General features: G+C 36.3%; 1 protein-coding gene across 1 annotated transcript; it reads right to left on the bottom strand.

Annotated features, from left to right (window-relative positions):
- Window positions 1-48667: 48667 nt before the first annotated feature.
- Window positions 48668-97329, bottom strand: LOC145684759 (uncharacterized). Its single transcript, XM_081757132.1, has 3 exons — window positions 97233-97329; window positions 57360-58358; window positions 48668-49311 (listed from the first exon to the last, which is right to left on the bottom strand). Exons 1-3 carry the CDS (start codon window positions 97245-97247, stop codon window positions 49021-49023), a joined length of 1305 nt encoding a protein of 434 aa, XP_081613258.1. The 5' UTR covers window positions 97248-97329; the 3' UTR covers window positions 48668-49020.
- Between the last annotated feature and the right edge of the window lie 32123 nt (window positions 97330-129452).

Genomic DNA, 129452 nt, shown 5'->3' with positions numbered 1-129452 from the left:
GGGAAAGATTAGGTACCTGGCCAAAATCTACATTGGTCTGAAATTAAGGAAATTTATATCCAATAACGGAACTATGTTTCGGTATGACGTCAGAATGGTAAACCTTGTAACTATTCAAGTTATATATCCGAAAATGGGATTTACACTTAATCAAAATATAAATAAATATATTATACAGTGGGAATATGGTTACTAACGAAACCTTTGGGTTCATTATATTTAATTCGAAGTAGAGAGAGTAAATAAATTGTGTAACTAAACCGAAATTGAATTAAAAAAAAATTACTAGGTACAGGGTGCGTAAAAAAAATTGCCATTACTTTCAACTGTAATGGTATATTACAAGGGCCTGGGATTTTATGCCCTATAAAACTTAATATATGTATGTAAATATGTCACAAAAACTTGAAAAAAAGTCACGAAAATTAAAAAAAAATCAAAAATGTCATCGCCCCAAAACAGAAAAATTTCGAATATGAGCATTTAATTTACAAACTCATTTTTTGGGAACATTTTGTGGTTTTATTTCTTGGTGTTTTTAAAAGTATTTTATTTGAACTTAGTTGACAGCTACAAAAGCAACATTTTCCAGTTGTGTTTCTAAACAGATTTTTAAAGGAAAGTTCTATCCTATTTTTTAACGTTTTATTTTACTTAGCTTACGGTTAGAAAAGGAACATTTTTCAATAAAACAATTATTGAAGGTTTTTAGTGTTAATTTGAAGAGCTTGTAACAAATCTCTAGAACTTGTGATTTCAGTTTCTTTTGGTTGAACACACACAGACACATACACAAACACAAAAATGGAGAGAATGTATATATTTCAATGTCATACTATGCTATACACTTGAAAATGAGAAATGACGATCGGACAAATCAATAGGCAAAAGTAATTTTAAGCATTGCATTGTGACACGAAGACCTTCTTCAGGTTCTCTTCTGTGAAGCTTCGTCTATTATCTATAAACAGCGACTTGTAGCGTGAGAATGTACGTTCCACATAGCACGAAGTCCAAAGAGCAAACCTCAAACTTACTGTATCTGCAGGTGTTAAATCTTCTTCAACAATTTTTAAAGTTAATTCTCCGCCACCACTCAGAACAGCGGCGATGTTGGTGAAAGTGAACTTGTCCAGGATTATTGTTCAGGATGTCAGTGAACTTGTCTTTCATCACATCTGCTGTTGTCCCTTTGCTATTGACAACTTTGTTCTAACATCTTCTTCGGTTTAAAGACAGTCTTGCACACTGAGACCATTTGTCTCCAATCGTTCAATGGATGACAGCAGAATCCCAAAATTTGCAGAAATGTACACAATATCATCTTTTAATTTAATATCATCAAGCAATTCCTGAACAACACTAATACATGCTGCATCTTCAGTTTGAAATTCAGCAACTATTTCGGCAAGAATAGGCAGATTGGAGCAGTAATATTGGATTGCTTAATTCTGCAACGTATGCTCTCAACTTCAATGAAAGAGATTGCTTCACAGGGGGCATTCTCTACACTTGCTCCGCTGCACGCCTTAACTATTTTTTCAGCACAAAATGCTAAATTGTTTGTTTTTGTTAAAAAGGAAAAAATTTAAAGAAAAATAACAGTTGTGATTGTCGTGAGCATGTTCAACAATGACCAGAGAGCTTTTTGTTTCAAACTATTTTCTACATTATAACGCAAGATGATATTATGTATCCCGTACTAAATTTTAACCTGGCAGAAAACCAAATGCGTTTCGCATAGTCTGATGCAAGTTTAATAGACCATAGCGAGAACGCGGATTTTATTACTTTGGCAGAAGACATATAAGAAAAAGTTAAATAATTATCGATTTTGTGCAAGTATATTGCAAAATGTATATAGAAATATGTCTTATCATTAGAAAAGTGAAAAAATATGTTTCCAAATTGGAAAATTTTGAAAATGTGTCAAGTCCTATCAACTTTGCTTATATCAGCTGGTTTTCGCCTGATACGTGAAGATCTCACCTCATTATCCGATTTCCATGCAAAATAAATGCATGTTATAACATAAACTCCTGGGCCTTAACTATCAATAATCTAATCTATTACATACTAGCTGAAATGCCCGTTCTTCGCACGGAGGAAATATGTTTATAGGAGATGGTTGACTTGCTATGAATTGATTTGTGACTAATAAGTTTCGTAGTTTTATGTATGAAGTGCACGAATATGCAAGAATGGAAAATTTGGTAATCGGAAATTCATTTACAAAGATTAAGCAACAATAATGCTATTAAGTTCGAATGAAGAAAATTGTAGTGAAGGGGAAGTCTGGTTTGTATTTAATGTTATTTTCATTTTATTTCATACTTAACTAAGTTGTTTTTATTAAATACTTGGTTATAAACTACATTTGTTATCTTATTGTTTGGTGAGTAGATATATAAATTCTTTGGGTTTCCGACTCTAGAGCAAACTACATATAACTGACCGTGAGAAAAGCATGATTCTTTTAAGTTAATACCACAATATGTTAACGTTTGTCCTTGTGCCCAGGGGCGTCATTTCAGACTTCGCTTGGGGGAGGGGCAAGACCACCACCGACATAAGACTTTCACGTTTTGTACTAGAATATTAGTAGGCAATCTATTAAAGTATATGTATTCCTCAAACTCTTGGGGGGAACAATTGCCCCCTGCCCCCCCTAAATGACGCCCCTGCTTGTGCCTGATTTATAGTAATCCTGAATGCTAATCTTACTGGAAATTGCAGTCTTGAATTGAAACGACAATTCGGTAGATATGAGCGGAATCCTTGGAATAAATACTGTTTTTCCTTTATCCTTTCCTGACATTATTTTTGTTTCAATTATATTGTTTGATAACTGTTTCACGGTCATTCTTGTTCCATTACATAATGTGATGGTGAATAGAAATTTCTCAACAAAATTATTGGAGATCATATTTTTAATCTTAAACAATGTAAAGGCATTTCTGGCACTTGCATTGAATTCATAAAATCGGTGGGAAAGTTAACGCTTTCATTTTCATCAACCATAGAATCAATTGATTTATATATTCGTTCCTCGCCAGGAATCTTGTTATGAATTTTTAAATTAATCTCGTCGACGACGTCATTTCTTACTGCTAGAATGGCTCTTTCAAATAACCAATTTGAATTTGTGTGAAATTTTGAACTACATTAGGGTAAACTCTATCTATTAATTCATCTGGACTGTGGACAACATTACGTAAATCACGTGTACGTTCTATCTGGCCAGTTATACAATCAATTGGATGCTTGCCTTCACCAATTTCTAAGAGTTTTTCGACAACGTGTCTCGTTTCTTCATCATTGAAAAGTTGAACTCTCATATTTGTTGTTAATTGTACTTTGTTGACTCGAGGCCAGTGAAATGATTGTTTCAAACATGCATTTATTTCATCTGCTGGAGTTGATTTTGGAATCACTGGAAGCGTTTGCCGGAAATCTACAGAAAGTATAACTAATGCACCTCCCATTAATTTTGAATTACCCCAGAGATCTTTAAGTGTTCTATGTAATGCTTCGAATTTTTTATATGCCATTGTATATTCATCCCAAATGAGTACTTTAGCCTGTTTTAAAAGTTCCCCTCGTCCAGATGCTCTTGATACATTACAAATGGGAAAATCTTGTTCTGCAACAGTTAATGACAGTTTCTAAGCTGAATGCGAACTTCGTCCTGTGTTTAGGTTAGTGGTGGGCACAAAAAACGGTTTTCGCCAAAAATCGATTTCGGTTTTCTTAAAAACCGGTTCCGTTTTCAACCGGATCCGGTTTCGGTTTTCTCCAAAATTTGTTCTATTTCTGACCAGAATAGTATTTCGTTGTTCTCCGGAAACCGATTAAGGTTCCACAGAAATAGTTTTATGTTTTCCAAGAGTTTTCACCGAAACCAGTTTCGGTGAAAACCGAACCGATTTTGAAGAAAACCGAAACCGGTTTTGAAGAAATCCGAAAGCAGTTTCGGTGGAAAACCGAACCGGTTTTGAAGAAAACCGAAACCAGTTTCGGTGAAAAATCAAACCGGTTTTGGAGAAAACCGAAATCGTTTTCGGTGAAAAACCGAACTGGTTTTGGAGAAAACCGAAATGTCGGTTTTTCGGGTTTTGATTTTTCTAGAAACCGGTTTCTGATCTTTATAAAAACCAGTTTTGACCATCCATAGTTTAGACATGGGAGGCAGCCTTTAGTGGAAGTAGTAGTAGCAGTACAAATAGTAATAGTAGTAGTTGGCCGTAATAGTGGTAGCAGTAGTAATAGTAGAACTAATAGTAGTGCTAATAGTAGTACAAACAGAAGTAGTGGTTGTTGGTAGTAGTAATAAGTAGTGCTAGTAGTAGTACAAATAGTAGTAGTAGCTCGGATTCGGTTAGGTTAGGTTAAGGTAGGTTCTATTGTCTGGCTCCCATCATCTAGACATAACCCGATCATTTTCCTTTCAAAACATTAAATAGGTTGAGAAGAACCTGAGCATAATGATAATGATACCTGTAAACTTTAATAAAAATGAAAACTGTATTCTTAATGTGTACCTTTTTAGTGGTGGACATTCTAGAACCTTTTCGAACCTATAGGAAAATAATATAACATGCTGATATATTCTACAGCAATTTCGAACATTCTGAGATATTCTGAAACATCCTAGATCGTTCTAGAAGGCTAGAGCATCCTGAAAATTTAGAACATTCTCGAACTTTTGGGAAACTTCTATAACTGTCTATAACATTTTCCAAGATTGTTGATAATTCTAGAACATTCTGGAATATTCGATCAATAATGATTTGTGTAGAAAGAAAAGCAAAATTGAAATTGAAAATAAAGGAATGCATTGTCGTTAAAATTTAACCCATTTTTTTTATAGCACAGTAACACCGTTGCTAGGGCGTTTTCTCCTTCTAGGACCCCAACTGGTCCAAACCGAAACCTTCTTCATGGATGGAGATACAGGGCTACAATACCATATAACTACCATGGGGCTCCGGGTCTTGGTTTCGGAGCCTTTGTGTCACGCACGGATAAACCACACTGACTTTTATTATATTCTACATATTGATTATAAAGTCATTACAGTTCACCGAAGAGAAAAACTACAAGGCGCGAGGGATAGCATGAGCTATAACCTTGAAATCCGCCACCAACACACTTGAAAGGATCAGGCAATCGTAATAGTGTTGCTAACTGCCACAGCGGTGAACTAGAATTTGTCGATTTGAAGCATTTCTGGGAAGGGATGACAAAGACACTTTGAATCATCTGCAGCCTGCATTTCTCATCTTCATTTAGAAAAATCTGAACAATAAAGTAGCACATTTATTTAATAAGATGTAAAAGTGCACTCAACCCGTTAAAGGTTTCCTTACTCGTTTATTTTTTTGATACATGATGATCGTAAAGTAAGCTAAATAACTAAAAATTATATCACATAACACCACCTATATTTGCAATCCATTCATTCTGGGGACCACGACTCATGTCCTAGCCTTAGGGAAATCGTGGCTACAGACCTGTCAACTCCTTCCCCTCTCATACAGGGAAGTTTGTCATTTTCTCTGGTAAAACAGAGTGGTCCTATTGGTACCCTCCCTCCCGGGGTGGTTATTTATGACACAGATGGGGGCGTCTTAAGAGACACATGCAGAAGCCGAACTGTACACAGTGTTCTTGTGTTCAGTGAAGAGTGGTTCTTTGTACATAGTTCTGTGTTGTTTTAGTCTGTGTTGTGTGCTGGTTTGTTCCTTTTTTAAAAATCATAATGGAGGGTAAGAAGAACGGAAAATTTGGAGGATCGAAAGTAATTCACAGCCAAAGCAGAGAGATTTTGGTTAATGTATATGATTTTATGAAGAGAGAGGCTGACAGTGGAAATCCAATTAATGTAAAACAAGTGCAAAAGCGAGTATCTGAAGCTACCGGTGTTTCAGTAAGTACACTAAAATGTGTTTTGAGTGAGCAAAAAAAAAAAAAAAAAATCACTGGAACGAGCTTTTCTACTCCGAATAAGAAGCGAGCACAACAAAAAACAAAAATTTCAGTGTATGATTTTGACAAATGCGTTATTCGTCGAACAATTAATGAATTTCATATTGTTCACGGTCAACGACCTTCTGTAAAATCACTGTTGCGAGTATTCCGAAAAAAGATTAATTTTAATGGAAGGACTTGGTCATTACGGAAAATAATCCGTTCCTTAGGATTTAGATGGATTAAGGCTGAAACAATAGACGACTACTTATTGAAAAAGATGAATTTCGGTCAAAGAGGTTGGCTTATTTGCGAGCTATAGATCATTACAGAACGCAGAACCGTCCCATAATTTACATGGATGAGACGTACTTGCAATCACACACAAAACAGCACGCGTGGATAAGAAGAATACAGGTTTTTAACTTTCATAAAAAATACTGATAATAATTAATAATAATTAATGATGTTCACTTTCCTTCGGACCATGGACTGTGTAAATGTGTCACTGACTGGTGATTGCGAACCTACTGGGCCCGGTGCAGGCATGCTACCAACAATCACCGATCCATTCACCAAACGTGGTCACCGGAAAATGGAACTCAAATTTGTCCAAAGAAGATAATTCCCGAGCCTCTTCAATCACAACTCACAGCTCGGCATCCAAGCCTGCAGTCCGTCATTCGCAACCCCTCGTGAAAAAGGTTGCAAACCACAAACTACCGACACAGGATGTCAACCTCTAAGTTATGCTGACAATGAGGACTACGGAAAACCTGATGTTCGTGTTTGAATACCCTACTAGAAAGAAAAAAAATCCCAACATTCAAAACAGAATTTCTTTTAGCGCAACGGAAAGAAAAAAATAATCGAAACTGAGAATTTTGAAAAAAAAAAAAGAAGACTGAAGATTTTAAAAAATCACAGTCTCTTATGTCGGTCACACCAAGAACCTTTTCACTCGAAACTTGTAAAATCTCATCTTCCACTGGAAGATTAAAATACGTTTAATACTGCTCATGCATTTAGTACCTTGACTACATATCTAAATTATAAATGTTATTCGTGAATACTTCCTTTTTTAAATTCCCAATTCTACTCAAAAGAAAACGTTCAGATTACAATTTCTACATTTTATTAAAGAAAACCTTTTGTTTTGTTTACACACATGCTTCAGCTCCATCTCGAGCAATATGAAGATTTAAAAAAATCATTTCTCTCAATGTTTCTGCAATATTAGATTTTTTAGTTAAACAGGAAAACTCTGACAACATAGACAAAATGTTTCATTTCATACTGAATTTCTTACTGAATAATTTTCCATGAATAGTACTACTGATAAAACTAATGAGATATGTTAACATCTGAGAGGATCATAATACTTGGTATCTCAACTTCAAGTTGACATCAATGCACTTTATACGTTCAATTTATACTAAGGTTTCATACAGTAGTGAATGGGTTAGAACTTCTCATATTAAATGTTTCTTATTTTGTTGCATTGTGCCTCTGAAAACAAATAGTGACTCCCGCGACAGGATTTATACACGTTTGGTCACCTGCCCTCTGTGCACGGAAACATTGTCACTTTCTGTGTCTTTTCTCCCTAACATTTTACTTTTCAAAACATACAGGAACACAGAATCAAAATATTGGCACATACAGTAACCTTAACCTACGCCTATCCTAACCTACACTATTCTAACCTAAATTGTATCGAGTAATTGCGACAATTAAGTAATTTTGTTTGTGATTCTTTTACCGACTAATTCGAGTAATATCCGGGCTCACATGACAAATGAATGTGATTGCAGTCTCTGGGGAAACTTAACTTTAGTTTTAGCACTGCATGTTAATATCGGACATGATCACTAAGCACCTACAAACCAACACTTCACCCAACTGAAATTTCTAGTTGATAAAACCAAACCAATGTTTTTGTTGAATCCACACAGTTTCACTAAATCCTCATAATTCTAGTTAGATAAAACAATCGCTTAGTTCAATTTAGTCTACCACTAATCACACAATTTCGGCTAACTTAAATTTTCTTTGGTGATGATTTCCAAATTTTTCACAATTTATGGACGAGGAACTGAAATGCCTGTCCTATTTTCAATACAGCTTCTGTAGAAAGACAGAATGACAAGGAGAAGAGCTCTAATTGGCTCTCTGATGACGCAACAAAAGGATAGCATCTTAAATCTCGACACACCAAAAGAAACCGAACCAATGATGATATCTGGAATGAGCCTCAAACGAAGCTGAGATTTCTCTACTCCAATTAAAAACAATTACGATCTAAACAAAGGGATGTGCTAAAAGACATCATGGCTGAATTTTTCAATGATAATTTTTGAAGAAATTTCAGAATTAAAATTTTGAGTTTCCTTGTGAAGGTTCCCTACGTTAAAATTTCCTTGAAAATAATACAAGACCTTCTGAGAACTTACAGAATATACACTTTTGAACCCACATAACATGATAATAAGGACAAAATATATAATATTACTAAAATATCAGGTTATATGTAACTTTTAACAGACATTACTTAACTACGATATTATTTTGACCAAATTTTACAATTAAAACTAAACCTTAAATATAATAATTGATATAAAACAATTCTCGATTGTATTTTCGAAGCTAAGGATAAACTGAAGTATATATACAGGGAGTTTCAAAATTTTTACGGACTATGATACATTATACTTGAGTATAATGTAACATCTTCCGGGAGCTTCACATAAAAAATCTCTAAACTAAGTTCTAGTTTAGTTTTTTTGACAAAAATATACTAAATGGAACATGAAGTTAAATAAGCAAAACAAGGTATCTAAAACTAACCTTAATCCTACACATGACTATACGAACACCCTAAAGACTAGTATTTCCTTAATCTAAATTTAACTTTTTTTTATCTGTTTAGCAACTCTTGTTTCTTTTCTTCCGAACATCTATAAAGTTTCAGATTATCAAAGTTTTGTATTCCAATATCTTCTCCCTTTAAAGTTTGCAGTTTGACAGAATTTCTATACAAAGATACCACTAAATATGGTCCTATAAATGTATGCATAAATTTTGCGAAGACCCTCTTAGGTATTGATGATGTATAATGAGTTTTTACCATAACTAACGATCCTTCCACAATCGTGTCTTGTTTCTTTTCTCTCCTGATGGAACTGTTGGAATAGAAATTATAAATTTCTTATCTTCCGATACTTTCGTAGTTTCTTTTGGCCAAATGAAATTATCTCTAAAATGTTTTGACGCTGAAAACGACAGAAAACGTTCTGCTGGTGTACATCCGAGTGATTCGCACCAAGAATGATTACATAGATCTTGGGCAAATTTCAAAAAGTTACACCATTTGGATTGGTTATCACTGCAATAGGGGCGGAGGATACGATGGAGGTCACGATGTCTTCTTTCAATAATACAATGGGAGGCAGGGTGATATGGCGATGTAAGTATATGTTTGATACGATGTTTTTGACAAAATTCTCGCCAGACTCCCGATAGGAACTGTGGACCTTGGTCGCTCTCCAAATATTTAAGGTATGGTAGGTTATAATAATATATTTTCTCCAGGACTGTCACAATCTCCTTCGCGTGTGCCGTCCGTAATGGGAAGAAACACACAAAGCGACTATGTACGTCCAAGATGGACAAATATATACTTATAACCTTGGCTCTTAGGGAGAGGTCCGACCAGATCGAGACATTGCTTTTCATAACAAGAAGACGCCTCAATATGGCAGGGCTCCTTCCTAATCACCCTATATGAATATTTGGTACGCGCACAAAGAAGACATTCCTGAATATATTTTGTAAATGCTTCACGCATACCCCTCCAGTGAAACATGGTCTTAGTGAAAGACAAACATCGTTTCACACCGAAATGATCTCTTTTGTGAATTGTCGAGACAGTGTTTTTTTACCAAACTGGCAGGAATAACCAGGAGCCAAAGTGAATTTTGCGAATTTCTAACATAAACCAAATGATTATCCACACATACCCTACTATTGTTTTGACAACCCTTCCAAATGGTATACAACTTTTTGCAATACGGATCTCTCCTGTGTTCCCGTCTCAGTTCCGTCATATCCAGGAAGTCTGTGTCTTCCGCAGTTAAAAAATTAATGAAATGACCTTCCTCTGACTGAGGAATCTCTGGAGGATAACGACTCAATAAGTCTGCGATTTCATTGTCGGAACCTCGGATGTGTACAAATTGAAGATCTAATCTCTGTAATTTTAGTAGTAGTCGAGTAGTTCTGGCATCTAAATTACGAAGACTGAGAGCATATGTAACTGCCGCATTGTCGCAATGGACCGTAGTCCGTCGACCCAAAATAAAGTAGAAGAATTTCTCGCAAAGAAAAAGAACAGCTGCCAATTCTAGTTGGAAAACTGATAAAGAAGCTTCATGAGGTTTTATTCGCCGAGTCGCATACGCAACGACTTCCGGATCATCCTGTCCCGGGGATATTGCACAGCGTAACCAGCCAATGACTATACAGAAGCATAACTGAATAAATGAAAATCGAGGTTGAAATCCGGTTGCGCAAGTGCGGGAGGACTGCTTAAGAGTTCCCTTAAATGACCGAATTTTTGAAGTAACTCCGGAGAGTATTCAATCTTTCTATCCTTTTTGAGAAGATCATAGAATGGAGCCGTCAAACCAGCAAAATCAAGAAAATATCGCTTTCGCCATCCCACGAGACCAAGAAATCTTCGTAACGTTTTCTTAGTTCGCGGAAGACGAAAATGACGGATAACCTCATTGCTCTTCGGATTAATTTTTACTGAAGATCCCGAGATGATGTGTCCTAGAAAAGGAATTTCAAACTGAAGAAAATTACATTTTTGGAAATTTAAAGAAAGGTTTGCCGAACGAAGAGTTCAAGGATCTTTTCGAGATGTTTGAAATGCTCGTTAATTGATGAAGAGAAACATAGAACGTCATCGAGATACACAATGAGGAAATTTTTGAAAAGTTCTAAACCGAAAAAAAGTGTGCATTACTGATTGGAAAACTGCTGGTGATGATTTTAAACCCATGGTTAAACGTGCCATTTGATATTGACGTCCTTTGTAAATGAAACTGACATATTTATAGGAGTCTGGATGAATTGGAACACTGTGATTAGACTGCGTACAGTCCAACGAGGAAAAGATGGTGGCACCACTGGCTCGTGTGATCAGATCAGAGATCGGCTCGACCTGAATCTTTGGTGCAATCACCCGCTCGTTGATCCCACGCAAATCCATCACCAGTCTCAGATCTCCAGACGCTTTCCGCACCACATGTACAGGGCATCGGTAAGGTGACGGACCCTCTATGATAATTCCAAGTTTCAACCATTTTTCCAGCACTTGCTCAAACTCCTTTTGAAGATGAACCGCCACAGGATACAACTTCCTACCACTGGAATGTCGTCAGAAAGCTGTATTCTATACTACTCAACTTTCACGACTCTTGGATTCTCGGTGAAGAGACTACGATATTTAAATAGCATAGAAAATAATTGATCGCGATCCTCCACACTGAGATCTGTCCTTTTTGATACATAATCCTGAATTTCCTTTTTGGTAACTGAAGGAAAATACATAGAATCATCAATTGTATCGGATGATGATTTTGCGACAGCTACTAAACAACAATGCTGTTGCTCTAACTTAATCGAAATTCTCTGAGACAACTTTGGTTCTAAAGTAATTTCTCTAGATTTGCAATCCAAAAGAACATTGTATCTGATAAAAATGGAAAGGCTAAAATACAATCAGTTTTTAATTTCTGGACAGCATATACTGGAAATTCAAACACATGATTCTGAATAGTGAAATTTAATATCTGGAAACCTTTCACTTGGAAAGTTTCATCTCCTGCAAAACCTTTAAGAGAGATATTGGTCTTAGGGCGAAGTTTAGCCGAAGGATAACTTTCTTTGATTCTCTTCCAAGCGTTTCCTGACAACAAATTTATATCGGCTCAGAATCCAAGACACAAACCAACGTTAATCCTCCAACCGCACAAGTTAACTTAGGTGAAGGATATGACAGAAGAACACCTTTTTTTGGACTAGAATCACACTCCCCTTCGTCTATGACGAAACGAACCGAGAACACAGGTGTACCCGATGTGTTACTTCGACCATCTGAATTTACAGAAACTGTTAATTTTGAATTTTGAGGTTCGGGGTAAGAATCTAAAGAGTTTCCTTCCAAACTACAATTTTGATTTTTCGATAACTTACACTTTTCTGGGGAGTTGAGGAATCCATCTCGCAGTCTACATTCTCCCTTAATGAGAGCAATTCCTTAAGCATTTCCCAAATGGTTCCCATTTGTTTCCGACGGCTTGGCCATCAGTGGGACGAACGTCGGATAATTCGCCGGTAATCCAGTAGTCACAACCATGTTTACCGCTGGGGAAGGAGTGGTAGTGGGGGTTGCCAATCCTCCTCCAGGAGGCAAATTAGGCGGAAACACTGGGTAAGCTGGCGTTCCCGCTTGACTGATGAAATTCGGTGCACACGACTGGGATGTACCCCGATAATAACCCGAGTTCATCACTTCCGGTTGAGATGAATCGTTTGGATTGTATGAAGCATACCGGTTTCTTCGGTCTTCTCTTTCCCATTGGTTTCCACTCCTACGACCTTGCCAAGATCTTCTGGATTGAAAATTTCGTCTTCGACCTCGATTCCGGGAATACCAATCTCCGTCCTTCTTGTTATTGGTGCCTTCACCATTCTGTTTACTATCTTCATCCGTCTGCGAGGTAGTATCTCTCGTGTTCTGTTTCAAATCCTTCTCTCTCTTCTTCTGAAGTTTAGCCTGACGGCTGTGAAAGCATTTCATCTTTCTCTCTGTCACGGGTTCCACTGGCTCTGGGTGTCCCTCTATTCAGCAATTTTGACTATGAGATATTGGACACTTTTGGGTTCCACAGCTCACAATAATTTCGCATCGCCTGCGGGTAAACAGTCTAATACAATCTTGATCAATTCGACTTCATCCGGATCTTGAGCAATTGCATAGTATTCCGCAATGACCTTCCATGCGAATTCGGTTAGCTCACTGTACTTCGTGCGATCAAATCTCATCCCTTGAATGAATTTCTTCTGTAGTCTTTCCATCCTCATGGAAAAATAATGTTCCTTGAACAAGTGAACAAAATCCGAATAATTTCTAATGTTTTTGTCAACCGTTTTATACCAAGTGTTTGCTCCTGCTGTTAAAATGCAAGGTAACAACATAAATTTTTCGTGCTCAGACGCCGAAATTAACTTGAAAGTTTCTTCTAAATTTTCTAAGAAAGATCTCGCCAAACCGTATTCTCCAAAAAATGAAGGTAAGTAACTTAATTCAGATAATCTTAAATTTAGAGCACGTCTACTCGTGTGTTTTTCGTAATTGATGGCATTCAGGGGAGAGTTACAATCATTAACGGGGCTCTTGGCTCTTTGAAAATTTTGTCCAAGATCTGCATAAGTTATATAATTTTGACCTGAAGGATTTTCACATTGCCTTGATACCGCCGTCTGATTGCACATTCCCTCCTGAATTCCAGTATTCGAAGAAGTGAGTTCCACCTGTCAAGTTGGCAACAAAGAATGATTCAATCTACACCGACTGAATACAGAAGTTGACACCTGAGGCAAAGCAGACAGAGAATTCAACCCTTGAATTTGGGACTGACATCCAAAAGTTTCTGCATAATTGCCCTTTCGAGAATTCTTTTCCCCAGATTGTGGAATAAATCCTACTGGAATCACATTCACACCATGATTATTAGTCGATTGAGAATCAGAGACCGTCATAGTGGGAACAATACGAGTCTCCCCGACAGAAGAGGCTGGCACCTCCACTGGAGTGTCGACATCTGATTCACCAAGATCGACTAGCTCATTGGGAATTATGTCATGTGGCTTTTGATATCCACGCCTACTACTTTTCCCCGTTTGACTTTGCACTAGTGGTTTTCGGTTGATTAAAACTTTCGACACTTTAATGGGAACATTATCCGAAAACATCGGGAGATTTCACGTCACAAAAAAAACCTCACGGAACTCTCTTACCACACAAAGCATCGATAATTCGATGAATTTCACAACAAAAAATACTCGCTCAGAAGTCAAAACAATTTTTCACTATGAACAGCAATATGAACAACCATTGCTAATCGAATTACGAATGAATTTTGCCGTTTGAAACCATTATACAAGAACGAACTAATTATATACTAAATTACTGTATTGCTCTACCATGGTAAAAAAGTAATAAGTTTATTACTTACGTAAATTTAAGGCTTCTTTCTTGAAAATGATCATTTCCTGGTCTTGTAAAAATATATATAAACACCAAATGTTCGAAATGTTTAAGATACAGTAGAAGCTGTTTATACATGAAAAAAGTCACAAACTATATCACTATCACTCGCAGTTCCCAAAACACCACATATACACAATAGTTTTGGCTTCAGAAACAATCAAATGTTTTTTCTGCGAATTTCTGTCTTTAATACGAATTCATTTGCTTTATCACACACATTTAATTTGACAAGTCTTTCCTGGTGAATCTAAAGAACAGTTACATGATTATGTCTACTCTGAGTCATAGTGCTTCTAAAATAGGTCTTTAATCGACGCAGAGCTTGTGGCGGTGACAGCTTCCGAGCCGCCACTGAAATGCATTTCCATCAGTGTTCCCTGTCGAGATATCCAGAGGTCTAGAGGATTTTGAAGAACAACTGGAATTGGATAATAGATTAATAAAAAGAAAGATGATTAAAAGGCGTGTTGAAAAAGTATAATTAAAAGGACTTTATTAAAAAGAAAGAAATTCAGGAAGGAAAAGAAAAGAATAAAAATGTATGGTTGATTACTTTTTCATTGGAAACCTGTGTTCAACAAAAATGTTTTGTTCTTTTTTTCTACTTTTGTGTGTTAAAGAGCTTTGAGTGTAAAGTCAAGGTCTTCTCCTCTGGGCACGCAGCCGCGAGCCGCGTGACGTGTGACGTAACGCCTGTTGTTTTCGTTTCTGCCGGCTCGCTGTTGCTGCCTTGAGTTGAAGCATTGGATTGAAGCTGTTAAGATCTAATTCAGCAAGAAAAGAGTAGAGAAAATGGAGTACTGAAGTTCCTTATTGTCTACAGTCCGTGTATTCGTTTCTTTTTTTTATAATCTACGAAACTTGAGGTTTCCGAGGATATGGGAGTTTGATGGAAATTGATTTTGCCATGGAAGTATTTCTCTGAGAATTTGTCTTTTGATTGAAATCTGGATCGATTCCTTTGAGCTAAGGTTTGATGAGTGGGGAAGGTGTTTAGCCCAGCTGTTACTTTCTTTGGTAAGTACCTGTTTTGTAATTCTCTTGGGTTTGTTGGTTTCGTTTTTATTTGCCTTCCATTTCTACTTGTTAATTAATTTTGTCCATAGGATCGACTTAGGCAGCCGAGAATTTTTGGTTAAATTGATGGTCATTCTATCATTAGATTTTTGACTGGTTAAATTTCATTTTGCTATTTAAATACATTTCATATTTTCGTAAGTTATTGAATCCACCTCGAGTAGGATCAGTAGCCTTTGGAAACGAATTCGACTAACGATTTAATTTGCCATTTGTTTTTGGGAACTTTGATCATTGCGTGATTTACGGGAATTTGACCGAAGAATTTTGTTTCGTACTGATATAGGAAGATCAGCACTCCATTTGCAGGTATACAATTAAATTAAATATTGACTAAAATCCTATTTTGTGAAATAATTTTGTGTATAATAGTGCTAATGAAACTGTAATTAGTCAATTGAATATTAATTATCAGACTGTAATTATCAGAACTTGCTAGTCATTTTATTATTCAAGTTTGTTCAAAAAAAATGTTGCTGTTAATGTCATTAAAATTATTGTTATTGAGTGATTTTTTTCTAAATTTGTTAAATAAATTGTTTACTCATTGTAATTATTAATCTTTCTGAATTTTCAAATATCTTTAATAATAATCGTCGTCTGGAATATATATATTAGTGTTTAGAATAAGATTATTTACTGACTTCAAGTGTATAACATTCAAGGAATCTTAGCGAATTGCGCCCTGCAACACCGAATTTTCACGACGGGATTTTTTGCCTTATTGGAAGTTAAATTTCCGCTTGTTGATTAACGGCTGTAAGGTGCGCTACAAGATCCAATGCTTCAACTCCATTAACCTACTACATTCGTTGTTTTCAAGCTGGTAGTATTTGAAAAGTAGGTTTGTGTTAAGAATTTGGATTCTAGACGAGGTCAGTAAATTATAGTTAATTAAAAATTGTTCAATGTATTGAAATTATTACGGTGCTTTCTGAAAAAAAAGGTTTTCGGGAGTCACTTGCTGGCGGTTGATTGCGAGCAGGGAGGAGCTCTTAATTGCTATAAGCAGGTCTATTGTAATTGCTATTAGTTTCAAACAGTGGTTTTTGTGAGAATTATAGTGTCTTGTTGTTGGTTTTTGTTTGGAATTTTTGTAGTTAGTGTAGTTAGAAATTCTTATTTACATAGTTTATGTATTTTTGTATAATATTAATAGTATTAATCATGTCTTCCAATAATGATGTTTATATTGAAATGCCTGAAGAAAGTTTAAGCGAAAACTTAGTTACGTTAGATCAAACCGGAATGGTTGACATTAATAGAAGTGTGATGAATATGAGTTTAACGCCGCCGAATCGTGATTCATTGCTTTTTGTTAATCGAAACAGCTTTAGCTCAGAAAGTAATAGAGATTTCGGAAATGGGTCTGGATTAGGAATTAATTATTACTCAAATAGTAGTAGTTTGAGTTTAGAGAATCCTCCAGTAAATAATATTAGCAGGATGGCTCAACCTCCTACCCCAATTAATAGTTTGATGGAATTAGGTTTGAAGCCGAGATGCCTTCAATGAGAGGGATATTAAGGGCTAATATAATTGAGCCGAGAGAGTCTGTAGGATTAAATCCTCAGGCGGGAATCGAACATAGAAACAATTATCCTGTAAGAAACACTTCGGGAGTAGAATGTTTGGAAAATAATATGCCATCTAGGCCAGTTGATTTTCACTTGACTAATGTTAGTAGTACTCAGGGTGCGAGTCCATCAAAGGTTACAAACTATCAGAGAATAGGAAACTATTATAAACGAGTAGCTGCAATAAAGAATTCTACTCCAGTCGGAAATTATCGTTTGGGATTAATTGGAAATGTGTGTGAAAACCCTCGAGGTGAAGGTAGTCTAATGAGGAAAGAGCAATCGAGCTCCAATGAGTATTTTCCTGGAATTTTTCCGAAGCATTTGTGTGATCAATATCTTTTTACAAAAACAACTGAGCTGTTAGATTCTAAATTAAAAAACTTTAAAAATATAGACGGCAAGAACAGTTTAATAGTTTTTGAAATTTTGTTGGCACTTGAAGAATTTAATGAAAACTCGAATTATTCAATGAGTCTGGTGTATTGTTCCTTATTGAGTAAATGTAAGGGAGAATTTCTGATTGAAGTTCAGCGGGCTATTCAACTTAACGTTCCTTGGAAGTTGTTTAGAGCTAGGATTTTTGATAAATTTATTTCAAAAACGGTTAAACATTCTTTGATTGCTGATAGATTATATAGAAAACAGAGATTAAATGAGGCGGTTGAACACTTTGTTAATGATATTTACTTTACTTCATTAGTGTTGGATTGTAATCGTGAAGAGTTACAGCTTATTAATATTATTCTTGACGGGATGAATCCAGCTGTCAGATTTAAAATGCTAAACTTTCATATTCCTGGAAGTATTATAGAACTTAGAGAGCGAGCTGAAGAATATTCTAAAATATTTCGAAATCAACTTGAATATAATAGGAAAATAGGAATAAAAACCAATACGTTTAATGCTAATTTACCTTCAGCTGCTTCATTGAAAATTGTAGGGAGGAATAATCATGAAAAGAAAGTTGAAAATAATGTAAAGAGTAATTATACTTCTGAAGGGAAAGAATCTGATTCACTGATAAAATCCAATACTCGGTATGTTAGTTTAAATCGATCGGGAGTAGTTCCGGCACAGATGGATAATGTGGTGGCAACTTTCGTTAAGGCTTTAATTAATAATAAACTTGTTAATGTCTGCATTGATAGTGGATCTTCATATAATCTTATTACTAGAAGATTAATTGAACGTTGTGGGTTTGCGCACTATCATGTTGAAACCAAACCATTAAATATTCGTGCACCTCTTGGATTGACTTACATAAGTGAAAGTGAAATAACTGTTACCATTAATTTATCAGGATGGTTTGAGCGTGTAAGATTTTTAGTGGTTTCGGAGTTACCATGTGACTGCTTATTTGGTACACCATTTTTTAAAAATACTTCGTCTTTAGTGGATTTTGCTAAAAAGAGATTACTATTACGCAATGGTAGGAAATCGGTTCTATTGCAATTTGGTGATTTTCCTTTGAAAGAAAGTGAAAGATCTTCGTCGACCTCTACGGGATTTAAATCAGGACATAGTGCCGGCCACCGAAAGGAGATTGAAGGAAGTGATGTAAATGATTTTAGGAAAAATACATTATTATTTTTTCGAGACATTTCTGGTATGAAAGGGTTTACATCAGGAAGTCGTGCAGGCCATTTGGACGATTTCGATGATTTATCTGAAGATTTTAGGCGTGATTTAAGACCAGTTAACATGAAATGCGAGATTGGTGTTCAGTGCGAGATCGAATTAGCGGAAATTGAACGACATCTTTTGGAGATTACTGTACCATCTCAAGATCAGTTAAGGGGACTTAAACAATTCATCGAATGTAAAGACAATGAAGATGTACCAAAGAATTATGAGGGTACTAAAGAACTGTGTCATTTAGCTAATCCGAGTTTTTCTTCGGCTGATCCAATAACATTTTGGGAACAAGGTGGTGCGAGTGCAATGTCATCTAATGGAAATGAGGAAGAACGACTAGTGGTTAATCCTATAGTTAATATGGGATATTTGGTTGATGATAGACAGGATATTAAGTCAAATTCAAAGGTTGAGAAAAAAGTTGTCTCTTTTCATGAGGATCCTATTGCAGAAAGAGATTGTGTTCAATCATCAGGCAAGAAAAAGATGAGGAAGAAGAGGAAAAAGAAGTCAAAGCAGACACTAAAGGAAGATGGTTCACAAATGATGGAATGTATTGCGGCGGCCCAAAAGGATGTAGTTGATAGTGACTCTACTACTTCAGATATTGATTTGGAACAATCAAAGAACTTTCTGGATTTGATTAAGAAAAATGAAAAACAGTTTTCGGTTCCGGATAATATTGAAGTTTCGAAAGTTAGTTCCGGGAATAATAATAATAGTAGTTTAGGGAATTCGAATTACTTGGATTGTTGTGATGATCCAGAAATTTTGGAGTTTGTCAGTGAATTGCGTTCAAGCTTTTCAGATGTTATAAATGATAAAATTGGTTGTATTAAAGACTTTGAAGCTAAATTATATCTTAAGGAAGACAAACCTTTTAAAAAATCTCCTTTTCCGGTTGCTAAAAATAAGGAAAAAATTTTCTATGATTGTATTAAAGATCTTGTATCCCAAGGTATTCTAGTAGAGGTAGATCACTCAAATTATGGTAGCAGCTGTTTCCTAGTAAAAAAATAAGAATGGTACACATCGTATTGTTGGGAATTTTTGTAATGCTAACAAGCTTATAAGTGACGATGTGTTTCCTTCGCCTTATTTGGAGGAATGCTTGGCTAGTTTAGCGGGAAAGCGTTGGTTTTCATCGATTGACTGGACCAAGGCATATTTCCAAATCCCCCTTCATAAAAGCTCTCGAGAGATAACTACGATTGTTACTCCTCGTGGAAGTTATCAGTTTACTCGAGTACCAGTTGGTATAAAGACCGTTAGTTGCATTTTGGCTCGAGCAATGGAGAAAATATTGGGTGATTTAAAAGATCAAGGCGTAAGGATTTATTTTGATGATCTGCTGGTAACGACAGATACCTTAGAAGAACATAAGAGGGTACTTAAATTAGTGCTAGAAAGATTAAGGAAACATGGAGTTACTATTTCTCCAGATAAAAGTTTTTCTTTAGGAAAAAGATTAAATATCTGGGTTTCATAGCAGATGGGGAGACAATTGAGCTCGATCCATCTAGAGTTACGGCAATTAAGAATATCCCTCCTCCTCGTAATAGACGTGGGGTTCAAAAAATTTGTGGACTTTTTTCATATTACGCGAGGTTTGTTAGTGGGTTGCAAGAAATAATGGCACCTATTAGTGAATTGAAATCACCTAAAAAACCTTTTGTTTGGACACATGAACACCAGAAAATATTGAATAAATTGAAGGAGTTATTGATTGAAAATGTCGTGTTGAAGACTCCCGATCTATCGAAGAAGTTTTTTGTCCATATTTATGGGTCAGGGAAAGCGATCGAAGGCCTAGTGTCACAATTGGGTCAGCATAATAACTTGGCCCCAATCGCGTTCTATAGTAAAAAATTAACGGAAGCGGACCGTCATAGAAGTATCTATGAAATAGAATTTATTAGTTTGGTAAAAACTATTTATAGATTCCGCCACTATCTTGTCAATGACTTCGTGGTGTTCACGGATAATAAGGCTCTTTCCTGGATACTCGGAAACTCGAAGAGATTACTTAAATATGGACCTTTGGTTGAAACTCTTTGCCAATTTAATTTCACGGTTAAGCATATTAGGTCCCACGAGAACATAGTTGCCGATTTCTTGACACGTTGTTATGATCCCTATGAGTTTGTGCAAGTAGACGGCCCAGTTTGTCTTGCTATTATGAGAAAAAATTTAAAAATTGCAAATAGTTGGAATCTTCCTTTCGTGAAAGAACCAATTGAGGTTCTGCAGAGAGAAGACGAAGAATTAAGAAATATTATGGAAAGGATTGAATATGGGGAGAACGTTAGAAATTATATTATGAATAAAGGAATTTTGATGAAGAAAAGTAAAGCCTTAATTTTTCCATATAAAATAGTAATACCTCAACATTTGCAGAAATTGATTATTGAATATTTTCATGACCAACATTTGACCGGGGGACACTCAGGGATTTTCCGGACGCTAAAAAAGGTGATGCGTCGGTATACATGGGGAACTATGGTAGAAGATGTGAAAGAATACGTAAAAACGTGTCCTAAATGTCAGCTAGTAAAAGATAATAATCAAAAGAAAATGGGACCTTTAATTTCTAAATTTGCAAAGAGAGTTTTTGAGAATATAATGATTGATATAATTGGTCCTCTCCCTGCCTCCAATGGATATAAGTTTATCCTAATTGGAGTGGATAATGCTTCACGGTACGTCTTTCTTGAGAAATTAAGGAAATTAAGTTCTCAAACAATTTGTAATCACCTTCTTGAAGTTTTCAGTAGACTTGGCCTCCCTGAGTCACTTTCTACTGATAACGCTTCTGTCTTTGTATCAAACCATTTTAAATCTTTCCTTTTTGGCTTGGGTATCGAGCATATTAGAATAAGCCCATACCACGCTGAGGCAAATATTTCGCAGAGATTCGTGAAAACCTTAAAAAATTCTCTTCGTGCTTATTGTTATGATAAGCAAGTCAGCTGGTCGCGGTTTATTCCTGAGCTACAATTCACTCTTAACCTGTGTGAGCATTCTGGGTTAAAGTCTATACCATACGAGCTATTTTATGGACGTCCAATTAACACCCCACTTGAATCTCGATGGAAGATTAATAATCCAGAAATTATGAATTTTAATAATACCGAAATTTGGAATCGAGCTCTTGTCAATATGGAAAGGTCTTGAATGAATAGAAGGAAATTATTTTCAAAGATAAGAGGTCCAGTTGTTGTTAAGGTTGATGATCAGATTTTGATCAAATCTCACATTAAATCCTCTTTGTCTGAGAAGATAACGAGATCATTGAGTGTGAAGTGGGAAGGTCCATTTATTATTAGAAAATTTTTAACTCCTAACACTGTGTTGGTCTCTGATTTGGAGAATTCGAGAGACTCCTTCAGAAGAGTTCATGTCTCTGAACTTAAGAAATATTTTCTAGAAGAAATGAAAATGCAGGTAACAACTGACTTCCGGAAAGCTATTGAATTGTAGTAGAATTGTGAAGTGATATAAATTAAGTATTATGCTTGAATTATAACGGATTTTAAAGTGTATTTGTAGTTTTATTAATTGTAAATTTTGGAAAAATTTTTAAATCTGTTTGAAAAGTTTGAATCTTAATAATTTGTGAAAGATAATATTAAATGTAAAATTCTGGAAGAATTTTTAAATTGTTTTGCGCAAAACAATAAAGATAAATTTAAATGAAAATTCAAATTAATAGAATAAATAAAATTGAAAGAATTCTAAAGTTTTAAAGTGTAAAAATTTTTTAAAATTATGTCCAAATTCATTTGTAAAAATTATAACTGGAAAAAAATGAAATTGAAAAATATTTATGTGAATGAAAAATTATGATAAATTATCACTAATGCGTCTTTATGTTGTAATTTTTTTTATGAGTTTTCCAGCTTCCCAGTCCAGATTGTGACAGAAAAATTCTGCAGGAATTTTTCTATCGAGGGTGGGAGATCTGTGGCGGTGACAGCTTCCGAGCCGCCACTGAAATGCATTTCCATCAGTGTTCTCTGTCGAGATATCCAGAGGACTAGAGGATTTTGAAAAACAACTGGAATTGGATAATAGATTAATAAAAAGAAAGATGATTAAAAGGCGTGTTGAAAAAGTATAATTAAAAGGACTTTATTAAAAAGAAAGAAATTCAGGAAGGAAAAGAAAAGAATAAAAATGTATGGTTGATTACTTTTTCATTGGAAACCTGTGTTCAACAAAAATGTTTTGTTGTTTTTTTCTACTTTTGTGTGTTAAAGAGCTTTGAGTGTAAAGTCAAGGTCTTCTCCTCTGGGCACGCAGCCGCGAGCCGCGTGACGTGTGACGTAACGCCTGTTGTTTTCGTTTCTGCCGGCTCGCTGTTGCTGCCTTGAGTTGAAGCATTGGATTGAAGCTGTTAAGATCTAATTCAGCAAGAAAAGAGTAGAGAAAATGGAGTACTGAAGTTCCTTATTGTCTACAGTCCGTGTATTCGTTTCTTTTTTTTATAATCTACGAAACTTGAGGTTTCCGAAGATATGGGAGTTTGATGGAAATTGATTTTGCCATGGAAGTATTTCTCTGAGAATTTGTCTTTTGATTGAAATCTGGATCGATTCCTTTGAGCTAAGGTTTGATGAGTGGGGAAGGTGTTTAGCCCAGCTGTTACTTTCTTTGGTAAGTACCTGTTTTGTAATTCTCTTGGGTTTGTTGGTTTCGTTTTTATTTGCCTTCCATTTCTACTTGTCCATAGGACATTTGCCTTCCATTAATTTTGTCCATAGGATCGACTTAGGCAGCCGAGAATTTTTGGTTAAATTGATGGTCATTCTATCATTAGATTTTTGACTGGTTAAATTTCATTTTGCTATTTAAATACATTTCATATTTTCGTAAGTTATTGAATCCACCTCGAGTAGGATCAGTAGCCTTTGGAAACGAATTCGACTAACGATTTAATTTGCCATTTGTTTTTGGGAACTTTGATCATTGCGTGATATACGGGAATTTGACCGAAGAATTTTGTTTCGTACTGATATAGGAAGATCAGCACTCCATTTGCAGGTATTCAATTAAATTAAATATTGACTAAAATCCTATTTTGTGAAATAATTTTGTGTATAATAGTGCTAATGAAACTGTAATTAGTCAATTGAATATTAATTATCAGACTGTAATTATCAGAACTTGCTAGTCATTTTATTATTCAAGTTTGTTCAAAAAATTGTTGCTGTTAAAGTCATTAAAATTATTGTTATTGAGTGATTTTTTTTCTAAATTTGTTAAATAAATTGTTTACTCATTGTAATTATTAATCTTTCTGAATTTTCAAATATCTTTAATAATAATCGTCGTCTGGAATATATATATTAGTGTTTAGAATAAGATTATTTACTGACTTCAAGTGTATAACATTCAAGGAATCTTAGCGAATTGCGCCCTGCAACACCGAATTTTCACGACGGGATTTTTTGCCTTATTGGAAGTTAAATTTCCGCTTGTTGATTAACGGCTGTAAGGTGCGCTACAAGCTGAAAACGTTCTTCCAGCAGTAGCCGTTGTAGTGGATAAAAGTAAATGTAGTTGCAGCAAAGTTTTAATTTCAGAGAAGATGTATGACATATTCCCCATGCTACTTACAAGGGACATCACCCAAATGTCCGGCTCCGATTTCAATGAAACTGTTTTTGCTGATAGAGGACATGTATTCATTACTTGTGATGACAGAAATTTTTGCCATGGTGCATGTTTTCTATTTTTTTTATAGTTTTTAAAGGTTGTGATGTGGTTAATAGAGATTACTGCAGAAGTCCCTTACTACCCTTTGTAAACGGAGTGTTAATGAAAGAACAACCATGTAGATACGTATAAGGCTTAGGGAAAGTCGTATGGTAGGTATGACCTTGAACGCAGCCATCTTGAAATCCGCCATTTTGAATTAAGGTCAAGTTTTTTAAATAGGAATAGGGTAATGTGATACATAATTTCGGGCTAGAATTAAATCAGGAAGACAATGGTAAAGTTAGTTTTAAGATACGCTCATTTGGGGAAAAGTTACATTTATATTAATTCTTTATACTTACTATGTGCGTAAGTACCTTACCTCCGCTTCTAACCCGCATATTAATGATAATATGTGGATAAAGGTTTCAGTAATACTTATTATGCCTAGAGGGAAGTGATACGATAAGAGTATCCTTAACGGCAGCCATCTTGAAATCCACCATTTTGAATTAAGGTTGCTATGCCCCAGCATTGGGGCTAACAGTGTCTCTCGAATTTGTAAACTGTAATTATGTTTAGTTACTTCTTTATGATATTTAAGAGCTTAATATGTTTAATTATTCGTTATGTTTAATGTTTATTAATTCGTAAAGTTCTAACTTTATTATGTTAACTGGTTATGTTATTATTGATCTGTACCAATTGTTTTATTAATTATTTAAGCTTCTAATTTAGAAAGAAAACTAATTACGCTATTAGAAGAAAAAGAACAAATTCGAATAAAAAAGAAAGTATTTAATATATATTGTGAACAACTAATTGTAATACTTGAAGTTAATTTTTAAAAAAGAAAATATGGTAATAGTATACAACAGCTCCTCATCGTGTTCCGTACTCGAGGATAGTTCTTACTCTTCCACCACGTACAGAAATGGTGGTATGTCATGTACAAGTGGTAATAGTATACATAAGAAACTCAGATCATGGTGTACTCACACTGGAATATGCAGTATGAGTACACCGTGATCTGCGTTTCTTATGTGTGCTATTACAACTTCTACATGAAATACCATCACGTTTGTACGTAATGCAACAGTAAGAATTATCCACGAGCACAAGACATGCAATATGCGTTCAAGTCCCTCCCCCCCCACACATAGTGAAATATAAAGTACAAGGGCACTACAGGGGCGCACATAAAGTGCACCATACTCGAGGATAGTTCAAACTCTTGCACCACGTACAGAAATGGTGGTATGTCATGTACAAGTTTCAGTCGATAAGTAAATGAAAGTCGCTTTGTTACCCCATTTTCAAGTTCCTAGATCCTCAATGAATAATCCGTAAAAGACTGAATTTCGTGAGTCCTCGGGAAATGATGAGGACCTGTTGTATACTATATCCGAAAATATTTAACAAAATTTCTAAATATCTGAGAAGATATTTAAAAAATAAGTAAATCTGAGAAGTACCACGTATCTAGTACCAAGTATCTAGTACTTATTCATAATAACATAACTATTTTACGTATTAAGATTCAATTTTGACACGTTGAAATGACACTATTTAATATGTCAAGCTAGAAAGTTTATTCTAGGGGCTTAGGCCCTTCTTTCTGTCGTCAGCCACCGAACAATAGCTTAAAATGTAGGCTATATATAATCTGATTCCTAAGTAATATCAAAATTCCTGTGCTAATAAGATTTGAATATAAACAAAATTTTATATTTCAGTATCTTAGCAGTAGCAACATATATTCAATGATTATCTTGTGTAATTGCTAAGTACATCACAACATAATGCTGGTAATATCATTCTTCTTTCAATATTATATTTTGGGATATCAGCATATTCAACTTTGTAAAGAAGGTACCAAACACCTAATATTAAATACTAAAATAATATGAAAGACACAAGGTTATGTTAATTAATATGAATATTATGAATTTGAATGAAAATGGTTATGAATTTGAATGAAAATGGTTATGAATTTGAATGAAAATAGTTAAGTGCGTTAATTTAATTTAATGGAGTAATTTTTATATGAAATGAATTTTGAACCTTGTGGAAAGTTAAGTAATAAGAATGATTAACTGTTAGGTACCTAGGCGATTTGCTGTTTTATTCTTAATAGAAGATCGTTAGCAATCTGTATAATTTTGTTAACCAGCTGAATGTGGAGAGAGGATTATTGGTTGTACTGCTAAAGATTGTATGTAATTAAGAACGTTGATACTTATAGCACACTATTAAGGGAATGAAAGAAGTGTTGTCACTTTAATAATAAATACAGTAAACTTTCGATATGCAAATAAAAAATTTGGACGATTTGGAAAATAATTCTATAAATATGTTTCTATTTGGTTTAAACTCTTGTACTTGTACACAAAACAGAATAATAATAATCACGCAGTCAATATTAGAGTTTCCATAGAAATTAATAAGTCACGGTGTATGATGTCCCGTGCGATGTGACCGTAATCAAGCTGTGCTTGCTTTTGCTACCTCTTCACTTATCTGATTCTTCTGATCGTGTAATCTATAGTCAGATTCGAACTTGTCCACGTTTATATCAGCGTGGTGGCGACCCAGGCTATTTTCAGAATTGAAATTTGAAGTTTAGTCAAGCTGAAGAGCAGGAGCACTAGAAGGTGAAGCTTTGAAAAATGAAAACCATAGCTGTGACACCTCATTTTAATAGTAAATTTTCCTCAAAAGCCAACAGTATGCTTATTTTTGTTCTATAGTTAACCAGTATGAATTTAAAACTGCTTCTAATGTGCACCAAAGTCCATTATTCAATCTTTCAAATTGGAAACATTCCTAATTTTCACCGCATGCTTTAAGATTCCAACTGGTACTTTGCAATTGTTGCCATGGCTCATGTTTTCTAAATTTATTACATTTTTTTAAGAGTTGCGATTTGTCAGTTCATGAATAGTGTTGGGATAAGCATCCAGCAATCTTTCTGAATTTTGAAGACTTCCCATGTAATTATTAATTTTCTAGGCAATGTAATTATTTATTTCCTATACCTGCCCTTCAAAAATTCGTTTACTGACATGAATCATCGCACAACGAAACAACTCCAACTTTGCATTCAGGTAATACCGAAGACGTAGCTTGTAATGGATAGTAGATGAGACGAGAAATCAAATGGAAATTCACCTCAAAAGAGAAAACGAAATATGATTGTTGTGTAAATCAATGGTCTTTTGTTTCGTTTTATATTTAATTGTTTATTGTATATTTATTTATTTATTTATTTATTTATTTTCTATGGCAATATTTTAGTTAGTCAGACAAAAAGTCATTCGTTTCCTAGCGATTGTTGTCGATGATTCATGTCATAAGATTTATAATCAGTATTGGTTGGGAACTCGATTAAGTTACACCTCTTTATAAACAAGTTACCTGTTTTCATATTTTGTTCATGATACAAACAGCGTGTTGGAAACAGTCATATTATGTCTCCCTGATATTTTCTATCATTGCTGCTGTTCCTTTAAAGTTGTATTTACTTTTTTAAAAAAATACTGTTTGTGGCTTGCGCAACATGTAGGCTACATTTCATGATAATTTTATGTTTGTATAACACCAATTTGTTATAATTTCATTTGTACTTCTTTACGTTACATAGGTCCATAGATTCTTCATGTACTCTGGGTTAAAATAAATAATTACATGGCAAGTTTTCAAAATTTAGAAAGATTGCTGGATGCTTATCCCAACACTATTCACGAACTGACAAATCGCAACTTTTAAAAAATGTGTAATAAATTTAGAGAACATAAGCCATAGCAACAATTGCAAAGTACCAGTTGGAATCTTAAAACCTGCGGTGAAATTTAGGAATGTTGCCAATTTGGAAGATTGAATAATGGACGTTTGGAGCACATTAGAAGCAGTTTTCAATTCATACTGGTTAACTATAGAACAAAAATAAGCATACCATTGGCTTTTTGGGAAAATTTACTATTAAATGAGGTGTTACATACTATGGTTTTCATTTTTCAAACTTCACTTTAATTCAAAATGGTGGATTTCAAGATGGCTGCCGTCAAGGATACCCTTACCGTATCATTTCCCCCTAGCATAATATGTATTACCGAAGCTTTTATCCACTTATTATCATTAATATGCGAGTTAGAAGCAGAGGTAAGGTACTTACGCACATAGTAAGTATAAACAATTAATATACCTGTAACTTTTCCCCAAATGGGCGTATCTTAAAACTAACTTTACCATTGTCTTCCTGATTTAATTCTAGCCCGAAATTATGTATCACATTACCCTATTCCTATTTAAAAAACTTGACCTTAATTCAAAATGGCTGCCGTCAAGGTCATACCTACTATATGACATTTCCTAAGCCTTATATGTGTCTACATGGTTGTTCTTTCATTAACACTCCGTTTACAAAGGGTAGTAAGGGACTTCTGCAGTAATCTCTATTAACATCACAACTCTTAAAAATTATAGAAAAATAGAAAACATGCTCCATGGCAAAAATTTCTGTTATCACAAGTAATGAATACATGTTCTCTATCAGCAAAAATAAAGTTTCATTGAAATCGGAGCCGGACAATTGGGTGATGTTCCTTGTTAGGATATCAACGACGTCTTGCATTGAAACAACATCTCTGGCATCGTTTATAACGACATCACGGAACATTCTTAGCTGAACTCGAAGTCTACTTTCGTCCAAATCATCGTTATATGTATCAAGTACATATCTCAGTCCTTCTTCATATTGTATATCACATGCGGCTTTCACAATAAGTTTCTCTGTGTCTAGCGCTGTATTTACGTCCTGTTGGTCAAGCCGTCTTTCGATCTCACCACAAACTGTATCCAATAGTCTATACCAGATTTCTACTTTATACAAGTGTTTCACATTATTAAAAGTGTGGTTTAGAGAGGCATCGTCCAATCGTCCCGGAATTTTTCGCTGACGCGGCAGAGTTGGTTCTTCCACGCCTAACAACTCTCTTTTTGTCGTCAAAATGTTCATCTGTTCGAAGATTGGTGAGAGTATCTCTTGTTCTTTTCGCTGCGTCAATAGCCTCAGAAAGAGACAAAGCAGGATGTTGTAGAAGTTTACACAGTTCTTCACAAAGCTCAAATACAATCTTAGCGGCCTCCACGGAGAAAAATGTTTTAAAATCCTTCATCTTACGCATCAAACCACCAGCGACAGACCCGCCTGTACTTGTATCATCATCATGTATATTTTTCAGGGTTTCCAATAACGGCGCTTAATTCTTCAGAACACTGTCAAATAACAGAGCTTTTACATTCCATCTGTTCGGACATAAAGGTCTCAACGAGACACTTGAAGAACAACTGTAATTAGTTTCTGACAAGCCCTTCTGAATATTCGTAAAATTAGCTAAACGCTTCGGTGAGTCACGTATTAAATTTACAAGTTCACGCACGAATTCAAGAACATCTCTAATACAAGGAATTTCTCGTGCTGCCCACTGTAAAGCTAAATGTAAAGAGTGGGCAGTACAGTGAGTATAGAGCGCCTTTGGTTGTACTTCTTTTATTTTAGCTTGGACTCTAGAGTACCAACCGGACATATTACTAGCTCTATCATAACACTGTCCCCTGCAATTTTGTAATGATAGATTCATTCTTACAAGCACGTCTGTAATCACTGCTGTTAATGTAGATGCACTATTCCTTCTACTTTATAGAAACCGATGAAATCCTCGTATACTTCGAATGCTTCATTTACATAACGAATACACAAGCTCATTTGCTCCTGACGCGAAATGTCTGAAGTTTCGTCAACAATAAGAGAAAAATACTTTTGACGTTTATGTATCAGATGCTATGCCACGAAGAACGAATTGCGCAAGAAGTTCTAAAATTTCATTTTGAATGTCATGGCCGAGCCATTTATCTCGACAACGAAGCCACTTGCTTAAATCTTCGGAATCCTCTGCTCTCAACTGCAGAAGCTGGTATAAGTTTCCTGCTTCCTCAGAATGTCCACGTAAAGCACATCCCTGTCTCGCCAGGTAGCGAATTGAGGAAATCACCTTAAGAAGAGCATTTTGCGCATTTTCGGCTATTTGTTTGTTCAATTTACTGTTCACGTTCACTTTTTCACTAAGGACTAATTTTAATGCTGCTTCTCTATGAACATGAGAATTTTCGTGACAAGAAAATGTTTCAAGTGCTTTTTTCCAGTTCTTGAAACCATTTTTAGTAAACCCTTCGTCTATATTTTTTGAAAACGAAAGAAGATTTTTCTCAAGCTTTAATGCAAGTGAAACAAAACACCCGCTCTGACAATGGATTCCAATGAAGCCAGGGGTAGTTATCGAACCAACAAGCCCGAAAGCATCGGCGTACTTTACCGAAATACACTTGAGGGAAAGAAATATCGCGTGGTTGATTGGGAGCACTAATATCTTGCAATTTTATAGTATCATTGTCTACGTGCGACGTGTTAAACAGCTGTTGTTCGTCAGACACATTATCGACATTTGAAATTCCCGGTCTCGATTCCACACTTACACTAGAAATGCTATCTTCACTGTTGATACAAGATGATTCACCAGTTTCGAGTGTACTCTGCGCAATAGTCATACGTGAGGAGTTCTCTCCACTTCTTTTTGAATTGACACTACTACTGCCACTGATTTTTTAAAAATACTTCAAGAGAGACATTTTGTCTCGACTCAAACACACACCACAGTTTAAGATACGATATTAAAGAGCACCAGCCGGACCCGCATGATACAGAAATACAGACATACTGTCCCAAAACTATGACAACTCTCTTGCATTCTTTCTTGTCTAAATTTTTAGAAAACTATAAAGATACTTCTTTCACGTGATTGTCCTAAGGGGAGATAAAAGAGAAGGAGGGAAGTGAGAATGATGCGTAGCCTTCTTTCCATCCACATGTGCAATTGTACGAAGATAATCCAAGGCAGCAAGATGTTACTGGTTCTTTTACCGTATACTTGCCTTGTTCAGAAGTTTAAAGATCAACAGATCAACATGGACTGTCACTTGATAGCAGAAGTGCCCACCCTCCTCCTCTACTTTTCTTCTGATTCACAGGACACCGGCAGAAGTTGACCTTACCTCGCTTTTCTACTATGTTCTTTCTTCTACTGCGGCACGGGACACCCTGAGGATGTGATTGACAGGTTATTGTACCCACTTTTCCATCTGCAGTTGTTTTAATCCTCCAGAATGTTTTGGACATGCGTATTTTAAAACTGATCTAGCATTAAAATAATGCTGGAATCTAGCTCTTTCTATCGATGGCTTACCAAAATCTGAGAATCTTGAATTTTTCTTTTCCAGCTGTTGCCTATGTATGGTTCACTAATTTTGACCCAAGCATATGCATCTTGAACATTATAGATGAAAACCTGACACCATTAAAACACACACACACACACACACATACACATATTATATATATAGTGGCGGATCTAGGATACGATCAAGGAAGGGGTAAACCATAGTTTGTCGTTTTTATCCAGTATAAAGCAGGATTGAATCCCATTTTATCCAGTGTATACCTGAGCGTCAAGGGGAGGCGCTCCGAATGCCATGTCGCAAGGTATATAAAATAACAGGTAGCCCTAGTTCGCGATTAGCTTTCTGATTGGCTCCCTGTCTGTGACGTCATGTGGAGGTATCGGTGAAGATTTTTTCGTTTGCCTGCTTGTTACACTTCGCGCTTTATTCGTAAAACTGGATTCAAAACATAATTATGATATTCCTTGCCTTTCCAAATACAAATAATGAGTTATTTCTACTCACAGATGAGACAATATAATGTAATAAATATATAAATACCGTCAATAATGATGAATTATCTATACAAATAAAAATGAATATAATGTTTACTCGCTAATTCATTCTGGAGCTTTGGACCGATTTTTATAATTTTTAGTACCGTACATGAGTTGACCTGGCCTAACTAAGATTTTTATCACATTACTTTGCTTAAAGGGCGAATCCTAAGGGGTAAAAGGGGTTCAAAATTTGTACCTAAAATACAGTATCTCACGAACCTATCAAGTTAGAAAGATGAAACTCGGTATATAAACTCCTCATTAAGCTTAAAGAAAAACATGTTCCACTGTTTTTGAAACTTTCCGTTTTAAGGAGAAGAGGGGACATTTTCTATTCATTGTAACAATGTTTGATTGCTAACTTCCCCTCGACCAACTTTAACGATTTTTGGTACTTTAATGCAGCCAGGCCTAACTTAGGATCTGATCATTTTTTAGCTCGGGATGAGAGGAGATAGGAAGGAGATGACAAATAATCAAAAACAGCCGAAATTGGTGTCCAGTCCATAATTTTCAGGGTCACTGAAATGAATAGTGACTAACCCGATACCATTTAGAACCAAATTCACCCTCTTTGGGCGTGGGGAAGGGGTGGCATCAGTGGCGGATGCAAGGGGGTTATAGTCTCCCTTGACGCTAAGGTATACACTGGATAAAATGGGCTTTAATGCTGCTTCACACTGGATAAAACGGCAAACTATGGTTTAGCCCCTCCCTTGATCATATCCTGGATCCGCCACTGGGAGCATTTTGGATTTTTGTCGTTGCACTTTCATTGAAACGTAAATTTTAAGGGTGGAAGGAGTTCAAATACTTTCCATAAACCAATCCTCTCAATAAGAACATTTCAGGTAGTAAAATACATAAAGCAAACATTATTCAAAATTTCAGAGATTCCGGGTATGTTATAAATTATGTTAGGTTGTATTAGGATAGGTTAGGTTCCGTTAGAAATCTAATCTACCCTAACTTAATATAATCGAAACTAACCTAATCTAATTTGGTTAGGTTAGGTTAAGTTAGGTCATGTTAGAAATCTAACCTAACCCGTTGTATTTAGTGTGTACTAACCAAATTATCAGAAGTCGTGACTGCAAAATATTTCCTTTACATTACTAATATTCGTTTATTACTCAATATAACACATTTTACATTATGTATTACAGGTTATAAGTTACACAGATATCTATAGAGCAGAGTTGGCGTGGGTCAATGAAAACTTGACCCACGACCCACTGACCCACCACCCACCGTGACCCACCACCCACCACGACCCACTCTGACCCACGACCCACCGTGACCCACTCTGACCCACCACTCACCATGACCCACTGTGACCCACCATGACCCACCACCCACCATGAACCACTGTCATCCACTGTGACCTACTCTCATTCACCAAAATCCATCGTCATCAACTCTGAACACGATCCACGGCCTCTTCTTTACTGACCAAAGAGTTTACACTTGTAATAAAACAAGACTGTGAAATTGTCACTAATCGAAGTTTGAATTTCTAGTCAATCTCTCAAGCACCACTCTGCTACAATAACGGTGAATCTGGCCTTTACGATATAAAATGGTAAAGTGTTTGTCAGTGAGGAAATTGAAACAGTTCGAGGTGGGGGGAAATTAGTGTGAGCCTAAAATATACTTGTACTAAGAGATTGTTAATTGTTCTTGCAAGTGTTAATTTCTGAACGCATTCCACAAGAAACTTCTATTCGCAGGAAAATATCCCTGTAAAATATGGAAAAGGTTATGGTTTCTCAGTTCACAGTATTTTTCTCACAAAAGACCTGAAAAATCAGTTGTTCATAGGGTATAAAGGTGCTCGGGTACCCTATGTGAGAGCATCTCCATAAAGTATGTTCATAATTGTAATTTGTGTAATCACTAAAACACCCACGTTAAATTTAAGTTACAAATATGCATAATTGAAATTATTATGAATATTTATTCGAAGTAGTTTACCTAAAGCAAAGAAGAGAGTTACTAAAAAGTAGGTACAAAGTTAATAACACAAATAAGCCATTAGTAATACAAGTATACATTTTCCGTAACTCGTAATTTTCCACCTTAAAACAAATCTGAAATCGGATTTATTTCTTGTTGGTAACTTTTTGGCGGTAAATCATCCGCAGTGAAATGATGTCCATCCTTCAGCCAAGAAATAACTAGCTCGTCTACTTTGAGCTTGTCTAGCGGTGGGCCATTAACATTGATGAGAAACAAGTTAGACAATGTTTGAGCACTTAATCTATTTCTAATATCAGTTATCTGTAAATTCATCAGGGAAAATCCCCGTTCGCACTCTGTCGTGGAAATTGATAGTACATCTACCCGATTTCTGCAACTTCTCATCGACAATCTACTTGTTAGACTTAAGTCTGATAACGGTTTTTCTCGGTCAGTTTTGAAATACTCAGCAAAAAGTATCATCTCTCTATCACCATACAACATCTTTTCCACATCGACCATGTCAGTTGGCAATGTCGACCCATGTAGAACAGAAACTTCATCTACCACACCTTTGATAGAGAATCTTGTGAATAAATTATCAATTAAAGCCTGATAAACTGATGATTTCTTATTTGTTTATAAATTTAATTTTTGTAATTACACATGAAGGTTTGATACCATTACCAAGTTCCCTCCCCCGTCTAGAAAGCGAAAGGGAACGAGATTTCTGGAAAGTATTCAGAGGTGAATGGGAATTTCCCTCCTTCTTCCCCTTCAATTACCACACTGCTGTTTGCCATGTGCCAAATTACGATAAATTTCAATTAAATTATCATAGTATAATTATTTCCTTGTTGAATTATCAATACTTTTCAGTGGAAAAAAGGATGAAATTTCAAAGTTCCAAATCAAAGTAAGTATACCAACGTAAAGGAAAAAAAAGGTAACATTTTCTATACAATTATGCGTACAATCCAAACTTCAAATTTCCGTGTAATTGCTTACAGTACAAATTTTATGCCTATTTTTCTCACAACTTTATGTGTTGATTGCCCTGTGCTGTGAGCGCTCCATATAATAAACATAAGCTTCACCAATTATTATAGCAGAAAGCAATGGTTGAGTTGAGTTGATTTTGGGTTTAACGTCCCGTTCAGCAGCGAGGCTATATGAGACGTGGACCTACTGATTAACGTGGAATCCGAACCACATGACAGAAAGCAATGGATATATTAAGCCAAGCAATGTATTTTTTGTTTCTGATTTTTTTTTTATTTTTTTTTCTGAAATAACATCGATCATTTTCGATCCTTTTTACAAACCAACTCACTACCAATTTTCCATATACAGAAAGTGCCTCCCCCCACACACATAAAGGAGAATTTTAAAAAATGCTAGGACACATTCTGTTTATTTTCAATAAAGAGTTAATACACTGAATTTCAGCTCCGTAAGTTTAACGGCTTGCGAGATACTCATTTTTTTTTCGCAAAAATTCGGATCCTCACTACCTCCTTAGAATATTATGCATGATAATAAAAGCAATATAACATCCCAATTTGGATTAAGGCCTAACTATATACCAAAAGTAATTTCATTTGACTTTGCAATTTGACCGTGATGATCAGACACACATAGTTACATGCAGTTTTTTATATATTACAGTGATTCAAAAGTGTATTTTTTTCCCAGTAGTAGCTCTAAAAACCCACAGGTCTCGAAAGCCAAGTTGTTGTGTAAGTCCTATTGCTATTATTACTATTGAAAATATCAATATCCAAAAGTGTCCGGTTTTCTTTTCACTTGATTAGATATACTCACCTCAGGTAAGTAGACAGAAACAAGTGGAAAAGAAAGGGAAAGGAAGGTCTTGAAAGTAAAACGAAGACAAATTTACCAGTCTTCAGAAGATATTCTCTACAATGCAGTGAGCAGAGAGGGTCGGTAGATCATACTGAGTCGATGGGTCGCAGTGGGTCACGGTGGGTGGTGGGTCGCAGTGGGTCACAGTGGGTGGTGGGTCACAGTGGGTGGTGGGTCACAGTGGGTGGTGGGTCGCAGTGGGTCATGGTGGGTGTTGGGTCACAGTGGGTCACATGCTGTTGACCCACGACCCACTGGCCCACTCCAACTCTGCTATAGAGTGGTATACATACATAAAAGAACCACTTTCACAGGGGAAAATCTGCAGTTGTCCGACACTTTGCCCTTCGATTTATCGGAATTTAATTTTTGTGGCTTAGCCCCCTCTCTCGGCCAGCCCTTCAATTATAAGAATATGGTAAGAGTGCACTTTGATCAGAGCAAATGATTTTGTCACACGATGTGGCATTCGAGAAGGATTAAAATCAATGTGATTTGTACGTAACAGATACGGTTCGGTTAAACAAGATTAGATTAGGTAAAGTTAGGTTAGGTTCGGTTCAGTAGCGTAGCGTTAACTTTCGCAAAGGGGAGACAGCACAGGCGCACCCACGACGGGGGGGGGGGGAGGCAGCCGGGTTCCGACATCCCCAAAACTTCTTAAGTCAATATACTTTTATTAATTTTCTTAATAAAACTATGCTTGTTTAGTAGAGAAATTATTGATGTAGAATGAAAATTTGATCTTACATATCATCTGTACTATTTCTCTTATAAAAACAATGTAGTTTCATATTTTTTTCTGAAAATATACGTAGATGAAAGAATTTTACAGTTACTTGTCTTGTCGAGTGCAGAATAACATCCGTTCAATACTACATAGACGTAGTGACTTGGATCCAGGGCCGTAACTTGTGGGGGGCTGGGACCAATTGTCCCAGAGAAGCTCCCAAAGAAGCTCCCCGCCGTTTGAGGGAGACCCATTTTAAGACAAAATTTTCTTACTCTATATACGATACGAACATGAAATTATAAATGAAGCTTCAAACAGATTCACTACATTACATAAATAAAACAGCACACAAAAGGAAATAAAACAAAAGAGTCTTGGGCCCATTTTAGTAAAAAAAAAGTCTGCTATTAGGGGTCCTAGAGATAATATTTATTCGTATGGCTTTGAGATTTGTCAATATTGTTCCCTTAATTAATTTGTCATGTATGGAACGAGCCCAGAGGTGTAACTAACGGCCCCGCAGACCTTGTCGTACTTGAGGGCCCACAGGCTCCAGGGGGATCATAAAGAGTAAGAGAAAGTTGGAAAGAAGGGGCCCAAGAATTAGAAAAATAACTTTTCAAGGGGACCCAAATACGCGTATTAGTGCTTGCCGCCCAGAAAACTCTAAGTTAGGGGGCGCTGCTTGGATCCCCCAAACCCTGCACTCCTCCGCCATGAATGGAGTTAGGTATTGTCTGCTCGGGCAGACTTTTTGGTCAGTGTCGGACCTGTAGAACACTTTCTACACAAATGTGGAGTTAGCATATAGGTATACATTTTATTTTTTGTAAAAAAGTTGGGGGCAACTCCGCCCTCCCAACAAAACATTGGGTGCGTGCCTGGTAGATATTATTATTTCTTCTCGAGTTCGGAACCAAAATTAAGTTGTAGAGTCATGTCTCATACAGCTTCGGTGATGCAAAGGAATATGAAACTTCTAACCAAATTTCGTTATAAAGTGATTTTTGCGAGGTTGCACTACTGTATATAACATATGGAGACTTAATTTTGATCAACAAAGCCCTCAACGATTAAATCAAACAGGCATACCGATATTTATTCATTCTGAAGAATCTCAGTATATACACTGGATATGTTAAATTGAATTAATAATTTACTTCCTATTTAATATCTTCTTATTTGCTTAGGCTTTGTAAAGTGTGATCTCTGATTCAAAAAGTAAGCTTAGAAATTGGCTGTTTTAAACTTGATACTAGTTTTCATACGACAACTTAGCATGCTATTTAATAACAACTGGTGCAATAAATCTATATCTAATCATTTAGTTTTCACATAATACATAATTAACACACGTATCCAAATTCACACAAAGTTAGCTAACGATTTTAAAAGCAACAACAGAATAGCATACTATAAAACATCTTGCGTTCGCTTTTGCCTTTCGCAGTGTTGATACACTCTGATATTGCGATTAAAAAGAAGCCGAAGCTAAATCGTGGAAGATTTATATGAATTACTGGTATTCATAAAACTTTCAGCAAATTGTTCCGGTAGTTATTAATTTGTTTTTTTCTTCTTCTTCTATTTCTTGAAATTTTCTCTGAAATATGATTGAATATCTAAAAAAAAAAAAAAAAAAAAAGAGGAAAAAGTGTGTTGGATTTTCAATAGTACAATTGCGCTGAGTGTGGTATCACTGCAGCTGAAACATGTCTCATTCCCAGGTTCTTTCAGCGAGCGAGAACCTCACACAGCCACATGCGCGCGCAACTTTCAAGTAGGAGCTCCACTGGGTGACATCCAGAAGTCCTAAAGTGCAGAAGTCCTAAAATGCAGAAGTCCTAAAAATATGGGCACTAGACCTAAATTTTAGGACTTCTACACTTTAGGACTTCTGCACTTTAGGACTTCTGCATTTTAGGACTTCTGCACTTTAGGACTTCTGCATTTTAGGACTTCTGCACTTTAGGACTTCTGCATTTTAGGACTTCTGCACTTTAGGACTTCTGCCTTTTAGGACTTCTGCCGTTTAGGACTTCTGCCATTTAGGACTTGTGCCTTTATCATTCACTTGCTTTAGTTCTGAAATTCGCCACCACCACACGAAATTGGGACGATGCAGCAACTATTTGGCAATAATGTTACGAACGTATCTAATTCCAACAGTAACAGCTATATTTGTACTACTAAGATCGTTATTATCACTATCTGTTCTGCACTTATACACGAATTACATAATACAACCTATTTCATTATAACAAGCAAGGGGCGCGATATCGAGACTCGAATTGCGCAATAAGAGTTAGATGTACTGAAAGAGCATCACTTAGTTAGTAAGTTACCAAATTATTAGCTGCAGTCCGCCAGTAGGGAAAAAGTTATGGGACTGTAAAGTTCAGAGCCTGGCGTACGAAAACCACACAAAACTTAGCATTTGGCTTGTTACTCTTTGTATTGACAAGAGATAATGAACTCTAACGTATTCCCAACACAGAACATAATGTTTGACATAAGAAAATCTCTATGCGAAGAATTGTCAGTGTTGCCATCCATAGAAATTACCGTGTTGCCAGAATAATACCTCGAAAAGCTTGCAAGCAAATAGTACGTAATCGGGACTTGCGTCGCACAATACGTGTTATAAAATATATTCTGAAAGAGCATCAATCATGAAGTGACCACGTTATTAGATGCAGTCCACCAGTAGGGCAAAATTATGGGGCTCCAAAGTGAACATGAGAGACTATGGTAAACACAAGGAAAAGCCTGTTTGTGTGTGCAATAACAAATTGTATTTGTTTGGAAAGGGGAGATAGCTATGTAAATTACAGTGTTAAGCCACACAATTGATATGAAGAGCAGAAAGTATCGAGTGATCCAAGCAAAAACAGTTAGTACAATATGGACATCCGACGATAGCCAGCGACCGAGTTTTACGATTCGCGATGCTCGGCATTTGTGTTGTTTGTCTGTCGGTATGCCTCACGATAAATGCTCAACGAACAAACCGATTTAAACCCGAATGACATTTTCACAGGTTTATCGTGAGGTCTACTTTGCGGAGCATCTTCATACTAGTGTTCTCTTGGTAGCTTTTACATTTCTGTTGAAATAATATTCTGTAATGTTAATACAAGTATATTATAACTACTTTGATTGTTACAAACTAAATAACGTATTGTGTAAAACGTAGTTCCGTGCGTACCACGAAAACATGATGTCACAAAACACAGTTGTGTTCACTCTTTCATTCGCTGCAAACCAAACTTTTCGAGGTATTCTTGTTCTGGCAACACTGTAATTCTATGGATGGCAACAATAACAATTCTTCTCATAGAGATTTTCTTATGTCAAACATCATGTTCTGTGATGGGAATACGTTAGAGTTCATTATCTCTTGTCAATACAAAGAGAAACAAGCCAAATGCTAAGATTTGTGTGGTTTTCGTACGCCAGGCTCTGAACTTTACAGTCCCATAACTTTTTCCCTACTGGCGGACTGCAGCTAATAATTTGGTAACTTACTAACTACATGATGCTCTTTCAGTATATGTAACTCTTATTGCGCAATTAGAGTCTCGATATCGCGCCCCTTGCTTGTAAGAATTAATTACATAATTTGTTAAGAAATTCGTTTCTTTCGAATGGAGATGCGAGAATCCCAAGACAAATTCCTAAAACAAGAATAAATAAATAAATAAATAATAAAAAAATGTTTAAAAAGAATATTTTACCAGACTTCTGAAACCAAGCAAACATTCAGAATTGCAATATATACTGTGCGGAGCGTATTTTATTAAGAGTAGGACAAAAATCCACCAAAGTTTACTTAATTAGGACAAAAGCACACTAGACATTTCACGAGTGAACATTAAATACCAACTGTATACATAAAAAACGCAGTAAATTTAAAATTGAGCAAAGAACATTTATTATGCAATACAGTGGGTGACATTAATAAGTCTTAAATGGCACAAGTCCTAAAAATATAGGCATTAGACCTAAACTTTAGGTCCTGTGCCATTTTTGCAGAAATTACTACATAGTCATTTAGGGGTGTAGCCTGCAAATTTTTCTAGGGGAGCATGATTTTTATATATTAAAAGCAAATCAAAAGTTTATTTCCAGATTACGAAAGCTTCAATAAGACAATAAATTTATACATATTACACATGTACACAAATACATAATATTATTATATTTCCAGTTAGTTCCTTTTTGAAACCTGGACCTTGACAGAGCGTAAATTTAAAATCACAGCTTGTGGGAAATGTACGAATCAGGTAGTTATAAGAAATCGGAAACTGTTCATGGAAATCCATTTGTTTGACTGTATTTATCTTCTGTACTCTTATATAAAAGAGTAAAGATGAGTGATTTTTTGGGCATACTACTACAAGTAGAGTCGTTAAATTTTAATTATATATATAATTTTCTTATGAAAGCAGGACATAAGAAAGAATTTTTGGAAATCAGTATCGTAAAACGGGTGGGGCAAGATTTATTTAAAGGGTAGTGTATCTCGCAAGTTTCTGAAGCTAGTAAAATGAAACTTGGCATATAATCTTTCCTGTTAAAAAAAAAAAAAAAAAAAAAAAAACTGAAAATTGAACACATAAAAAGGAAAGAGCAAAGGGAGCACTTTTTTAATGTTCGAATTCCCCATTACTTACTCAGAAAATATGTAAATAAATTAAGGAAGGATTTGTTTAAGCTAGATGCGTGAAACTCGGTATTTGAACTTTTAACTAAAAGTAATAAAATACTATATGTTTCAGTATCTTGAAAATTACACTTCTAAGGGGAAGGAGGGTCAATTTCTATAATATTAAAATATCCCACTGCTTATAAGATTTGGGCAGAAAACTCTTTTCCTTTAGGCCTCGGTTATTCCAGTTAAGCAAATGAGAGTACAAAGTGGCTAATTAATTAGGTTCTTTTAATTATTTTAACATGTTGACGTAGTTTAATTCTTTTAAAACTGTATTCTTTCACATTCTGTTATAAACATCCTTCATTTGCTGTAATTATTAAACACGTTTAAGAACAAAAGAGTAACTCATAATAGAAACAATTTCTGCAGGAACAACTGGTAGGATTCAGCCTCTTGTTGTGTTCTTTAGGCCGTTAAAAATTTTCTTGAGACATTTTTCTGACACTGTCCTTCTCTACAACTATAACATGAATTTACATCTCCGTAATAATATAATTAAGATCTCATCACTGATTCATAATCAGTTTTCTTTTCCTAGATTTGCTAATCTTATTGGGTATGAATGATGTAAAAGCGGTTATTGGAAGAAAAACCATCTGTGTTTGAAAATTTTCTTTCAAAGATTGTGCAGCATTTTGCGATTTGTGCACAGTTATTGCCGTAATAAGGTGTGTGTGGTGTACACAATGTTTATGCATCACACACTTTTTTACTATATATCATTACCGTAAAACGTTTTCCCAATCAACTAATAATTATAACATTTGAGGATATAAGAAGTTCTGACATAGTGTGAAGCGAGGGGACTCACTATAAATAAGTAACTCTTGCCAATTACAGAAACATTTAAGTTTAATTTTATTTATTAATTTATATATTCTACTTCGTGAATTTATTTCTCCCTAACGAATAATTTTCATTTTGAAGAGTGGACGTTTCGATGTAAACATTAGAACTTTTACACCGAACCAGCCTGACCTTAACCGGCGAACGTCCTTACACCGAGCAATCCGTACACCGAAACGCCCTGCACCAAAACGTCCTACACCGAAACAGCCGTATCCCAGAAGTAGTTAATTACGAATATGACAATTATTTGCTACAGAAAGACTTCTGTACAAGAAATATATGTGTAAAAATAATTTAATTCAAAACAACACAAGGAAAGCAAAATTTATGACGTACATAACTAAAACACAATATTATGTTACTAATATGAAGTCAATGGTGTGGAAATAGAGAAAAACAGACATTATGAAAGATCTGGGAATCACATTTGGTAGAAAGTTAAAATTTTGTCAACATAGAAATATATCATGGAAAGAGTAAGAAAGGACAATAGGCTTCATTTATTTATTTATTTATTTATTATTTCAGAACGATAGAATATGTATTTATACAAATAACTTGTAAGAACTAAGGCTCTGTAATATGAAACAGTATATCTAAAACTTGACTAACAGATTGACAGTATTCTTCTTACGGACGCGATGGTAGCGCCACAAGAGATTTTTAGGACTTCTGCACTTTAGGACTTCTGCACTTTAGGACTTCTGCCTCGGTATGATTTTTAGGACTTCTGCCTTTTAGGACTTCTGCATTTTAGGACTTCTGCACTTTAGGACTTCTGCATTTTAGGACTTCTGCACTTTAGGACTTCTGCCATTTAGGACTTGTGCCGCGAAATAATTTTTAGGACTTGTGCATTTTAGGTCTAATGCCGTTTAGGACTTCTGCATTTTAGGACTTCTGCCATTTAGGACTTCTGCCGCGTCCCCGCTCCACTGACTTGTTCAGCCACGTTGAGACAGACTTCCTGATGTCTCTCTGTGGCCTGTTTGACGGAGACAGAACTTTAATTTCCCAGTTTTGAAAAAATAAAATTATTTACAAATTAGATTCTACCACTATTGCTATTAACCAACCTATCACGGACCCTATTATTTTTATATTTTTCTACAACATGAAATGTATATTGATTCTTATTAAAGAAATTCTAAAATTATGTTCTTTTAATTTGAAAGGGTAGACAGTGTCTCAGTGTCTCATAGCACTCTACGCCACTGGTTCGGTTCGTAATAGGTTCCTATGAATGTTCTGCTCAAAGTGCACTTTGAGCACTTTGCCAGAATAATGTTTCAGATACTTAACAAAACTTACGAATATAATTTAAACTAAAGAATATATGAGAGTATACATTTATATTCCCGTTGGTACCCCCTTCCACTTCGCTTTACGTACATAAACTTCTTAAGCTTCAGGCCCTCAGAAACAAATGTCATAAAAGTAAAATTAATTATTGTTGTTACACACCTGTTTTTCAACTTGACTAGTGTCTAGTTTATTTTTCCCCATGCCAGTTTGGTATCAATAATGCAGGAAGAGCATCAGATCTTAAACACTACTTTTGCAGGAAACTTAGAAGCTCGTTTTTTTAAACTTTTTGATAATCCTCTGGTGAAAAGTGAGCAGAACATATTCGTGCGTTATCCACATTAGAAGTGTTCTTTCGCTTACAGCGGGAAATCAATCTTCTTCGAAGTTCATCATTTTTAGGGAATCGATGGAACATTATTTCATTTGTATTGCTTCCTGTGTTATTAGAATGAGCTACTGCACAAGTAAGATAACTTTTGCCCACCTTGAAACAGTAGTGTAATTGTTTATGCAGTATTTCACTTATTTTGAAAAATATCGCGATACCTCCACGTGACGTCACAGACCGCAAAGTATCCTGGGAAAAATGAGAGCAGAAAAACTATTCCGAGAGTCCCCTGGCCATGTCGTTTTATCCAGTTTGATATCCAACCCTCGCTTGCTGCAAACAAGTTAGTACCGTCAAGTGTCTGATAAATGCAGCTGCTTTTTCCTTTATAATAGGGCCACTGACTGGAATTCCTTCACTGAGTTGTTGTATGAATCATCTATAAACAGCTACGTCCAATTCTTCATTCTCACTCTTTCGCTTAACCTTCCGTTTTCCCAACTCACTATCCATTTGTATTGAGCACTGTCGAATAACATCTTCTTTCTTTTTGATGTCATAAATAGTTGCTCGTCCAACATTGAACTCAGCAGCAATGGCTTTCTGCGAAGAACCTCTAAAATTTAGAGTTTCTGCTTGAGGTCTAGCATAAGGTGTTTCCTTTTAGAAGACACGATTCCAAACTGTAAAGAATGCTACAATTTCGAATACGTACAGTATACAAAGCATTGTTTCACATGCGCACGATAATTCATTGTGCACGTGTTTTTGGTTAGATGTGCGCCGGACTACTGAGGACCGGATTAGCGAGAGTGTAACAACAGTTTTATTAATAAGTACTGATATAGTCATAAACATATACCGTTAATGTGGTTGCAAGTAAGGGATGTGCAAAGAAGCCCTATGTTCAAACATTTTATATGGTCTACCACATCATTAATGAAATTTACATGTTTTCATACACTAAGTTAATATTATTACTGTAAATTTTAAGTACATTTTCGATTTAAAATATTTTTTAAAAAACACGGAAATTATTACAGATGCTTCCAAACTTAATAGCCATTTTTTTAAAAAAGTTATTGAGTTAGAAACAAATAATATTGCTTGTACACTAAAGTTCAATAGAGTACAAAAACGAATTTCAGAATACTGATAGTCCTTGACTTACGTAAATAGATCGTTCCAGGGCAATTTTCGTAAGTAGAAATTTGCTAAGTCGAATTTTACCATAACCTAAGTTTTGTCGCCAAGATGTATGTAATAAAACGAAAAAAACTGTTTAGTAACACTGTAATGCAAAAACTCAGTTACATGCTTTACATATTATATGCTTGCATTCTTTCAACACCTGTGGTACAGTTCAATAATTAATTAGCAAATTAGTTCATGAACCACTGACTAGATGATTCTCAAAGTAGCTACAATTTAGAAATTTAATAATATTTACTTCAGGTGTAACATTCATGAACTTGATTTATATCAGAAATTTCTTAAGTGAGTGTGAATTTACGTAAGTGGAGGACTCCTTGCACCAATTTTACGTTCTGTGCGAATAAAAATAGTTTCTTTTTAAACCAATGGATTGGGATTTTGTGCCAGTGAAGATAATCTCTTACAGCGAATACCAATCCAAGTTTTCTCACTCGGAACTGCGTCGCGGACCGCGTATTAATTACAATATCAATAGATCTAGCAGTAAACTTTCTCGTTTCCATCTTTTAAGACTAAATCATGAACACCATACTTCAGAGTTATTACTGAAATGCTTATTTATGATAGGAAAACAAACGTTAGAATGGAATTTGATACAGTAGAAGTATTTAAGATAAAAAGCCCCGATAAAAGACCCACTAATATCTGTTTTTGAAAAAGGATCACATTTAAAAAATATGTATATGATAACCTACTGTGGATTCAAACGAGACACATTTGCCATATTTTGTTTACTTGCACATAAAAAGTCACAGTTTTTGTACTGATCACACAATAGACATTCTACAATCATATGAAATCAGCTAATGACAGAAAGAATACCGTCGCCCTGACTTTTGCACCCACATTCCCCATCAGCTGTTCGAAGTAGTTTGCACTGAATTGTATTATTTTTGAGGCTCGTTTTTCCAAACATTATATATATATATATATATATATATATATATATATATATATATATATATATATATATATATATATATATATATATATATATATATATATATATATATATATATATATATATATATATGGTGGCTGGAATATTTTTACTTTCACACGAGCCCATAATTTTTCCATTGGGACGGATTTGTGGCACATGTGGTGGATTGCACTCTTTGTGCAAAAACTGCACTCCCACCCGGTCCAGCAGCTCCTGCGTCCTTATTGCATAGTGAGAAGCTACATAAGGTCAAAAGATGAAATCAGCATTTGGATAGTTTTTGTTGATAAAAGGGGTAAGTCTCTTCCGAATGTATTCATTTTGATATATATTTTGATTAATTGCACCCATTGATTGCTTTGAAAATATGGCCGAGAATGATCTTTTCTGCTTATTGCCATCCAGATGAGTAGTTGCTGTGAAAATTTAGATTTGAACTTAAATTTTACGGGTTCAGGGACACGAATGTGACAAGAATCAAAGTACGGCATAAAATCATACTCATAGAATCTACTAAAATCATACTCGTCACATCAAAAAAATGTTTCATCATTCTTTATTACTTCCCTATCATCATTAGAAGTATCAAACACGTCCCTGTTGAAAATGACTTTTTACATTTTCTTGTTTCTCACCTGTATATGGAGCATCCTTTTTTGTCTTCCTTTTGATCCCCAGTTCCAGCAGCCACTTGCTCATAACATCACGACTCACTTTTAATGCACATCCAGCACTTGGAATGGTACATTCGTCGCCCGTGTCCATCAGTAACACAAACTTCTCTTTGATTTGTTTAGCCGTAATCATTTTTTTCTCTCCTTCCCCTTCTCTCTCTCTCTCTTTTGTTTTCATTGAAATCCCGTCTTTGATCCTTTTTAATGTTCTGTACACAGTAGGACGACGGAATCCTTCTTTTTGAAAGTGCTTCACGACTTCAGCTTCAGAGAATCCCGCATTCCTCAGCACGAAATCTCGAACACGAGTACGATTGACTTCCGCTTTCGACGGTTTCATATTTCCCGCTGACTGTCTCCTCAGCTGATACTGCCTGTAACCGCATAACAGAGGGCGTAATGTATAAAATAGTACAAACAGCAGTCTGTTCGGATGTGTGTATCATGAGTAATATGCGTTCAAAACAGTGTCTCATTTTAATCCACAGCAGGTTAGAAGCATTTCTTTTAATGAGGAGTATGATTATTAATTAATTGTGCTGGAGGACATGAATAATAATAATGTTCAATGATAATAATCATTAGAATTTTTATATCATCAACTCCATTTTTCGATATGGAGACACTATTTTACAGAAATAGATAAATACAAGTTTTTAATTGAAGTTTTATAATATGGAAATAGTCGTGTGAGACAGTGCTTCCGAAAGAAAAGAGATTTACAATTAGATCTTAGAATAGTCTAGAACACTTTTTTTTCAACTTAAAATCACGTTTACAGTATGTGTCAATGTTGTATTAATAAGATTGCAGCTTTGCTAACTGATTAGGCTGACTTCATAGTAGAAGTAAAAGTAGTCTCAGGCACAAACTTCGACGGGTAATATCTCTGAATGGCACATACAATCTTAATGTTAGATAGATATATTACGGTATACTATAGGGTACAAAATGCGAATTAATGCAACGAAAGACGATTCATGTATATGACAGTAACGTTTCCAGACAGTGACCAGAAAGAGAAATTGCCCTCGGAGCTATAAAATCCTCCCAGGCATTTTCCGATCTTGTACTACTTTCAGTGGACTAAAAGTCTATTCTAGGGGAAATCTGAAATCATCACTGATGTACGGATATCCACATGAAAGTGAAGTGAGCATTATCATAATAGGTCACTTTGATATAATTTTGAAAATGGGATGGTTCTTTTTCAGAAGGGATGGGATTATGATATGTAATATATGCAGGTATCTAGTATACATATAATGCTTGGAAGATTAAAGATAAAGCGCTGTTTACGTATCATCAAGTAATTGTTTGAATATATCAGTACTTAAAATGGTGTTTTTTTTTTTTTTTTTTTTTTTTTGCGTATCTTCAGTATCTTTGTGTGGCGACTTATTCTCACTCTTCGAAACCAAAGTTTCTCCAAAAGGTAAAAAAAAAAAAAAAAAGGAATCAATTTGACTGTAACAGGCGTGCCCATCTCCCTGGTTCATGACGCACATCAACCTTAAATTCACCTGACATGTTCCTTAAAAATACACTCTCTGGTTTTGAGGTTACTCCATGCTTCTGGCCATCAATATTCCCTTGACTGACCACGATCATACTTGAAAGTGTAATATAAATTATATATTTTTATACTGTATATTTAAAAAAAGAAACTTGTTAATTTCAATGTATTTCCTCTCTCGAACTCCTAACATTTCTATGACAAAGTTTGCTTCTTATTTCTTTCGTGCGTACTCCACGGTTTGTAGCTTGTATTTGTGTACTTGGAAAAATATCGGAGAGTTTCAACTAAATGAAGTTAAGTGTTCAATCGTTCTTTCAACCGTCGAACGCCTACCTTCAGCGATTAAAATATTTTAGATGAAAATCAAAGTGACCCCATTGGTAATAACATTTGGAAATAATTTAAATCTGCATTATGTAAAACTTATTTATTAATATTATTGTACAAAAATAACACACAAGTACTGTATGTTGTCTGAAAGTATATAAAAATGGTATGAAAAGTTTGGTTTCATTAAAAATACATAAATTTGATCATTCTTTAAAGCTACCAAGTTGAACTTCGTTTCTTTTCTCCCCTCGTAGATTGATTAGGCTCAACAACATTCGTAAAGACCAGAGTGAACGACGGGGACCTAATCAATCCAAAGAATCCTGAGATGAAACGGTTCTGTAGTGATCCTGTTACGCGTGTTTTAACCAACGAATAGTACCAAGGCAATATGGAAAATCATTATATTTACAATAATTTATGTGAATGATAAAATATTGTTTATCCATGGTATGCAGTGGGAGCAATTGCTACAGCAGGCTTAGCGACAACTGGTGCAGCTACTACTTTTCTTACAACTGCAGGATGTGCTGAAGGTCCGCTTCGGCCAACAACAGCATTGAAGCCATTGTGTGGATCGGCTGCGTAATCAACAGTTCTTACATTGCCGTCCGGCTCAACGAGGCTATACCGTCCTTTGACTACATCACCATCTCTGGTCTCCCATTGGTCCTTAACATCACCCGTTGATAGATCCTTTACACCATAGTTAAAAGCGTATCTGGGGTAAGCCTACAAAGAAATGCAATTCAAATGAGATAATCCATTAAATTGTCTTCAGAAATATTTCGTAAACTACCTTGAAGAAACTTATTAATATACTAGCAGCACGTACATAAGTTACAAAAAAAAAAAAAAAAAAAAAAAAAAAAAAGTATGGAAGTTTCGTTGAAATATTTTAAAAACTTTAGATCACCATGTTAAAATTGTAAAAGATGTTTATAAATTATGTTTAATTCAATATTATTCTATTATCTTCGTGAATTTACAACGTACTTGCTACTCCGTAGTGTCCTGGTTAGAGAAGCAAGGGTGCTTTTCAAAACGCTTAGGTCTACCTTGGTTGTCCTTTCTGACAATGAGATTGAAATTCTAACACATTTTATAATATTACGGTATAAAATAAGACTGCAATATTTGGATATGCTTTCAACATACGCAATTTCGTTCCAAGCTCACAAACACCACTTGTATTCTCTGTTTTTTTTAAGCTTTTTATATTCACATTGAGGGTGTACATTTTGCGAAGAAATTGCCTTTATTCATACCACCATAGAAGGAAAGCGAGGAGTAGGAAGAAGAACAATACTTATCAGTGATTTGAGAAAAATAGAAGAAAATATTGAGAGAAGCTTTAGATCATGGAACTTGGAAGAAACATTTTCAGGCCCGAATTCAAGAAAGAAAGAAAAAAAAAAACTCATTAGTCTCAACATCTAACAATAGGTAGAGAACTTAATACTCTTTTCTGTGTCCTTTTACCTTAATTTCTTTCCAATTCTGCCAGAAATAAAAGTGCTGGAAGTTACATTTCTTGTAAGCAGAAATAGTTTTTCTAATGCCTCTCGTTTGTTTAATTTCCAAGAAACAGCACGCAAGACATCTCAATTTTTAGTTTTATCTTATGGGACATTCTTCATAAGTTGAGCCAGGAAACATAGCGGGAGTGGGCTTGACGAAGTTTTGACGCATGGGTACATTATTCTAATGCTCTCTACATGCACAAAATTGTTAGGAATTTATATATTATATAATTTGTTTTTCTCTATATATTCGAAAATTCTCGACATAGTATTTGAACGGAATAAAGCTCAGATTAAAGAGAACCACATTGTCTATATTTTGGTTTCAATCCCAAATCTGTATCGTTTAGGGGACTGAATTATTCAAAAGCATATATGACGTAATTTATTCTTTTTATCTAATATAACATACCGAGTTCTATGACAAGTGCGTGCTAAAAAATGTAGATCCAATATGGAAAGCATATATATAATAACCATTTTTAATATTTGAATAATCTTACCTATTCTAAAGCGATATCATCGTGAAAATTCCCATATCTATATATATAAAAGAGAACGCACAAATCCTTTGTGAACTCATCACGCTAATACGGCTGAACCAATTTCTTTCATTTTTGGGGGGTTATTATGATTTGGACCCTAGATGGTTTTTATCATATCACTTTAATTTTTAATTACCAGTGTCTTGAGATAATTGACCATTCAAGTGTCCATACGTACAAATCCTTTGTTATTAGTTCATCATAGGTAAAAATAAACGTATTTATATGCAACCCGCATGACCATGTGACTCGGCGGGTTAACATAAATGACAGGCGCTATAATTTTAACATTTACTGCAATTTGAAAGCGAAAAAGTAAAAATTATCTAAGTAACAAAGTTTATTGCGTTCCGGGGTGACCGCAGCGAAGCGGGGTGAACGCTGCTAGTAGCTTATAAGTGATGCCCACATATCAAATACGAGCAGAGTTTATCTTAACTACTGCAAATTTTTCACTTACTGCGAGAAACAAACGATAACCTGTACCTGTCAGAGTACATTCTTGACCACCTTGTATTTTTTTCTTTTAATAGAAGCAAAATACATAATGAAAACCTACTTTGACTCTCTAAACAAAATAAATGAAACGAAGTTGAAAAAATAACATACAAAATAAAACGATCTTAAAATAATGAAATTATTACCATTTGTTGTCCAAGTACAACTTTAAACCTTGCAGTACGATTAAGATCAAAAAGTCACTTTCTGCAGTCAAAAATTGTGCTATTCTTGTATTAATTAGTTTAATTTTGTTACAATTCTCTTATTTTTGCAAAAATGTTGGTAGGCAACTATTCAACAATATATCATATTATAACATTCTTGTTCTTAATCTTGCATATGGTTGTCATCCATTGGTTCTTATTCTAACTTCTCGATTGAGCAATAAGACAAGAGATTGGACTCCTAAATATTATTATGAATGTGTAAACGTAAAGTTTGAAAAAGGTGTTTATTGTGTTATATTTGGGAAATCCCCTATAGAAATTAATATATTTTTTAAAAAAATTAACTATCTTTGTTACATTAGAATCTATGTTCTATAATTAATACCATTGAATTCTTGCGTATCGTGTAAAACGTGTGTATAGAGTTTCGCCATAAGGAAAGGGTTGCAAAACACTGGTCTAATTCAACAATCCACGGTTATGTCCTGAACGCTAAAAGAGACTGCGGTATATGGGAGTGTAAAATTATTAAAATGAAATTTTAAAAAATGGAAACAAATGGAAGATCTCCAACAAAACTCTAAAAACTATATTGTCTACCTCAAGGAAATACTAAGATCGAATAGGGACTATTTACACCAGACAAAAGGCCTTTACTACAGTGCTCTCTCGATTATATGAGAACACTGTAGCTTCATTAGCTGATGGGTTATGTATGGATCTTATGTAATAACAAGTATGGAGATAAGTCTCTCATCGACAAGTTGAGAAGGCAAGTTCTTAATTCACTTCTTAATCTCGAGTATTCAATTATTTCATTCAAAGTGAAAAGTCTAGTGACCTTAATTATAAAATTGCAGGTAAACTGTGTACTATAAGTGTACCAAAGAGTAATTTCCGTACTGTTCGTACTAGAATTGACTACGATTATGTTAATTTAATACAAAATTCTCTCAATATATATATATATATATATATATATATATATATATATATATATATATATATATATATATATATATTTGTATGATATTCTATTGTCACAAATCAAGGACGTATGCAGGGAATGGAGGTCCTGGGGGCCCGGACTCCTCCGAATCCCTGACTTCTCTGTAAATTTAGTCTTACTTTATGGGTGATTTTACAAATTTTAATAATTTATTCTCATATTGAATTGCTACCCCTGGAAAAGCTTTGCATTCCTCGAAGAAAAAAAAAATCATGCATATGTGCTAGTGCAATAGAATTAACATTCCTTATTGGTTTTCGTAATTTTTCAAGATTTTCAAAATAGTAATACTGTTTTATAATATAAATTCATTTAATCTAGAAAATCTAGAAAACATTAACAAGTCTTGATACGAAGTTTAATTTCTCCTGCAAATTAACAGCCACGTACATGAAAAAATAAGACGCTGAAAACTGTTGTTATTAAAGCAATCTACTTTCGTCTTTTATATTTTTGCTTTTCACCTCGAAATGAAAGGTGAAGGGAACGGGTGTCGTGACTAGTGTAAAATTTCCGGAAATTTTGAACCTGCTGGTAAAAAACCGTTTTTTCCGGTTTCTTTCCGGAAAAATTGGAAAAATAACAAAAATATTTTTATTAGGTTAGTTTTACTAGTAAATGAACCGGTGTTTTTTTCGAACGCTTGAAAAATGTAAGTTGAGAACTTTCAATATTGTGAATATTTAAAAAAAGAAGCATTCGAAAATGAAACTGTTGTAATTATTCTTGGAAATTAATAATCGGTACTGATTTCCTTTATGTGCCTTTTAGTCGTTTACTCCTTGTTGTACATTAATTACAGAACTTTTACAGTTGCATACACATCTACCATTATGGAGCGTTTCTGTTGCAACAAATAGGGCTCTTGAATGAAACTGAATTAATGTGCTTTGATCTGGTGAAATTTTGTTAATTTTAACCAAATTACTTCTTAAAAGAAAGAGCAGTTGGCAAATTTCAATAATACTCATGCATTAAGATATATAATTACTATTATTTAGGGGTCTAATATTCAAATACAGACTTTAATATAAATTTTATGTACAAAATTTTGTATGTAACCAAATACGTGTTTCCTAGTGCAACAAATTATGTATATATAGAAATGAAAGTGAATATACAGTTTGTTTCAAAAGTCTGGGAACAGTTTAAAACATATATTGTAGCGAAACTAGTAGCTTTGTAAACTAACGAAGTAAATAATTTGAAACATTGAAGTTCTAATTTTTTTTTTTTTTTCATTGGAGGTGTAACGTGTAGTTCCATGTATCGCCACAAGGTGGTACCAAAATCTAGATGCCGCTTTCTGGAGGTGAGAAGGCTTTCTGCTTCCTACAATTTGACAAAACAAAGAGTGCACCAGATCTCCAACGAAAATTTAGGTTGAAGTACGGTAAAGCAGCACCAACAAGAAAGGCAATCTACAATTGGCATGAGAAGTTCGTTGAAACAGGGTGTCTGTGTGCCAAGAAGAGAAGTGGTAGGCCAAGCGTGAGTGCAAATGACGTTGAACGAGTGAGAGAAGCTTTCACAAGGAGCCCGAGAAAATCGTTACGCAGTGCTTCACTTGAGTTGCAAACGTCAACAACGTCTGTGTGGCGTGTTTTGCGTAAAAAATTAAACATGAAACCATACAGACTACAGTTAGTTCAAAAGTTATATTCAAAAGACAAGGAGGAGCGATTCCAGTTTTGTTGTGCATTGCAGGACAAAGAGGATGGGAGGTCTCCAGATATCACCCCTGGTTTTTTTTTTGGGGGGGGGGTACGTGAAGGACCTTGTTTACGTCCCTTCTTTGACAGGTGATGTTTGGGAATTGAAAAGGAAAATTGAGCAAGCAACAGCAACAGTCTCGGAAGACATGTTGGGTCGTGTGTGGCAAGAGTTGGATTATCGCGTAGACATTTGTAGGATCACACGTGGTTCCCACATAGAGTGTCTGTGAAATAAGCATTGTTCAAAACAAACTTTACAGTTTACCCTTTACAATTATGCAATTCGTTACTTTCCATTGTTACTAGTTTGCCTACAATAAAATATTAAAATTGTTCCCGGACTTTTGAAACACGCTGTATTTGTAACTTAACAACTTTTGAACCATCAGACTGATCTCGATAAAAATTTTCAACATAGATGAGGTTGGGGCCTGGGATAGATTTTACCATTTTGCTTTGAAGGTGCAACTTGGGGGAAGGAAGTGCGGATATATTACCAATCTTAGTGTCGAACCCATAGTTTTTCGAGGTTGCTGAGATGAACAGTGACATTTCCTAAACCCAAATTCAACGCCGAAACTTTAGGGAGGGGGAAGGGGTGATATATAAAAAAAATGATTGAAAATGACCAGTAGTGCCAAATGCATGGTTTTTGGGGTCCTGAGATGAACATCAATAGTTCCGATGCTGTTTACATCCAAATTCAGCGCCGCAACTTGAGGGAGAAGGGGTGGAAAAGGTCGGATCTAGAATTTTCTGAAGGAGGTGCACCATAAATACCATAACTACCACCAATGAAACTCTTCATCAAAGTGACGATATTCTTTACATTTGATAACCCTGATACACAGAGCGGGGGAGGGGGGGTGATTTTAGAGGGACGCAAGTGATATGCAGGAAAATATGTTCTTCTTTCTTCCTGGCTTCTGTTTTCTTTCCTACTTGACAAATATTATATTACTTTGCTGGGTGAATCCTTTTCCTTCAACCTTTAGAAAATCGACTTCAACTATTGCTTTTGCAAAACTCCTCTTTCTTTTAAACCCCAAACAGCAGAAAGTTTGGGGAAATATTGCTATTTTCACTGCTAGCTTCTTATTTTAGATATCGTATATTTACAAGGAAAAGGGGTGCACGTGGCCCCTGGGGGTAGACATATAAAAATGATCGAAAATTGCGGATATTAGAGTCGAATCCATAGTTTTCGGGGTGGCTGAGATGAACAGTGACACTTCCGATGCTGTTTAAATCCAAATTCAGCCTCCATTAGTACTCCTAAATGGGAAGTGTGACATGTAAAAGTAATTGAAAATGACTGACACTAGTGTCAAATTCATAGTTTTTGGAGTCCCTAAGTTCATTGGTGACAGTTTTGGTGCCCTTTATACCCAAAATAAAACGTATTCTCCTCGTACGAAGAACGGGTGTTCTGCTAGTCTTCAATAATAACGAACGGAAGTTTCACATGTTAAATTCTTTAATATATTTGTCGCTGCTCAAATTTATGCACTTGTGCGGTGTGTATATATATGTAAATAAACCATCTCTCTTTTTGAATTGTTCGAAAAATATAAAATACAAATAATAAAGAGGGTTTTTTATGAGAAATCAGAAAACTAAAAAGTAAAATTAAAAGCTGTTGCTTCAAGTATCTTTTCTGCTAGCTTAATAAGTTGTATATATGCTGCAGACACATTACAGCAAATAAGATTAGCATCGGACCAAGAAATAGTTTTTAAATATTTTCCGGATTTTGCCAATATTTTTCCTAATGGTTCAAAATTTCCGGAAATTTTACACAGCACAATGGAAGATACGTATCTCCATAAAATATATATTTGATTTTAAGATACTGGTATTAACTAAAATCATTCTGGCTCTGTTATTTTAACACTTCCCTGCCATATAACGGTAACTTTGTAAGATTACTTAAGCTAATTTAAATGCGTCTATAGTAATTAATCTAACTAGGATTATATTTGAGTATCTTTAGTAGCCATAACTCTATTCTATCACGGTGCTAACTTTAAAAGAATGGTGCAAATATATTTGTTGCCACATCCCTATTCTAATACAAGAAACATAACTACTCAATGATCTTACTGTAGACTACTAAATATATAATACTTTTCATTTTAAAAGCATAATGTAGTAAAATATTCGAAAATTTCAATTTTTCCATTTTTTTCCAAGCTCGGGAAAAAATGGTAAAAAATTGAGTACCTCGCACACGTGCGATGACAAAACACGAACTGCTACAAACACTAAATATTCAACTATCTAACACTTGTGATAAAATCAATGACCTCAAATATTTGTATAAAGTCACACATGTTCAATTCAAGACCGAAACGCTACTCTCAGAATTATTTCCGAATTCCATTCAGATAAACATGTAACATATATCTTTTCCATCAATAGTTCAACGTTCCCTGTTCTACAGGCTTCCTAAATTATACAACGAAATGTCACAGATATTCGTAGACTTACTTAATTCTAAAGCTCCGTATAATTCTGCACAACGACTCATATCAACGGATAAACTTTAGTCAGCTATTGTCAATCTTTTTGTTATTACTTAGGTGTTATTATTATTGCATTATGTTATCTTTTAGATTTGTTAGATATTCCAGTGTAAACTGGCGTACAGCTATATATCTGGAATTATGTTCTTAAATAATAATAATAATAATAATAATAATAATAATAATAATAATAATAATAATAATAATAATAATAATAATAATAATAATAATAATAATAATAATAATATAATAAAATAAAAATGTATGAAAGCCAGATATAGATATACACAAGGACAAGAATGGTGAAAGAATAACTAAAGAGGAATAGTCCTCTTATTTCATTTCTGACCAAAGTCAAGAAAGAAGAAGAAAAATACGTAACTTGCTCTGTAGGAACTATAAACAAACGTATGTAAACTGCTATGAAAACTAGACTTCGAAATTAGATGTCAAGAAGAGCGGAGGAAACTATTTTGATATGATGATAAGAAGAAGAGAAAATGTTGAAAATGTGTAATTGATGAGTATTAAATCAAAAAGAAACTTGGTATGATATTCTTTGAGAAATTTGACTTTTTGGATGTGATAGTGGAAACCAAAGAGGTAGGATAAAGGAAAATTATAGTAGACATGCAATATTGAAACTTCAATTTTTACATCAAAAGAAAGCAATTTGGATTAAATGAATTTCAACTTTTCAATTTGGGAAAGTTGACTGCTTGTGATATAGAAGATGGTGATGGTACGAAAGTTCTTGACCGGTAAAAGTGTAAGATAAAAAGCTAATATACTTACAAAGTAATCAATTTGCTTTGTAACAGCGGCAACAGGAGCTTTAGCAACAGCAGCAACAGGGGCCTTCAAAACAGGAGCGGCAGCAGCATAAGTGGCGATTGCAGGAGCTGCAGCAGCATACCTGGCCAACGGAGCAGCTGCTGCGTATTTCACAGCTGGGGTAGCAGCATAAGTAGAAAGAACGGGAGCAGCTGCTGCGTATTTTACTGCTGGTGCAGCAGCGTACGTTGACAAAACTGGAGCTGCAGCTGCATATTTCACAGCTGGTGCTGCTGCGTAAGTTGAAACAACAGGAGCAGCTGCTGCATACTTTACGGCTGGGGCAGCAGCATAAGAAGAAACTACAGGAGCGGCTGCTGCATATTTGACAGCTGGAGCAGCAGCGTAACTGGAAACAATTGGAGCAGCTGTTGCATAGTTGACAGCCGGTGCTGCAGCGTAAGTTGAAACTACAGGAGCTGCAGCTGCATATTTGACAGCTGGTGCAGCTGCATAGGTGGACACTACAGGGGCAGCAGCTGCGTATTTGACAGCTGGAGCAGCTGCATAGGTGGACACTACAGGAGCAGCAGCTGCATATTTAACTGCTGGCGCTGCTGCATATGTTGATATCGCTGGTGCAGCAGCGTACGCTGAAAGTACAGGAGCTGTAGCTGCATATTTGACAGCTGGAGCTGCGGCATATGTGGATACTACAGGGGCAGCGGCTGCATATTTAACCGCTGGAGCTGCTGCATAGGTGGACACTACAGGAGCAGCGGCTGCATATTTAACTGCTGGAGCAGCTGCGTAGGTAGATACCACAGGTGCAGCAGCTGCATATTTTACAGCAGGAGCAGCAGCGTAAGTTGCTACGGCGGGTGCTGCTGCGTAGGAGACAGCAGGACTGGCGGCGTAAGAAGAAAGAAAAGGGGCTGCTGCCGCATATCCTAAACCTGGACCATGATGCAAATGAGCTTTAGATTCACTGATCGCTAGAAGAACTAGCAATATTGATACCTGCAAGAGAGAAAAGAAAATATGGAGTGATATCAATTTTAAGGCAAGAAATAGTGATAAGTAAAGGAAAATAATAAAGTACACTCAAATATTGTTACGTTTACAAATACGTAGTTTAGAATTAAAGAAGTAAACATTTAAAAAATAATATAGTTACCTAAAAAAATAGAATGAAAGAAATAAAAGTTTTCAAGCATTAACGCAAATTAAATTTAGAATACAACAAAGCTAACGTATAGTAGACAAATACATTTATTTCTGATAAATACAATTTAGAATAAACTTATTTAAATATTACATACACGTGAAATTTAAAGTAAATAAACTGATGTATACATGAAATTTAAGTCGCCACATCACAGAATCAGAGGAAACATTCGGGGTAATGTGCACTCAATATATGGCAGAAGTAGTAAAATTTGAAGTTGATAAAATGTTTATAATAAACAATTCTCATAATATTTAACAACAATTTTCAAATAGTACTTTGCAAAGTAAATATTAGGATTAGCTTCTTTGTATCTTACGACGTGCAGCAAAGAATCTCAATAACATAAACTATCTTCAGTTGAGATATAAACAACGAATTTATTAATTTATGTTCACATATCCTGCACATTCATGTTATCTCAAATGTGTTAGACATATTCATATTTACCTGTGTTGTTATCAGAGAGCCTTATGTTACAGAAACATTGTCCAAGTATATAATTGAGTGAGTAGCTATAATTGCTGTTCTTGTATACATATGTTCCCAATCATATCACTCAGTCTATCTCTTCACTAACTCCCTATGCTTTCAATTTTTCATACATAGTTAAACCACAGAGGAAAAAAACAGCAACCTTATACCTGATTCTTCTATACCTGAGTCTTTTCCACTCTTCTATCTATTTCTCTTAAAATAGAACACCCACACATTCAGATAACTATTTTTTTTTTCTGTTTCTCATCAGTTCACTTTAAAATGTAGTAAATTAATATATCGTTTTTATTAGACTTTCAGTTAGCATGGTTTTCCATATTCTATTTATTTTGGATCATAAATTTCGAAAGTGATGAAATTACACTGTTTAGATAATCATTCAACTTTCATCCTTGTCATGGAGTACTTATACTGTACTAACCCTTTATTAAAATTCCTATTTTTCCTTTTCTCAAAGTTGCACAAATTCACTTTCAGTGACAACTAGAAATGTATGAAACGTATGTGCAATTACCCAAAGCCTGTCTGGGTAAATATCTGACTAGGGAAGTACATGAAGTGGTACGCGGGGATCTGCAGGTGTTATATATCGTTGGAAAGGTCACACCGAGTATACTTCACATGTGAAATATCTCGCTTGAATGGGGCCTGTAGGGGGCGTGGTAACCATTTAAAGATCAGAAGAAGGCTCGCTCCGAAACACCAGAAAACGTGGACAAAATAAGAAGCTATGACGTAATTGTTTTGAGACGTGATGTATATATAGGTTTGAAAGGTAGCTGAATACGAATCTGACACCAAATGTTTACAAATCAAAATGGTGGATCCAACATGGCGGACACAAATTACAAAGGAACATGCTATGAATCTGAAATCAGGTATATGGAGATATTCGACGTCGCTGTGTATGAATCGGATGCTAAAAGTGTAAAATTCAATATGGCGGACAAAACGTAAAACACTGCTGGAACTGAAAGCAGGTAGGTAGAGGTTTTCGTGGTCGCCGGATACGAATTCAATGTTAAGAGTGCAAAATGCAATATGACGCATCTAGTATGGTGGAAAAAAGGTGCAAAAGTACAGAATGGACATATGAGTATCGAGACGAGCCTGGGCTCCGTCTTGATCTCCTCGCGCTTTGGAAAAGCACACAAGATTGAAATTACTCTCGGTATCAGTACCATCCCTATTACGGAAAGTGGGTATTTATCATACATATTGCTCACAAGTGTACACGACATAATGTGAAACCGGAAAGATAGTTATGGAAACATAACGATATTTTAACCCTTTCACTGTGGAAGGCGACGGAAAAAAAAATTCCCTAACCTGCGAATGTCGATTATAGTCGACGTGTTAAAATTTGTCTGTATCTTGGTTTTGTCGATTGTAGTCGCCAAAGATTTTCTGTGTGATTTCTATTGTTTATCGAAAACAATAGAACACACACACACACAAAAAATTGAACGGTACAACTTTGACGACTACTCTCGACAAAGCCAAGATACGGACAAACAAATTTTAACACGTCGACTATAGTCGACATTCGCATGTTAAGGAAATTTGGTTCTGTCGACAAAAGTCGACTTCCTCTGTGAAAGGGTTAAACGCTTACTTTTCACTGTCATTGTTCGAATCTTCAGATGGTATATGAAAATAATTGCAACATACCCTACAGACGACATTCAAGCGAGATATTACAGATGTGAAGAGTAGTCGATGCAGCTTTTCAACGATATATAACACATGTCGATCTCTGCGTATCTCTCCGGCGGCGGAGAGGAAGTTGGTAGTAAAACAATTATTGCCTATGATTGCAATCTGTTCATATCATAAAGCTTTCATGTGCACTACAAAATCTGCCCTGCATTCTGTGCCTCAATGTTGGCATGATTGTATAGCAAAACAAGTTCCCTGTTTATCGTAAAACATCATCTACTTGCCCCCTTATGCACTATAGGTATTTTTCTACTACATGTGTAAGACTAACATATGCCCGTTCTGTACATATCTTTTTTGCATTTTGCGTCCGCCACATTCGATCCGCCATATTGCATTTTGTACGTTTAACATTGAATTCGTATTCAGCAACTACGAAAACCTCTATCTACCCGCTTTCAGTTCCATAGCAGTATTTTACATTTTGTCCGCCATCTTGGATCCGCCATTTTGAATTTTACACTTTTAACATCTGATTCATACACAGCGACGTCGAATATCTCCATACACCTGATTTCAGATTCATAGCATGTTCCTTTGTAATTTGTGTCCGCCATGTTGGATCCACCCTTTTGATTTGTAAACATTTGGTGTCAGATTCGTATTCAGCTACCTTTCAAACCTATATATACACACCACGTCCCAAAACAATTACGTCATAGCTTCTCATTTTATTTATGTTTTTTGGTGTTTCGGAGCGAGCCTTCTTCTGATCTTTAAATGGTCACCACGCCCCCTACAGGCCCCATTCAAGCGAGATATTTCACATGTGAAGTATACTCAGCGTGATCTTTCCAACGATATATAACACCTGCATGTCCCCGCGTACCACTTCATGTACTTCCCTAGTGAGATTTGAGTAATATACCCATAATCACTCAGTTCTTGCATTCATAGATAAAACGACTTATACTCGCGACACTCAGAATATCACCGTCAGTTTTCTATATTTTCAATAATTTTTACTAATATTCTTGTTTAAAAGTACGACTTCAAAGAGCATAGCAACTTAAAAAATATAACATATAAATACATACTAATTATCATAGGAATAGCTATTTATTACACTGAGTACGGACCACGGCAGAACCACAATGGACCTACACGTGAGTAGGCTGATTTACAAGCTTGTAACTAAAAATAGACATCCGGGTACGCGGCCCTCTTGCTGTACAAATTTTCGCTACATTTCATGTAGTCATAAGCCTTCCATTTCCCTCGGGTCTGAAATCAAGCAGTTAGCCAAAATGGAGGGACATCAAGTATTCCATTTTCCTGCACTGAGAAAAAAATGCATGTAGCCTACGTAAAATGGTATGTTACATTTGTAAATATAGGCGGTCAGGATCTCATATACAAATGGACGTATATAACATATAGCTGACGAAGGTAACATACATATACAGTATGTATGTAATATAAGGAAGACTGTTAGATATCAGACATGCTGCAACGGCATGGTGTAATATCTAACCCTTTTATTACTTTAGCGAAACGTTTAATTTACGTTCTTGCACACTGTGTCCATTTGGACACACTTTCTGCTGACGTTTGTGCAAGAACTTCAATTAAATGATTGGTTAAAGTAATAAAAGCCTACGAAAACTATGTATCCAAATGGTTACAAATGACTTAAAGGATAAGGGCAGTGCCTATGTAGCATACGGATAACGTATGTTCCATACTGATTTCTGTAGTAAGCAAGAGGATTTCGTATATTTGTACAATATACCGCTGTCCGGAGAACGGATTTTTCTCAGTGTGACCAAAAGCATGTCCACTCAATGAACTGAGATAAAAATAGCTATTAATTGAATGTATTACAATCATTATTTTTGCATTAATTGTTACTAACTCCAATTGCACTTCGAGGAAGGGGAAGAAATAACATTACTCCATGTTTTTCACACAAACCTCGCTGTTATAAGCCACAGGTAAAACCGTAGCTAAGAGGACAGGCCTGCCCTGAACACGTGATGCTGCATCAATGTCTTATAATGATATGAAGTTTACTGTATTATAGGCACACGTGTGTACGTAATATGTCTACATTACGATTAAAAGATGATTCTATGCACAACTTACTCGTATGCAGTGTTTCTTTTAGGAAAAGTGTTCCGGGTGGCACACTTAATATTCAGAGGAGCACATATTATTTTCACATGGTACTATTCTATTTATTATTATTGCAGACGTATTATTTTGGTCTCCTCTGGGTGATTCTCGTTCCCCAGAGATCCGGGGACAGTACTCCCCCCGAAAAAAAGAAAAAACATGTCTGGAAGGAACATTACTGATACGTCATATGATAATGTCGTTTGCAAAACAGACCTTTTAGTTTTCGCTCCAGTGATTTGATAGTAATACAAGATACAAAAAATAATATACAATGTATAATTAAATTAAGCACTTCTGCTGCGTAAAATATAGGCACTTAAAATGTACAGTAAAGAGAGTTGTTTGACACATTCTATCTTAAAAGGTATTTTAAGATATTTTCTGGTATTCTTCTCAGATAATTTTATCAATAAAATATTTTTCTTTTTAATTTTAGGCAGAGCAATATATTAGTGAAGACTGCGAGATGAAAGAGTCTGCACGCATAAAGAGATCCAAAGAATAAACGCAATATTTCCATCTCTACTATAGTGTGTATTGAAATCACTAAGAACGATATGAAGATTTCACTTTCCATCAGTAGCGTGCTTTCAGATTTTTCCAGGGGGAAGGGGAAATTGTCCACCGAGATAAGAGTTACATATTTTTTTTTTTCAGTATACAATTTATTAAAATGCATGTTTTTCAAACTGAGCGGGGGAGAGAGTAATTGCCCCTGCCCTGCTCAAATGACGTCCCTTTTTCCATTCATTAATTTATTACGATTCATAATACTTGGTCTTGAAGTAAAATGTAAAGGCTATATGCATCGATTCTGCATGAAACTGAGATTCGTTTTATTGTAATAGGAATAATTTATTGTTTCAAAGTGGGGTCCCAAGTCTATGAGTAGAATACATTCGTAAAAATGTAGCTACTTGAATATACATCTAAGGCAAATGTTCCCACTGGGAGTCAAACTCGGAACCACGCGCACAAAAACATGTGTATTTGCTTCTAAACATGAGATATTTCAGATATTAGTGTCTATACATGAGCACTAATATCTGGAATTTAACTCTGTTATTGTGAATGTTGACACTTCGTAAAAAGAAATAAAGGTATTGGAAACCCAACCCACTACGGTCTGTTGGCAATTAACGTACCTTTAACTTCATCTCAATTTGGTAATTTCAAGACATCTTGTCGCTTTATTTCTGCAGAATTAAAAGGAAAAGTTCCATTCTCTGTTGTAATTTTCGTGATTATTTTATCTATTCAGGGCTGTTTCGTCGATTTGCTGAACCCATCATGAAAGTAAATTGCAAGGCCATCTGTATCCATCACAAACCCGTAGCCAACCTGACTTATTAGGGGGGCAGAAATGAAGACTGAGAGGGCAATGACAAAGACATCAAAGAACATCATAAAATTGTATATTTATTTATCATTTACAGACACTATGTTTTATATTTGAATTATCGAAACTAAATTTTTGTTTCATGTTTGTGTGTTTAATAACTTACAAGCTCTTTGCGAGATACTTTGTTCCACATTAATAATTAAAATTAAAGTATTTATTTTTTAAACATTAGAACAAAATTATATTACAGCAATTTTAGATTATATCAATACAAAGTAGAAGTATATGTTTTATTCAATGTTTGCATTCAATTTTCTACCTTCCAAAATAAGCGAGACATTGTAGTTTATTAATATTCACAACTAACGCTGTGGACTATGATACTGTTATTTGGAAGTGCACCTGGTATCCTTGAATGCTTGTTATGGTTGCAGTAATAGAGTACGGTTTCAAATTCTTGAAATGGGTAAAGGCAATGGAAGATGCTTGGTGCTTCTAGCAGCATACATATAATTTTACACAGAAATGAGTAGAATTCGTAAAGTTGAATTTAATTTGATAAATAAAGCAAGAATTTCACTGGTTTTGAGTCAGTTTGAAAATTCTCTTCAGCGTAATGTTTTAGAGGAGGCAAAAAGTAATTTAGGGGGGCAGTGCCCCCTCTAGATCCTCCCTGGCTACAGGCCTGATACACCATGAATATATTTTCTGCACCAACTTTGATTTTTTCATATGAGTAAAAGTGATTTCCTACTATGACTAGAACACAGTCGTAAAAATATCTTACAAAATAGGGTCGCCACCTTTCCAAAGCAAAATGTAGGGTCAGTTCATGTAGCTAATGGAGGGAAGGGATGGGGATAGAAATGTGCAAGGGGTTCTTTATCCGCAGTAATATAGTATAGGTGTTTGTATTGATAAAAGAAAGAAAGTCAGAAAATTTAAATAATATAGGCCCCTCTCGCGTACCGGTATATCGTCGTTTGAATAATAATAGGCGTATCTCAAAATTTTGTAATGTAATGTTAACAGTGGTACTTTGTTCACGGTTTACTTTTATGAGATCTACCTATCGCTGTAAGAATCTGAGAATCATAGGCGACGGAGACTTAATTCCTGAGATTTCGAGTTGGCGAGAAGACAGAGAGATCGGTAGATCTAGTAAAATCATAGAAGGTACCGGTTTTAACTCAAAATAACAATTTTTGAGATACGTCTATTTGGTTATTCCAATATGGCTAATTTAAACAGTATGTAGCTATGTATAGACCTATTTGTTACGTACCTAATTAATGCCTGTCTGCTTGCTACTACTCTGAAGTTCCTCTTTGTTTTGAACAAGACTATAGGATGTAATAATGTGGGAACTAAATTTCAACACTACTACTAATACTAATATTAATACTAATACTAATACTACTAATAATAATAATCACCAACTTCATCAATAAACATGAAAATAGGACGTTTTGACGTTCGACAGAGCCATCGGGACGCGGGACATTTTCTCCGAAATCAGATCTGTTCCGACAAATTCATGACGGGTGTTATAACCCTGTTACAAAATTATGGTTCATCATCCTGCGCATTTGGATACTAAAAATTGATTAGAAATAGTAAACTTGTTCCTTTCTATGGTGCATAACTCTCTCTTCCTCCGACACGAAGCCTGGAGCAACTGCCCACCTGCTCCACCTACTGTACAGTCCTGTGTTCAGTGACAATGCCAGGTTTCCGTGTTCTAATTCTGATCTTCTTTTAATAAGGTGTCAATATCAAGTGGAGCTGCTTTGACAACGATTGATAATCACTTGCGGACTTTTGAATACTTTACAACCTGTTAAACAACAGTATTCAATCAAACTTTCTCCAGTTTCCTTACTGATACATTTATAAGATCTATCATCGACTTATTGTTGTCATTGACACACAATACAAGTCTTTTCATAACTCCGGCACGCTCTCTTCAACAAGTAAGCTCACTTAATGAAACCGGTTTGTTCCGTGTTATAGTCACCAGTTCATCCTTCGAGTGACGTCATCCTGTTGTAGTTGATGCCTCAATGCATTGCCTATATCGTTTCTTTTCTTTTCTTGTTTTAAAAACACCTTGCATAAACGTTAGTTGGCTTCCTGTTGGTTGTGCTGGATTATTAAATGCAATTGACCGGGAAGCAGGCGCATTTTTCCAGTCGCGGCACATTCACTTCGAATAAACATTTCCTTATTCTACATATGTTTAGAGCATATCAACAGCGAGGAAATATGGTGAATTGCACACGCCATCTTATATTTTTAAAAACCTTTCCAATAATTCATACAACGTTTCCTTTTTTAAATATAATTTCTTTTTTTTATAATCAGCATGCATTGAAAATGACAATTTATATGGATTAAAGCCAGTGGCGGATTAAGCTTTGTCGGCGCCCTAGGCACAAACTTAGTGTGCGCCCTTCTCAAAAGAAAAATAGTATTTGCAGTATTTTAAGTCTATTATAAAATTAGTTAATATATTGAAATAAACAGCGAAGGATAAAAATCAATAATAAAAGCAATAGGCCTAGTACAGACAATTCATTTTATGTATACTATACCTAAAATTATGTAATGTATTGAGAAATTAAATTCACCACTCACCAGTCATAAATGAAGCTGCTTCCGCCTCACTTTGGTTGCTGCAAACTCATGTATAAGTTCTTCAAAGTTGATGTGTCCATCAGCCAAGATGTCTGCTTCAATGTGGAGAATAGATAACTCGTTCAGTCTTTTATTACACATAGTTGAACGGAGATAAGTCTTCAGTCTTTTTAGAGCCGAAAACGAACGTTCAGCTGAACAGTTTGTTACAGCAGTACACAAAAATATTCTTAACGCAATCTCTACATTTGGAAACACAGATTGCAACTTTTCTTTCCGTATAAACGCTAACATTTCTGCTGGTGAGTCACAGATTCCTCTGGTTTTCAGAAGTCCCGCAAAATGCACGCATTCATTTGGAAATGTTGATTCTAGATCGGTTTCATATGCAGCCTGAAGGTTGGCTGCGCGCTCAGAAATGACACAAGAAGAACTTTGCAGAAATTTACTAAAAACCATGAAGTTGTCAGACATTATTTTATAGCTTTCCTTCCTTCTAATTAATTCAACGTGCAATTTATCAAGAATAGGAAGAAACACTTCAACTTTAAATTTTTCTCTTCCTGTTAGAACAACCTCACCGTCTCTTAGTTCATCGGCTTGAATGTTACGTTTTCTAAATCTTTTATAACTACTCTCGTAATCCATATCAGTTTTTTCCATGGATTTTTGCTCATAAGAGTCGAACATGTCACGAAGAGAAGTTATAAAGTTCACAAGTGATTCAAACAAATCATGTACTATTGTTAAATCTATGTTGACACTTTGTAATTTCACGGTGACACTCTGGAATCTCTGCAGTATATCATTCCAAAATGTGATCATGAAAGCTGTTTCCAGCCTGTTTAGTTGATTCAAGAGGGATAAGGCCTCATTTCGAACTAGAGGTTTCTCAAAAGGATCATCACTTACATGAGTAAGGGTCTGAATTAGACTATCCCAGTTTTCATATATACATGTACAAGCCTCTTCTCGTGCTGACCAACGTGTCTGTGATAAAGATTTTAGTGTTTTCGTTCCTGGATACATGAAAGAAGCAAGTAAGTTCCAGCGTTTTGTTGAACTGGAAAAAAAATTGTAAATATTTTGAAGCATAGTGAAAAAAGCACATGCTTCCCTACAACTGCTTGCTGCACTACTTCCGACCAAATTCAAAGAATGAGCTGCGCAGGGCACATATACGCTTTAGAATTTATTTCTTTAATTCGAGCCTGTAAACCTGTATATGCCCCCGACATATTGCTGGCATTGTCGTACGATTGACCTCTGTAATTAGAAAGGTCAATAGAATGTCTGGTCAAAATATCTATTACAGCTTCGGCTAGATTTTCAGACTTGTGTCCTGGATTTGACAGAAACGAAAGAAACCTTTCAACAGGTTTACCCTCTTCATTCACATATCTTAACACAAAAGCTAACTGATCAGTATGCGAAATATCTGGAGTTGAATCAACTATTATGGAGAAATATTTGCTTTGTTTTATGTCATTAATAATTTCCTTTCTCACTCTATCAGCAAGTAGTTCAATAACTTCATCACAAATTGTAGAAGACAAGTAGCTTGTATGACCTTTCCCCGGATTTCCATACCGTTCAATGTGTTCCGCAAGAAATGGATCAAACTCGGCAATAAGCTCTAAAGACATCATGTATTGCCCGTTGTGCAGAGAATTGAATTTTTCTTCGTGACCACGTAAGGGGAGCCCGCGACTTGATAACTTCTTTACGACAGAAAAAACTCTTCTTAAGACATTGACCCAGTACGTATGTTCTGTCTGAATATGTGATTGAAAATGGTTCTCCAAGGTCCCAACAGATTTCTGCCTTGTTAAGAGTGCAACTCACAGTTTTTGTGTTCTTCAGAATTTTCATGTGATGCTAGAATATTTGAAATGTTTTTCCAGTCTGAAATGCCGTGAGTTGCGATCTTTGTCTTGCCTTTGAACAACCTACATGATGCACAATAAACGGCGCCAGTGCTACAAGAATATACCAAATAATTCCGCAAAATCGATTCGCCATTTACAAGTTTACGAAAGAAAGCACTCTTATTTAAAAATCTAGTCTTACCTGCTAAGAATCTTTGCGATTTAGAAAAGTTGTTTTCAGTATTCTGATTAATTCCACGTCTTAGAAGAATGTCAATTGTAGACTCACTCAGACACCACTCGGCAGGATCGTCACTAACGAAATTTGCACTCTCATTGTCACAATCACTAACTCCTATGAACTGAGGAGACACTACTTTAACTGCACTTTCTTCCTCCACTAAACCCACAATATTGTCAACATTTTTCGTTTCACAGAGTTCACCCGATGTAACCGCTTCCACTTCAGTTACTGAACTGCTTTCGGAAATCACTTGTTCCTTTCGCCTAAAAAATGAATCCACTGTACCAAGCTTTTTCTGTAAGGTTGCTTCTCTTTCACGCTTTTCGTTTGCAAGTTTACGATAAGCCGCCCCACTTAATTTTGTTCGCTTCATGCTGCTGGATTAAAAAAAAAAAAAAAAAAAAAAAACAAATCGCAAACGCACTAGCAACCAACTGAATGCACTAGAAAATACAGTAAGACAAAAACTAGTTGCATCGAATTAGATATCTGCTTAATTGTTTATTGCAAAGCACAACTACTCGTCTGCTTATAACAGTAGCTCCGAGATTAATAACACCGTTCAAAAACAACCACTTTTGCGGCACATGCGAAAGATGCACTGACTCAACAGCAATCTCAAAAATGACCAACTGTGTTTTATTTCTTTTTTCTTTTTCTTTCTTTCTTTTCTTTTCCTTTTTTTTTAAGACTGACATTATACAGGCAATGCGACGACTATGCCAGTTTCAAACAATCAGTCTTCTTTGTTCCTTGGCCATGGGTTTCGCAAGGATGGTGAGAGACGACGGTTTATTTACAAAAACAAACCAGCAAGGTTGGGTGGGTGGCTTGCATTATTGTCATTGTAAGCGATAAAAGTCCAGCACGTATTAAAAAAACAAAGTGATTGACGCCTCAATCCGAATCTGAAGGAGGTAGAGCAGACAAAACATTTCTCGATAACACATATGATAATATATACGATACGCCAAGGTTTCTTTCCTATGAAGCGAAAGTGTTGCAAACCATTGATTTGAAACATTGGTTTCAAAGGTCTAAATTGTTACTATGTACGTAAGATTTTTCTATATTCTGGAGAAAAGATTTGCCGCCCCCAAGAGTTGCCGCCCCTAGGCACGTGCCTAGTGGGCCTATTTAGTAATCCGCCACTGATTAAAGCTCTTGAAAATCACAGGAAAAATGCATTTGTCAACAAGTATATAACCAGCTGTGTCATTCAAATCATTCAACAGCGGTTCTATAATCAGTATAGTAAATTGACTTCGTGTTAATATTGTTACTACATGATTATATTTTATTCTTATTTATTCCAATGATACTAGTATAGTAATACTAGTATAGTGATTAGAATTAAGTCATATAGCGTCTTTACCTTGATATTTTGAATATTCATTTTCAACAATAATATTAGAGAATTAACTTTCTTCCGTAAGTAGAGGTGAAGGGACAATTTTAACAAATGGTTCCGGGAATCTGATAAATTTTAATAGCCGACTGAATACACCACTGGCTACATCTTAGGTTGGGTACGTCATATTATACCTATACATAAGTTAAATATAAACTTAGAAGACTTAATATTAAAAAAAATCAATATATAGTTACTGTGCAATAGAACTAGGAAATAAATTAATTGCTATTTACTATTATTTGTGTACCACGACGTCAAGCTTCACTCTTATATGTATGTATACTGTATATGAATATACAGATGGTGATCAGAAAAATGGAAACACCTGAACGAAATTGCAACTTACCAGATTAATATGGTGTCGGGCCACCTTTCGCCTTCAGAACAGCCTTGATGCGACGTGGGATGGAGGCATAGAGGTCGTGAATGGTAGCAAGTGGAATTTTACACCATTGCTCGTGCAGGGCATTGGCCAGTTCTGTGAGAGAGGATGGAGGTGGAAATCGTCGCCGGAGTCGTGTTTCCAAGACGGACCACAGATGTTCAATTATGTTGAGATCTGTGGATTGGGCGGGCCAGGGGAGGTGTTGAACTTCATCCCGATGTTCTTCAAACCACGCTGCAACAACGCCAGCTTTGTGAATGGGTGCATTATCATCCTGGAATATGGCGTCATTGTCCGGGAACAACATCCGGACCATAGGATGCAAGTGGTCTCCTAAAATTGCGACATAATCGTTGGCAGTGATTCGTCCACTAAGTGTGATCACAGGACCCAATGAAAACCATGATATGGCGGCCCACTGCATCACCGAGCCGTAGGGATGGTACCGAGACCGAGACTAGTCTCGGTCTCGTCTCGGTCTCGTCTCGAATTATCGAGACGAGACCGAGACCGAGACGGACTTTTATATACCGAGACGAGATCGAGACCGAGACGTACTTTTAAATACCGAGACGAGACCGAGACCGAGACAGACCTCTATAAATCGAGACGAGACCGAGACGAGACTTAGGTCAGTCTCGAAAGTCTCGGTCTCGTCTCGAATATTGATATTGATAGATACTAAAATTGCCTTCACTCAAAATTTGTTTCGTTGCTGTGTTAGATAATATGATAACGGTTGACTGATGTACATTGGCGTATTTAGGGGGTGGTTATCGGGCTTAAACCCCTACCGAAATAAAGGACCCCGCACTTTTCTTATGGAAAGTGGCTTTCGGCTAATGTTGTTGAAACTTCACTGGTTGATAGTTCTTAACATGTGGATCAAAAGTCTCAATGGGCACAAAGACCGAAATCCACTCCTTTCCCCCAAAAAACCGCCTCCAATTAGCTGGGGGAAGAACTGATTTCAGCATGTAAAACAATTTGTTGTTTTAATCAACTCAACAAGGAGCCCAAACAACCACATGTTAGACTATCAAACTACCCCACTTGACACCGTCCTTTGCCCCTCACATATCCCCCCCCCTGCGAATTACCTTACGGATGTTCCATATTACTGTAGTTTATAGTTGCGCGTATGTGTTGAAATACCTACAGTTTTGGTCTCACAAACGATATAATGGGTTTCACGTATCGCTGATTACGAATCTGATTTGAGAGTTCTAGAATTCAAGATGGAGGATCAATATGGCGGATCAAAAACACGAAACTCCTGAATGTAGCCACAAATAGCTGTTTACTAGGGTATTTTGGGTCGTTGGTTACGAATCTGAGGTCAAAATTCTTGAATTTAAGATTGCAGATCCAATATGGTGAATAGAAACGTTGAACCCACAAACCGTAGTAGACTAGAGTGTTTTTAGATCGCTGTTTAAGTACGCAACATTCCTTGATACTTCAGCCACCATGTGGAATTATTCTGCACCCTTGCCCTTTACCAAAACCCACCACAGATATCTTAATGCTGAACGGTGTTAAAATAATTCATCAATTATCTGTTCATTATTTTCATCATTTCGGTTTGCAGCATGTAATGTGGTACTTAGCAATGAGTCATCGGGATATCTAATATTCTGTAAATGTCGTGCATGGCCTAAATACCACAAGACACTTGCAACGTGCGCATATGTACCTAATGTACGAGCACCGCTTTGACATGTACAGTAGTAACCTTGAATAACATTTTGATCATAATCCTGGTCATCTTCATCATTGGCTACATATGCTATGAAAACTTGATGCTTAGTTGCATTGCGGAACCTTGAGTAGAGACGTATGCGCAGGAATCCCGGTTCAGTTACGTTTTCGTCAAGCTGGAATTACTCATCCTTATCTCGTATTAGTTTATCTTGGACGTAAGAGGATGAGAGATCTACTTGATATGTGCCTACAGTGAAATCTCGCAAGTAGTTTAAGTTAAGTACAGAGAAATCAATTAGGCCTTGATCATTCAGCGGTACCCATTGACCGTTCCTTCTAATAAGATTATCTACCTCCACTCTTGCTTTAACAACGTTCGGCATGATTGACCTATTTCTCATTTCTCCAGCTAATTCAATGGTTGCATCTTGCATGAAAATAACGGGATGGTATCTGTTCAAAATAGCTCCAGCTATGAGATAGAAACTATTTAGTTTCTTTGCATGTTGCAGATTCAACGTTTGTGCTAGAAACTTAAAAACAGATCTTAGATGCCCATTTCTTGCCTCGACTATCCATCGACTTTTAGTAACTAGTCGAGAAGTATTCGCATCTTCTGTTGATAGTTGTCTTTCACGTGGTAGTAGGAGTGCGGGCATTCTATGATCAATTCCTAAATATTCCAGTAAAGGAATTGCATCGCGGTATCCTCTGTCTACTAACACAATGACCAGGATTATGATCAAAATGTTATTCAAGGTTACTACTGTATATGTCAAAGCGATGCTCGTACATTAGGTACATATGCGCACGTTGCAAGTGTCTTGTGGTATTTAGGCCATGCACGACATTTACAGAATATTAGATATCCCGATGACTCATTGCTAAGTACCACATTACATGCTGCAAACCGAAATGATGAAAATAATGAACAGATAATTGATGAATTATTTTAACACCGTTCAGCATTAAGATATCTGTGGTGGGTTTTGGTAAAGGGCAAGGGTGCAGAATAATTCTACATGGTGGCTGAAGTATCAAGGAATTTTGCGTACTTAAACAGCGATCTAAAAACACTCTAGTCTACTACGATTTGTGGCTTCGACGTTTTTATCCACCATATTGGATCTGAAATCTTGAATTCAAGAATTTTGACCTCAGATTCGTAACCAACGACCCAAAATACCCTAGTAAACAGCTATTTGTGGCTACATTCAGGAGTTTCGTGTTTTTGATCCGCCATATTGATCCTCCATCTTGAATTCTAGAACTCTCACCTCAGATTCGTAATCAGCGATACGTGAACCCCATTATATAGTCGGTGAGACAAAAACTGTAGGTATTTCAACCCATACGCGCAACTATAAACTACAGTAATATGGAACATCCGTAAGGTAATTCGCGGGGGGGGGGTATGTGGGGGGCAAAGGGCGGTGTCAAGTGGGGTAGTTTGATAGTCTAACATGTGGTTGTTTGGGTCCTTGTTGAGTTGATTAAAATAACAAATTGTTTTACATGCTGAAATCAGTTCTTCCCCCAGTACTTGGAGGCGGTTTTTGGGGGGAAGGAGTGGATTTCGGTCTTTGTGCCCATTGAGACTTTTGATCCACATGTTAAGAACTATCAACCAGCGGAGTTTCAACAACATTAGCCGAAAGCCACTTTCCATAAGAAAAGTGCGGGGTCCTTTGTGATAATTTTTTGCATTGCACGTATAACGCAAATGTTTCTTACTCGTTCCTCAAGCCTCTCCGGAAACAAAATCCACTGCTGATGCAAATATATATATATATATATATATATATATATATATATATATATATATATATATATATATATATATATATATATACATGGTCGCGGTGCCACCCAGGACCGCTCTGCATAGGTTCCCGGGAGCCCAACTTTAATTTTAAATGGAAGCAAGGGGTGAGTGGTACCTCGTTCGATAGACCTTGAAAAACTAAAAAGCGTTGTGGCAAAAGATCTTTCATATCGGGCACTGTATTCAAAATGGCCGACAAGACATGTTGCCTCTATCAGATACAGTAAAACGTGCAGTACCACTAATATGAAAACGGTTGAACATAAATGAACCGAACAAAAACTCAAATGGAAAATGTCATGTGGCACATCGTTTGATATTGTCGCGGAGGCTCCCCTGGCCACCCTTCATGGGACCCCAGGGCGCAACCTCAAAATTGTAAATGGAAACATGGGGTGAGCAATACCTCATTCAACATATCTTTAAAAACTAAATAGCCCTGTTGCAAAAGATCGTTCATATGGGTCACCGTTTTCAAAATGACCACCAAGACATGGTACCTGTATCAGGTAAAACGTCCAGTATCACTAATATGAAAACACCGAACGAATATTCGAATGGGAAATCACAGAGGGTATTTATCATTCTGTATCTCGGGAATGTTGCAACAGTTGAAGAGATGATTAGAGTGAAAGTGACATAATGGAAAGGAAGAAATCTAACTCCCAGAAATTTATCCTAACCTCACTCCGTAAGTGAGTGAAGCGGGAAGGATCGGTGAAATTGCAAATGAGAGCCTTAGTTTTTGCAAATTGTATCTACGAAACAAAGTTAAATGAAATGTGGTTTTATAAGAGATAAGTGTCTCTGTAATGGGATAAAGTACGTAAAATTCTTGTTAAATGGTACCTTCCATTTTGATTGCGGGCAATGGTTTGATGCAAAAATGAATCAACTGAAATGCGAAACCAATTTGTCGAACAATGCAATTTTAGACCAATGTTTACCAACGTTGGTTTTGTTCAACAGTCGTCTGCATGATATTGGTTCTCTTATTTTTCTTCTATGTCTTCTTGCATGTGATAGAATATGAGTTTCACTGAGATGTCCACAGTTACATTCCGAATAACTTTCAACAGTAATTTCAGTTGTGATCCTTAGTAACAAAACGGTACATACTGATGCAGATATGTCCCAAAAATCTTTCACGCATTGCGTTAAATTATCAGGGGCGAAGGGGCGGGAAAAATGTTGTTAAACTTGAATTTCATCTTATTTCACTTTATTTTTATTCATTATAGTACCAGTCATTTGTACACACAAGTGCTTCAGACAAACCATATCTATTGCAAATAAAAGTGAGGTTCTCATTTGAGATTTTTCTATTCATTTCCGCTTCACCCACTTACGGACAGAGATGGGAAAGATAATTTTCTATGATTTTGGTGTGCATTTCCTATTTGCATCATGTTAATCATAATTTAATAATCTTTTTCTCCGTTGCATTATACTCGAGCCGTGGAATGATAAATACCCTCCTCTGTGCTTTCCTATATGAGTTTTATTATGTTCATTTATCTCCAACTATTTTCATGTAAGGGGTCTAGTGGTACTAGACGTTTTATCTGATACAGGCACCATGTCTTGGCGGTCATTTTGAAAACGGTGACCCATATGAAAAATCTTTTGATACAATACTGTTTAGTGTTTCAAAATTTATCCAACAACGTATCACTTGACCCATATTTCGGTTCAAAATTTCTAAGTTTGGCCCCCTTGAAAGGCAGCCGTGGGAGTACTGCGAGAACATTGCTCGACGCGCCCCATGCCTTTCCTGTTTCACTTTCTGAGTGTTCGTTCTCCAACTGTTTTCATATTAGTGGTACTGGACGTTTTATCAGATACAGGCACCATGTCTTGGCGGCCATCTTGAATACGGTGATCAATATGAAAAATCTTTTGCTACAACGCTTTTAACTTTTTAAAGATCTATGGAATGAGGTATTACTCGCCCCATGTTTCCATTTAAAATTTTAAAGTTTGGCCCTGGTACCCCATGAAGGGCGGCTCCGGGAAGCGCCGCGAAAACACCATTCGGTGTGCCCTATGGCATTTCCTATTTGAGTTTTTGTTCGATTCATTTATGTTCAACCGTTTTCGAGATATCTCCGTGGAAAGATTAAAATGGGCCATCCTATATATATATATATATATATATATATATATATATATATATATATATATAGCGCCGCGGACCCAGTATATGACCAAGGGAGGGGCTAAGCCATGGTTTGCTGCTTTATCCAGTGTATACCTTAGCGTTAAGGGGGATATAGTCCCTATAGCCCTCCTCTATGATCTGCGATATATATATTAAAAATGCTGAAATTTTGTACCAAGTTGGGAAATTCTTCTAGATACTCTGCAATATCACTATATCACTAGATAAACAATGTTGCTAAAAGCAAAATAAAGTTGTAGTTTCTCAAATTGCGCTACGCAAAGTATTACATATTTCTAATTTAGTTATTTAACAAAACCACAGTAGCCTATACATTATATAGTGTTTGTTTTATGGTGCAAGAATGCTTTCAAGAGATGTTTTTCATAGTCTTTGGGCTACTTGTAATGTTAATGTTTAAGTCTTCGTTCCAGCAATACATGTAAATGGAAATTGTAACTGAAATTAAATGTAACTGATACATTTTCAGTAACACTAGTTGTTTCCCCTAAGCCTTAGGCCTAGTGTACACTTTAGATTAAGACCGTGCTTAATTAAAAGTTTTAATTACACACTAATTACATTTCACTTGCTTTAGTTTGATCACCGATCACCTCAAACTCTATCTATACCAAATAGCTATATGCAATTATTCAAGAACTTACAGTTAGTAATACACAGTGTTCGCTTTTCTTTTGTTTTGTTTTAGTTTAACGTCCCACAGTTACGCTAGAGTGGCTAAAGGAGACGTGGAGCTAATGATTATAGTGGATTCTGAACCACTTCGATCGTTCAACTTTACCCCTACCGGAAATCGAACTCGAGACCACGCGAATCGAAATCAAGAGTGCTAGTCGCTAGACCAAATGGGGGTTCTCACATTATGTTGATTTAAATAATTCAGTCAGTGTTGTCAGATCCGAAGATTAAAAAGTAGCGTGTCTGTACTCCAAAAGTAGCGAATTCGAACTATTTGTAGCCCAAATATATAGAAATGAATACTGATGATGCTAATGAAATAATTTAATATGAGCTGGAAAATGTGCTGGACGTATTGCAAGAAGATATTATGATCGACAGACGAAAACAATTCTAGACTGGACACCACAAGACAAAAACAGCCTAGGAAACCTCCGCATACAAGAAGGTGTGACGAAATCAAGAGCCACTGAGGAGTAACCTAGAAAAGAATTGCCCAAGTTAGACAGTTGTGAAGACTTGGGAAGACCTTCATCCATCAATGGATTGATAATAGTTGATTATGATGATGGTGATGATTTTATTATATCTCAACCTCGGATGTAAACTAAACCAAGTCATAATTTCGTAATTTTACATAAGCGAAAAACAGGTTCCTCAACTAAGACTATACGGTATATATAGTCTAACTTTTACTAGGTAAGGTAGGGTAAAAATGGATCCAAAATTTAATGAGAGTCATAGAGCGAAAAAAGTAGTTTTGACTATTCAATACATCATGTTGCAGCAAAACTACGAAAATTAATATAAAATATAACTAGAAAGTTAAGAATCACTTCTTTTGGCGAGTGAGAAAAAATAGATACAGATAACTCGAATTACCTATATACTTATATAATATGTATGTCCATGTTTCGCAAGTAATTTTTAATCAATATAAAATTTCAACGTAATGAACGCAAGATTAGTTTTCTCGAATAAAGATTGCATGCACCGTTGAGAGCTCAGGAATAAGATTAATCTATGTTACGGCATTGGATATGTGCTTACGTATGCATTACGACCTTATGAACTTGTATAAGAAACAGAATGCACTTAAAATGAGACGCGAATTATGCGAAACATCGGACTTTGAATCTAACTTGTTTTGTGATCCAACTCGAGACCTCACATAGCAAAGATGAGTGTAGTAGCTCCAACCACAAAGTTCAGGACGTTCGTGTTATAAAGTGTCAATTAAATACGGAGATGTGAAATGGTAATAAAGTATTTCAACAATTTCAAACAAAATACATATATTGTAATAATTTACCCTATTTGTTAAGATAATGAAAGTTATGTTCTGTTTTTAAAATGACAGCCAGAGCAGAATGTATTGAATAATAAATTAGAAATTGTAAAGTTTCAATTTCGGTACGATTAAATACATTCGTGCTGCTATGTGTTGCGTTATCCGTTAGGAGGTATTGAACAATTCTGATTCAAAGGAAGGAAATAAACTACTGTGTAGTACTGGAGTTAATTTAATAGAGTTTAATTGTATAGGCAGTACTGAGGCTATATGAGACAAAGTCTATTGCTGAAAGTGAAATATGGATACTATTAGGGTTTTAGGGTGATATACCCACTAGTGATGAGCAAATGCAAGACCAAGACCAAGACCGGGGTGGTCTTGGTCTTGGTCTTGGTCTTGTACATGCAGTCTTGGTCTTGGTCTTGCACTGGAACCCTCGATCTTGGTCTTGGTCTTGGTCTTGCACACCTAGTCTTGGTCTTGGTCTTGGTCTTGCACACCCAGTCTTGGTCTTGCGTGCAAGAGTCTTGCAAGTTTTGCTTTTAAGAAATCTATGATTTTCATAAGTAAATTTTACTCTGGATATAAGGGATAATAAATCCTACGTTGCGTCAATAGTGAGGGAATTACAATGTATGTTTCTAAATGTATTATATTTTACCTTCGTGTAAGTGTGATGATACTGTACAACATAGGCGATGACCTTTACTTTTTTTTTTAATGGGTGATCACGCTTCACTACTTATAAGATAAATCACAACGTTTCGTAACATTTTTATATGTTTTAACAGATCCAATACTCCACTGGTTTCCAAACTGGGGAGGCTACCCCTGATAGTGAGACGCATGAAAGAAAACCAAGACGGCACAGATTATTGAAATACCATAAATTGCAAAACTATTTTTCCACTTTAAAGGCGTCAGATTTTTTTTCTTTCCAACCACGATTAGCTCATCTTTGTATTGAACAAGCTCCCAATTAAATATTGACATTTTGTTTTACTGATTATAATATGTACTGTATGGGGCAGAAACAAGGACATTACACAAAAACGATGAAACAATTAGACTTTCGAAATGTGGGCATGGAGAAAAAAGGAGAGAATCAGCTGGGTTGAACGGAAAACGAATGCGAAGGTTTTAGAAATAGTAGCAGTAGGGGAGAAAAGAAGAATTTTAGATGTAATTAAGAGGAGGACATTGGCTGAGGAGGAACTGTATTATGAGGGACGTGCTAGAGGGAGGGGGCGAAGGAGACTAGTTGAAAAAAGATATTAAGACAGAAAATTGCTACGTTAAGACGAAGAGACTAGCTGAGGACCACAGTCACCGAAGCATCTCAGCTGTAGCAAGTGACCTGCCAATAATGGCAGAATAGCTATTATTATGATGATGATGATATGTTTTGCAATATTGACTAAAAAAGAGAGAAAAAAATAAAATAATAATAATTAAACCTCTTAATATTTTAGAATATAAAATGAAATTAAATTTGTGAGTTTTACGTCCCACGATTATGCCGGCTAGGCTAAAGGAGACGGTGATGATGAAAAATGAATGAAAATGGTGGAAAGAAGAAAGTGGGAGGAAACGGGAGAACCCCGAGGAAACCCACGCACACGGTGTTTGTCCACCACAAATTTACTTAGCGGGGACTGGGATCGAACGCGGGACCCCAAACACCAGAGCTGAACGCTCTACCACGGAGCCACCGCGGCCCCAATATTTTAGAATAATTTGAGTGAAAACTGAAAACGACTCAACTGTCTATGTCTTTTGTGTAAACTCAATTTATATAAATACTTTTGACCTACATTAGAAATACATAGTAACGGCATCAAATTTCAAGTTATTTGAAATAAGTACGAAATCACTCTCAGTTGTGAATATAGATTATTTATTGTTGTATAATGTTATATCGTTGAATTCTAGATATGCCGTATACCTAAGGGGACTATAAGTTATATTGATAAACAATTATTCAACGTATAAGCATCCACCTATGAAATCAAACTTGCCTTCACATGCGCTAAGTTTTTGTCAATGTCATGAAAATGTTATTTCAGTATTAATTTTATAAGTACACATTAAAAATTTCCAACGGATGCTTGAACCTAAGAGCCAAGGCCATACCCATGTAGTCGGCACCTATGGTGTACGGAATTGCCGATGTTCAATACTACATTTCTTTAGTTTTGGAAGAAGAACACCACTAATATGTTTTGAAATAAAATGAAATATCTACTTTAACGTCCCACGATTACACTGAGGCTAAGGGAAACAGTGATGATGAGAAATGGTGGAATGAAGAAAGTACGAGGAAACGGGAAACCCACGCACAGGGTGTTTGTTCACCAAAGAAGCTCACATAGCGCAAGCTGCGATCGGACCAGGGCCCCATGTACCAGAGGTGAACGCTCTGCCATTGAGCTACCGTGTCCATAACACGCTCTAGTTTATTTTTGCTTATCCACTTCTTATGGACACAACTATTCTTCGTATGATTTCCCAAAATCCAATCATGGGCCGTCGTCAATGATCAAATGATGACCAAAGTAAATCAGACACTGAAGTTATTATAGCTTGTAACAATTCATAGAATTATGCTGTCGGTCGTCTCGTGAACAAAAGATTCAAAAAACGACATACTGTAGCTATATGTTACAGGAGCAGATCGACTCACATGGATTGCATAAACTACTGGGAACACATTCACTCCGGCGGTATTTTTACTGGAGCCAAGAAGTTCACGTGAAAGATGTAATGATTTTCCCCTTCCTTTTTACATTCTATAAAAAATCAAGTAGTACCGTACTTGTGCAAGAGTCTTGCGCAAGAGTCTTGGTCTTGGTCTTGGTCTTGCAGGTATGGTCTTGGTCTTGCAGGTATGGTCTTGGTCTTGGTCTTGGTCTTGCACCCCTTGGTCTTGGTCTTGGTCTTGCATCGGGATTCCTGGTCTTGGTCTTGGTCTTGGTCTTGCATGCAAGACTCTTGCAAAAACTGCAAGACCAAGACTCTTGCACTCATCACTAATACCCACTGATCATTGAACCTGGAATACGCGCATGGAAAGCATTAGCACAAGCAAATTAGCTATGAAGAGGTACCATACCATAATTTTAATTCAAAATGAAAGGAAAAAATAAGCGGAAACGACAGACTGTACGAGAATAATACTTTCACTATTTGAATTTCACACTATTTATTTCGAGACTTTCGAGACTTTCGAGACGAGACCGAGACTTGGTACTCGAGACCGAGACCGAGATCGAGACAAGCATCTGTTGACCGAGACGAGACCGAGACCGAGACGGTGATTTTTTACTCGAGACGAGACCGAGACCGAGACCGTTATTTATCAACCGAGACGAGACCGAGACTGTACAAAGTCTCGTCTCGTCTCGTCTCGATACCATCCCTACCGAGCCGCCGCCATGTTTCACAGTTGGGCGGAGACACTGCAGATCATAAGCTTCTTTGGGCGTTCTCCACACATATACACGGCCCGTGGTTGGGAATAGGGTGAAGGATGACTCATCCGACCATATCACACGTTTCCAGTCCTCAACGGTCCAAGTTGCATGGTCGCGGCACCATTTGCGGAGTGCGAAAGCGTTATGGTCCCTGATGAGCGGTTTGGCCCGTGCAACATGACCCCGTAAGTTCATGTCGTGTAATTCGCGGCGGACTGCGATTGTCGAAACAGGGGGGGGGGGGGAGGTGCTGATTGAGTTTCTCAGTCACTTGCTCCGCAGTGGCACGACAGTTCTGCGTGACAATGCGCTTTAATACCCGGCGTCACCTGTCACTCATAATTTTCTTCCGCTTCCCCGATGTGGTTTTCCCGTGTGTTGTGTAGGCCGTCATCAGCTTCGACACTGTCCCACGCGACACACCTAACACAGTAGCCACTGCCGTCACACTCACTCCACATAACCGCGCACCAACAATTTGCCCTCTTTGAAAATCTGAGAGGTCTCCCATTTTACACTAGCTGCGTCTGCTGCAGTCACTGGACACTGCTGTTCACTGCCCCTGACGTAGTATGGAGACCGACCTAACACACCACTACCTGCGGTCCGGCGCTGCGGGCGGCACGACACCACTGCCAACCCATACATCTGACGTGTTGCTAACTACAGGTGTTTCCATTATTCTGATCACCATCTGTATATCACAAATAATTATGGACATTTACTTTTGCATATGAATAAGGAAAGACCGAACAATTTTTTTTAAATATTTTAATATGGAGTCTGCATGAGAGATATGACAACTTAGCGTAAGTCACAATGCTTGATGTTATCCCCTGTTCATGTCTTTTCTTGGTTCTTTCTAGAGTACGCTGCTGTCACAAAACAGCCTTAAACGCCTGATCTTACGCACAATGTAATCGTACATTTTTCGTGAGTGAGAAACTTTTCTTTTCTTTTCCTACATCCTTGCGGCAGGGACGAGGGAAGAAAATAAGGCAGAGCCTCAGTCTAAGATTCTTCGTTTGTTGCGTGAATGGAAGAGCACTAAAAACTAGAAATTCATTCTGCTTCTCGTGGGAGAAAGAAAGACTCATTATTTCAAAGACGAGATTTACGAAATAGACTTTGGATGAAGGATTGTGTTTGCTTTACGACGCTCATACGAGGTGTGTTAGAAAAGTAATGAGACTGATTTTGTACTAACTAAAGTTTTATGTTCTTCAAACAACAATGTTATCCCCTTCAAAGGAAGAAGTCACAAGGACTCAAATTAGGTGAATAGGGAGGTTGAGGAACAACAGTAATGCGTTATGAGGTCAAAAATTCACTTAAGACACACGTTTTTTTTTTTATTGTCCTTCTGTTCAGTTGTGAGGTTTTTCGTCAACATTTTGGCAGAAATCTTTCGCATGTTCAAATCGTCCGTCAAAATTTAATGTACGGTGAAAGTGTTTAAATTTAACTGTTCACTCATCATCCTTATTGTTAAACGACGGTCTGATCTCACAAGAGTCCTCACATATTCAACGTTTTCGTCAGTTTTTGAAGTTGGTCTTCCTGAGCGAGTTTCATCTTCAACGTGTTCTCGACCTTCCAAAAATGATTTGTGTCAGCGGAAAACTTGTGCCCTTGATAAGCAATGTTCCCCATAGGCTTGTTTCAACTTTTCAAAAGTCACACTCGCGGATTAACCAAGTTCAACACAAAACTTTATTGCACAACTTTGCTCTAAATTCCGATGCTCCATTTCTGTAACACAACAAAAACACAACTTCACTGATGGCGCTGTCAAAAATAACGTATTAGCTGTACGGAGTTGTAACTCAGACTGAAGAAGTGACAGGGATAAACAAAGCGGTCTAGCACAGGCCGGTAGACACAACTTTGCCAGATCGCCCGCAGTGTTGCCAGTCTCATTACTTTTCTCACACACCTTGTATATAAATTATTATGATGGGGGACAAATAGAGCACTTTCTCAAATGCACTTTAGGGTTTTGGAATTTAATAACACCCGGTATATGTATAAATAACTTTTATTCTTTCTTTAGAAGCACTTAAGAAACGAACGAATATTCTTGAAGTACTTTTTAAACTGATTTAGGCTAAAATGATACTGTGATAGCATGCATGCGAGTCCACAGACAAATACGTTATAGTAGGAATTGAAATAGATAATTATAAGATACCAATAAGTAGAGAATAGCAAAATGTCGAGAAATGTAACAAAGAAAGATACTACATAAATATGAATTTATGTTCTTTTTACTAGCCTGAAGATCAGAATTATTGTTGATTTGGGTCAGTTGTCATGTTAGTTAAGTTTGAGGCTGGGAGCACTGATAGGGTTCAGTAAATTCGGTTTCCGGTAGACTTGCAGTACTCCACGCATATTTTGGCGTTCCTCGTAGCTATGTGGTTAGCAAATGCATCTTCAGCATATAATTCCAGGTTTCAATTCCCGGTTGGAGTACGTGCGATTCAAATTCTACGTTAAATAACAGGGGCGTCTTGGTGCTGAAAATGAATGTTCGAATGAATTACTCATTTGTTTCAGAAACTATCGAAATCGAATAGGCAATTGAATTTCAATTCATCATGAAAGTATTACCATGTCCCTATATTACAAGGTAATAAATATTATAAATATACAAAAAATGAAGTTAGTAAACTTGTGACCAGTACTGAAGAGTACATAGATTTTGTATCAATTTCAAATTACATTCTTAATAAGTATGTATATTAATGGATATGCAAGCCACAACTAGAGGGCAGCAAGCGCGGCACGTGGCCGGGGCATGGTTGGAGGAATACCTTAAAGGACACATATATATAAATTGCGTGGGGGGAGGGGTCGAATTTCGTGTTTGCCTCGGGTAATACAAACCCTAGTTGCGGGATTTTGAGTATTTAATCGAATGATTATTATAGAGTCAATTGAGAAATTCAAATTGAAGAAAAAGATTGAAGAGTTTGGCAACATAAATTGTATACCACTTCTTGAATAAATTGAATGATTTGTGCTGAGTTAAAGTATTTAAGCTCAATAATTTTGTATGTAAAGGTGCATTGGACATATGATATGCAATGTTATATTTCCTCTAATATTTGTGCCTTCCATCAGATTTTAAAGAATACTTTTAAAGTGAAAAATCACCAGTTGCTCCAAAGCCGGCGTAAGGCTTGCGAAGCGGAGAAAGAAAGCCGGTTTCACTGCCATTGTTGACGTAATGTCGCTCTTATAGAACTCTGGAGCTGCCAATGGTAAGCCATATATGTCACTCGACCACTCCATTTCTGTTCAGAGAAGTCCTCCGTGTGTATACGTAGCATACATATATTTTATATAATTACGTACATGAATGCGTTATGTTTCAGCTATGACTTCAATTTTTTTTTATCAATTACGTAATTATTTTTGCATCTAGATATGACAAAATTTGAAATCGTATATCGGTATTTATTTTTAATAGATTATATCATATTTTGTCCGAGTTCTAGCCGAAGAGATGTTTTAGCCTTTTTATCAAATAAATCAAAGTGGATGCTCTAAACTAGTAAAGCAGAAATAATGCAGAACATTATTTTTCTATGGTTCACAAAGGTAGTTTTAATTAACAAATTTCGCTCATTTCACAGCGGCAGTCAATGTTTTTCGGACCCCTACTCTGCACCACCCGTTTTGAATTCGTGCAATTGATTGACACATTCATATTCTCTACATCAAAAGCTCTCTGCCTTTACATCTAGCGGTTCAAATAGACACATAAAAAGAAGAAAAAAAAGATGGAAAACCTTTCTGTTAAGGATCAATTTCTGAAAACTCTATCGTAGCACTATAATTTAGTATTTATGGTGTAGGGTTTACATGAAACATGTGTAGAAAACTTCAAGTTCCTACATACAATGGTTCGAATCTCTAGTGAAAAGTGGTCAGCGAGTGGTTAGTGGGTTAGGTTTTTATAGATATTGATTTCTCTTAACAATATGGAAAGATTGATTGGTTGATTTGTGATTAAGTCTTTCGTCAGTACCGAGGCTATATACAGCAGGACGAGACTTACAGATTTTAATGAGTTCTGAACTATTGTAGTGCGTTAAATGTTCTCTCATCAGGAACTGAATTCTAGACCTCTTGCAAGAAAGGTACGCGCGATACCCACTAGACAAGCGAGATGAGTAACAATGTGGGAAGAGATACAAGAATATCACATTATTATATTTCGGAAAATGACAAGTGCTAGTCGTCAAGGCAGCCTGAATCATGAACAAAAAAGCAACTTTTCATATTCGTTCAAAAAAAAAAAAGAAAAAAAAGAAAAAGAAAAAGAAAAAAGTCCTCCCTCCACCTTAAAAACAGAAAGAAGAATAAAGAAAAAGCCTGCTTACGGCGACATTTCGTTGTTTGTAGGATAAGAATAATATAAGCAAAACTTGCGCAATTTCATTTTCCTTCTTCTTCTTCTTTTTAAAATAGAAAACAGAAGGAAAATATTTTGATCATGAAGTAGTATTAACTGGAGATAACTAATGAACTATTTATTTTTTCTTTGTTATTGAAGTGTTCAATCTTTCAGACCCACGCACTGCTCTGGCATCTAGTGTAAGAAAATCCATGACGTTGAAATTCATTGCAATTCTGGAATCTCTTCGAAATAATAACCGTAGGTTTACCAGAAAGGACATGTAGCAGGGCACTATATGCAAATTATCTAAACGATCTTATTGATTTTTCGTAGTATTTGGTATCAACGATTGCTTTCCAAAATCGCCTTCCACGCCACGACTGGGGATTACCGATAGGAAAGAGGGAAGCACTAATTTGTTATGTGCATTGGATATGTTGTCGAGTGAGGATAGTTCTGTCGTTGTTGGTCTAGTACTTGTTCGACGCTCTTCCAGGAGCCGAACGTTGTTCTAGGAATTTTTACTTTCTGTGTATATTAAGTTGGAGGTAATGTAGCTAGAATGGAAGAAAGTAGAAACGCTTTCAAAGTCTTGACTGGAAGACCAATTGGAAAACGACCATTAGGAAGACCTAGGCGCAGATGGGAGGACAATATTAAGATGGATCTCGCAGAGATTGGAATACAAAGTAGAAACTGGATGCAGTTAGTTAAGGATAGAAGTCAGTGGAGAGCTTTTGTGAATGCGGCATTAAACCTCCGGGTTCCATAGGCCATAGAGTTAGTTAGTTAGTGTATATTAAGGAGAGAACAACTAGGTTTGAGGTTAATACGAATTTCTGTCTGTGTTCTCATTTTTGTTTCTCGATATTTCAATGTCTCCGTACAAACCTCGTGTCGTTTCATATAGCCGCTTCCTGCGTTTAAATATTTTTGTTTATTTTTATAAGTTTCGCTCCATTTTCGGCACCGAGACCTAGAATTTAAGATGTAATCCGCATCACTGTAATTCATTCAATGCTTCGGTGGGAAGCGATCCCGGGACCTCGTGTACCAAAGGCGCGTGCGTTAGACAGTAGACCAGCGTGGAGAGGTTTTGCAGGGAGGTATTTCTGTTGTTAGCGTTTTTTTTTATGTTGTGGCTAAGTTCACTGTGTGTTATGTAAATATCTCCATGTGTTGAATTGATTATATTTAATGTTAATTGCAGAAGTTGTTGAGATACAGAAGTTAGTCGCCTTCGAGAAGTATGCTCTAATTAAATTGTCTGAAATCCATTATTTAGTTAGAACAGTTAATTACATACATTTCTAGGACGATGTTTATGACATTCTATGGTAGTTGTTAAATTAAATTGCTAGACTCCGAAATTTTCTTTGTGCCGAGTTGAATGACTTTTTATCCAGCTTTGTTACGCACCAAGAGAAGTTTTCTCATGTTTAACTTCAATATTCCTTGTTATATCTAGTTACTTGCAGATTGATGACAAATACAAGTGAATTATAGTAAAATAATTGGTGAAATGGAAGTACTAGGAGAGGACAGGGAACGGAAAAAAACCCAACATTTTCTCTGAGTACTTATCGTCAATTTATCCTAGGACTCAAGAAAATTTAGGTTATTCTTGCATCTGCTACTTACCAGACAAAGTGATGCTTGGTAAAGTATGAGTGTTGTGACTAAGTGAATTTAGTCTTCAGATGGATGGATCATACACTTTCAGAGTTTGCTACAAGTATTTACATAGACGCGATATCGTTTGTTTTCGTATATACCCCTACTTATCTTTCCATTAAATTCTTGTTGGGTTTGTACATTTTCTTTCCGTGCAACCAAAAAGTTTTTAGCGCATGTTCTGTTCTAATAATCTGTACGTATCACATTACCAGACTGCAGGAAACTGGGCGGCTATATGTGTACTGTGTTGGTTAATAAGATTTAAAGATTTTATTTTTATGCTGAAAAGTAATGAAAGTAAATATTCGCAACGTCTTAATCAATCATTAAAATTTTCAATGTTTGCCCAATAGAAAATGTTTCTAACATTCATCACTTTAAGGAAACAAGTACAGATTGAAAACTGAAATTTGAGCAGTTGTTATATGAAAGAAACCTAGCTTAAAGTAGGTACTAACCATGTTTCAAAATTCATTTAAAAAAGTTGAGCCGTTTTCCAGTGATGTGATCACAAAAATTACACAACCTCGATTTTAATATGGCGGAGACAATTACAGAAATTGTTCGCCTCCCTCCTTAAGGCCGGGATTTTGGAAACATTGTGACATGGAAACATTATGTTCGCTTATTTCTAGTTTCATCATCCTAACTTGAAGGCCTCGTGAGATTCTGTATTAGATGCTAAAAGTTTGATCCCCTATATCATCCTTAGGATATACCTTCAGGCAAAGTGAGATGATAAAATCCTAGCTCAAGGTAGTTATTAGTTACGTTACAAAACTCATTTTAAGATATTCAGCCGTTTCCGCGTGATGTGATCACAAACAATGTATCTTCAATGTAACTTTCATGTGGTGAAAAAATAAAAAATGCTCCCTTAAAACGAGAATTTTTAAAAACGCTGGGACAAGTTTCCGTTTATTTTTAATGGGAAATTTGCATACTGAGTTTAATCTTCCCAACTTGATAGGCTCGTGAGGTTATCAATTTTTCGCATAAATCACGACTCCCGCTCACGCTTTAGGATGTGTAATCAAAGTAACATGATAACATCTCAGTTGAGGTAGTTGATTTAAAAAGTAATCGTCAAAATTTACAATTCAGACAAATATCCATTCGTACAATACTAGAAGCAATAAACTCATCAATGCCCCATATCAACGACTGTCCAAATCGTTGAATAGTTACTAGACGTTAGAAATAAAACTGCATAACAAATTGCCTGCGACACTAACAAATGAACATCATAGGTCTAGATAGATTTACAAGTAAGTTGTGCGATTGGTTAGTTGCAACTCCCTTTTATTCTCTACTGGAGTATTTTAAATGTTCTATAGAAATGTAATCTATTTCCTAATTTAGTGTTGAGTAGGGATGTCCAATTCCAGAATTTTTATTTTTCGGAATCCGGAAAGTAAAATCGGAAAAATTCTGGAATTCGAAAAAATTCGGATTTCGGAAAAATCCAATTTTGGAAAATTCCGGATTTCGTAAAAAGACCGGAATTTAGAAAATTCCGGATTTTTTCCTAATTCCGGAATTTTCTAAATTCCAATTTTTTGGAATTCCGGAAAGTGAAATTTCCCATTCCGGAAAATTTTGGCCACCCCTAGTGTTGAGCTATTAGTATTTAATTTTTGCATATGGTTATTGTTATTCATTTTATTATGTCATTTCATCATTTAGTTATAGATTATTATTCATTTATATTTAGGTACCAATATTATATCACATTTTGGCGTTATCTATTCCTATGCATAGCTTAACGACAATAAAATTCTTCTTCATTATTATTATTATTATTATTATTATTATTATTATTATTATTATTATTATTATTATTATTATTATTATTATTATTATTATTATTATTATTATCCAAAAATCATTTCAATCGGTTCAGTCATTTCCCGTGAATCGATTATAAACAAGATCAGTTTCATCTTTTATATTAGGTTACGAATGTAGTTTCCTTCAACGCCCCTCCAGTGGGTGACCTCTACGGTTGGAAACCACTATTCTAAGAAATCCTGCAGATTCATTTTCCAACTAGAGGACGTTCCATTGGCGAGTTAGCTATGAAGCCTGAAAAAGATCTTGATGTCATTGTAACGGAGAGGAATGAAAGCCCACGTAACTATGTATTTGCTTTCTATCAAGAAATTCCTTTCTATTGTTTTTTGTTGATCCTTGTGGTTGACGATTTTCGTGGTTTATGTGGTATTATGATCTCTGCATCTAATTTGGTAGTAGCGGCTTACAAATAAACGAAAAGTTTGCACCAGACATAACCAGATTGTTGAACATGAATAACAGTCACGAAGTGAATCGATTAAAAAAATGTGAATGGACAACTAAAAATTGTACGTTTTACTTTAGAAGACGTTTCTTCAAATAAAAAATTTGTTTATTTTCCTTTCCCTTTGTCAGATGCACACTAAATACTTTACGATAAACTGATTGAAGTATTAAGCACATTACAAATTTATAATTTCTTTGGTAGATTTTTTTGTTTATGTCTTTATGCAATGCCAAGTTACGAAGGACAGGCTCTACTATTATAATTACGTGGGGTTCGAACCACATTTGCATTTGAATCCGATCTAGTTAATTGATGTACAGACCATTATGTAAGGTTATCACCCAAGTAATAGACACGTGTCCATCACATTTTCTTCCTTCGAAGAGAGTTAGATAACAAAACCACGAAAGTTGTACTTTCTTTTCTTTCTTTATTTATTTGCAGCAACGAGTACATAATACACTATAATCTTGTAACCAAGGCAGGAGCGTCATTTCAGATTTTGCTTGGGGGGGGGCAAGACCCTTGATTTAAGTAAAATTTCTCGTTTTTCACTGATTTACCATTATTATTTTGATAAAGTCTATATTAATCTCAAACTCAGGGGGGCAATTGCCCCTCCCTGCCCCCCTAAATGACGCCCCTGAACCAAGGGCGCTCATGTTGTGGTTTCCAGAGGAGGGCAAGTATAAGCAACATTTGAAATATAGTTTCAAATTTTGCGGTAACCAGTGTTCGAAGTGGAAAAAAAGCAGAGGCGGTATGTTTTATTATAATTTTGACTCAACATAACGGCTATTTAAATATTGTTTTGATCACTGAAAAACCAGAGACGGTATGTCTTCATTGCCAAAAAACCAGAGGCGGTATGGCATACCACCGCATAACATCTCACTTCGACCACTGGCGGTAACTATTCTAAAAATTCTATTGGGTTTTCGATCTTCCGAAGTACAATTTCCTTTAGGGAGGCAAGCGCCCCACCTTGCCTCCCCCCTGATGGGCGCCCTCGCTTGTAACCGAATCCCGATTAACGACTTTCCAGGTTAACTAAATATGTAACAAAAAGCCTTTCCCAAAGAATTACCAAAACAAAATATGTTTTAAAAAGGCTGAATTAAACTTCATTATTTTAATAATATGACTTAAGTTTAACAACGCTGAGTTCTAATGCTCATCTTTGAAGGCATCATATGATGCCAATAACGTCTTTTTAAGTTGAAATATCAAATAGGACAGTTACTTCGAGGCTCATACATTGCTCTTAAAAAGGCAAATTAATGCTGTTATAATATGTTCGAGCACAAGTTCCAAAATTTCTAATTCGAAAACATAGCAGTGGCTCAGTAGTAGAGCCCTCACCTTGTATGCGTGAAGCCTCTGGTTGGATCCTAGATCATACCAAGTAGACTATATGGTGGACAAACACCGCATGAGCAGGTTGTTCCGAATCCTCCACTTTCTTCATTCCACTATTTCATTTATTATCATCACCGTCTCCCGTAGCCTCAGTGCCAGAAGCGGATCTAGAAGGTGAAAACTTGGATGGGGGGAGAGGGGGCAGGCAGAATCCAAACTATGGTAGGCATATCATGAGTTTACAATAAACTTTCCAAATATATAAATAATAGCTTAAATTATTTTTGTGTCCCGAAAAACTAGATCCGCCACTCTCGGTGTATTATCGCAGAATGCTAAACGTTAAGAATATTTTTACTAAAAAAGGTGTAAGAAATGAATTGTTGAAGTTTAGCGTCCCTTTTCAGAACCAAGGCTATATGATACGTGGACTTACAGTAAAGGTGGATCTTAACTACCGCAATGGGCTGGAATTATAATGTTCTTCTACCGGGAATTGAACCCAGAGCCATGAACACGCATAGTCACTAGACCAGTGGGGATGCCAAATAAATGAATTGTTACAAATCTAGGATACAACGAAATCCAATAATCAGGACCACTATTATTCGAAATACTTACTATCCACATTGACGTCACGATGAGTAAGCTCTTTTCTTAGTAGAGAAGATCTTTTTTGACTGGGCCAACTGTGATAACAAAGAATATAGTAAGCAGATAACGGTGGGGAAATTGGCGTATCCTAGACAACAGGCGCAATTTTCTAACAAGATTTAACACTTTCCAGAAGGATTACTGCTCCCTGGCAGAATTAACACTATTTTGAAAAATATATGAGATGGCACAAGTATTTAAAACAAATCTTTATCAAACAAGTGGCTTACTAGAATATTTTAAGACTGTTCTTAATACAAATTTTGCCACAATTTATGTATATACAGGGTGTTTCAAAACAACACCGACAACGTTTGGGAGGTGATTCCTGGCACCGAGATAAGACAAACAAGTATAAACCAATCTGGGTGCATAAATGCTTCTTTTTGGAATTATGGCTGCCGATGAAATGAAAAAATAAATTTTAAAAGTCCATAGCTCCAGTACTATGAGATCTACAGCAGTCGGGTCAAGACTTTATTTGAGAACCAGTAGGCATCCTTCCAAATATCTATGTTTCAGAAACCAAATTTTCAAAAACCGTGTCGTTATTGTTCTATACAACATTTTAGGGGCTGTTTTGAGCCCATAAGATTAACATTGTTGCAGGCCGAAACTACGGTTTTAGGCAACCAGTAAAGAAGTTACGTATGGAGGGTTGACGGACGTTGCAGGGTACTTTGCTCAAATCTGAATGTCAAAACCTATTGCATGCTGGCAACTTCAAAGGTCTCAAGAGATGTAATGAGGCGTACTCGGGCGGATATACATTTATTAGAAAAGAAAGTTCTACTTCATATAGCATTACCTCTACAAATTTGCTACAAACTCACTCCAGCTACTACACATAGCAATTTACTTACTTTGTGAGTTTCCTATCCTTTCCTTGTGTGAGTAAGGAAACATGCATAGTGGGAAGGAGATTCATGGTCATAACAGAACGATGCGCTGAGTGAACAGCGCAGGTTCAGCTAGTATATACATGGTGTTTCAGAACAACACCGACAACGTTTGGGAGATGATTCCTGACGCCAAGATAAAATAAAAAGTATAGACCAATCTAGGTGCACAAATGCTCCCTTTCGGAGTTACAGGCTGCCGAAATCATAAAAAATGAACTTTAAAGGTCCATAGCTCCAAAATTATGGGACCTACCATAGTCGGCTCAAATCTTCACTTAGGAACTAATATGTGCGCTATCCAAAAATACATGTTTCAGAATACTGAGGTACTCACGCAACAATTTTTATAGAGGGAGTTTGGCTACGGGTATATAACTTGCAATACTCACCAACTACCTCTATAAAAAATGTTGGGATACGCCGACAACGTTTGGGAGGTGATTCCTGACACCAAGATAAGACAAAAAGTATAGACCAGCCTGGATGCACAAATGCTTCCTTTCAGAGTTATAGGCTGCCGAAAACATGAAAAACTGAACTTCAAAGGTACATAGCTCCAAAATTATGGGACCTACTGTAGTCGGGTCAAGACTTCACCTAGTAACTAATATGTGCCCTACCCAAATATCCAAATTTCAGAATCTTGCGGTTCTTCCGCATCAATTTTTATAGAGTTAGTTGACGAGTACTTGAAATTATATTCCCGGAGCCCCTTTATGAAAATTGTTCCGGAAGCACCGCAGGATTCTGAAGCTTGGATATTTGGGTAGGGCACATATTAGTTACTAGGTGAAGTCTTGACCCGACTACAGTAGGTCCCATAGTTTTGGAGCTATGTACCTTTAAAGTTCAGTTTTTCATGTTTTCGGCAGCCTATAACTCTGAAAGAAAGCATTTGTGCGCCCAGGCTGGTCTATACTTTTTATCTTATTTTGGTGTCAGGAATAGCTTAAAATATATAAAACGATAATCATGCCTGTTGTTCTGTATGGTTACGAAACATGGTCGCTTACTCTGAGGGAAGAACATGGACTGAAAGTATTTGAGAACAAGATCCTGAGACGAATATTCGGACCCAAGAGGAACGGGAATGGGGAATGGCGGAAACTTCATAACGAGGAACTACATAATTTATACGGTTTACCAAACATTGTTAGGGTCATCAAGTATAGGAGGCTTAGGTGGGCAGGTCATGTAGCTAGGATGGAAGAAAGTAGAAACGCTTTCAAAGTCTTGACTGGAAGACCAATCGGAAAATGACTATTAGGAAGACCTAGGCGCAGATGGGAGGACAATATTAAGATGGATCTCGCAGAGATTGGAATACAAAGTAGAAACTGGATCCAATTGGCTAAGGATAGAAGTCAGTGGAGAGCTTTTGTGAACGCGGCATTGAACCTCCGGGTTCGATAGGCCATAGAGTTAGTTAGTTTTCTTGGTGTCAGGAATCACCTCCTAAACGTTGTCGGTGTTGTTTTGAAACACCATCTCTCTCTCTCTCTCTCTCTCTCTCTATATATATATATATATATATATATATATATATATATATATATATATATATATATATACAGGCGCAAATCCAAAGGGAGTGCTATAGGAGCTATAGCCCCCCTTGACACTCACGTATACACTGGATAAAATGGGCTTCAAATCCTACTATCTTTACACTGGATGAAGCGGCAAACTATGGTTTAGCCCCTCCCTTGATCATATCCTGGATCCGCGCGCGCGCGAGAGAGAGTAGGTGGATATGAATAGGTATATATATATATATATATATATATATATATATATATATATATATATATATATATATATATATATATATATATATATATATATATATATATATATATATATATAACTCTCTTAGAAAGCAAACTATACAAGGTAGACAAAAGCAAAGTTTTTACTGGATATCACAAGTGACAAGTAGCAACCTACACAGCATCTTAATATTGCAAGATGTGAAGAAATTAGGTAGCACTGCGAATATCTTGGAAACGAAATATTCGAGATAGATTGTTGTCAAAAAGTATTGGAAAGACTTTAATCCAGCAATGAATCAACCATTATTGATAAACATAAGTACCCGTTTCAAATATAAATAACCCTCACTACGACATCTATGTGATCCCAGTTCTCATTCTTGATACCTGAGCAATTGAATTGAATTGAAATGAAATCTTTATGTTTTACGCCCCACGCTTATGCCGGTTAGGCTAAAGGAGACGATGATGATGAGAGATCAGTGAAATGGTGGAATGAAGAAAGTGGGAGGAAACGGGAGAACCCCGAGAAAACCCACGAGCACGGTGTTTGTCTACCACAAAGTTCACTTGGCGGGAGCTGGAATCGAACCCGGGACCCCAAGCACCAGAGGTGAACGCTCTACCTGAGCAATTGAGATTAAGAAATAAACGCTTATACTGTGATCTGCGAGATCGTATATTTAACCTGTAACTGTAAAAATTTCTAGAAAGAAAGATAGTTAAACTAAAATTTACTGTTCCTCGAAATATTTTAACAACTGGTTCTAGCGAACCGGTGTGAACCGACTGAATAACACCACTATCTCCCACATGTAGAAGAATATTAAGGGAAAACTAACCATGAGAAAGGAAGTTGATCAGTCAGATGAACTAAGTTTCTATTTTTTCCCGAGGGTTATAATCCTACTTGAGTTATAGTGAAAGAATGTACGCGGTGACAAAATGGAACAGAGAAACAATAACAATGTATGCAGTGCAAGGCCGGTTAATGAGCTATTGAATAGAGAATATCCCTAGTGGTTATATGGTTCGCATACGAAAGTCCGTGGGTCAATTCCCTACGGGAGCTCATGTGGTTCGGATCTCACATTAAACTGAAGGTCTATGTCTCATATGCAGTGTTATTTCCGGCTATACTTCCTCAGAGTAGACTTACTGTTCCTATTTTCTCCGGAGCAAAGATAAATTATAAATACATATATTTTGTGTAAGCTCACATCCTCACATCCTTTAGGAACTAAGTAGTATCCCAGTGCAGCTCCTGGCTTTTTGATTTTTCTCCCTCTTCCGGATGTTTTTCTTTTTAAAAGAAAGCCTGCTCATATAGCCTCAGTGTTGAAAGAGACGCTAAACTCGAATTCAATCAAACAAGTATAGCAGGGCAGCTTTTTAGCTGGGCATAAAGAAGGAAGCAGCCAGTATCTCTGTCTTCAAACTATCATCGAGCAATTGTGCAGAATGATGGAAAGGAATATTCAGAACACGAATTACAAATTAACTCTGTCTGATAAGGCTACAAGGTCATTGTGTAATTAAGTTTAAAAAACAAAATTAAACTTGTCTCTGTACTGTATTTGTTGATTATTATTATTATTATTATTATTATTATTATTATTATTATTATTATTATTATTATTATTATTATTATTATTATTATTATTATTATTATTATTATTATTATTTGTATTTGCCGTTGTATACCTAGGTAAATAAAACGATCAGAGAAAAGAGAGTGTGAAAACATCCCTAGAAAACACCTCTGAATTAGACGAAAATATGAATAATTACTTCTAGTATTGTCAACATTGAAGGTTCCCTAATACTTAAGAAGTAACCAAGTTACACGCTAGTGATGAGCCATTCTATTGTACAATCCACAGTTGACCCCTCACAGCATCACAGAAAACACTTCTATATATCAAATATATTGCTTTGAGTTTTTGTGTTTTACGTCCTTACGTAACTATGCAATACTAAGTCTATGAGGAAGAGGCATACTATTGACACGGGCCCCGCACCTCGACAGGGGCTTAAAGCCAGAGCAATTGGTATATGCCGTTCCCCACCACACTATTTCGCCTCCAACAGAGCTAGATTTGAGGATCGCGCCACCAGTTCTTGCTAACATAGGTTGCATGCTCACATAGGTGACACACCATGTACCGCAGTTGTCCATCATAATAAGTATATTTAAATTTGTTATCTTACCTTTAATTCCACCATGGTCACTATATTATTATGTTAATAATGCCGTTCACGTAAGATTAACAGTACTGAACATAAGAAAGTGTGTTCTGTTGTTGATGGTATGGGCAGTGGGTTAACATAACACTATTGCTTATATATATAGATTCCATTCCTTTCGCCTTTTCGCCAAAGGCTCTATTTTTTTCTTCGTTTCAGAGAGATACATTCTCCTCTCCTTTTCCACCTTTCTGCTTCTTTTCTGTCAAAAAAAAAAAAAAAAAGGTCTGGAAGCCCTAACATATATGTTATTTTTTCTCTTCTACAGGCAATAGTGGATTGGTTCACTGTGCATGGGTGTGGCTCTCTGTTTTAGAAGATGCAGTTCTGTTTCCTGTATGCTCTTTCGCAGGCAATCTCACTTTCACTGTTTTCGCACGGATCGTAATTATTATTCAACAATAATCCACGACGGAAAAGGGAGTGTCAGAGTTGCCACCTTCCTTCGTTGTGATAAAACTAACAACAAATATTCGGTAGTCTGCATTGACACTTTAAATCATCGTAAGGTCAAATAAAATATTGTCATTCGGAGCGAATGGCCTGGTAAGTTTTAATAAGTGATCTTGAATAAGCAGGTTATTCTGAGATATTTTGAACTAGAAAAACAAAAGTCTGGTATTTAACTGCGGACAATATTTGCTCTTCCTCTTCTCTCCAAACCCTCATACATAATGAATTTATATGAGTAAATGTGATGTTGGTATATTCTGTGTATCGAAACAACTGATGTACGAGTATTAAATCTCGAATCTTTATATTCAACAGTTAAAAAGAGACAAGTAATACCAGATGAACTTCTCTCATCTTTGAGGACGAATTTAATATATTGGTGCTTATGAACTCTGTACGAATATTTTGTCTATTAAAAAGCTTCGTTTTCGCTCCATCTATTTTTCTGAGCGGGATTTCCAAATTTGTTTAAAGTGAATGATATTGCGCTGGTAGCAGAGACAACTTGTAAACCGCTTGCTGTAAGCTTGAATTGCAAGTCGGCCAAGCTTGCATCCAGCTTGATTGGAAAACGTGCAAGCATACCGCAAGCTGGATTCCAGTAACGAAGTTACATGGAGGCAACCTTGCATTCAGTTTTCCATTCAAGCTTGACAAGCGTTTTACAAGTCAAGTCAAGTCAATAGCCAACCAACGATCAGTGATGCTATGACTCTCTCGAAGGGTCTAAAGCATCGCTTGCAAGTACAACAAAGGGAGATTGTATGAAAGCATCCGTTTCAAGTGCAAGCGTAGAAACCCAAAAGTCGAGCACGCGCCAACTGGCTGAAAGCCTTCTTGCTACTAGGGTGGTATTCTGAATACCAAAAAGACACCATATAAAAATTATTTCTTTCGTTGTCAAGAAATATTAGATTAATGCGACTATAATGTCAGCTTTGACGTATGGTGGGAACTCACAACACAAAGATGGACTAACGTCACAAACTCTGTACGAGTCCTTCAAGTAGGATGGTGTACGCAGATAGCGAGGAGGGGGTATGTGATTGAACAGTCAGCGTGAAAGTGCATCATAAACACACAATTGGGATTGACTTCTCTTTATGAATTCAAACTGGAACATTCTGCACTGCGAGCAAAAGTAAATAAATAAAAAAATAAAACAAAATAAATATAAAAATAAATAAAAATAAAAGCAAATAAATAAAATTTAATAGAAACATAATCTAGGAATGGTTCAGGAATGGCAAATTAAGGTATCATTTACCATTGATTTGCAAATTTCGGTTTGGTGATACAACGTTGCAAAATGTACCCCAATGGGTACCGATCAATGATTTTCTGATTAGCTCCTCAGGAATACCGTGAAAAACCCTCAGAAAAGTGATAGGTATGTCTAATGTCGAAAGACGACTGTAGCTCAGCAGCTCCACGCAATTGTTAAGGTGAAAAACTCGTACTCAGGAGTGCCACATGAGTTGGGATACCAACCGACAAAAATTTCCATCTGGAAGCGTGAAGTTCTTTGAGTGTAAGGAATATGTCAAATTGTCACAGATGAAAAATTAAATTTGCTATAAACTATTGTAAAGGGTCAGGATAATGCTTGGCTTGTAAATAACGTCCAGGATGGTTTTCAAAACCATGTCTCCACCCCACAGAATGTATTGTTGTTGGTATAGTGGTCTTTGATAGAAATGATTCATTATGTCTTTCACAAGCGAATAGAAAGCATCAATGCAGATCTTTAGAGTGCTGAACTCCATGAAATGTGTAATGCATCCCAAGCTTGTTCGCAAGTATCTAACAACAGTCAACAGACATGATATCCTCATACTGAACGACGATGCTCGCCCACATATCGCGAAAAGGCTCTTTATGAGTTGCAGTATGAAATCTTTCCTCATTCACTTTATTCGCCCAATATGTCTCCCACCGACTACTGCTTCTTCCGTCATCTCAAACCCTTCTGGGAAATTAAGACTTTCCCTGAAGATCCGACTGTGTACTGTGCGATTGAGGACTTGTTCGTTTTCGGATTTGATTTGAGTTGAGCATCTCTTTTAGCAACAAGGTTATTTGAGACATAGACCTAGAGCTTAAAGTGAGATCCGAACCACATAAGCTCCCGCCGGCAATCAAACCACATGAAAGATGCGTACGCTATCCACATAGCCACGAGGGAGATCGAAGACTTGTTCCCATCGAAGACTCCAGACGACTTTCACCATGGAATTCAATCGTTAGCTGAGCGATTGTAAAAGTGTGGTTACAGGCTTCGACTTCGCTATTGTAGGTGTCTATTTTGTCTTTGGAAATGAATCGCCTGAGGGAGGGCTAGATTTTATTTACAATTTAGCTAGAAGTTGAGGAGAAACAGATCGAGTTTAGGAGAGGTAAGGGTACAGAACATACAATTTGCTTATTAAGGATAATCGATGAAAGGTTTATAGTAAAAGGGAAAGAGGTACATATTGTACTTACTGATCTAGAAAAGGTTTTTGACCTCATGAGCTTGGAATTGTTGTTTGGAGTTTTGGATTGTAATGGAAAGATCGAAAACTCATAAGAAACCTACATATGAACCAACAAGTGAGCGTTAAAGTAGGGGAGGAAATGGCAGAGGAAAATACAGTTGGAAGAGGAGTTTGACAGGGATGTTGTCTCTCGCCAACATTAATATCTATCTAGAAGAGGTAGTGAAAGAGCCTACACAATGAAGACGGCATTTTGGTAGGGGTAAAATTATTAGTTGTATACGTCTTTCAGATGCATTGGCGCTTGTCTTCCTGCCCTGTACTATTGCGTACTGTTGCATAGACAGTAAAACACGTTTGAAACGACAATTTTTTTCGTGTTTTTTCTCGTGCTATATCTTTATGGTGGCGTATGTGTATGTGTTCATCCATCTTCCTACATGTAATATTTACATCTTAACCAACCTTCCATTTGCGTATTTCAGAATTTTTTTATTCGTTACCATTTTCAAGAAAAAATAGCTGCTATGACTTTTGCAATGACCCTCGGAATTCATCAAGATACATTGATACATTAACAACATGCACGAAAGGTACGCCTAAAAAAAAAAATCTACATCCCTAAGATATAAACTAGTCAAGTTTCATTGACGTACTATGACGTACGTAGTATGAAGATATAAAAGCTTTTAGAACCAAAGGCGAAAACTGTTTGTAGCAAATATGGCTTTTGAAAGAATTTGAATGTTTTCATATGAAAAGTATAGCTCGTAGCTTTAGGTGTAAGAAGGATTGCATAACCTACAATAAAATGCAACTAAGCATATGCTAATGCCAATCAAATGACAACACTTGACTGTAAATTATGTGCTTACTCACAGATTTAAAAAGGGTTAATGCCAAGTGAATCATATGAAAATACAATCTTTGTATCTAGAGATGCAAGGGCTTGAAAAATTAAGTTTTTCTACTTGTTTCTTTTTGGCATAGGAATGTTTTTACTTTTTTAAACATTTCAATCTAATAAAGAAATAACAGTAAGTTCAACCTTTCTTTTTCAGTATAACACAAAAAGCATTTAATCACTGTAGTCTGAATTTAAAAAAATGAAAAATAAAAGAAATTTTCTTTTTAAAAAGTAAAACAAATCGTACTTGAAAGTAAAAAAAATAATCTATATATTAAAATGCTAGGTTTATATGTTTGTCTCCAAAGAAAAGTTTATGTTTGTCCCCAATTCTTTCGACAACGAGATCTCGAAAACCACAAGTGCTAGAAACGTGCCGTTTACGCTGGTCGATTCCAAATTTTGTGTAGATTGTCCAGTTTTCATTCAAATGTTCAAAAACTATGTCGTTATTGTTCTATTCAACATTTTAGGGGCTGTTTTGAGTCCATAACATTAACATTGTTGCAGGCCGAAACTACGGTGCTAGGCAATCAGTAGAGCAGTTACGTATGGCGGTTGACGGACATTGTAGGCGCTTTGCTTAAATCTGAATGGCAAAACCTATTGCATGCTGACAACTTCAAAGGCAACAAGGAACGCAATGAGGCAGTACTCGGACGGATATGGATTTATACTCTGGCCTGGCGATTCTTTAGAGAAAACGAATCTAATAGGTTTACAATAGAATGTTGATCCTGAACTATCGTTAAACTCAGTGGATATTTTAAGACATTTTCACTAGGCGACATTGGAACTTAAGAACAGCTTGCCTCATGATATGAGGTATCAAATTAAAGGTCTTCGCAAGACCCCGTTATACGCTAACATTTTGTGTCACACATCGAAGTCGCATCACCTAGGAGTAACATGTGAACAGTAAATGTCATACTTAGTAACATACTTTCTGTAATATATATATATATAACAGCTCTGCTCTAAATGCATCAGAAGAGACAGGAAATATGGGGGATTTAAGCATTGCCAACTAAGTTTTAACTAACTCTATCAAAATCTTAATCTAAGGATGACCGACGATATAGTACCAAAGGTACCAAAAGTAATCACGATGACCCAAAACAAAGGCTGAAAGAGAAGTAATGATTATGAAATTCAAAGGTTTTATTTACCAAATAAAAAATTTCGAAGTAACATATATACAACACTGAGTTTTTTCTACATAGTATCCCTATTATTTTTTCATACTTTGATGGCATAACAAAATTTTGAGTTCTCTATTTGATACGCATGGCTTTGCATTTTCCGTAAGAAAAGATACAGTCTTTTGCATATAAAACAGATGTAACAAATATGAAACAGAATTAAAATGAGCAAATAAAGAAATAGATTCAGGAACTTGTAAAACATTATTATTTTATGAATTTAACACAGGTTCTGAACTTAAAGAAACTTATGAATTTATCTAATTTCTTTTATTCCTAGTAAACAGTAAACAAATACGTGTAACTTCGAGAACTTCTGTGCAGATATCAGAGCAACTTCACTTAGTAATTACAAACTGAGATTATGTTGACTAAAATTGGATATTAACGCTATATTTAATTTTCTGTATGCATGTTGATGCTTTTTGTTATTCTACACAATGTTATTAAAAATTTCCACACTAAAAGTGAGTTAGTGATCACCCACTTGGTGGGCAAAACATATTATACGTCAGCACTTCGCGCTCTAATGTGATTATAATCAACAGAGCGGAGGCTATAGAGAAAGAACATTAAAAATCACCGCTCCGATGTCATTTTACTAGCATCGCAGAGGCTGAATAACATTATCTGAACATCTTATTTTCAGATTACAACGATAGACTCTATTAGTGAAGAAGTCATCATTATAAATTTAATGACACTGAATCTAGTCAGCTAATTGTAGTGAGGCAGGCACGTAGCGAAGGGGTGGGTCCGGGGGATCCGGACCCCCCCCCCCGCTTCGAAACCATAAATAAAAAAATTAAGGAACGACGAAATAAAAAGGAACGAGAAAAATAAGAATCAGCGTTAATAATATAAAACTACAACAAACGATTGGTTTCTCTTTTTTATAAGGAGCTTTGTGTGGAGGAAACGAAAGAGGTTCACGTTTAAAATGGACATTATTGGAACGGAACATTCCGAATTCCATCTAACTCCATGTTAATCCTATGGACTACAAATGACAATCGATAAACCGGTTCGATCAGATAGACTCTCAGGTAGAACTTAAAAAATGCCCCCAATCACCAATAATATGAGCCTGAAACATAGATTCCGGTTGCACGTGTTAAAAAAAATCAATTTCGCAGCAACACTAATCCACTTTATAGGATGTCTTTACTGCCAATGAGATCTTATTGGTATCCTTGACGGCATTAAACGAAGATAAGAGGTAGAAGGAAGAAGACAGGACGAACCGAGTTCAAATGACCTCGGAAGACTAGCTATATATTTTTCAATATTTTTAAAATATTCTTTTACGGGAGATTTCTTTATAGTTTGTTATTAAAATACTAACATATCCTCATTTTATTGCCATAATAAACCAATATGGGTATGTTGCCAGTAAAATAGTTTAGATTGTTCGAGCTCCTGGTGTGTAACCACAATATTTCATGTTACTACCATCCCCATTACGAAATCCTGGCAAAATGAACTAATATATTTTGCCAGTAAAATAGTTTAGAACGATCCAGCCCCTGGTGTGATAACCACAGTGTTTCGTCACGGACCCCCCCTATTACGAAATCCTGGCTATGTGCCTGAGTGAGGTCATTGACTATATACTTGACGACATATAAAGAATACTCACAATAAAGTGCCTTAAAGCATTAATATCACATATAGAATCATAGCAACATATCAATGTAACAGTTACGTAAGAAACAGCAAACATATGTTTAACATCAGAATTCACAATAGCGCTTTTACAAACCCCTAAAAGCAAAATTTTTGAATTCTTTGCCTTTGGAAAATCACAATCAAAGTCTTAAAATTAAGAGCAATATCCATTCTTGAATTTAGAGCTTCCCTTGAATAACTCGACCGCATACTTGTTTTCAATATAGTATGAACTGATACTGCTCTCTTGAACCCAGCGCTATGTGGGTTCAAGCAAACATAAAACTGCCCCAATTTTGAAAATACAGAATACGGTCTGGACACCTTTAAATAGTGATATAATTTTGCCGTGAAATTACTCAAATTGAAATGAAGAGGAAATTATTCTGCAGCAAATAAAATTGTCAAAGAAGAAACTGCACTCTTTCCAGATATATTTTCAATTTGGACGCGTGCTGCTTGAACTACTTCATTCACGCTTCTTGCCTCGATGACTGCATTTATTGAATTCAGGGTGCCTTGTTGCTCATTATGAAGTCTTTCGGAAATAAATTCTTTGCAACTCAAAATCATTTCTCTACTTATTGAGGACTAGCATTTCTCAGTGAGGACAAGGGAGTTGACAGCATGTCTTTGGGAAAGAGCTTAGGAGGATGTGGGAGGGTGACTGCCAGTGTGCTTCTGCTTATAATTGAAATGAATAAGCTTTGGGTTTTAACTGTGAGGATTCTAGATAAATCACGTACATATTTCCAATACATGTATTCCTGTGTTGCATTCATGCGGCCCGAAATTCCGACTTTTTGTAAATGTAGTCCACTTTTATCGGTAATTGTACTATAACGTAACTCATTATAAATTACACAGGTTCTCAGTCATAATTATAGCTAAATTATATCACTTAAAAGTTTATGTTGCGTTTAGCTTTCCTGGCCTTTATTGTGGCACACACTTATTGAAATAAATACACACCTTCATGATTATGCGTATATCCTTTTTATGATGGTTCCTGAATTTTATATATATATATATATATATATATATATATATATATATATATATATATATATATATATATATATATATATATATATTTACAAAAACGTTGTTATGACAACCTAAAGACAAAAACTCATCACAAATCATCAGATTAGAATCAATTTTGATTCTCTTTCCTTTTTCGTATTTTCTTCTTCTTCTTCAAACTGGTTAGTGCATTTTTAAAATAATATATTGCCCGGAAGTCGAAATACAAGATGTCGTTGCATCATGTCGCCCGAACTATAGGACTTTCTTTTATTAGGTTTACAATTAAAAGAAAAGGATCCTGGACCCTTAAGTAATACATTTACTAATCATTCAAGTTTTCGAATGCACCTCGTATATATGAAAATTACAATTCATATAAATATATATCATATTTATTTTTATAACAATATTATATATATTTTAAATTTTATCATTGACTTCATTTATTTATACATTTCAACGACGATAAGGCACATTCGAAATTTGATTCACAATTTATTTAATTTTAAGTCCTTTTCGGATCCATTAACATTAAATGCTTGTTACAAGTTAATAATTGTTTACTTGGGCATAATGAAGAAGGTTTTGAAAAAGATGTATGCATGATATTCATATGGTTGTTCTTTGAATGAGAAAGGATCAAATATAGGATATAATCAAACAAAATATAAATTAAGATTGAAATATCGACAACATCCAGAACAAAATAGGATAATTAACTTCTTATCAAGAACACAAATGTACGAATTATTCCATTCATTGATTCATTAAATTATCTTCATAGAATTCAAATAAGGTGCAAATAACAAACAATATCATAACGGTATTTACAGTGAAATAAAGCAAAAATCAATTGAATACAGTTTTCTCGGACGCCGTAACTCTAGCTTAAGTTACATGACCAACAAATTCATTCAAGTTGCATTGAAAGTCACAAATCGGAATACAGTCTTGCACGTTACTTACTTCTACAGTTCTTTGTTTCTTATTTTGAGAATTTGAACCATCTATAGAATTTCTACGAAATTCATTTCGATGAAAATTATATCCAATGATTACATACATGCTTTCTAAGTGTAGTGCGATTGCTATTGTTGTTACGACTAGGATTAGGTTCGGTTACGCAATTACTATTACTGTTACTACTAAGGTTAGGTTCGGTTATCTTACCGGTAAAATTTGGTTCAGTTCTCATTTGTTTTACTGGTGGCGAAATGTGTCTCCTAACGGATCTGTACTTGTCCTTTACACGATATCCACGGTACTCTGTCCTACCACGGTTTTTGTTTCTTCTGTAATTAGGTTCGGTTACATTACTTGTAAGGTAAACGCGCCTAAATTCGACAGGTACCCGAATTCGACATACCTGTGCTTAAATGTTGTGAAATAAACATAAGATGTCATCCCTGCAATCGTGCATAGAAGTGGCAACATTATGGGAATGTCTCTCTCATGTCAAAAGCACGGTTACAGTAGATGAGTCATATGCATGGAGAAAAGAAGTACATTGTTGTGTGTGTGACACACTCTTCGACAAAAAAAAAAAAAAAAAATCTTAAGGAAAACATAAGACTACAAGTTATTTTCTTAAGATTTTTTATTAAAGTTAGGTTTGATTCAAGCAAATAGTAGTACTTTAATGTTGTAAAGGAGTTTCAATCAGTGCGTTTTGTGTTCTTCTGTGAGGACAAAGGTTGTGATGTAACATGAACGGGGGGTTGTCGAAAACACGAGCCTTTATTCGTAACGTGAACCGGATTTCGACAAGGTTGTCGAACTCATGCTCGGTAGTGCAAATATAATTTTAACTGAATATCTAAACGTACAAGTATGTTCAAAGTCTTTCATAAAGCTATTTGTTGCATAATTCTCCGATACTTGTAGTCTCAGTAAAAAAGTCCTTAACCTGTTGAAATCCGGTGCGTTTACCTTACACATGAATTTAACATTACTTTTCACATTGGTATCGCACTTTAATCTCACATGAACACTTCGAATTTGGTTTTGATTAAGGTTAGTTTGGTTCAGGATAGTACTGCATTGCACCATTGATGAATTTTCAAAATTTTGCAATGTCCTATCTAAAGAATTGAGATCAACACACCGCGTTTCATTCGGTGAAAGCACCATCTGATTATTCACTACTAACATTTTGGTCTTTTCATTGAGTGAACATTTCAACAAATTCAACTCAATCGGCCAATCACTACAAATATTGGCAGGAACACACATTTAGTACAGTGAAACCTGTCTATGTTGGCCACTATCGGTTCCATCGAAAAGTGGCCAACTTAGACAGGTGGCCAACTTACAGAAAATAAGTGTCATTTGTGTATTTTTAGAATAGGATTTCTAGTATTACTTAATTGTAAAATTTTAATAAGCAGTACCACGACAGCTACTTATAAATAATGTGTATAGAGTAATCATAACAATATAAGTACTAGAAAATATTACTATAGTATGCGAGAGCGCCGATTTCTCTGTAAATTTGGGGAAGGGGGGCATTCAGATGCAGAAGGTATATATATGAAGATTTTAAGACAAATTGCACTCAAATTATACCAAATATTGTATACTCATAAATAAAATAGGGGCCACATGAGCTTTGGGGGGCCCCCTCGGTCCCCCTTGGATCGGCGCTCTTGATAGTATGTTTATTATATATGCATACCTTTCTCTTCCTGAAAACTAGTCTGGTACATTAGATTATTCGGATTGAAAACACAATAACACAAACATCCATGAAATAGAAGTGTATGTACGCAGTTTATTGAAATTGATATTATAGCACACTGAGTTATTCAGATTGAAAACAAGAAAAGCTAAGTTATAAATTGAGAAATTCATATGCAATTTATATGACTTCTTTTCAGTTGTTACTGAATGGTGGTTCATTCTAGACATATTTGCTTTATTCTTTTTGGCAGATATACACATTCTAATATTGTAGTTAACTACCTCTTGTTAATGAGCTAAAAGTGTTTCCCTCGGAGCAAAAGATGTTTCGAGAAAATCTTGAGGGAATTCATATCTCAAAACCTCCGCTACCTTTTGACATGCAGTCAGGTGCCAATAAATGACAACTGAGCTTTAACTTTGAGAATTTTCCGGAATTACTAAAGCTTCCCACTGATGAAAGGAGCCGATATAGCTAATGGTTTTACCAAAACAGACAGGGTAAACAAACACGTACAACCATTTCCTGAATTCCTGTACGTGCTTTTTCTTATTCACATCTTCCTTCACCACCCTTTTATGAGGGTAGTGTTCTGGCCATTGACCTCCAAGAACAAATCGTGCAAATCTATGCTACTTTGTGTCCAGTCACAAATACAGAACATATGCCTCTCATATGGGAATTCGAAAGAGGTAAGAAAAATAAGAAAACTGTATTTTTCGTGGCCAAGATACGCAGGTAAATTTATCATTATCATCATAGGGTAAACATTGCTTCAGTGTGGCCAACTTCCAAGATAGACAGGTGGCCAACTTATAGAGTAGTAAGTAACGAATGTCTTATGGGAAAATGCAGGTTCAAGACGAACTAGGCCAAGATAAGCAGGTGGCCAACTTAGAGAGGTGGCCAAGTTGACAGGTTTCACTGTATCTGAATTTCACGAATACTGGAATTAACTTTCTTCCTGCTACATGAACCAATGTCGTGTACATATCATCAAACGGTTCTATTACCATTACTTCATTTCCGCGATTAATATTATGTTGAATATATCGTGAATACAAGCAGTCGATAAAATTCACTAGACGAAGATGACCATAACTTTTCGCATTAGTAAGGCAATCAAAAATATTCCAATGAAGAGAGAAATCGGGATAATCTGATCCAACCAATACCGCAGTATGTTTTTGCGAACATTCAGCAAAGTTTATCCATACATTTGAATCAATAATGTCATATTTCTTCTTTGATGTAAGTTTAGGATCTGTATTCTCTACAGTTTCTGTGAAAGGTTCAGGTTCACTTAATGCATTCATGCTACCCTATGACGAAATTTCTTTGGTATCTGATAGATCTTCCTGTAACTTCTTATTGTGATTGCTATGTTCAGAGATTAGTTCCGGCAACTTCCGTAGAATTTTGGTGTAAACCCTGCCTCAATTTTTGCCTCCATTGTTCGATCAGCTGAATCGTTTGTTTCTTTAGTTTCGATTGTTGTTCATACTGCCGTTTAATAAATTCTGCTAGGTCAGATAATGTGTTAATCTTCCTATTATCATTTGCTTCAGATGTACTTCCGATATCAGGAAGACTCATTTTGATATTTCTTTTAACAAAATCACTACGTAGCCTTATAGTCAATCTATTCTATTGACATTTATTATTTAGGAGATTGCCTACTTTACTGGGCGGAACCACCAAAATTATAAAACGTAACTCGTTATACACAGGTCCTCAGTCATAATTATAGCTAGATTATATTAATGAAATCACTTAAAACAGTTAATGTTGCGTTTAGTTTTCCTGGCCTTTATTGTGGCACACACTTATTGAAATAAATACACACCTTCATGATTATGCGTATATTCCTTTTATGATGGTTCCTGAATTATATCATTTTTTTTACAAAAACGTTGTTATGACAACCTAAAGACAAAAACTCATCACAAATCAACAGATTAGAATCAATTTTGATTCTCTTTCCTTTTTCGTATTTTCTTCTTCTTCTTCAAACTAGTTAGTGCATTTTTTAAAATCATACAATGTCCGGAAGTCGAAATACAAGATGTCGTTGCAGTACATACTATTTTTTAAAAAAAAGAGATAATTGAAATTTTTCAAAAAAGACGACGTCGATTTCCTCGCACTATGGCTGTTCACTAGGCGACACTTTTGTCGCCTAGTTATATCTTATTTTATGCACTGGTTAAACCACAGAACTGTTCCGGATAAAACATCAATCAATTGAAGAGGGACAAAGGAAATAAAAAAACATGTATTCATCTGTATATTTGACATCATGATCATTAAACTTCCGCTTGTAAATGCTGTGACCTCTGCTACAATCAAATCCTCATTTATAGATCAATTTTGTCGTTACATCCTCTTCTAACATCAACGATTTGGAAATACTTTCAACAGTTTTATACAAAAGTTCTTGTAGGTCTACCTGTGCAGATGTTTCGGTAACTACAATGGGGCAAACTTTCTTTGCTTTCCTGACACTATGTAGCCTAGAGAAACAGTTTTCATGAATGCTGTTGACAACCGGCCGCAACATGTATTGCCTTTCGAAAAGTTCGAGATCCACAAACAAGGATAAGGCCTGCATAATTGATAGGCCTTTGGATTGTTCGTTATTTCTTGGTGTATTTTCTTTCGCTGCTGCCTGTTTAACAGCGAAGGCAAGCTTCTCTGCATATTTAGCCACTACAAGAGAATCTACACGTATTTTCTTTGTTTTTACCGAACGCTCTGCGAACTGTTTACTGAGTCTACCGCCAGTAGACCAAGCTCTACTGTCTCCACGTTGCTGTGATACCGAGCAGTTATCACTGTTGTTACTTACGTGTTAGTCCGGAAGCGTACATGCACAATCAAGCCTCTTTATTTTTAGCTAGGAAACAGACCGAACTCCGTGCGATATCTGCCATTTTTGCTCAAGGTCACATGTAATAACTTACTAAATTTCTCTAAACTGCTGTACACATCTGTGGAGTCTTCAAGCTTATAACCACTACAAAGACCCTGCAGAATTTCCGCTTTCTTTCGACGAGCATTGGTGGTTGCTATCCATCTTTCACAAACGTCCTTGTTTTTCATGGTGTCTTCTACAATGTGCTATAACTGCCCACTATTGACAAGAAGTCTCACTCTTCGCTTTGGTCTCAAATGCCAGTGCGAGCACTGTGAAGATAACGACTCAGGTCGGTCTAATATAGTAGTTGTGCATGGAATTCTGTTACCTGCAATAGTCATCTCGACTCGGGTCGGTCTAATGTGGTAACTTTGCGCGCGCCCACTGTAGGCTGACGGGGTGTCATCAGTTTGTGGCTAGGGATTTCTGTCTTGCGAATCATTTGTGCTTCATTCCGTGCGATGTACAAGTCCGACGAAATTGTTTCTTTTCTTATTTTTGTCCATTGGTTGACGCAGTGTGGGCCGTTCAAAAATTTTGTTTATCCTGATCCAAGATTCAATATATTTCAATCAAAAATTTTCTTGTACACCTTATATGTGGAGAACTACATATAGTGTAGAAAAGTCCAAACTATCACTTAACTCAGTATTATGTGCTTATTCCGTAGAAAATAAGAAAACTCGATTTAGAGGCCGTTCAAAATTTTTGTGGTCCATGGTCCAAAAACTAACAATATATTTCAATCAAAGACTTAGTAGGAAAATTATGTTTCGAGAGACCGAGGTGTGTATCAAAGCAACACAAACTTATATTTTTCTATTTAAATACTCTTCTGAACTCCTTAATGGAAACCTTGGAAACTTATCTCCTTGTCTCAGAAAGTAACTGCTGTGACAAGTTTTAGATTTTGTAAAGCAAATATTTTAATTAATATAGAGCTCATTTTCAAAAGGGTTGTTCATTTTTCAACGGTTTCTTTGAGATAAACTCTGTAGAGTATACAAAAAAAAAAAAAAAAAAAAGCCACATCTGGGTTGTTTCATAGTTGTATAAACTCCTTAGCAGACTTGAAAATGCTATGAAAATATAAGAAGGCCAAAAAATGGAGAGCTGCTGAAGCTTGAGCTTTTGCTGTCGAACAAAATAGAAATGTTCTCTTCTGAAAACAAGCTTACTTACTTTGAAAATATCACTTGTTTAACATACACTTAAAAAAAAAAAATTTTTTTTTTTTGAATTGTTAACGTCTCTCAATTTCAATCCATTGTTTCAGAAGATAAGTTCTAGAAGATTTTTCGGTTCCATTTAGTTGTAGTGTGACATCTTTGTGCAACCTTCGTCAACCCAAAAAAAAAAAAAAAATGTACTATTCAAATTACCAAAGGAGAGCCACTTCAAAATTTCGGCCACTGCAATCACCTATAGTGCGACATCTTCAAATTTGAATTTTAACTAGCTCAGAATTTTGTCCATTTTTGTTCACCCAAGAAACAAAATTTTTACCATTAAAATTAACAAAAGGAGTGCCATTTCAAAATTTCAACCACTTCGATCACCTATAGTGCGACATCTTCAAATTCGAATTTTAACTAGCTCAGAATTTTGTCCATTTTTCTCCACCCAAGAAAAAAATAGTACCATTCAAATAAACTAGAGAAGGCCATTTCGATCACCTGTAGTGCAACATCTTCCAATTCAAATTTTAACTAGTTCAGAATTTTGTCCAATTTTTGTCTATTTTCCTTCATTCAAGAAAAAATGTACCATTAAAATAAGCGAGGGGGGTCATTTCAAAAGTGGGCCACTTCGATTACCTGTAGTGCGACGTCTTCAAATTCAAATTTTAATTAGCTTAGAATTTTCCCCATTTTTGTAGATTTTTGTACCACCAAGATAGTTGAAATTCGAATTTGAAAATATCTCGATACAAGTGGCCAAATTTTTAAATAACCGTTCGTAGTTTATTTCAATGGCAGAAACTTTATTCTTAGTGATACAAAAGTGTTCAAAAATTTGACACAATTCTGAGCTAATTAAAGTTCGAATTTCAAGATGTCGCACTACAAGTGATCAAAATGGCCAAAATTTTGAAATGGTCCTCCTTGGTTCATTTGAATGATACAAAGTTTTTGGGTGGATAAAAATGGACAAAAATTGGACAATATTCTGAGCCAGTTAAAACACGAATTTGGAAATGCACTACAGGTGATCGAAGTGGCCGAAATTTTGAAATGACTCTCCTTCGTTAATATGAATGGTACGAAATCTTTTCTTAGGTGGACAAAAATGAGCAAAAAAATGGACAAAAGTTTGAGCTAGTTAAAATTCAAATTTGAAGATGTCGCACTACAATTAATAGACTCAGATTTTTCTTTTGGTATTCTTATACTGGCACAGGACCACACAATTTCAAATCTACACACACACACACACACACACACACACACACACACCCCTGTTTGTCTACCCTACAAAAGGCGTATGCAAGCTGGGCCATAGGAAAACCGAGTATGCACTCATATCTGCTTTACCAATGGAGCTATTTTCCTGATACGCTCTCAAAAGTTGCGCCAGCGATAAAGCTACATTTCCAGAGGCACCAGAATGCAGTATCTCGAACCTGACTGGGTACGTACAAGTGAGCACCCAAAACAACTGGGCATTTGCAAAAGGAGTAATTATAACAAACGAAGACACGAACAAACAAACAAAGATATAGTGTGTAAAATGTGTAAAATGCGAGTTCAGTGAGTAAATGTGAGCAATGCAATTAGAGCAATTCCTTTAAACACTAGTTAACTTTGTAGCAAATGAATCACATGGATATATGCTTTTGACTTTTTTGGGCCCTCCAATTTCTTTCCACATTTTCCTTTCCACCAATTATTTCATAATCATTCACTCTCATTAATCACCCGTCCATTATAAGCTATAGAGGATAACCAAGGGATATAAAACTAGAAATTTCATTTGATTTCAAATGGAATACTGCATTGATTCAATCCCCGAAGAAGTTAGTTTGTGGTGGACAACATCGTTTCCATGGGTTTTCTCGAAACTCTCCCATTTCCTTCCACATTCTCATTCTACTAATTATTCCATCGTCATTCCCTTGCCTTAACCATCGCCTCCCTTAACCTAACAAGGATATTTGTGGGACGTTAAACTGTAAGATTTAATTTCATTTTGAAATGGAATGGCGAGACTAAAGTAGGGTTATATCTGTTTGTTTTTCGATGAAGGTTAGGGTTTCTTTTCAGCACCGAGGCTGTAAGAGAGACTTATAAGTTAAGGTGGAATCCGAACCACTATAATAGTTCAGATTTTATTAATGCTTCCGTGAGACCATGTGACCAAAGAGGCACGTGCTAGCTATAAGGCCAGCGGGAGAACAATATTATATGCCTAAAGAAACACGAAACAAGATACATTATTCATACCAGGTAGGAGACCCGGGTTCGATTCCCGGTGGGATCTCATGTGGTTCGGATTCCATGTTAATCAGTAGTTCCCGTCAGAGATGTTCACCCTCGCGAGGGTGGCCCTCTCGAGGGCATCCTCACCCTCAAGTTCCCTCGCCTACAGTGACGCGAGGGCGAGGACAAGTTTTGGCCGCGAGGGCGAGGGTGCGCGAGGGCGAGGATAAGTTTCGGCAGAGAGGGTGAGGATGCGCGATGGCGAGGATAAGCTTCGATGGCGGAGGGGAGGGTGCGCGAGGGCGAGGAAAAGCTTCGACGAAGAGGGCGAGGGTGAACGAGGGTGAGGGCCAAGTGTTACTGCGGGAGCGAGGGTGCACGATGGCTAGAGACAACTTCCTTCAGGAGAACGAGGGCACGCGAGGGAGGAGGACAAGTTTCCTTAAAAGCAACTGTATTGGAGTTCGCTGTTTGACCTCTTTTGGAGAGAGGCAAAATTTAAAATATTATCTGCCATGTACCCTAGATGAAAAGTTAGTGTCATAGCAAGGTTATACATTAATCGTATTTTTTCTTTCAATTAATTGCAGTAGACAATTTCTCGTGTGTACATACATAATTATTAAAAATAATAATGCAAATAAGAATAATATTTGATTTTTCCCATGAAAGTTTCCAGGTAGAAATAGCGCTACATTAAGAAGTAAGTGTGCCTCATTGTTGCCCTCCCTGTGCTGGAGACGTTTTAGATAAGAAGTGTCCATTACACTGTCATGTTTAAAGAGTGTTGGTAGACAGACAGACAGTCACTCACGTCATTCAGCAGTAAATGACAAGAGCACTGATATCTGAACAAACACAATCAATGAGAGAACCATCAGAATGCAGTAGATCAGATGGAAAAAGACTTGATGGAATGACTTTGGTTCATAGATGGCCATAGAAAACTAAAAACGAAAATATTTATTGCAATTAAACGATTAACACGATTGGTATTATTGGACGTGAGTACGTTGGCTCAGTGCTACAGCCAATCTCTGGTTTCAGGGGTCACTCGTTCGATCCCAGGCCAAGTGAGTTCGTGGAGGACGATAGCGTATACTTGGGTTTTCTTGGGATTTTCCCGTTTCCTCCAGTTTTCTCATTCCACCTATTCTTTCATCATAATTCACTTGCAATTCCATCAGTCTCCTTTAGCCATCGATGGCATAACCGTTGGATGTTAAACTAAAGATTTATTTTTATTTATTTATTTATTTATTTTTTTAAAAGATTGGTATCTTTGAAAGCGTTTTTAATATAGTGTAAGAATATGCAGCGCACAGTCTTGAAAAGGAAGACTATTTTGGGCGTCCAGTAGGCTTCTTTCTGTGATCTGTTACCCTTCATTATCGACGTTTTTATTATTATTTTTTTTTCGCTAAATAGGATATTAAAATAGAATGATTTGGTTCTATATCGCAAGTTTTAAAGCTCCCTGACAACTGATATTTAGTCAGCAAAGCATAGGAAAACTTAGAAATAAAGAAACAAAACTACCTGAAGTATTCGGCTATGGTTCATCTAATCATGGGCGTCGTAACGAGGGGCTTGGGTGGTCGCGTTCCTCCCAGATTTTCGTCACACGTATGTAAGCAAACTAAGAAAATAAAAGCATATATTCAGGGGTGTAGTCGAGAGTATACGAAGGTGTATTGCTCAATCTTAGTCATTTGCGCATATTTTCTGCTTCAAGGCGTGTAGTACTATATTCAAAACTAGCATATATAACCTGTGAAATTTTTAAGACTAGCGTATACTCTGTGAAAATTTTAAGACTATGGTGTACGCCGTGTGAAATTTTAGGACTTGAGTAGGAAGTTTTTGATAGTCTATTATTGCAACACAGCCCCTGCCCGCTGCAGCCCCTAGTTATTCGCCTCTACTTTCTAAACATTTTCTATATGTTTTACATCGCTGGAGTTGGTGGCCCCGCATCGTGGAGGTTGTGGGGACATTATCTAAGCCTTTGGTCAAGTGACCTTACATTTGGACCTGTCAAGTGACCTTACATTTACATAGATTACTATTGAGATAAGTGGGTAAAACTGCATTCAGGTTTACACCTATAATTTCATGATTCTTAGTGTTCATCCTCCCGAAGGGGAATTTCGAAGATGTCCTCAATTCTAACTATAGAGAAACGTTCTCACACATCAGAATAAACATAATTTCAAACCGTTCATGATCTATATTTAGAAAAAATAGCACTCTACTAACGTAATTTGCTGTTTTGGAAAATATAAGTTTTACTTATGAATATCTGGGAATCAGTCGATCTGTAAGTATTCTGACGTATTAGAGTTAATGTCCCTTTATAATTCATCACCGATGCCGATGCTAAATGGTACGTGAATCTATAGTTTATGGTAGGATCCGAACCACCATAATGCGTTCAAACTTCACTCAAGGGAATCGAACCTGAGACTTGCTGCAAAGCAGACATGCTTGCTAGACACTATACTAACTTCCTTTGTATATTTCAATATCATTAACTTTCAGTAATCACCGATAATCGACCTATAACCAGAGTCGAAGTCTAAGAGGGAGTTATTGAAAATGTTTAATTATCCTAATTTTTATGTAAATATTTCACTTTAGAATATTAGCGTTTAAATACTTCTCTCCCCCATACAACTATTACACACGCTAATACTATGTAACAAGCAGTAACGACTACATATTTAAATATTATCAGGTGCAACATTTAATCAATCAACATATAACATATAAAGCTTATAAAATTTTAATTAGTCAGCTGGATTACATCTTATGAAAAAAGTTGAATAATTTCCACCTTATATGTTAGTTGTTTGACGTTACGTAAGCACGAAGGTAAGCTTAGATCTTTGTTCGAAATTCACATTGAAATGATATTCGCAAAGAATCTTCAGTGGGCTGAATCTCTTTCGTTCCAGGTTGGCTACAAGACTGCGATAATCGTAGGACGTAAAAATGAAGATTTTATTCCCCAGTTAGAATTTTTAAACTATCCTATCTCTTCAAGTCAATAATTGTCTGTTTTGCGTTATTACTTTTCAACCACAGAGCAAAATAATTCAGTCACTCTACTCCTGTTTTAATGATGTATGGCAGCGTGTAACAAATTGTTGCGAGGTCCTGGGCAAGAAAAGTTTGTGATCGCCCTTTCAGTTTTTAATTGCTAATTATAATAAAATTTCTGGAAATCAATTAATCTACACATTTAATTATTTGTGCTAAAGAAAATAAAGGTTTGTTCTCTTACTTTCCCGTTCCACCATTTCTTTAATCATCATTCACTTGCAATTTCATCCATCTCCTTTAGCAGTTACATAACTCTGGGGCGCTAAACTAAATATTTCATCTTTTCTTTCATTACTACAATCTTAAAGTTTGCACGTATTAAAGTTTGCACGACATTATTAATTGTTAAATTGGTGGATTTATAAAAGTCAGTGCTAAATCATTTTAGGCTCGATAATCTTTCCAAGGCCCTTGGAGGTGCAAAGCTCTGAGCGTGCCATTTAGGGAGGAACGGTGGCTCAGCGATAGAGAAATTACCTTTGTTCGAAGGGTCGCATGTTCGATTCCCGTCCAAGTAAGTTCGTGGTGGAGAACATCGTGTTCGTGGGTTTTCTGGGGATTCTCCAGTTTCCTACCACATTTTCATTCAACTATTTCTTTCATCATTCACTTCTGTCTCCTTTAGCATTTAGCTTGCATAATAGTGGGATCTTAAACTAAAGATTTCATTTTTTATTTGCCTTTACGTATTTGTAGTGTAAGGAATCCTTGAGACAACGTTTGAAAGTATCATTTCATAATTGTGGGAATTACTGAAAATAAACTTTCCAGCAATGATAGCTGCCAAAAATGAACCAAAACCAAAGTGATAAAGTGCACAAATTAGCCCCTAGGGTAGTTTCTTGAGACAAAGTTTCATATTTATGGCAATTATTGAAAATAATTAAAAATGTTAACATTGTTAAGGTAGGACAAATGTATCTCTATTAGTGGTGAAGATTAACAATATTTGAGCATCGAAATTAACCTTACAAGCACATTGACACATTTCAGTTTATATTTTAAAATACCAATTAACTTAGATTCACATTCAAATCAATGAAGTCATTCATGTTATAGGTTAGAGTAGATATATATTTCCGAGTGATAATTCAACAATAGTGTTCTGAAGTATTTTATTTGTTTGCTGACGGAGTTTCAAAATTAAGCTCTTTAGATCTTTCCCTTTGAATTTGTTCAAATTCCTCAGTTACGCTACATACATCAGGGATGGCCAACGTGTTGACCGTCAAATTCTGACAGATATTCCGCGGCAGTCACTATGCCGCCACTCATCAAACCTTGATTTCACCCTCACCCTCATGAGAGCCGCCCTTGTGTGGCTGAATACTTATGCTTGCATCGTAGTTCAAGGAACATTTTGAAGTAAAGACATTGGATCCTGTTGATAAATGATGTAACCGTCACTATCGACCGAGATCTCTATTGTAACAGTTGTTCCATTTTAGGTGTTCCACAGTAAGTTATACGATGATATGTTTAGTTTCCTTTCTTTAGAACGTATGTTAAGCAAGGGCGGATCCAGGACGGACTTCTGGTGGGGGTGGTGGGTTGTAATACTGCTACTTAGAGCTACTTTTAAGAGCTCCAAACTCTGGGATGCGTTTTATTTGTATATATAAAATAAAGAAGTTTCCTCTTCTGGGGGGGGGAGCGATCGCCCCGATAACCCCCCCTGATCTGCCACTGACGATAAGGAAATAATTCAACAAATATGTTGAATAATTGATGCTCTGATCCTCACGAAGGAGGCCCTCTCGAGGCCTCCTCACCCTCAATTACCCTCGCCCTCAATAATATGAGAGCGAGGGTGCGCGAGGGCGAGGAAAAGTTTTGAGAACGAAGGCGAGGTCGAGCGAGGATAATGGACAACTCCTATCCCGAGGGCGAGGGTGCGTGAGGGCGAGGACAAGCTTCGATGGCGAGGGTGAGGGTGCGAGAGGGCGAGGAAAAGCTTCGACGAAAAGGGCGAGGATGTGCGAGGGCGAGGAGAAGCTTCGACACTGAGGGTGAGGGTGCGCGAGAGCGAAGACAAGCTTCGATGGCGAGGGTGAGGGTGCGAGAGGGCGAGGAAAAGCTTCGACGGCGAGGGCGAGGGTGCGCGAGGGCGAGGACAAGTTTCGGCAGCGAGGGCGCGGGTGCGCGAGGACGAGGACAAGCTTCGATGGCGAGGGTGAGGGTGCGCGAGGGCGAGGACAAGCTTCGATGGCGAGGGTGAGGGTGCGCGAGGGCGACGACAAGTTTTGGCTGCGAGGGCGAGGGTGCACGAGGGCGAGGACAAGCTTCGACGGCGAGGGCGAGGGTGCGCGAGGGCGAGGACAAGTTTCAACAGCGAGGGTGAGGGCGCGCGAGGGCGACGGACAATATCATTCGCAAGGGCGAGGGTGAACGAGGGCGAGGGCCAACTGCTACTGCGAGGGCGAGGGTGAGTGAGGTAGAAGTAAAATGAACATCTATGGTTCCCGTCTCATATAGCCTCGCTGCTGAAAAGGATGTTAAACTCAAAATCAACTTAACTGAAATATTCGTACCACCGAATTTAATATTTTTGTTATAACGTCGAAAATGAAGTACTAAACGGTAAGAATACTGCAAAAGAAGACGAAAAAGGTAGTAAATTTAAAAGTGACAAAGGGTGGATTTTAAGAGGTTAAGACATTATCATGTTACTTCAATTAACATTTAGCAACAAAACACAAATATACTATTATACTATTGAACGTCGTAATCTTGTATCACTTAAAATGTTTGTTTCTCTGGAATATTATAATATATTTGTCTAATTGAATCAATTTATCTATTTTACTGTTTTAGCCGTACTAACTATGAAACAAACCATAGCTTATGCTAATATGCAATGTTGTCAATTTTAATGCGAATGGTTAGCAATAATCTGTGCCTTCACTTTTCTGATAACTTTTTTTTATCCATTTGTCTCACATATTTACAGTACTCTTACAGAATTTTTTCTACTTCGATCTCTTCATGAAATTCATACATATGCTCTTAAAGGATTCAACTGTTAATTTAATGAAAGAATAGCGAGATCATTGGAAACCAAAATTAGTCACCAACAAAACTTGATCCGTGGCTTCTACATGTGCACAATTGTTCTCTCGGTTATCTGTCTTACCGACATGCTTCAAAGACTCACTGCCCTACGAAATATTGCGCAACTCAAATGCTACACAATGCTTAATATATGAGCATTATATAACTACCTATGAGATTTCGTAGTTGTATTTCCCATCTTCAGGGAATAAAACCTAATTGCAAGATTCTATTCAATAATAATAATAATAATAATAATAATAATAATAATAATAATAATAATAATAATAATAATAATAATAATAATAATAATAATAATGTGTAGCTGTTATTGTTCGACTACTGACATAAGTGCTAGCCACTTGATAGACATATACTTTCAGTTGAGTTGATTTTGAGTTTAACATCCCTTTCAGCAGCGAGGCTATATGAGAAGGGAACTACTGATTAACGTGGAATCCGAAACACATGAGCTCCCGCCGGGAATTGAACTCGGGTCTCCCACTCCAAAGGCGCGCACGTTAACCGCTTAGCAACGAAGAAGCATATTTGCTTTCGGCGCAGTTTTCATTTCTCTATTGCAAAAAAAAAAAAAAAAAAAAAAAACAATAATTGAAATATAATTGAAGTTATTGTCGCACTATACTTGTATATACATAAATGTACTACCCCAGTCTCTTGAATCATTACAGGATAAAGTTAATGTCAATTTAGCAGTACCTATGCAAAATCCTATTTTTCAGTATAATCCTCTATGCTATTACATACTCCAATATCACCGCCACTACTAGAGAAAGATCATACAGTCTAACCTCGACGTCGTAGAATCTCCACAGCAGGAGAAAACTTGTTTAAAACGATTTTTCTTCCCTGGCCAATAAAATAGTAGAGCCGTATTTAATAGTTGCACAAACCAGTTTGCATAACCAAAACAGAAATGGGAATTAAGGGAATAATCGATGAAGCAAAAAAAAAAAAAAACTATTAGAACGGGGAGAAGTATAGAGGAATCAGGGGTCACCACAAAACCTCAAACAAAATCCACAACAGAAGATGAAATACTGGACTTCGCAAGATGCAGAAAGCGTAGGCACTGTGCTTTTACCCATAGGCGCCGACACGAAGAAAACATTGGGGGGGGGGGGGCTCAACTACTCAAAATAGAAACAATGATTTAGGGTTAGTTGGTTGAAAACCAACTGGTTTTAATCAGAGTGGATTTAGACACCTTGTAGCCAGGGACGTAGCAGGAATTTATTTCGGAAGGGGTCCAAAGCTTTTCGGGGGGTCCAAACACAATTTCAGGCTAAATTATATTAAAAATTGTAAAATTGCCCCTAAAATTAGGCTAAATTTACAAAAAAGTCCGGATTTCGGGGGCGGGATCCGGACCCCCAGGGCCCACCCCTGCTTACGTCCCTGCTTGTAGCCTAAGTTCTCCCTCCCCCCGCTTCGTTTGGTTAACAGTTTTCATTCACTTTCTCACTATTTACGTTCCCCGTTTCTGTGCGTCAATAATGGACTACTGACAACTCGTCACAATGCAGTTGCAGTCCTCTCAACTGCTCTAGTGGCTAGCGCGCGTCCATTTGGTGCACATAGTTCCGGGTTCGATTCCCGGTGGGAGAGCGTTGAACTACAGTGGGTCGGATTTCAGCTTAAATTGTAGATCCATGTCTCATATAGCCTTGTTGCTGAAAAGATACAATGAATAATAATCAAATCAACTCAACAATACAGTTGCAACAATTCAGAAACGATAATGGCTAAGAATTCACTATAACCAATAAACTGTTTAACCTTTTATCTCATAATAAGTTCAGTTAAACCTCTTAATAACGGACATCAATGGGACATGACTTTTTGTTCATATATGAAAGGCGACTGTAAAAGGGAGTGTTCTCTCCCGTAACAATACATATATTTGTGCTGGAAGGCAGAAAAAAAAGTTTGAACATTTCCAATGTTTGAATGATACGAGACAATAAAATAGATGTAGGAATAAGATATGATTACCAAATTTAAATTTCTTATTAAAATGTAATATTATGTTAATATTAACTTACTTGTATTTAGTTGATTTTCTTCTATCCAGGTTCAGGTTTGTAGGTGGCAAATGGAGAATTACTTCTTTTTCATAGCAAAGGTTTGCCTGCGAATTTCGGTGCGCATTATAAATTCGTCTGCAATAAGATCAAGATCGAGTCCTGCAGAAAGTTCTTGATGACAATTTAAAATTGCTAACGCGTTGAGCCGTTTTGTCCCATGGTAGATCGTAGATAAGACTTTAGTCGTCTTAAAGAAGAAATGGATCCCTCCGCTAGTGGATGGTAGCGTCAAAAATAATCGAACGAACTTAACGATTTCTGGCAACATGGTTTGAAGATAAGTGTTTTGCTTTAAGAGGTCAAGAACACACGCGAAACTTCGGAAAGGTTCGGAGCTAGTTTGTGTTTTGCGAAGATCAAGTAACATATCACGATGTAGCTTGAGCCGTTCGATATCTATATCGTCTTTGTAAAATTCGTCTATAGCACTAACATCATTTGTTTCACCAATGATAAACCGTTCACAGAGCCCTAGAAAATGTTTTATTTTAGTATCAAACCGTGATTCTAAACACTGTACTGCTGTGTCAATAGTTTCAAAATATTGTTGACGATATAGCTGCTGCGGGTTTTCATATTCATGGGGATTATCACCTTGATTGATCCGTTTTGGAAGTTTTCTTGGTCGCGGGAGAGCTGGTTCTGAAAGCTCAAGTTCGTTTGCTTTTCCTACTACATCTGCCCAGAACGTGTCAAATTCAGTATCTGTTCGGAAATTCTGCAAAGTGAGCTGTAGGCTGAAATCATATTTACAGCATCTTGAATACATAAAGTTTTCTTTTGTAATGCTGTATTTGCGCTATGTATGTGACAAAACAGCTTCATTAGCAAAGCGAGATGAAAAAAGAAATCGAACGAGTGCATTTGAACCAGGAAGCCATGTGTATCTGACTTATCTGATAAAGATTGCTCTGACATAAAATCCATAAGCTCATGGTAGTTAAGGTAACACGACTGAAGCGAGACATGCCGTACTGTCATTCTTGTTGGACAAAACGGTCGTAAATTAATCGACTTATCATTTTCACTTTGCAGTTGATGAAAGAAAGCCAGTCTCTTAGGGGAATGTTTTACAAAAACAATTATTTCCCTAACCAGGTTGAGGACATTTCGACAGCCTGTCACATTTCTTAAAGTATCTTGAACAACCAAGCTAAGAGAGTGAGCAAAGCAATGTACATAAGAAGCCCTCGATTCTAATTGAGATACTTTTGCTTGAAGTCCTTCACGTACGCCAGCCATATTGGAAGCGCCGTCGTAACACTGGCCTCTACAATACGTTATTTCCAAACTGAAACGTAGAAGAACATCTTGAATTATTTTGAAAAGCGTTTTTGACTGTGTGTCATTTGTTGAGTAAAAGCCTAGAAAAATTTCATCAATTTCAAGATCGTTGGTGACTATTCTAAAGCAAAAGGAAATCTGTTCTTTCACTGAGATATCTGCTGTTTCGTCAACAATCAAAGCGTAAAACTTTGTGGATTTTATAGTGGACACAAGTTGCATCACTACAGCATTACTCATAATTGATAACATTTCGTTACATATATCGTGTGATATCCATCTTTTCTCTCTCTCTCTCGTTCAAGCCACAACTTAAGGATAGGGCTGTCTTTACTTCTCAACCGGAGCAAATGATTGAAATTGCTTTTGTCATCAGTATGACCCCTTATAGCTAGTCCCTGAACAGCCAAATAATGCAAAGAAGAAAGTATCTTCAGTAGGGCAATTCTACTCTCTTCCATCTGAATTCTTTTACCATCAGAGAGCTGGGAAGATACATTGATCTTGCTATTCAGAACATGAAGTTTTGAAAACGATTCTCAGTGACAATCAGAGCTTTCATGTTTTCTCATTCTTTCCAGCGCTTTCTTCCAATTACGGAAACCAGTTTCAATAAAGGTTAACTCCATTTTTGATGAAAACCTCAAAAGTTTTTTCTCATATGCGTCTTTGCAAATTTTACAAAATGCCGCGTTTACTTTAGCGTCATAAAACAACCAAGGAAACTTCTCACCCCAATGTACCTGAAAGGTTCTTTTATTTGATATAGATCTGTCTGTAGATGAAGACGGCATTGAAATTTCCTCTCTCTCTTCCTCAACAACAGAAGCACTACTATCATTATTGTCAATCACTGAAATAGAAGATTCATTTTGCACTTTTTTTTTCGTTCTCACTATAAAACGATCCATTTTTCAAGTGTTCAATTAACACTATTGACCCGCAAATAATGAATGAGTGAATAAATAAAACAAACACCACTAAAACTCACGCTCCTCTTCTTCCAGAAAACTGAAACAATAACACGTCACCACAATAATATTTATTTCTTCTGTCAACATTATCGACAAAATAACACACCGACACGACACGAAATCTTTGGGACAAAACACATCGGAGTATACGTTATTACTGACTGCGTTATCTCCACAAAATGACCAAAACTCAATATTTGAAAATATAGAAAGAAAAACTTCAGAACAAAGAAAGGGAAGCAGGGTTGATTTTCTGCAACCAGGGGTCATAAACCCCTATATAAACTAGCATGTGTTGCAACTGCTAGCAGGGAAAGTTCAGAAGGCTTCCAGAATTCCTAGAAAGAAAGGCGCACTATACTTGTCCTTTACATCCGCTCATATAGTAATAAAATGACGGTAATTCTCTCTCTCTCTCTCTCTCTCTCTCTCTCTCTCTCTGTTTTGATGCTCCAGGAAGACAATACTCACCAATACAGTCACCAGTAAAGAATTGAAGCTGGGAACGGGAGAAAAAAAGTATTCTCTTTCCTCTTTTCAATAAAAGTTCTGAAACGGAAAAATAGTTGTTTGGCGACTCTAATTTTACTAAAGAAAACTAAATATTATATTCTGAAACTGAAAACGCACCTGAGTAGTTATTTTCTAAAACTGTCTGGAAAAAGAATTTTGAAGAAATAATACGAAAACATAACTGAAATATTGGGGGGCGCTCAGCCCCCTCATCGGTAATATTGGGGGGGCTGAAGGGGTCTGAGCCCCTAGGTTCCGGCGCCTATGCTTTTACCTACTTTAAACGTCCAAAAAGCGAGTAGGGCCAACTCTTGTTCTGGAGTCAACAATTGTAATGACAGAACAAATCCTATAAATAATCACTAAATTACGCAGACGAACAGTGCTAGTGGACACCGGATCGAGCATTTCCATCTGGCCCTTCGAATATTTACTTCCTGATGTTCAATTAATATAACATAAAACAGCGGTTAAATGGATATGAAATAAAATTAACTTGAAATATGTAGCAATGGTATCATTCAAAGTTGGGAAACGAAATTCTATCATTACTTTCGTATGATGAAGAAATCATGTATTCCAGTTATTTTTGGTTTAGACTTGCTAAAACGCTTACATGTTACAATCGATTTAACAAAGAATCTTATCTCTCTATTTAAAAATCATAAAAAGCCAACATTCCCAGAGAAGAACCAGGAAAACATTTTATCACAACGCACGACTCATATACTTAGAAAACGAAAACAAGCTTGCATTTTTATCGACAAACGCATTACTTTAGTTCCACTTTTCCACGCATTTATTCCGGTGATAGCAAAAAGACAGATTGATGATTCTACATCTTTCTTCGTATCGTTTCTCCAAGACTTCCTTGACATATACAAGCTATCGAGCAAAGGTTACACGTAAACAACATGACTGGTAATGTCCAGTCCAGTTATCCTGTATCTTTGAGGAAAATACGCCAGTGGTGGAACTTGTGGCATGTCAAGATTAATCTTTTGCAATAATAGAAGCAAACTCAATAGAAGAAAATAAAAATTGTACAATAAAATAGAAGATTGACAATTCTTTGAAGTATAGATAAAAATTTTCAAAATTGATGTTTTTGATATTGATCCTAATTTAGACCAGTCGCAGAAACATGCCATTCACGAGTTATTATACAAATTCAAAAATGTTTTTATACACTCCGGACGGCATTGGACATTATAGGGCTACAGTCATAAAATAAGAATCCCTAAATCGGCAGTGTTCCAGAACTAATATACCTGTTCCAATGCATGTTCGAGATCAGGAAAACAAACAAATTCAAGACCTTATTAATGCTAGAATTATACAACCCACAGACGATAATAGCTTCGCCTCGCCACAAATTATTGTCAAGAAACCAAATACGAACGCATTTAGAATTGGTTTGAATTTACAGCAGTGTAAAACTTACATTAAATACCTGTGGGTGCCATTCCAGTCAATTGAGTATGTGTTAAACACTTTAAAAGCAAAAAATACATAACCACCTAATAAATTAGCACACAAGCTCTCTTAATTGCAACTAGGATGATTTTACATTGATTAACGAATAAGATCTTTTGCCGATGACATCGTGCTGAGAGGCTACACTTTTCAATAATACTTAAGGGAATTTTATTTTAAAAATTAAGAAATTTTTGTGCTTCACCTAAGACAAATTTATTTTACTCAGAGTGAATGTTCTCGTATATTTAGTATCAGGTAATTCTTTTAAAACCTCTGCAAGAAAGCTAAAAATATAGAGTTCAAGATTCCACCAAAAGAGAATTTTGCAGTTTTAAGGGCTTATGTTCCTACTTACTGGCACATATCAAGGATTTTGCCATGAAGATAGAACGTTTTTAACAGATGTTTCCAAAGCAATGTTTGTGTTTTTCAAATAATCTTGTGAATTCTGTTCCTGGTGTGGGGGATGTAAGGTTCAGTATCTCAGGTGTAAGCAACTACCATAAAGCATGCTTCATTCAGGAGCACGTGTTTTCTATTCAAAACATAATCACCAACAGACGGTGGAAGAAGGATACCATAAAGACCCGCAGTTGGTTCCGAAGGAAATTGAAGATGGTCAACCCTCTCTTCACCAACTTCCTCTTCAGAAGACAGTCATAAAAGAGGACCTCAAGTGGACAGAAGAATAAGTCCCAGTGGTGATCCAGTGACCTTCCTAAACTATTTCTGAGATCGTTTTGTGTTACGGAGGTTTTGTAAACTCCGTATTTCTATAACTACCTGCCGCGGAGGTTGCAAAAGGCAAAGAGATACAACTATACTGTCTCCTGAAACTACGATGAGTAAGAAAGATATCCTTTCAATCACCAACCTAGACCGCTGTGGGATAGAAGATTTTACCTTTTAATCTTAAGTTACTTATCACCATCGACTTTGGTAGAGGCAAAAGCATTACAGCTAAGCCGCATGGTGTTGCTACTGTCGTTGCAACCACAACACCGATCTGAGAATAAGCTAGCAATTATTTATTTCTAACTAATTTACGGCTCTTAACTTATTTCAGAGGCATATTGAAACGTGTGTCGCATGGATATTGTTCTCAATAGATTAGCGTGCACCGGAATATATATTCACTGAACCCTCAGACATTTACAGACCCGGCTATCTGTCCGCAAATTTGATTCGTGTTCCAAGATGATATACTAAGCCTACCTTTGAAGACCCACAATGCGCAAATTCGGTTGGGGTTGAGGAAAAGGGGGATACTTCTTGTTTGTCGTCAGCAGTGATTCATTTTTTGTTTGAAGTTTCTACGTGCACTTCGAACAGAAAAATGCCTTTACCGGGTGGTCTCTCTCTCTCTCTCTCTCTCTATATATATATATATATATATATATATATATACACTAAAACTAAAATGATAAAAGTCATTCCAGCTCCGAACTACATCCACGTTGAAAATTAGAATGAGATCGATTCAGTGGTTCCAAAGTTATGAAGTTTTACCAGCATATATTTACCCGCTTCGTTGGGTAAAATGAAAATTTAAATGCACAATCCCGTCTCTCATGTGTTCAGTCACCACGAAATATGCTGTTTCGTTTCTAATGGCATCGAATTAAACGGCATCGGAAAGATCACTGATCATCTCGGCTACCCCGGAAATCATGAATTCGACACTAATATTAATCGTTTTCGATCATTTTATTATCTCTCCCTCTCCCAAGTTGCGGACTGAATTTGGTTTTAAACGGGATCTGAAGTGTCATTCTTCATCTCAGCGGCTCTAAAAACTACGGATCAAACACTTATATCGAAAAATTTTGACCATTTTTATATATCTCCCCCTCTTCTATGTTGCGCGGTAGGAAATCGGATGTGTCACAGGTCATCTCAGCGACCTCGGAAACTATGAATTCGACACTAATATGGCTTATTTTTTATCCTTTTGATTTATTTCTCTTCCCCTCTCTCAAGATGTGGGGTTGAATTTGGATTTTAACAGCATCAGAAGTGTCACTGTTCATCTCGGCGATCTCAAAAACTATAAATTCAAGACTAATATCGGTCATTTTCGACCATTATATCCCCCTCCGCCATGTTGCAGCCCATGTCATTGGAAGTGTCACCGTTCATCTCAGTGACCCCCAAAAATGTGGATTCAGCACTAATATCGGTCATTTTCGATCATTTTAAATCTCTTCCTCTTCCAAGTTGAAGGTTCGAATTTGAATTTAAACAGGATCAAAAGTATCATTGTTCATCTAAGCGACCCAGAAAACTTTACATTCGATACTGATAGTGGTCGTTTTCGATCATTCTTATATAAAACTTTCTCCCCCTCCTACAACTTTTTGATGATTTTGGATTTAAACTGGATGGAAATGTCACTGCTCATCTGAATGATCGCGAGAACTACGGAATAGACACAAATATTGTTCATTTTCGATCATTATCATATATAGCTCCAATCCCCCTCAACAGTGCTGCGGCACACACCATCAAAATTGTCACCGTAAATCTAAACTAATCCTAAAACTATGGATTCGACACTAATATTAGGCATTTCCAATCATTTTTAATGTTTATTCCCCTCCCCTACGTTGTTTTCTTTCCCTCCCCAACTATCAGGGTTGAACTTGGATTGAAACAGCATCAGAAGTGTCACTGTTTCTCTCATCGACCCCGAAAATTATGGATTCAACACTAATATCGGTCATTTTGGTCATTTTAAATTTCTCCCCCTCCCCCTCCCCTACGTTGCATCGTGAAACTGAATAGCCTAAAACAATCCCTGCCCGAAAACTCATGTATGTTGAAAATTTGATTGAGATCGGTCGGGTGGCTCAGGAGTGATGAAGTCACAAAGCAGTCTTTTTTATTTTAATTTTCATATACTTCTCCTCCCTCACCCT

Source organism: Thermobia domestica, chromosome 5 (assembly GCF_964235325.1).
Source record: "Thermobia domestica chromosome 5, izTheDome1.hap1.1, whole genome shotgun sequence".
NCBI lineage: Eukaryota > Metazoa > Arthropoda > Insecta > Zygentoma > Lepismatidae > Thermobia > Thermobia domestica.
The sequence above is the reverse complement of the archived record's forward strand: the minus strand, read 5'-3'. Positions and strand labels throughout refer to the sequence as shown.

What these genes read in the sequence shown, in the direction of transcription:
- LOC145684759 (XM_081757132.1), bottom strand. An exon ending in CAAAGCAAATTGATTACTTT is followed by an intron (nt 49,312 to 57,359) that starts GTAAGTATATTA and finishes ATTTCTTTGTAG; the next exon opens with GCTTACCCCAGATACGCTTT.